Source organism: Malania oleifera, chromosome 9 (assembly GCF_029873635.1).
Source record: "Malania oleifera isolate guangnan ecotype guangnan chromosome 9, ASM2987363v1, whole genome shotgun sequence".
In the NCBI taxonomy this organism is placed as follows: domain Eukaryota; kingdom Viridiplantae; phylum Streptophyta; class Magnoliopsida; order Santalales; family Ximeniaceae; genus Malania; species Malania oleifera.
Window position 1 is genome coordinate 12,273,744 of NC_080425.1, and position 144,179 is coordinate 12,417,922.

Genomic DNA, 144,179 nt, shown 5'->3' on the forward strand with positions numbered 1-144,179 from the left:
ATCTTCATTGTACTGGGATCAGGTAGGTGAGCGGTAGATACTGGGCCCAAAACTAATTCAGCAGGCCTCTATAAAGGTTTAATTGATCAGGGAGAGAATCAAGGTAGCTCAGAGTCGGTAGAAGAGTTATGCTGATACTCGTCGATGTGAGCTAGAGTTTGAGGTAGGAAATATGGTGTTTTTGAAGGATGAAAAAGGTGATGAGGTTCAATAATAAGGGGAAGCTAAGTCCTTGGTATATCGGGCCTTTCGAGATCTTAGAAAGGATAGGTTCGGTAGCTTATCAAGTGGATTTACCTCTAGCTCTATCTAGAGTCTATGATGTATTCCACATGTTAGTGCTGAGAAAGTATGTGTCAGATCCATCACACGTGTTGAGTCAATGATGTTTTATCATATGAGGAGGTGCCAATACAAATATTAGATCAGAAAGTTCAACAGTTATGGACTAAGGAAATACCGCTAGTGAAGGTATTGTGGAGGAACCATGCAGTGGAAGAAGTTTCATGGGAGTTAGAAACTGAGATATGTCAGAAGTATCCTCTGTTGTTCAGAGACGAATATGTCATGCCCCAAACCTGCGGATGGGTCCTAGGTGTGAATTTAGTAACCTAACCTATCTCTATATCAATTAAAACATACATGATACTAAGCTGAATGAAAGTTCGACCCCGTGGGGTACACGTACACCCTATACACATTCACATACATATCCATACTCATTAAATAGGCAGCGAAAATATTCTTTCTATACATACATCATACCATACAACGTACCATACCAGAGTCTATACATAACTAGGATTTAGATTCCAAAACACCATACATACCCCGAGAGTCTACGAAACCCAACAATGATCACCCGGTTACAACATCCATACTTACACACCGGTACTCTACGTAGCTAACCGATACCCACACTTCCGGACACTAGGATGCTAGTTTTGGCTACCCGTGTCACGCCCCGAACCCAGAAATGGGACCTGGGGGTGAAAATTGTAACCTAACCTGTCATTGTATCATACAAATCATCACAGATACAGTACACTAGATGAGGGTCTGACCCCGTGAAGTTCCCAGGCACCCTAAACACATCCAATCATAATTATATACGCAGCGGAAAAAGTCATTCTATATCAACATATGCAGTACCATACCAGAGTCTATACAAGAGCAGAACATGGCTCTAACAAAACGTGCAAACTGGGTGCCCAAATACAACTCAAAATGGCAACCCAACAAAACTACAGTCCTAGCACTTACCCAAGCGCTAACGTAGTACACCAAACACTACGCTCCCTACACCAGGACGCTAGTTCTGGTTACTCGAAGGACCTGTAAAAATGTACGTATAGTAGGGGTGAGACACCTCTCAGTAAGGAAGAACACATGTTATATCGGTGTATGGCATTTGAGTGTTATCATGACACAACATACAAGCAGTTGAATGCAATCCAGTACTAATTTACACAGTGCACACACGCACGCACACGACGACCATTTATACGTAGCCCCGTACAATACACAAGCATGATTAGTAACCCAGTGTCGTCACACCCATCGGCTCGAAGCCGGTCCGGCATTCCGGCGTTGGCCCGTAGCCAACCCGCGAAGCACAGTGCCACTGACACATGGCTAGTCCTCGACTCACATGGCATCGTACCGGCACTAACTAGTGGATCCACACCCTTCGCCCTGATTTGCCGGAATAGGCTCATGCCCTCGGATATAGAGCCGGTCATTCTTGCCTATATGGCAGGTGATAAACACATGCCCTCGGATATAGAGCCGGACACTCTCAGTACCTGGAATCATTTTGGAATCACGATCCTATCAGCAATTCCGGAACCGTGTTCCTATCAGCAATTCCGCATATCACACACACATGCATGCTTATATAACCAAACAAACTACACTCATTTGGTAATCTAAATCATGGTTTTCCAAAAAAATATAGTTTAAACAAAGTCAAGGAACGGTCATCTCAATATCACAGTATAAATCACACATATACTCGGTTTTCAACAAAACCCGGGATTCAGTCCGTTGCCCCTTTTTCCCAAAAACTGTAATAATGAAAAACCCATAGTTTTTCCTGTTAGATCCCCCCAAATGAGTAGCCAAAACACACACAGGACCGTGGACCACAGTTCCACCGAGTCCGATTTCAAAAATAACCAATATAACACAGTTTCCCCTTACCTTAACCCCGTAAGCAAATATCGAAATCCAAGGTCCCTAAACAGCGAACCAGTTCCAAAACCTACAAATCACAGTACAAAATATATTCACAAGACGGTTACCTACAAATCTACTGGATCAGAATTGAAAACCGAGTCTTACCTCGATTTTACGCCAAAACCCAAAAATCTCTGAAACGAGATTCCGATCTGTAGAAGTTGTAGAGAATCCTTCCATGATCCTCGTGGTAGCTTCTATTTCTCGATTCCGTCAACGATCGGCGAAGAATTCTAGAGAGAAGGAGTAGGGAGAGGTTTAGAGAGAGAGAGAGAGATATTTGAGATTTCTTAATGAGGAAACAAAGGAAATTTCCTTTTATAGCCATTTGACCTAGAATTTCCAATTTTGCCCCTTTCTTAATATTTAAACCCATTTTTCATATTTTGGGTTCTTACAACCCGAAGACCTGAAAAACATTTGTATATTTGGGATGAGACACCTCTCAGTAAGGAAGAAAGCAAGTTATATAAGTGTGTGACATACAAGTGTTATTTCAAAGTTCGAGTTGGACATGCACCGGGAACATGGGGTATAGTCCGCTTAAAGTACAACAAATCATAGTTTGTACCAGATATGTATAGTCCGCTTAAACTTTACTTTTGTTTAAGTGTAGTTCATATGGAGGCCCTACCTGATGCTGTTATAGCCGACTTACCCACCGATTATGCGGTCAAGAGTGACTTGTGAGTAGCCCGAGTGCCACTCATATGCTTTCATATTATCAAGTGGTATCTCCCTAACCAAGTTTTACGGCAGTTTGGCTATCGCTAGGGCATTCCCGACCCCTTCTTGATGTCGAGTGACGATGCACATGGGCATGACTTACATAACATTGATGGACGCGGTCGAGGGGTGACGAACTGGACGACTGTGCACGAGATGTATGTGACTGAATGGGAGCATCGACGAAATCATATCATCTCGGTCGAAGCAAAGGATGGTCCTTTGTGTCTAGATGACCATACTTTAGCTAGTATAGGTTAATCACACGATGCTTTGTGGTTCGCTACTGTATATATGAGCCTTGTAAGAAGACATTAACGCACACGTACTTTTTTTATATGTACGTTACGATGTGAATGTATCAACCAATTTTTTTCCTATAATGCAGGTTGACATACTGCATGAGGTAGATTTGATCTTTCCAAATCCTGCAGTATAAAATTTAGTGAGAGTTGGATTGGAGCTTGTCCACGAGGACGGACGACAGATCCATATACCTCGACCTTAACCGACAGCACGAGGAGGTAGCGTAGCTCCAGCACAAGGAGGTCAAGTAGCTCCAGTACGAGGAGGATATGCTCCGTGTGCCTCTAGTTGTCCATTGATCCACTCTAGTGAGCCGCCTATTGTATATGATGAGTACGTGTTTGGCTCGTCAGCACCATACGCATCTTTGTGAGGAGCTGATATTGTAGGACCGTCTAGTAGACAGCCAGATGCCCCGTCTGACTCTGCTTCCACCCCATCCATGTCATACATGTTGGATGACATTGTAGATGTGGAGGATGTGGATGCACCCACCATGCCACCTCGTTCTCGTCCAGATTCATTATATGAGTCATCTTTGTTGACTCTATGAGTCCAATCCAATTTTTATAATGACAAATTACTTGGTATTTGATCTGTGCATTGAGGTTGTGAACAACAACAATATTAAGCATGCATGGAAAGATAACAAGTCATAGAAGTCATAAAGAACAAAGCATACATATCTGGGCAAGATTTATGGAACTCAAAGAGTACAAGAATGAAGATGTAAGCAACAAATTCAAGAGCGTCATGGGAATGGGTACTTAGAACTCATGTATTTACATTTTCATATGATTTAATTTGAGGCTCAAATCATAAACTAGAATGATCTTAAGACTCAAGCATTTCATGAACATCATTCGGGAACATTCATGGACTTAGAAATATTTTTAAAACCCCAAAAAATATTTTTATAAAAGAGCTAAGAAAGAGAGGAAAGCAGTTTTTCAAAGTATAAAGAAAAAATTCAGGAAAGAGGAACTTCAGACGACCGAACTCAGCGGTCAATTGCTTGAAGTTGCCACTTCAGAAGACTGAAGATAACCTTAGTCGTCTGAAAAATTTCTTCAGAAGACCGAAGATTAAGTTCAGTTGCCTAAAGAATTTATGGTGAAACACAGAATTTGACAGAAGCACCTCAAAAGACTGAACTCAAACTTCAGTTGTCTGAACCTGACACTTTAGTCGTCTGAATCCCAAACTTCAGTCGTTTGACCCTGTATCTAGGTTATTTTTTTGAAGCTTTAAGGAATTTCAGTCGTCTGAGTCTTTGACCTCAATCGTTTGAACTAGTGGGAAAACTTAAAAATTTAATTTTTAATAAGATAACTCGCGAGATATTTTTTAATCCAACGGTTGAGATTGATTCTAAGGGTAAGACGCCTATATATTGAACATCTAAACCCTAGTGCAAAAGCTAAGATCAACAAGAACAAGAACAACGATAAAACTCAACCACAAGAAGAAGAAAATCAAAGCTTGGCAATACGATTGAGCATACTAGCACAACTTGGGAGATCACACTACTGAGGTTGTGATTGGGATTTCAAATCTTACGCTAGACATATGAGCTAAACCTACTTTGATCCTCAAAAGGTTTTCTTGTGATTGTTATACAAACTTATTTGATATTAAGGTTTGGTAAATCATACTTCTTGTTAAGAGTTAGTTGCCTAGAGTTCTTCATATATAAACTGATCTACTTGTTAATATTCATTTTTCAAAGAGTTTGTCATTGCAAAATCCATTTTTGAATATTTGATAAGAGGTTGATCTTGAGTGTGCATATAGTAAATCATTTTTGAGAAGATTACCACTTGAAAAGAGCTTTAATTATTGATTAAATACTTTAGGTTCAAGTGAGTTTTCATTCAAAGACTTGATATTTTTAACATTACAAATCTACTTATTCGAATATCCTTAGTGTTCATATCGATATATTATTGAGGGATATTTTTTGAAATATATTATATTAGGATTTTGATCTTTGGTTCACATATCGTATTTATACTAAGTTGCATAATACAAAGATCATATAGTGGTTGGAAACTTGAGAGAAATTTTGTTGTCATAAAGTGTGTTTGAAATCTTTGCAATCTTCAAAGTTGTTTTTGTATTCAAAGATTTAACCTAAGTTCTCCAAAACATTGATTCATATAAATATTTTTGGGAGATTTGATAAAAAAGGACTTGTGTGTTGAAGTATAGTCATTCATTAACAATTGTATTGTTACATGCATTATGAGTTTCAAGTTTCATCAAATGATTATGTATTAGGACTTTCAATTGTACTCACTAGCTTTTGTTAGAAGCAAATTTGAGTGTTTTACAGATTTCATTGTATTCATGGTTCGGTTTGTGAGTCGAGTTTGAGAAGAGAGCTATATCTCTTGTAAGCAACGGAGTAGAAGGAAGCTGTATCTTTTATAAGCAGCGGATGGTAAGAGAAGTTCCGTCCCAATTTAAGGAGCAGAGATTATAGTGGAATCCTTGAGTGGGTTACTCAAGGCAAGGACGTAGGCTGAGTTGGCTAGATCTTGTAAAAACTGTGTTTGCATTCTCTCTTTCCTTATCTCTTTATTTTTCGCATTGCATTTCAATATCTAGCTTGCTTTTGTATGTTGAATAACTTCACACACACTTAATTGGGTAGAAAGGAAGTCATTGATATAGTAATTTAAATCAGCTTCAAATCCCTACCATTAATTAGTTAAATATAGAAATAGGGATTAATTGACAAATAGTTTCAAAAAATTTTAAAATACCCAATTTACTCCCCTTTTGGGATTACACCTAAATCAATAATCTTCCCATCCGCTTCATATGGATGTTGATTATGCTGTACCTCTTGGCATAAATGATAGACATGCAAGACGAAGATGAGAAAGGACACTAGATGTAGATGACCAGGAAAGTGAGGGCAAATGCAGACAACAACCACCTCAAGACTGAAGAGGACCTCCCTACGACACTTGAGTAGTCTCATTCTTTTGATTTCATTTGTATAGCATTAATTATTTTTATTTCATTTGTATAATATCAATTATTTTTATTTCATTTGTATAACCTCGTTGCATTATTTACGTAAAATTGGGAATGTTTATTTATTTTTCCAAACATGCATATGTGAATGAAAGTTGTGAATAAACGTTGTGAACATACTAGTATTCTCGATGAAAATTGTTTTCTTTGAATAGGTCCATGAATGGACTGTGAATGTATGTGAATTCAACCAAGTTCCTGTTTTATAACATTTTTTTTTTATTTTCTTGAATTTAACCGGGTCCCTTTTTCATAACATTTTTTATTTCATTCAACCGGGTTCCTTTTTTTTTTTTTTAACATCTCTTTATCTCATTTTATCCATTTTTTTTTTTACATATACCTGCAATATAATCGAGCCCTTTTTATTCAATCACATTTCTATTCATTTCACCTTTTCTACGAATAACAAAATACAAGGATATAGGAATACATGGAAATACATTATAGGTAGGATAATATAGGGGTACATGGAAATAAAATTTGAGTGATTCTACAAATTAATTTGAGAAAATTTCAAAAGATTAGAATGGATCCCAATGCATGCCCTTCCATTGATAAAAGACATGTGAATAATCATTTGGGTCTTAGAGAAATCACACACACACATACACACATAGAAGAAGAAGAAGAAGAAGAAGAAGAAGAAGAAGAGGAGGAGGAGGAGGAAGAAGATAATGATGAACAAGATGAAACTAATGAAACCTTGAAAACTACACTCCCATTTTTTTATTACTTTAATGTTTAATTACTAAAAAACCTCATTTTAATCTTCTAATTTTCAATAATTAGATCACTCCACTACCTAACTATGGAAGGTTAGTCATGATATTGGGTAGGCATACATGGTGTTCACATGTTTAAATGAACTTTTTATAAAATATTACATTTTTTACCGGGCAGTGTAAACACGCAAAAGGGAGTTCTCCTTGTTTAAAACTATTAAATGGTCCAGTAAGTTTTGCTAAGCAGGGAAAAATTCCGATCAAACTTTTATTTAATATTTTATTAAATAATAAAATAAAAAATGGAAAAAAACTTGATCATCGTGCCACATAATTTTCTGTCAAAGTTATTCTTTCTTGCGAATTGCCGTGCTTCCTCTCTCTACTTCTTTTTTTCTCTCTGCAAATACACCATGGGAAGAGGAAGGCGAGACAAGCTCTCCAATCAGATGGACGAGGAGTGGTCTCTAAAACCTCTAAATGATGAACCCGAAGAACGCTTTGCCGCCCAACTAGAAGAACGAGAGCAAGAACAGCAGCAACAACATTTCCGTTCTACTTCTCAGCAAAGCCTCGAAACTTCCCCCACCTTGTCGTTCGCCCCCCACACCCCAAACCAACCTTCAATTCGCCGAAACTCGAGGTGGGTCGATCGAAGCCGGCGTGCCCATCCGGCCCAGACTCGGTTTGTGAAGAAAGCCGAAGTGGGTTCGTCTGATTGGACCAAAGGCGTGCAGCAAGACGAAGAATCGGAAGTAACGGATAGAGATGGGCATGCTTTAAATTCTAAGGCTGATGATTCGAAGGAAGAGAGAGTCGAGGGGAATGAGCTAACTCAGGATCCTGAGTTTAGTGAGCGTTTTCATGATGTTGCCAGTAGATTAGAAGAGCTAAATTTGGGAGCTGAAGAGCCGGAGTTATCTGAGGAGCAGCTCAGAATTAATGACCAATTGCAGGAGGACGAGGTAATTTCATAGTTTCTAATTTCGTTTATCATTTTCTGCGCTATGTATATATTGGCTTGAATTGTCATAAATCAGTCTGTTGATAATATGCATATTATGTGTTTGATTATATGCTCATCACCAATATTGATTAAAAATTTATCACTCGCTGCTTGCTATCCAGGTGTGTGGCGCCAATACCAAATAAATAGATATTGAACTGTAAAACAATTCAAGTTATCAAACCCAAGTAGGATAGTTCAATGAGGAGATTCTGGACCTTCCAGTTACCAAGTATCTAGTGGCAGAATATATGATCCCAATTCAGTATGCCAAAAGTGCCAGAGTGGAGCAGTTCTGCCAACTTTGGGAAGCGAAAAGGCAATATGGACATCAAATTCTCAGAAGAAATGATGTAAACTTCATAGACTTCTTACCAATATTCTTATAATCAGAAATGATAATCAATATTTTTGAGGAGGTCAAATGAATTTCCTTCCAATAAAAGAATTGAACCAGCACTAGAATCAAGCCAGTCATGATTTGAGCAGGGGGAAATATTTGGAAGCCTATTTTTATGGTACATTTGCATATATTTAGGGCAACAGTCTCCCTTCCATGTTTTCAACAGCCCTGGTCAAGAGTTTATGCTGAAGAGAATTTTGATTAATGCAATGAAAATGTCTCATAGTTGTGTGGGTTTCAGATGCTTAAGCCCACTATAGCTGTATATAATTTTAACTAGATGTGGTGGAAGCCGAGATTCCGAGGTCGAACGAACCTTATGCGGAAGTAATAGATAACATAGCCAACTTGATGATGGTAGAGATCGAGAAAGATTAATTGGCGTTTCTAATAGACAACTAAAATTTCAAAACAAAACCATGTCCCTTTCCCTGTACTTTTTCCTTGGTGAACAACACTATCCTGACAAAGAGATAGATGTTTGATTTTTGTTGAAATTGGTAAAAAGTTGGTTTTTGGTTGGAGTGACATTCGTCATGTTATTTGGTTATCATTGGATTAAAGAACTGGATATTCAATATTCTGAGAAGGAAAATTAATTTGAATTTAGAGATAGGGGTCATTGTGTTGTGCTAAAACTTGTGATAACATGTTAGAATCGAAATTATTGAAGATACAAAGAAAATGGAGATAAACATAACAAGATAACATAACTGAATGTTAGAACCCAATCCAACACAAGTAGAATTCTGCAGAACCGGATAGAAATTGGCAAGGCCAAGAGTCCATGTAGAACTAATTTTCTAGGTTAAAATTTGAAGACATCTAAACCATAAGCTAAATCCCGAATCCCATACGTTGAACACATCATCGCCAATTAATTGTCAACTCTGCCTCCAGTGATCCAGCCAAGATACAATGCTATTTCGTTTTGAAGCCTGCAGAATTTAATTGTGCTATAATGCTATAAGTTTGCATGCCTGTTTGGTTCTTGATCCTTTAAAGTTCAATAGTCGTGATTGAGTCTTTTCAATGGGCCCACATTGAATATGAGAAATGCAATTGAAGATTCAAATTCAGGCATTTTGGATTTTTGATATTATTTTTTTGATAGCAAAAGAAAATGACTTTATTAAAGAAAGAAGAATGTGAAAGAAGGAGAACAAGGAATCCTCCAAAATAGCAGACTAACAAAGCCTTAGCCAACCAATCCCATTCGATATCCGAAAACTTCACTCCTTTAAAACAACCAGCAGAAGCATGGGTTTTTATGTTATTGTAATTTTATTTTTCTATTTTTGTGGAATTTGTCTAGTAGCTTTGCATTATGCTTAAATTGTAGATTATAGGATTTTGTCTATTAGGAAAGTAGCATCCTTAGTTACCTTGTTTTTATTTCTTGTTAGCCAAGCATTTTAGGTTCTAAATCTCCCTTCCTTTAAAAATAAATACATAAATAAATAAACAAGGCAGCAATTTCAATTAAAGGGCACCAAAAGGCGTGCTGGTGCCAACCTAAATACATAAAGAGAAACAAAAACAATCAAAGAGACCGAAGTTTGAAAAAAATAAAATAAAATCAGAGATTGAAAAGTTCATCCAAGAAGAAAATATTTGGTTTAAAATTTTGAGAATCCCATGGAAAAAATTTCTGCAAGCTAACATCATCAAGTCTATGTACAATCAGCTCCTTTTAATTGCAATATCTCTTGTTCGAGTCTATGTACAATCAGCTCCTTCCAATTGTAATATCTGTTGTTCCTCTCTTTCCATATTAGTCAAAACACACGAGGAGTGTAAGGTGCCTAGGTCCTCTCAACTTTCTGAGAGGGGAGGAAGGAAGAGATACTGCTAGGCATAACCCACATAATCTTGATGTTTGATTTAGTTTTTTCAGAAATTAAAAAATCATGGCTGCAACCCTTAGCAATCTAAAAATGCCCCCACAGTTATATAACCGAAAAAAAGAACCTGCCAGTCCCTTTGTCTCGCAGCACCAAGATATTACCAACATAGTGCAAGGAAGACTAACAAGGAAAGCATGTTTCTTCTCTTCAAATTATCTTTTCCTATGGCCCTCACATATGGACCCAAAGTGGTGTTACCTTCTCTTCCTCCATCTTTCAAGAAAAAGAATATTGGTTTTTCACAAACAAATCTGTAAGGATCCTTGAAGGAAGCTTGGAGTTGATGGACTTGGCGGACATATAATTGAAAAGATCGAGCGATGGATAGTCCACAAGCTGTAACCACCACTTCTTCATGGCTGTATCCGCCACATGTGCCATGATGGTCAAATAGCTTCCTTGATGTTTCATTTTTTTCACAAATTTTTAAACCCAGAAAGAAGACCACTCAAGACAGAAAATACAAATTGTGCTCATAGACCGAAGTGCATAATGAAGATGCTAGAGAAGATGACAAGAGGCGCTGCATGTCCCTTGGTCTCAAAATGCCATAGAGAGATTTCGCTTAGTGGCTTGAACTGACATCCGTTAAGGGTGGAAGTGGAACAACTCCTTAATCCTTAGCTAGCTCAAGTATCACCCACGACATGTGGCATTTCCTTGTTTTTTTGGCACACGTCGAGTAACATTTGGTTAATGTAAATCTTTTTTCTCCTTTTGGCTGAAGCCTCATGCACAATCATGACCCGCTTTTATTGGATAATAGCCTCACCACTAGCTAGCACTACAAAATACCTCTTTTCTTAACCCATGGCTGCGAACTTCTGGCCCTCATTTCTCATAAGAGATTCTCTCTCTAGCCTAGGGAGCTTCTCTCTTAAAACTGTACATCATACGATTCATACCTATGCCATCCTTTCACAGCTAGACACTCAATATCCTAAGGATCTAGACGCTCAATGTCCTAAGGATCACTCAATTCTCCTTTGTTGGCCATCTTTTCTACATTCCATTGCTGTATGCAACACTGCGCCTATATCCAAGAACCTGCATCTACCGTTTGGTGACTTCATTGGGTAAGAGTGATTGCACATGTAATGCACTTAAGAAAGGAATCAAGTAACCTTCCAGAAACTTCCTACACACAACTCCTTACTTGGAAAGGAGAAAACATTGTAGAATCGGATTTGAATGAATATCTTATGGAGAGATAAGCTTTTTAGGATTTTTTTCTTGCAAGACTTAGATGGTCCAAATATTTCAATCCACACAAGAAAAGTTGTTTCATCTTCCACAAGACAACAGAGTTTCTTAATCAAGCTGTCACCGCCATAAACCCAAATCCTCCTTACACTAACTCCCACCATCCGTCCTCGAACCATACTTTAGCTCCTCGAGCTAACTCCACACCAAGTGGGAACAAGGATGCTATTCTCACGCTTGCTTGATCTAGTTACATTGACAATGACAGTACTCTGACTCAAGAAGTGCCCTCTAATCAAAACCCTCCCATTGTTTCCCAAATGCCTATCCTAAAAGAGGACCACCCCTTTTTACTTCCTTTATCCCCCATCCACCCCCACAAAACCAACCTCCACTAAATTTCATACACTTGCGTCCAACCTCTACGACCACCAACTTTGCTCTTTATATTTCTAAGTATTTCTAAGGAGGAGCTAGAAAAATCCTGGAGCAAAGCAAAAAAAAAAAAAAAAAATCCCTTCTTTCTAGGTTGGATTTCAAATTTTCCCACATAGCCAAGTTGCCATCAAATCTTACCCCAAAGACTGTGTAAGCCGAAGTTTGAACTCTTTAATGGCTCAACTAGCAATGCCAATGAACATATTGAGAAGTTCATGAAGATATCTAAGTGTACTAGATGATGAATTGAAACTCAAAGAATTGTTTTAAGTCATTGATGGAGAAAACATATTCTTGGTATGTCAATTTCAAACTTGGGTCTATGAAATATTAAGGATAGATGTGCCATCTCTTTTATGAGAATTTCTTTCACCTGAAAAGAGTGGCAATAGTGGATGTGGAAAGGGAACATCAAAGATCAAACAAGGACCTTATCGTTCATTTTGAACACTTTAGATAGAGTTTTGGGCTTCAAGATAGTATTGAGGAAAGGGATTGGAAAAATTTTGTGTGCAAGGTACCTTCATTAAATTCAAGCTCCATCTAGAAGTAGAAGAATGTGAACTCCTTCTTTAGGTGGAGAAGCTCAATCTTGAATGCCATCCAAAGGGTGATTCCCAATTCAATATGAGGCCAATGAGTAATAGTTTGTGTATTAGGCCCAACACTATGAACAAGGTGAATTTTCTCCTTGATGAATGGATTTAAAAAGGGTTGTTCACCATTTCTTTTGGGATAGAGTGGTGTTCTTGGATTCATTCTGGCTCCATTCTTTGGGTTTTTTTGGGCCTAAAGGTATTGGAAAGTAGCTCTATAGTAATTTGTTAGTTTGTCGCTTCTCTTTTTTTGAGGATACTTGTTTTGTACACTGATTCAATCTTAATAAAATTTTCTCTCATCTTAAAAAAGAAAGAAAGAAAGAGAGAGAGAGAAAAAAAAAAGGGTTGTTCACCTTTAGAACCGAAGACAAAGTCAATCCAAAATACTTTCATATTCATAGAGTGGTCAGATATCCAAATACTATTGTGGAACTCTACAAAGAATCTTTCCAAATAAAATAAAATAAAATAAATCATATGGTGAACTTCTAATTAAAGGGAATGATGTAGAATTCTACACAAGGAGGTTTATCCCTACTGTGGTTGAAGTATCCACTGCATTCCAATGCGTAGTGAAAAAGAATGTTTCCTTTGAGTGGGATGAGGAACAACATAAGCCTTTTGAAAAAATCAAGAAAATCCTTTCCACTCGAACCACATGACAATGCTTCTATGAGACTATCTCACCATTGCCAATAATTTAGTGGGCGCTTTGCTTGCAGTAGAACTTGATGAACAAGAACATTCAATCTATTATTTGTGTCCAGCTCTACATGTTAGTGAATTTTATTACTCAACTATTGAGAAACATTGCATGGCATTCCTGTTTGCCACTCAAAAACTATGTCATTAAGCCCTTGCCCACAAGTTGTTGCTAATTATTAAGTTTAATTAGATTAAATATATTCACACGGAGGCTATCTCTACCCAGAAAAATAGCTGAGTCATTATTATTGCTTAGGTAATTTGATATTATCATGAATCTACCCCAAGGCAATCAGGTCCCAAGCTCTCCCGGATCGCCTCGCTCAATCCCCTCTCAACACAATGAAGTCATATAAGACACTATTCCTAGTGAGTTCCATGATGAAATTCTCCTCATATCATTTGGATTCATGATCCTCAGGAGGAGGTGAGGAAATAGTACTTACACCTCCAAGTCTAGGGGATATCCTTAGGTTCATGTTGAAAACTTATCTCCCTAAACCTAGGTTGGTAAACCCCCTCCTTGAAGCTAGGAGGAGACCTTACTTCCCTTGTTCATTGAGGATCATCCTCCTTGACATCCACAATTTACACTCTAATTGCTCTTCAACATCCTAGAGTGCAGATGATGTATCCTAGAGCATTTATACCCTTAAGTCTAAATGATGTATCCTAGAGTTGAGTCAAGAACTTATCTCCCTAATCCTAGATTGAGAAACCCACTCCCTAGAGCCAGGTTGAGAACCTACCTTCCTGGTTCTAGGTCGAGGATCATCCTCTTTGGCATCCACGATGGATACTTTGATGGCTCTTTAACATCTTCAAGCAAGTACCAAAGCAGTACTTATATCCTAGTTCTAGAGGATGTCTCCATATTATTGGGTTGAGAATTTATTTCCTTGATTTGAGGTTGAGAAAACCCCCTCAAGCCAGTTTAAGAATCTATCTCCTTAGTTCTAGGGTGAGGATCATCTTCCTTGGCATCCACAATTTATAATTTGATGGTTCTTCAACATCTTGAGGAGGGAGGCTGAAATAGTACTTAGATCTCCATGTTCAAAGGATGACCCCTTGAGGTCAAGTTGAGAATTAATCTCCTTGTTACAGAGTCAAGAAACCACTATCTGGAGCTAGATCGAGAACCTACTTCCCTGGTTCTTGGTTAAGGATCATCCTCCTTGCGTAATGGCCTTTTTAGATGAAGGTCGAGAATCTATCTTCCTAGTAAGGGTTAAAACAAATGCATCCCTTCTCGTTAGTATTTGGCTTGGTGGGCTTGAACAAGTGTTTGTTAAGGGTGGCCCAATCCCTTTAGGCCTTAACCTTTCCTTAGCCAGATTAAGTGTCACCCATGACATGTGGCATTTCCTTTTTTTTTTTTCTTCTTTTTTTTGGGGCTACTTGTTGCTAAAGAATTGGTTAATTTAGATCCTTTTTCTCCTTGGCCAAACCCTCATATAAAATCATGACCCCTTTTTATTGGATCATAGCCTCACCCCTAGCTAGCACTATAGAATATCCCTCCTTGTCTCATGCTGGGAGGCGATCTTTTGGCCCTCATTCTCACGACAGACTCTCTCTCTAACTCGGAGAGCTTCTCTCTCTAGAACCTTGCTTCATCCCTATGTCATCCTCTCGCCCCTAGAGACTCAAGTTCCTGAGGACTGCACGTTCTTCTCTTGACAATTTTACCATACCCATTACCTTTAGGCAATAGTGCTTACATCTGCATCCAAGAACCCACATCTACAGTCTCTAAAGAGGATTGAACCACTCCATCTAATTTCCGGCTTCCTGTCCTTCATCATTATTCCTTGATCTAAACATTTTTCTACTCTCTATTCTCTCTCCCCCAGTCTCCCCCCCCCCCCAAAAACCCCTTCTCTTCCTTTCTCCCTCTATTGTTTTGCGTCAATTGAATTTCTGAATTTTTAGCAATGGGGTCAAGTCATATTTAGCTTCGATTTTGCTTATTCCTCTTCCATATTTTGTGGAACTCGTCTAGGCTCCCAACCAACTTTCATTTGATGCGTTGCTTGATTTAGTGCATGCATTGATGCAAATATTGTGAACTATGTTATATTTGTGACACTCTATTATTAATATTTTGAAATTCAGTTTCCTAGTCTCTTTGGCATTGAAATTGTGAATCTTAATTACCTCTTCATTACCTTAACTTTTGTGTAGTTAATTGACATGTTGAATGAGAAAAACTCTATTCAAATCCCAAAATTTCTTGGAAGTAAAAGAAAATTAAGTACTTGTATTATTTCCTTGAAAAATATTTTCTTTTATCATTTTATCATTTTGTTTTTCAGTTACTTGCTATGGAGTCTATATATGGAGACAATGCCTTCATCCTCAGCAGAGAGAAAGGCCTACGATGTTTTAAGGTTCTTGCATGAATAAAAATCCTTCTGTTATATCGTAAAGAAACAAGCAGCTCAGCAGCCTTTTTTTTTTTTTCGTTGCAGATTCATATACATATTGAAGATCCTGGTGAACTTACAATTTCTGCAAAGTTAAATTCATCTAGTGATTCTAAGAACAAAAGTGAAGTGAGTGATGAGTTTTCATACTCTTTCAAAGTACAGCATCTTCCACCAATTGTATTGACATGCTTGTTACCTAAATCCTACCCAAGTCATTTACCTCCTTATTTTACCATCTCTGCCCTGTGGTTGGATACTGCAAGGATTTCCAATATTTGCTCTGAGCTTGATTCAATATGGATAGAACAATCAGGGCATGAGGTTATATACCAGTGGGTGGAATGGCTGCAGACTTCCTCTCTTTCTAATCTTGGGTTTGATAAAGAAATACTGCTTGGCCCATACAGCAGAAAGAATAGTGGAGACAGGCGAGCAGTTTCAGAAAGTGTCTCTCCTGATGTTGATATTCCTTCATTAATGAGTTATAATGAAAAGAAACGACATGAGAATTTTTGCAAAAACTTGCATGAATGCAGCATCTGTTTTAGTGAGTATGCAGGTATTTTTCAACCTTTTTTGTTCTGGACTGACACGTACTATGAAATGAGTTTGGGTTAAAATGTTAAAGTTACTCAAGTTTGTTTTTCAGTAGTAGTACATTGATAGGTAGGCTTAACATCTGATGATGGATTTGCATTAGTCCCACCTTGTGTCCATTATCCGTAATGGCACTAAAGGTCGTAGAAGCTCTAATGGTTCAGCTTAACCTCAAGTCTTTTGCAGTTGAGGCGCTGCACTGCCAGTTTCATCAGTGTGCGATCTTTGATCTTGGATTTAGTCCTCTTGTGCGATTATTAGTCACCTCCATTGCATGAAAAAGGTGGGACTGTAACGATGACGCATGCATGGTTTTTGTGCTTTCCATGTCATTTCTTAAATATTTCCTGCCATCTTATCACGTCCATATCATGTAGAGTCCGTGCGTGGTATTGTGAACACAATGATTAGACGAAAAATTAATATAATTTGCCTTCAAGAAACTAAGTGGGTGGGGGAGAAAGTTAGAGAAATTGATAAATTAGGATTTAAACTTTGGTACACTGAAAAAGAAAAACTCAAAAACATAAGATTGGAGTATTAATTATTGTAGACTAAAACATAAAAAATAGTATTGTTGATGTAAATAGAGTAGGGGATAGAATTATAAAAATCAAGATGGTATTAGGCCAAGAGATAATAAATATCATTAGTGCTTATGCTTCTCAAGTAGGCTTAAACATAAAATCTTAGGAGACAATTTTGGGAAGATATGGATAGTATTATATAAGGCATACCAGGGATTGAGAAAATATTTATAGGAGGAGATTTGAATGGACATGTTGGAAGGGATAATAAAAGTTGATATGTAGAGGCTATGGATATGGAGACAAAAATGAGCCTGGGGAGATGATCTTAGACTTCGCTATGTCTTATGATTTTAGTATAATGAATACTTGCTTTAAGAAGAGAGAAGAACACTTAATAACCTTTAAAAAAGGACAAAATAGAAGTCAAATAGATTTTTTTTTTAACTAGGAGGGTACATACATATCATGCAAGGATTGTAAAGTTATTCCAGGTGAAAGCCTAACCACACAACAGAGAAACTTAGTGTGAAATATATGTATTAAAAAATGGAAGAAAAAGATAAAATAAACTAGTGTAAGAGAACTAGGTGGTGGAAGCTAAAGAGACAAAATATAATAAAATTTAAAGATAAAATGATCAAAGATGGAGATTGGACTATAGAGGATCGGATAGATACAAATACTCTTTGGAATAGATATGCTAGCTCTATTAAAAAATAGCAAAAGAGATTTTAGGTGAATCAAGGGGAAGATTCTCAAATAACAAAGAAAGTTGGTGGTGGGATAAAAATGTCCAAAAATCCATAAAGACAAAGAATTTAGTATAAAACGTGGCAAAAAAGTAGAAACATGGATAACTTTGAAAAGTATAAAGAGGTGAGAAAAGTTATAAAAAAGGTCGTTAGTGAAGCTAAATACAAATCATTTAATAGTTAGTGTGATAGATTAGATACAAAAGAAGGGAAAGAGATATATTTAAACTTGCTAAAGCTAGAGAAAGGAAGAGTAAGGACTTAGGAAATGTAAATTGTATAAAAAGTGAGGATGATATTGTTATGGTTAGGGACGAAGACATAAAAGAAAGATGGTGAAGTTGCTTTAGTAAATTGTTTAATGAAAACCAAATAGAAGACTTAAACTTAGATTTGACAAATGAGGAAAATGCTAAAAATATGAGATTTATTCTCAAAATTAGAGTTAATGAAGTTAAGTTTGCACTAAAAAAGATGAAAAATGGGAAAGCTATAGGTCTGGATAACATCCCAATTGAAGTTTGGAAATGTTTAAGTGATAATGGAATTATAGGTTTAATTAATTTATTTAATACAATTATAAAAACTAAGAAAATGTCAGATGAATGGAGGAAAAACACTTTAATACCTATATTAAAAAATAGGGGAGATATTCAAAATTGTAATAACTGTCGTGGAATTAAACTTACGAGTCATATGATAAAACTATGGAAAAGGGTAGTTGAACAAAGATTAAGGTTAGAAACGAAGGTTTCAAAAAATCAATTTGGTTTTATGCTTGGGAGATCTACCACAGAAGCTATCTATTTTTTAAGAAGATTAATGGAAAAGTTTAGGGAAAAGAAGAGGGGCTTGCATATGGTATTTATTGACCTAGAGAAAGGATATGATAGGGTACTTAGGGAAGTTCTATGGTGGGTTTTAGAAAAAAAGGGTGTATGTAGTAGGTATATAGGTGTCATTAAGGATATGTACGATAGAGTAATGACTAGTGTAAGTACTATAGATGGAGAAACTAGAGAATTTCCAATCACCATAGATGTACATCTTTGTGCCCTTATCTTTTTTGCTTTAGTGATGGACCAACTGACTAAGAGTATTCAAAATGAGGTTCTGTGGTGTATGTTGTTTGTAGATGATATTGTATTAATTGATGAAACTAGGAGCGGAGTAGAGAGTTGAGTTAGAATTATGGAGAGAAGTTTTGGAATGTAGAGGCTTTAGGATAAGTAGGAATAAGACAAAATATATGAAATGTAATTTTAGTAATGGTAGGAGGAATATTGGAGACAAAATTAAACTTGATGATGAAGAAATGAATAGCACTTGTAGATTTTGATACCTTGGATTTATAATGCAAGCTGAAGGAAAAATTGAAGATGATGTAATGCATAAAGTTAAAGCAGGTTGGGTAAAATGAAGAAGTACTTCAAGTGTGCTTTGTGATCGTAGAATACCCTTAAAATTAAAAGGGAAGTTTTATAGGATGGTTATAAGACTAGATATGCTATATGGATTAGAATGTTGGGCGATAAAGAAGCAGAATATTCAAAAAGTAAAAGTTGTTGAGATGAGAATGCTTAGATGGATGAGTGGTATAACATTGAAAGATAAATTAAGAAATGAACATATTTGTAGTAAGTTAGTTGTAGCTCCTATAGAAGATAAGATAAGGGAGGGACGATTCAGATGGTATGAACACTTGCAACGTAGGCCACATAGTGCGTCAGTGAGGAAGAGTGAGTTAGTTACTGTGGGGGACAGAAGGAGGATTAGGGATAGACCTAATATAACTTGGAATGAGATAGTAAAGATTTAGTAGCGCTGAATCTGTTAAAAGAAATGGTCAATAGTCGCATAAATTGATGGAAAAGGATTCAAATAGCCGACTCCCACCTAGTAGGATACTAGGACTTAAGGCTTGGTTTTGATGTTATTGTTGTTTGTACTTTTTTAGTGTGCTTGGTGCAATGCCTAGATCATAGTTGTCAAATTGAGATTTGAATCGTGCATCAAAATCTCAATTTCATGAATCAAAAATCGAGAATTGAATCAAATCGTAAGATTCGGGACAAAATTTGAAAAATCAATTCCAAATGACTTGCATATATGCACAGCAAGTAAAATATAAAATACACTGAAATGTCAACAAATATGGTTCATCCATGTTGATAATTGGAATGGCTCTTGCCTTTGAAGCAAGTTTTGTAGGTGTAAATCGTACCATGATCTATGTAACTAATGCATATTTTGATATATGTGGAAAACTGGCCATATGAACAAGATATACGATGATATAACCATTCCATCTCTATCAAGTATTAAGTTAAGCTAGTTTCTGTGAAAGTATGACACATGCTATGTGATTCAAAGCTAAATTGCTAAGTCTAAGAGTTCAAGATAAACTAAAAAGTAAGATAAGGACCTGAGAAAAATTCTTAAATATTGAACTTCATGTTTATGGTGTAAGTTTACATGTTTGACGATAAAAAATTTCATGTGTATGTTTTCTTTAAAAAAAATATGGCAAGGAATAAAAAAAAACTTAATAAAAAATTGAACTTCATTGTTTTTAAGGGAATGAATCAATAAACATCAATAAAAATATGAATTTTATGGTGTTTAATAAAAAACATAAACAAAAGTTACTAAAATATAAAAACTAATGAAAATCAGCATTTTAAATCTAGATGAGTGGAGAGGGCAACATGCCAACCAAAAACTCGCCCACCTAGTTGACTTTGGTTTTCTTCTCAAGACTGGTTTTCCTTCTCGACTCTGGTTTTCTTTTTTATCTTTTCTAATGGCAGAAAAGAAAGGTGCAAAATGAGAGGGCCAACAGACTTCTTTCTTCTTTCTTGGAGGACAAAACTCATGTAAACTGCAAATAGAAGGTCACCATGAAAAAATAAAAATGTTTAAAAATATTTAAGTTGGGTTTTAGAGGAGTTGCATCTGAATCTTACGATTCGCACAATTCGATTCGATTCACCTTGATTCACTGCCTTCTGCGATTCTCCCATGTGATTTGAATCAATTTATACCTTTCTCAATACGAATCGTACGATTTGAGATTCTAACAAGTAACAACTATGGCCTATATCACTGTAAGAGCTAGTGGATTTGTTGGGTTTATAGTGCTTAGGGTTCCGAATGTGTCATTGCCTGGAAATTCTTTCATCACAATTTTATTCTCTTTGGAAGGAGAGAGATGGAAGATTATTTGAAAGATCAAAGTTGACATCAGATGGTTTTGAGACTTATCATGGAGGTGCTGGCTCTGGTTGTGCTAAACAGCTAATTCACCTCGAACTAGAAGATCATAATTTTTTGATTTGGGTCCTCATGATCTTATGTCCTTGAATTGTACAGTTACTTGGGTTATTGATAATTTATTTTATTATTTTTGGAAGGTTTGATCAACATACAGGATCCAAATCACAAAATACATCAGTTTCCAGTTTTTTTTTGTTTTCTCACATGTTACTTTATGTTTTAAGCTAGTTAAATAGTTATACTTTATTGAAAATTCAAACTTTCTGTTTTTTTTTCGAAAAAGAAAAAAAAAATTGTTATGGTTGAATTGATCTCCTGGAGAGTCCACAAATAGCCAAGTTTTTTGGGACTAGTTTATTAAATAATTGACATGCTATGGTAGTAGGATACATAGGCTGTCACCGCTGTCCTCATATGTTGCATGCTGGAGATTGTGTAATAAGGATGAATCATCTTTGTTCACCACAAATAGCCAAGTTTTTTGGGACTAGTTTATTAAATAATTAACATGCTATGGTAGTAGGATACATTGGCTGTCGCCGCTGTCCTCATATGTTGCATGCTGGAGATCTGTGTAGTAAGGATGAATCATGTTTGTTCATGAATCACAAGTTTGTGTTTAATTTCACATACTAGTCATTTGGAAACAACTATCAATGTGTTTTGATTGAAGGTTGTGTTTGTTGTGGTGCCAATAATTTCCATTAAAAAATGACAATACTAGATGATGGCTTCAAAACTTAACAAATGGTGAGCCTCAGAGCAAAGTGGGTGTAAATAATTTGGAATTTCTGGAGGAAAATTTTCATTGAGATTGGTAAGGATTATTGAATAATCTGTAAAATGATATGTTTATTATCTTTGGGTAAACTTGAAGTAACTTTGATTAAAAATGAAACCAAGTTAAACCTGAGTTCTCTTGGGGAAATGAATTATAGTCCAAAATGGGCGAGAACAACAAAGAAAAGCTTAGCTGAGGGGAATGTATCATATTCATAAGGATACTACTGAAACACATCACATAGCAAAGAAAAACAGAGCTGGAGGGAATGTATCATATTCTTAAGGAGTAAGGATTGATACCAATGAAAATCATTTTAAATTGTTAATCAGGAATGTGTAATTTTTTCTGCAGTTGTTCCTAGAAAAATGATACTGATAAAACTGACTTTATTAAACATAATAACACTGATGTTTGAATACTTTCAATTATAATGATTGATGACCTAAACTTTTGTTTCTCTTAGGTAATTACCTTCTTTATTTTTCATGATGTCTGTATTTTATGTGATAAAAATGAGATTGCATAATCAATGAATGGAAATTATCACCAGCGATTAGTTCTTTCATATTGTTTCTTGCTGTATTTAAGTAGATATTTTTTCTTTTTGCAGGTACAGAGTTTGTTAGGTTGTCATGCCACCATTTCTTTTGCTGGAAATGCATGAAGACTTATTCTGACATGCATGTCAAGGAAGGAAATGTCAGCAAGCTTCTATGCCCAGATGCAAAATGTGGCGGCATGGTACCGCCTGTTCTTTTAAAGCAATTGCTTGGTGACGAAGAATTTGAACGTTGGGAGACATTAACATTACAAAAAACACTCGAGTCAATGTCTGATGTTGTCTATTGTCCGAGATGTGAGACGGCCTGCATAGAGGATGAAGATCATCATGCACAATGCTCAAAGTGCTTCTTTAGCTTCTGTACACTTTGTAGAGAGCGGCGCCATGTAGGAATAGCATGTATGACACCGGAATTGAAGCTTCGTATTTTACAGGTAAATTTTTTTTGTTCTGATCACCCTCTTGCATTTTGTGATTTGTTAGTTTTCTTCTATGTAGAAGTGCATACTTGTCATTTCAAAAAATGAGACGTTTCCATAGTCCACCTGCTTTATAGGTGGCCATGAGGTGTAGGCATTCATCTGTGCCAATACAGGACTGTGCCACTGATTGAGAACATGGTGAACCGTAGGATGTGTTCATAGGATCCTTGCAGCTTTGCCAAGGTGATAGCTCGTCTTTGAGAGCACCTAGAATAGGTTGCACTTGCACCTAGCCCTTGGATTAGGGTGACAACATGACTACTTCTAAATTTCAGTCTATATCTTCTTCATTGTAATAAAAACTATCTGATTCATTCCTGAGTTTGGGAAGAACAGAACACCATCAGCAATAGGAGGGGATCTATAGACAAGTTGATTTACAAATTCTCTTCTGTATATTAATTGAACAATGTCTTTTCAGCTATTTTCAAATTTAGAAGTTTGAATGGAAGGGAGGGAGGGGAGGGAAGCAGAGGTGACTGATGAGGTGGTTTCCCCTTCCCTAAATCTCTTTTGTTTGGGGTTTTGAAGCGAAAATAGGGTAATGAGACAAAAAATTAAGCATATTGAGGGGATTGGAGGTTGAGGGAAAGAATGTGGTCCCCCCACCACCACATGCGAACATGCTTCCCCCCCCCCCCTCTCATTTTCTTTCAGTTAAAAAAACACCCCACAGTATTACCTCTCCACCACTCCAACCCTCGATTTTCTTACTCAAGTTTAATAATCAGTTGCAGCCCAATCACCCAGGTTTCTGCCGAGTTGTCTACCCCATAGGCCCCATATGCCTTAATCCAAGTTGGTTCCAAAAAAAGAAAAAAAAGAAAAGAAAAAAAAAGAGCAACCTTGAAATGTGGCAGGGGGTTGACGAGGAGTCTCTGAAAAAAAAGAGGTGATCAACTTGGCCTCATCAATAGCTAATATGGATAAGTTTGATTCTAGGATGATCAGGATCGAATTTGTGCATCACATTCGCACTTTCATGTTCATTATTGATCCTAATGATTGTGAATTACTGGAGATGAAGAGAGGCCTTTGAGCCCACAGAAAAGGAGGCAGTCCAGAAAGCCGAAATAGTTAAAGAAGCTAGTATTCCTATTGAAGAACTACAACACACTGAATTCATTATTCCAAGAAAATTTGTTTGTGTCCTATTTCATTTTAAAACCTGCATATTGCACTAGTATCCTTCAAGCTTGTTGGCAATCTTAGTTCTTGGTGCTTCAAATATTTAAAATTCAAGATCAAGTACTTTCCAAGTAGGGGATGATGATGGAATACGCAAACATGAATCATTGTATTTTTATAATATTATTTTATTTGCATATTCTTTTTTTAGGATATTTTTTTTGGGATCATTTCTTTTAAATTCTAGGGTTTCTTAGGAGAGTAGTATTTTCACTTATCTAGAATATTTTTTAGTTTCTGTCCTCTTCGTGTTTAGGAAAGTAATATTCTAGTTTATTTAGGGTTCTAAAATTAATATTCTTATTTCCCCACCGTTGTAAGCCCCTATAATAGGTCCCTTGGTATTAATTTAATGGGAGTTGACTTGGAATTTGAATTTGTGTTGGATGTTTGTCCTGCATCCATGCTCAAAACTCCAACAATGCAAATTTTACGCACATGAACACACACTCTTGTTTGTCCATAATAGGGCACGAGTTCTAGACGTCTCTTATTGCTGTATATCTGTAATATTTAAATGAATAGGGAATGTAGCTTGTTTTATTTGCTGTCTGAATATAGTTATTTACATGGTTTTGTACATTGGAACTATAGTTGTTAAATCTTATGATTCACACGATTTGCACAATTCAATCAATTCCAAACCAGTTTGATTTGAATCTTACCAGAGAATAAAACAACTGAATCAGTGCCAAATCTTATGTTCCTTCTCTATGTCAGTTCTATGTTGAGAAAAATGAGAAAACAGAACTTTAACTCTGTTGCCTTGACAAAACTATCCTACATTCTTGGGGGTTTATAGTGTGCTGCCATTGAGAAGAAGGGTCAAAATATTGGTGACTAAGGTTGTAGTGGTGTTTTGCTTTGTTGTATGATTCAAAGGTTGATGTTTTCAGTAGTCTGTTCAATTATTTATTAGTTTTAAGTTCATCTTTTCTCTTTTAATTAGAGAAAGCATATGCATGAAATGTAATTTTTTTTAACTGTTTATAAACACGGTAGTTTTTCCCCCCTTCCCTTAAACAACATACAATTCATTTTTTCATTAATTGTTCTTGATTCATTCCAATATTTTTTTATTGTTTAGAGAAAGCATACAAATAAAATATAAATTTTTTATTGTTAAATTTAAATGTATTTAACTGTTGTTTGTTTTGCATATATCGGTATATACATGTAATTGAAGTCAATTTTGGAAATTTATGATCTGAATCTCAACTTCATGGATTTTCATTATTCAAATCTCAATTAATAACTATGATTGAGGTACACACTCCCAACCCATCAACATGTTTTCTGTTTCTTAATTTTTGTTGTATTGATTGATTTTCAAAGTCCAAATTGCTGCTAATTGCACTTGTGTCATTTTAGGCTTGTCCTGGTTCTTACATTTTCTTCATCTCCTCTTTGGTATCTTCTTGTAATGGCTAGGACCATCTCATCATTGCACTTATGGAACTGTAACCAGTTACTTGATCTTCTGCTAATTGACTTCAGTTTAAACATTAATTATTATTAAGCACTTCCTTTCATGCAATTATCAACCAATTCTTTGCCTTCCACCTATAAATGGAAGCATTCCAAATTACATGTGAAGTTCATTTCCTTAAATCTCTATAGTTTTTGCACACAGGAACGCCAGAATTCATCTCTATTAAAGGATGAACAGAAGCGCAGGGAGCATGAAATGATTAATGAAATTCTTAGTGTCAAGGAGATACTTCGTGATGCAAAGCAATGTCCATCTTGTAAGGCTGCTATATCTCGCACTGAAGGTTGCAACAAGATGGTATGTGGTAACTGCGGGCAGTACTTCTGCTACCGTTGTAATGAGGCTATAAGTGGATATGATCATTTCAGGTATGTGATTTGTTCCTTAAAGGTCCAATTCTTTATGCTTCATGCCACAATCCCACATCAGATGTTTTTGAGGCTAGTGGGCCAAAGCAGACAATATCTCACTGGAGTTGGGTTGAGACTGTTACACTTGGTTTGTTTTTGAATGAATGTGCACCTGTATTTTCTGCGCAGAACTAATTGGTTTGTTATTATTAAAGGGACAAAGGATGTCAACTTTTCCCACAAGAAACAATTCAAAATTGGGAGGAACAAATGAATGGCCGTCAAGTGGTGGCACAGATTCAAGCTGAACTCTTTCCTGATCATGGCCTCTCATGCCCTAATTGTGGTCAATTCAATGCAAAGGTAAGTGATACTGGTCCTATCAACAAGTGATTTAGATATATTAAATGTTTGCTCTTGCAGTGCCATGCTGACTCGGAGTTGTAGTAGTTTTGTGAAGTTCAGCATAGACCACATGATTAGCTGTGTTTTGGACCTAAACCTGTTTTTCTAACTCAGACTCGATGAATTATGGTATCATAAAAACTAATGCATTAAAATTCATTAGGGGAAAATAAAAGGATATTTGGGTTAGGGAAAATTGCGACACATATTAGTACATTTAGATACAGATGACCTGTGAAACCTCTCCTCTTCTCCTCCATACGCTTGTGGGTGTTTATATTGCGACTGTAGGCCTTGAAGGAAGGAGGCTGTGCATCAGTCCTGATCAAAGGAAAACCTCTGATCTGAGATTGGACAGAGCATGAAAGCATGAGTTTTTATTCATGCTTGATTATAAATCAAATCATAATCAATGTGTGAGGTTGTCTTTACCATCAGTGAAATGGTTCTTTGGGGTGATTTTGTTATATTTGCAAGGTTGGGTCGTGATTATTGGATCAAGCGGATTGGTTGCATCGGTTATTGTCCGGTGATTCAATCAACAAAGATGGGCAATTTTGGGGAGTTAGGTTTGGGCTGGAAAGGTAAAATCTTTTCTCTTTTTGTTCCTAGTGGGGCTAAACGAGATCGCTAGTGAGGGCTTGTGCAGGAATTCGGTGTAACAATTAAGGAATTTCATGTGATGACCAAGGAATTTCGTATGATGGCCAAGGATTCTGGTAATGATGGTGTCGGTGAATTGTTGTAGGAATAAGATAGAGTGGAATGGCCAGTGTTAGCTTTACTGTAATCCCAAGAGGGGGGAGTGAATTGGTATTTTAAAATTTATCCCCTAGGTCGATCAACTAGCAGCAGTATTATACAATCCTAAGGTCAATCTAGTGTAGATAAAATAAATCAATATATACTCTGCGGAAATTAAACTTCACAAGTAAACTAATTAACTATGCACAATAAAGCAGTAAAGAGAGATAACACTAGATATGTTATCGAGGTTCGGCAACAATGCCTTCGTCCCCGCCTTGGCTCACAAGCACAAAGATTACACTAAGGCTCACTTAACGGGTGGAGTGGCACCTAAATACAACTAAATCAATTAGCACAGGGCTGACCTCAATCTTTACAACCAATCCTTCCGGGTTAGATAAACGCCCCCTCAGGCCACACCTGGAATACAACCAATTTTCAATACAAGATGCGTACAAATATTATGCGTTTCAATCAAGCAGATTTGCACTAGTAATAATCAAAGCACACCAATAATGTAAGAACAATAAGCTCAATGGTGTATATGTGCAATCAACACTCAAAGTAATGACTATCTCAATTCAAGCACAAGAGTGTATCAACAAGCTAATCTTTGAAACTTAGTAAAGATGAAAATCTCAATCATAGTTTAGGGTTTCAAAGATTTGTACCAAGAGTAATTAGAATATCTCAAGAATATTTTCTCAATATCAAAGCACAAAGAGATATTCAAAAATGAGCTTGTGAAAATATTTTTGCACACACAAAAATACAAGATCAATGAGTCTTGCAATAATAATGCAAAGACTCACTTAGTTAGAAGATTTTTTCCACACACAGATTTATTAAATAAAATCGAGAGAAAAACCTAGCTAAACCCTCAATTCGAAAATCATATATGCAATAAACAAATGAGGGTTTTTAGCACACTAGAACAATAAATAAACACTCACAAGGCTTGATTTCTCAAAAAAATGGTAGTATATGAGTGTATAGAGCTTGTATGAAGAAATAGAGTTTAGGAAATTTCAGAGGATTTTTTGCTTAATCAATATGCTAATTAGGTGCTAATCCAAGCAAATGAACCCCTATATATAGACTTGCCCAATTTTATAACCGTTGGGGATACATAGGGTATTATTAAATTTGTTTAGGAAAATTAACCCTGTTTAATTTAAAATAACTATGGTAAAAATTAGGACAACTCAAGAGTTTCGAGCGCCTGACCTTTGGTTCGATCGCCCGAATAGACATAGTAAAAAAAGTAACTTTTCAACGTTCAGGTGTTTGAAAAAGGGTTCGGTTTGTTGACCTAGGCGATTTTCCATTATGTCCAAGGTTCTGTCGCCTGGACTCAAGTTCAGTCTGCCGAACTTGAATATTCGGTCGCCTAGGGGTAATTTGAACGTGTGGTTCGAGCGCCCGAGTTGTTGGAAAAAGTAAGGTTTAATGTTCAATTGACCGAGGACGATAGAGTCCTTTTGGTTTGGTCACTTGAAGTTAGGTCAACTTGCTGACCATTCAGCGGTTCGGTGGACCAAGGTGTTTTGAACACCAAGGTTCGGTCGCCCAAAACCCTATTCATTTAGCCCTTTAAGTCTTATTTTAATTCAATTGATTCCCTTCATATTATATGTGATTTTGGGGACAATCTTATGTGTAAGTGCAAGGACTTATGGTCATTTTAAGGTGTTTGAGCTTATTAGTTCCTAAATGCATGATATGTATTCATTATTACAAACTTTTCCTATATTACTATTACAAACCTGAAATGAAGATAATATTAATTACAACAAATGAATTTTCTGGGTCTTTATTCTTCAAGTCTTCACATGTCATCAAATGATCTTACAAATATGAACCTGCACACAAACTTGATAGACACTAAATACCTGAGTATTTGTCATAATCAAAACAGGGTATGACCTATAAGGTCAACAACTAGGCCTTGCAAAGAGTGGGGTATGTGATTGTGAGCTCGGGAATAACATGGGCTTGGAAGGTTGGGCCTTGTTTTATTAATATATTTTTTTGATAATAAAAGAAAATATATTAAGAAAGAGAATGTACAATCAGAGCAAGGGTACTAATTCCTCAAAAAATTAAAAAGAAGAAAAAAACAGAAAAAATAACAATCAAAATATAAAAATGAAATAAAATAAATATCTGAAATCCTCTTTAATCCCTTCCCATCATAATTCACCAAAAACTTCAAATTCGCTAATTCCCTTTGAACTGTCTTTGCCTTACATTTACCCACCATTGAGCCTAACTTCATTTTCTCCATGATGAGACAACATGAGGCCCAAGCTATCCAACAAATTCTGAGTTTGAATGTCTTTCTCAGCAGATTCTTGAACTGGAGTGGGCAAAATTTCATTTTTAACCTTTAGTTCTTCTTTAGAAATGGTATCCTCAAAAATATTAATTCCATCTAAACCTTCTAGTGGAGGAGCGGCACATAAGATAAATCTCAAGACAATCAAAAGAAGATTCGGAAGAATATCCTCGCTGCTCCCAAATTTAGTTTAAAAGTAAACCCTTGTCACATTCAAAATCACTATTGAAAACACTATCATCCTCTGAAACATCACCCATCTCTTACTATCCTTGTATTAACCCTCTCAATGATTGGTGCCTCTGTCATGCTTAAAACACCATGATTTTTTTATTTTTTTTATTTTATTTTTATTTTTTAAGTTTTATCACTAGATGAACCTGATTATCTTCAAAATGCTTCCTCCTTTCAAAACCCAATTGCACTTCCTTATGACGGGCATAAACCTTTTGGCTCTTCAAATTATCCGAATTGACTCCCTTATCATCTGAATTTCCTTCTGAACCAAAAATATAGTCCTGATTTTCACGTCCGCAAGAATTAAATTTCTTAAAATAAGATCCTCCAAACTCAATACTGGAATCTCACCTACATCATTCTTCTCCAAACTAGGAGATGCACCACTTCCTAGAAAATTAGTAAAAATTTTTTTTGTAACACACGTAGCTGAATCTGCCTCCTTTTATTTATTTTTGTTTTCAGAGCAACTGGCTCTCTCCTCTTGATCACCATATAACTTGTTTGAAGACAATCAAAGTTTTGAAATGCACACATCTTTCTTCCATTCCGAGGAGAGATTAATTCCTGTAACGTCTCAAGTTATCATGGGGCCTTCTTTTTGACTAGAAACCTGACTAAGCATTTGTGCCTGCCCATTCGATTGGCGCAGTTGCAATTTATCCTGCTGAATTTTCTCTTCTTTAAACTGCCCAGTATAGTATCAAAATTCTGCTCTTGGACCTCCTTGACCAATAGGCCAATCAGAAATTTTAATAGGCCTTTATTGCTCTCAAACAGCCGGCCCATGTCTATATTAATCATCAAAGACCCAGGCCCACCCCCACCTGACCTTCATCATCCCATCATCCATGCAGAAAACTCTCATTGCCTCTGGCCTAGCCTCCTCTACTGGAACCTTCTTCCTAAGTGACATCGATTGATGGTGTAGAGTTTTCTCCTTTTGCACCTTCCCCCCTGCATCACACACACCACCTCCGGCACATCCTTAGGGATCAAGCAAACTCCATCCCTAGGAAATAACTGAGCTCCATCATTAGGAATCGAGCAAGGACTAACCTTTGGAATCAAATGAGCTCATATCAGCTGTTCCTGATATTATTTCACTCTTGCTGTCAATTCCATCATTGCCTACCATACAAGAGCTGACCAATGCATCAAACTCTTCCCCAAACCGAAACCACCCATCCCCTTTAGATCCTTTAGGGACAAAGATGAAGTATGCCCTAGTTCCAAGAACTTCCTAGCCCTTGTTGCATGAATCACCATCCAATAATTAACAAAACCCTGAAAGCTAAGAAAACTCTTTCTTTAACTTCCAGCAAGATATGAGAACCCCTGTGAGAACCATTTTGCTGCAGTCAAAGAAAATCAAACCCACCAATTTAGCTGCCGATTCTTCTCGAGAATGCATGGTTTTGTATCGCTGTAGCAGGTAGTGAAACATAAATGTAGATGGAGTAGTGGATATTACCTCACAAGAAGTGTTGTAATTGCTGTGAATTTTTTTCAAGCACGCACAACTTTATGCATATTAGTGTATTTGCATATTTTAAGCTTTTAGTCCTTATTAAAAATAGTTTTAGTGTATTTTGGATCCTTTAGTTCAACTAAGTAAGTTGTTTGGTCAAGGCAAAAAATTTACACTTGTTTTAAACCACCATTGATAGAAAAATTACTTGTTTGTGTGTATTTACACCTTTTGATTATTCTTATGTGTGGTAAACTAATTAATGAAGCAAAATACATTTTACACTCCATTAATCTATTAGACACATAAGACATGAATAATACAAATATACAATAACTAGGAAAGAAAAGAAGGTTAAGTTGAAAAATATAGAACACAAACATCAAATTTCTAATGTTATAAATATACAATATTTTCTTAATATATTGAGAATGGTTATGAAAGGGGGAATAATAAAAGTGAGAAGAAAAATTAAAAAATTAAAAATACATTTTTTTTTGTTGTAACAGTCTAGTGGTTATGTAACAGCCGTAGCAGCCTCTATGTAACCGTCACAGTCTGAAACAACCGCTACAATCATGATTTTTCTTCCCACCGATTTCACGGTGTGTAATGGTATTGCGAACCCAAAAAACTGTTACATAACGACGTTATGTAACCGTTGCGACCATTATTTAAAGCCGTGTGAGAATGAATAAAGCTCTGACCTTACGTACTTTATCCAACCTCAGATTGAAGAATTTCCCTTTGATCTAGACTGAACGAATCCCAATCATCAATAATTATCTGCTATCAGCACCAAGGTGTCGACTTAGAGTGAGGAGAGTGATTGAAAGTCCTTTGGGCGCAAGAGATAACTATCGCATCTTACGAGCCGCTAGGAACAAACTCACAATGGCATCTGAGCTCACCAGAGCAGTGTTGGTGCAGCACTGGGGATGCAGCTTTGCTGTTGGAGCAGCATTGCCTCTAAGCGCCAATTGAGCAAAGACCCAGTAAATCGACCCTTCGAGAGAGAACTCGGAAAAGAACTTGGATTTGACCCTTCAAAAGAGAAAAGGATGCTTGACTAAGAAGAGGCTTCAAGCCTAGCCAAGATCGACGTTGAAAAGGCCTGGGTTGTTCAGCAAACAAGACAATGGAGGCTAGGAGCAATGGGAGAGAGGTTTGATGGGGGTCGCAACTTCGCTAGGGTTGAGACAAAGAATCTGCTATATTGCGGCAAATTTTCAGGAAATCACCACCATTGAAGCAGGTTAGATCCGGTGCATTTGTATGAGATTCAAACCTGAACGACAATGCAGCGAAATTGAACAGTGGTGATTCTCAGATCTATGAATAATTGAACACTGCTGGACCTCTGTCACTCTCTGCCTCATTCGTTTGCTTGCTTGGCCAGTTTGGGTGTAATGTTGGTTTTCAGGTTCTCAATTTAAGCAATCATGGGGAGCAGGTTATCTACTTTGGGTATTGTTAGTATTACGTTGCATTTGTACCATATTTTAGGTATTCAAAAAGACTCAGATATGATTAATGGGCATGCTTCAGTTAGCTCAGTGTATGCAAGCCCGAATTATATGCTTCCCATTATATCCAATAGAAATCAGGCCCAAATATGGGTAAGCAACTGAATCAAAATTTGCAGACTGATAAAAGATTTAGCCACTCTAATAGGATGGTTTCTCAAGCTTCACAGATGAAGGGCAAATCAAATCTTATTAAAAGGGTTGTTCTGCAATTGGAAGAGGTTGGATTTACATCTTATTCACAAGCGGTTTGTAGGTTTTTGCATCTTGGTAGCCAGGTTTGAGTAAGAAATGAGAGTGGCTTAGGTAAATCTAAATGTAGGTATTCAGCTGATGTCTCTGCATCCTTGGTGAAAATGTGGTCATCATGAGATATTGGACAAAGATTTGGTATACATTTATGGGGTAGGGATATGAAGGCCCTTGTGGGATGATGTTCAGTTTAAGCTTGGAACTGTGGGGGGGAACAGAGTAGCAATGAGGGAAGTAGTTGTGACAAGACTAGGAGGGCAATAGGGTTTATTCTTGTCAGGCAGCATTGCAGGTGGATGTCTACAGTCGAAAAGAGGGATTCGGATGAAAAGGGTGGTAAAAGTAAGGAGAAAACACATTGGGGAGATATGTTGGGGGGATGAGAATGATGTTGCCAATGAGTTTGCATGTGATGGCAGTTCGTTATTGGATGAATTTTGGGAAAAGCATGCCTATGTGTCTGAGTCATCTGATTTACTAGTGGAACTATCATTTATGCCACCATCTGATGGAGGGTTTGGAGGGTATTCCTTTCTTGAACTGGGTAAAGAGCATCTATTTATGGATGGGATTTTGCCTATTCCTGTGAAGGAAATTAATGGGAACCTCTTTCAAAAATGCAAGCTAAGGCTGCGTACTATAGACCTATTGTGGTCCGCCCCTTCCCAGGACCACGCATATGCGGGAACTTTGTGCTCCAAGCTGTCCTTTTTTTTAGGAAGTTCTGTATGTAGAAGCCCAGCAACTATTGGATAAGAATGGTTATGGCTGTCTGGTTGTGGAGGAAATGAAGTTCATCTGGAGGGTGGCACAAGAAGGTCAAAAAAAGGCTAGCAGGAATTAGCAGTGTTTCTGTGAATTATGATGGTAGAGCATTAAAGTGGGGTTATCTCAATTAGGTTCTTAAGTTTTTTTTTTTTTCCATTTTTTTTTCCTTTTTTTGTTTTGAGGATTTCTTGTCATCTCTAAGGTTGTAATCTCTTTATTCTTCTTCCTTAATATATTTTTTTTTTCTATCAAAGAAAAATTTCTTGCTAATAATAAGTAATGAAGCATTTATTTGCACGTACTGTAGAAGTTGGTCATGTGAATAAAAAGTATTTGTTTTCTATCATTCATAGCTGTAAAATAAATATGGGTTAAGGGCTGGACATTGTGCAGGAGTTATATGAGTAAAAAAATTTCAAATAAACTAAAAGTAAATTTTGTAAAACATAGAAAAATTTTTAGTTATTGTATAAAAAATGATAAAAAGCAAACCATTGATGAACATAAATAATGAACTCTAGTAAACACATGCTCATTTTGCAACTTTAAATCTCTTCTTGACATATGTCTTTGCTAAGGCCATTGCCTTCACAACTTTACTTCTCATAGGCTAATCATTGTGTATGCTGAAAAGAAATCACTGGTAAAATCATGGCGAAACCACATTCGTAATGAAGGAAATTTGTCACAGTTGTCATGTGGTTTAAGTACATAAATCGCTTAAGGGACAGAATAGAGATATTGACTGGTCGGATAATTTTATGGATAAAGATATAGTGTATACAGTGGAATTGCATAATAGTAAAATTGGAAATTGAAGTCATTCCCCAAACAACAATTCTTTCTCTCTTTGTACAAAAAATTGAATTTTCTGAGGGTGAAACTGAAAATAACAGTTTGCATGATTAGTTGAATTCTATAAAACAAAAAATTTGGAATTAAGGTGTTATAACACAAGAAGCATTCGTTCTTTAGATATATATAAACTGACCACCAAAAGAACAAATAATGATTCAGTTATAAGAATGGAAATAAAAATTGAACTGCTGCACAGACAAAATGTCTCATGTTTTCCTTTTGATAATAAAGAAATGTATTGAGAAAGAAGGTAAAGAACAAGAAATTCTCTAAATATATATAAAATAAATAAATAAATAAGAATAACAAAAAAACCTAATAAACTCCAAGAAAACCCTTCTTCAAACCATTTCCATTGTAATTAATGGCGCATTGCAGATTTGCTAACTCTCGCTGACCTTTCTTCACTTTGCTTTTAACATCTCCCATACGAACTTCTTTTCCTCAAGGATCAGACAACCACAACCCACTTTGTCCAATAATTGTTGAAATTCTAAATCATTCTCACAAATATCATCCAAGGGTGTGGGCAAAATCACACCCCTGCTCTGATTACTCAAGAGCTGCTGTTCACCCTGTCCATCATCTTAACAAATAGATGCGCCCTCCAAATCTTCCAGCAGAGATGGTGGCACATGAGAGATATCCCCAAGTAAATGAAATGAATCAGAAACATATTCAAATTGTTCATTAACCTCATCCAATAACAAGCTGCCATAAAAAAAAAATAAATTCACTATCTACATCACTCTCATTTTCAGATTCATCCCCCACTTCTCTTTTCTCGTAAGACACTTACACAATCCCTTTGACCTGACTTAATCTGCTGCTTAGCCGGAGTTTCCACAATACATGAATGCCCCTTAGGATTTCTTCTCAAAAAAACTTGGACATTTTCTCACAAGAATTACCTTGCTTCTCTTTAAAAAACTCTCATATTTCAACATCTGCCTGCAACGTCATTCAAGCAGAATAAACCTAATTCCGGGCTTAACATATCCTGGTCTGTCATTAACAATATTTTTCCCTGTACCAATATTATTTCCTGAGCTTCTGACACACATCTAGCTATCTTGGACGTAGTCTAAATGCCCATGTTAAGAACCCACAGGCAAATCCTTGTCTGGACCCTTTTCTTTCACCAGAAAAGAAAAAGCGAAGGATCTCCCAGCACCTGCAAAGAAGAAGCTGCAGATCTTGACAGTATCTGTGAAGAAGAAGCAGCAGATCTTCCAAAATCTGGGAAGAAGCAGCCGATCTTCCTGGCACCTGTGAAGAAGGGGGCAGCCAAGAAGCAGCATTAAATCTGCCCTTTTCTTCTCCGTCTCCAAGTCAATCCCATTTTGGCTAAATGTTAGGGCCACATCAGATGTGTATAAGGGACATATTGGCATATAAGGATGGTTTAGGCTTTAATCTTGTGAGGCGCCATTTATGGGACAAAACTGTGTACCCAATGTGCCAAAACGGACAACCTCATCGGAGTTAAGTTGAGACTGTTTCATTTGGTATCAGAGCCATCAGTATTGCCCTATGAGTGGATCCTTCACGGAGGTATGGGTCTCACATAGAGATGTGGTCTACTCTAACAAGGACATCAGAGATCAAATGGAAGAGCCTATCACAATTCCACATTGGGCATGTACTAGGGAGATCTTGACCATATAAGAATATTTTAGAGTTCAACACTGCGAAGCACTTTTATTGGACAAATCTGTGACGCCCAATGGGCCAACGCGGACAATAGATCACTCGAGTTTGATCAAGAATATTGCATTTGTTATTAGAGCTACATGGGTGAATCTTATACGAAGGTGTAGGTCTCACACAGAGGTGTGGGCCAAAGATCAGAAGGGAGAAGCCTATTATGATCCCAAATTGGACATGTTTTAGGGAGATCTTGGTCATGTAAGGGTGATTAGGCTTGAACCTTTTGAGGTGCCTTTTATGGAGCAAAACTGCACCATTTAATGAGTCAAAAAGCCGAATCTCACTGGAGTTGGGCTGAGAATGTGATCCTTGAAAATTTCCTATGCGTTTTAGGACTCTTGATTTGGACCTGATTGCATCTATTACCATGAGCGACCATCACCCATCTTCAGGGCCCCTAAAAATGGACCTAGCTAAAAGGGTTAGCAAGCCAGGTCAAATAAATCGCCAATGAAATAGTTTTGTTTCCCAAAACATGATCCGAATGTACTGTAATATAAAGATTACCTGGCCCAACCCACAACATTCGTTGCTTTACCTTGCAACCACCACTATCCTCTCCCCTATCCTAGCTGCCCCAAAATCTTCTGAACCACTACCCTCCACCAGTCCAGCTGATACTGATTTTGAACCTCCATGGTTCCCACATCACCACTCACCCTTCACTGCCTCTGAACTTCCAGGAGCTGCATGCTTCCAGCTCTGGCAAACATGGACATCTGAAGATCGAGTGACAGACCTTTGCTTGAGACCTGCTCATCTTCCCTGAACGCGCCGCGCCACCACTGCAGCACCTGCACATACATTTGCCAATTCTCCCTATTCAGACTTCTGGGGATAAAGTTTGAAGAACCCTTACCATTCAAATGCATATCCAACCCCAAAAGTTTACCTGTATGATTTGATTTAATTGCTGCCCAATATTTTGTCCTGTCAAACTTCCGATAGTAACTGAACTGGTCAATTATTGAAAAAAAAAAAAAAGAGACAGGTGCTCACACTCATATAGCATCTGATAGCTGATCTTAATCCACAGGTTTTTATCTTTGATCTCCTCATGTATGAAACCCCTTCCCCAACTTTTTCCAGTTGCAAATCAATCTGCAACAATTTTTAGAGGTTCTCCTCCATGCCTAGTTTTGAACAGACCCATCAAAGTGAACAAAGAAACGTGGAAGAAAGAGCAAGAGCGAGCGCATGAGCCATCTCTTCTCTTGTTTTACATCTCTGCAGTTTGAAATATCTGGTTGATATTTTAATTCCATTTTTTTTGGCTGGACAGGTGATGCTAATTTTAGTTTTATAAGATGACAATAAGACCAGTTATGTTTTATGGTTTAGAATGTTGGGCAATTAAGAAACATGTATAAAAAATAAAAGTTGCTGAGATGCGAACGTTAAGGTGGATGAGTGGTTTAACATTAAAAGATAAAGTAAGAAATGAGCATATGTGTAATAATTTAGGCATAACACCAGTTGAAAACAAGATTTTTTTTTTTTTTGGGGGGGGGGGGGGTGCGCCCTTAGATGGTTTGGGCATTTGAAGTGTGGGCTTAGTAGAGCACCTGTGAGCAGGAGTGAGTTGAGTTATTGTCTAGCATGAAAAAGGGTAGGGCTAGGCCTAAAATAACTTGAAATGAGGTAGTGAGGAAGGATTTAATAGCCCTTAATCTAATAGAGGAAAACACTCTTGATTGGCGAATTGGTGGAAAAGGATTCATGTAACCGACCCCACCTAGTGGTACTTAAGGTTTATTGTTGTTATACAGATGATATTAATTTTAACTGAGGTAAGCTTAAAAAGGAAGTTCATTTAGTTAGTTTGCATATGGGATTGTGAAAACAGGAAATATGTTTTTATCTCGCTGTCAATTACTGTATTAAGCAACTTGTTTTTTTTTTTTCCTGTTTTTGTTTACACCAACAAAAATAAAATGGAAGCAGCATTCTCAAAATGTGTTTTCTGCCACTATTTTACAAATACAATAGCCCAAAAAAGGGAAAGAAAAAAAATAGATTTCTGAAAGCACCCTTGAAAAACCAAGCTAAGAGGAATCATACTGAATCAATACAATCTGCATCTGTTTGGTTTTAAAACCCCACGTGAACAAGGGAGAAAAAGAGAAGACAAAAATCATTTCCAAAACCCACACTTCACAATCAAATGAGAGATGGTCCCTACGGGCCCTACTAGGAATCACAGCAATATGCACTCTTTAAGTTCAAAAGATTGAAGAAGCATGTTATTCAATGCTTCTCCTGAAAGTAAAGTGAGGTGTAAAACTAACAAGTTACAAATTGAAATCTGAGATATATTAGGCAAGCAAAGGTATTGTTCTTGAGTCATAACCTGTGTGTCATATTTCCCTATTAGAGTAGCCTGAAGGCAATATATATTTTGGCAGTGATAAAACCGTGGGGATTTGAACATTATTGGGCTTCAGAAGTGACTTATTTTCGTCAATCCCACCTAATTGGACTTGGATTGACAGCCCTTCTGAATCTGAATTTGTTCTATAGTGTGGCACTCGGCCAATTGCATGATGCAAACTGATGGATTTTTTATTTTGCATTTTTCCCTTATGTTAACAGGTAGACAATAACAATCATATCTTCTGCTGGGCGTGTCAAGTTCATTACTGCTACTTGTGCAGAAAAATTGTGAGACGAGGGTCTCATCATTTTGGACCCAAGGGTTGCAAACAACACACAGTGGGATAGTTTTAAAAGCAAACCTTCTATTTAAACGGGAAATCCAAGAGCATTTCGTTATAATCATGTAGCATTTTGGATATCAGAACAGTGACCACATGCGAGCGAGTGTTTTGAAAAATATATATACCGCTTCGAGCACTGCAATGCAATCCATGGAGGGTGTTGAAGTTGATAACACCTGCCTCATTTGATTGTATATTTATGCTGCCTCTTTCCCCTCCCAGGCACAGCACCTCCAGTTGAGTCATTTTTATATGTTCCTTTATTTTCTTGTTGGAAATTGGAATGTAACCCTTTGTTTCATCTCCCATTAGGATGCGCGCTGATCTACTGCGAATGCAAGTTGTGTGCTTTTGATGAGGTTGTGCTTTCCGCTGCTGAGTTGTGAATGCTATTACTAAAGGTTATATTTTTTATGTATTAAACTTTCACGTGCATTAACATGGAGTACAATTATTTTAAAGACAAAATCATCTTTATTTTTTAAGAGAAGACATACAATTCTGCCTCAAGAACACAATTATCCCTATTTTTAAAAATTAAGGCGATACAATCTTACATGACCAAGATATTACTAACACAAATCACGTCTTCCACTAGTTGTCTTCTTCGTCATCTGTGTCTTCTTTGCACATCTTTCCCCCGGGGCTTGCATCCCACGCATTTGCATCCCACGCATTGGCACCTCATTGTGGCAATAGTTCATTTGTTTTTTGGGATTATCGTGAGAACTCCAGCCATCAACGAGCCACTCTTTGGACCCCTTGATGCAGCACCAAATCGACGGGTTGGCGGCCTTCCCCCATGGGTTAATTGGACGCTGCTACGGTTTTCAGCACCGGTTAGTCTTTCGTCAAATCCGAGACTAGGAAAACCTCTAGAGAATTAACTGGGAACACCTTCAAGAAGGGCATCAATTGGAATCGAACACATGATACCCCTACTAGAATGTCGGTGCTTATCCATCGCACCAATGCCTTGGGGGCAGCAATAGTTCATGATTCTTGAAATTAAAAAAAGAAAAGAAATATAATGTAAATTTTAGGAATGTAGGTAATAGTTATTCTTTGTATATTTTTTATTATTTCATTTGACGTGTACTAATAAAAAAATAAACATTTTATGGTGAAATATGAGAATAATTATTCTTTATCTATTTCTTATTATGAACCCTAGGGCTCAAACATAAAACTCTAAAAGCTCTAATCAATATTTCTAGTAGAAAATAATGTTATTTCAATGCAACCTAAGAGGGGAGGTGAATGGGGCTTAATTAGACATTAAGTGCTTGATTAAGAATTTTAAAATGAATGAAACAACACAAGCAAAATCCACACAAATTTGCATTTTTTTATGTTTTTCAAAGAATTATGAAATTTTTAGTTATTTTTTTATTTTTAAAAATTCATATTAAAAAGGTAGAAAATAAAGAGTTTTTTAAATGTGCAAAGTAATTTTTTTGTTTTTTTAGTTTTAGATTGCAATATATATATATATATATATATATATATATATATATATTTAAAAAAGAAAAGAGACAAGTTGCTTTCTCAATTTTTCAAAAACTATATGAGGGAATATTTGGGATCATAGATTTTGGGACTTGAAGTTATATTTGTGGTGATTTAGAAGGAATTCTATACATAAAACACACAAATTAAAGTTTAAGATTCGAATTCTACGTTCTCATATGCAAAGAGTTAGAAATTTAAAAACAATAAAAAAAATATTCTCTAACTTTTTTATATATATTTGACAAATTAAAAAACAAGGAGACATTTTTGTAATTATTTAAAAAATTAGAAATAAAAAAAAACTATTTCCACAAGAAAAGAGTGTCAATTTATCTATTGTCGTTCATTTATTTCATACAATTTTTTCAAAAATAAAAAGTAGCTAACTTTTAAGCAATTTAAAAAAAAATAAAATAGAAAATGAAAACTATTTTACACAACTAAACGGACTGTAAAACTTACCTAATAACGAAAACTCAATTGTAAATGTGCCAAAAAAGATAGTTACAAAGAAAAGATGGTTTACCAATACGTTGTAACTAAATAGCTTCTATTAGAAACACCTAACAATGCATTGGTGATGAAAAATGAGAATGATGACCACATGCATGCACATGAGCATATGTACACATAAATTTTCTTTTCTTGCTCAATTTTCATCATACTCTTTTACTAATTATTTGATTGTAGAAGTACTGAGCTCATATTTCTTTTTCTTCCTTATTTGTAAAGGAACTTTTGTGATGTCCGAAGCAAAATTCGCTATTTTTCTCTAGACTTTTTATGTTAGTTGTGTCAAAAATACAATCGAAGATGAAAGCTCTTCAATTCTATTATTAAAAAATTGTTAACACAATTACATTAGTTTAGAATTCGATGCAATGACTTAGTCAAAACTAACGAATTTATTAATAATCAATCCACTACAAAATTAATTAAAAAAAAGGCAATGAAAAAAATCATTGTAACATTTTTTTATATCTAAATTGACTAAAATAATGTAGAGACAATTTGAATTCATGTAATTAGCTTATACGATTTATTATTATTAACCAATAGAAGTGATATAAGACAATTAAAATAAAAGAAAGCCCTTTTAGCGCTTTAAATTGACGCAAAAAGTCAACTCAAAAATTTATTTTTTCACATTTTTATGTTGTTCTAAGCATACTTAAACATGCTTTTGGTCTTCAAACTATTTGGAATTTTTCAACTTAATATCTAAAGTAATTTTTTTTCACTTCAATCACTATTTTTTATTTCAATTATTAAATTTTACGAGTAGAATGATTATAAGATAAGAGCTTATGGCAATTTATATAAAAAAAATTGTGTTATTATCATAATGCAAGTAAAAATGCAAATTTCTTTTTCTTTAATAAATTTAAAATGAGGAATAGACAAAATGATTTTTTTTTTTGTATTTCGTGTTGGATAAATTGTCGCATGAGTGACTCCTTTACATTTTTGCATACTTATCATTATATTTTTATTATTTTTATCTTATCAACGAAATCGCAAGCAAAACTGATGCAAGAGAGAGAGAGCGAGAGAGAGAGAGAGGGGACCTTACCTTGTACTGAGAATTGAGCTCTTCTTTGAGTTCAGGCATCTCTCCCGTCTTGGTGGTGGAGAAGTACTTGGAGTCGTGCCCGCTCATCGCTGCGCGGAGAGTGTGTGTCGACGGAGATATCTCGGATTGAAATCGGCAAATGTGAGTCGAACCAGGTCCGATCACCCGACTCGTTTCTCTCTTCTTCACCCTGTGCCTTGAGTCAATATATGTGAACTCTCGTTCGCAGTCTGAACTGAGCCGAGGAGCTGACCGCTCTTTTACTTTGGGCCGCCTGAGCCGGGCCGCGTTGTCCTCCTCCTCTTCAAGTACTTTTGGACCTTCATGGCTTCTCGCCAAAAATGCACACACCTATGCCATGATTTCTGTTAGTAACCCGTTTATTGAATGGGTAAGTTTGGATTTATATGTTAGTCATCCGTCAATAAACGGATAAACCCGAACCCGAACGCGAACCCTTTTAATTTCCTAAGCCCGTCCGATTTGCCCGCCCTACCCAAATCGCTAAGTATCAATCCGCAGGGTACGGACGCCCAAGAGGACGGTGCTTCGTTGCTTCGCTCTCTCTCTCTCTCTCTCTCTCACAGACACGCAGAATATCTAACAGGTGGCTTCTCTAATTGAGGTACTTTCACCATTCTTTTCGTAGTCTTTTGATGCTTTTACTGTCTTTGACTGCGTTATTCGCTATTTGTTTTTCAGTTGCTCGATAGCTCAAATTTGAGCTGAGAGACATAGTTGCTGACCCGCTACAATGGCGGAACAGCATCCGTTTAATCGACCCAGAAGAGTTGGGATGACTATGGGTCTGCGTGATGTCTTGAAAACTCAAGTCGAATCTTAATGGGTATCTGCTCGTTTCCAAGAATTTGTGCAGTTAATTTGATTTCGGCGAGTTTTTTGCTTTCGGGTTTGTTTCGATATCCAGTTGTTCTCCGGGAAAGGTGGTTATATAGGTTGCACCATACTGCTTCTTCGGCATTTTTATTGGATGATCATGGGTTTGATTCTAGTTCAAGTGACGAAGATGCTGTAGTTGATGAAAATAATGTTCAGAGAAATAGGTTGGATGTATGCAGGGAGCGCTCTTTGTGTCCCCTTGTTGTGAGGGTATTTAAATCTTTGAACTGGAATATTATATGGGAGAAGAGGTTCTCAAAAGTTGTGGAGAAATACGGGTTTTCTCATTCTATATATGCATTTAGGATTATTATCCATACATTTGCATGGATGGGGATGCGGAATGAAGTATATGCTTTGCTTAGAGATGTTATTTGCTACTGTAATGAAGTTAAGCTTGATATGTTTGAGTTGTTCCCTGCTTTATTGGATTCGCCTAATTGCCCTGCAAGATCAAGTGCCGTATTTGATTTACTGATTAAGGTTTTTGCGGGGAATTCAATGCTTGAAAATGCCGTTGATGTGTTTATGCAGGCTAAGAAATTTAAGCTTCAGCCAAATATTTTATCCTGTAATTTTTTGCTCAAGTGTTTGGCAGAAGCAAATAAAGCAGAATTCCTCAAATGTTTGTTTGATGAAATGAGGAACTCTGGACCGTTGCCCAATGTTTATACTTACACCATTATGATAAACTTCTACTGTAAGGGACATCATGAACAGGCAGAAATGGACATTTTACAAGCTACTGAGATTTTAGAAGAAATGGAGAAGCGTGCGAAATTCCCAACTGTTGTAACATATGGTACATATATTTATGGACTCTGTAGAGTTGGATCTGTTGAGTTTGCTTTGGACTTTATTAGGGATCTGAGGTTTAAAAACCGGCCTGTCAATTGTTATTGTTATAATGCTGTTATTTATGGCTTCTGCCAAAAAGGTGAATGTTATAATGCTTTGAGCATTTTGGGAGAAATGAAAAGCTGTGGAATATCCCCAGATGTTTATAGCTACGGCATTTTGATTGACGGGCTTTGCAAGAGTGGGGATCTTGAGAAAGGTCTCATCTTAATGGAGGAAATGAGTAGCAGTAAAATAAAACCATCCCTGGTAAGTTATAGCTCACTCTTAAATTGTTTTTGTAAACATGGACTGATGGATATTTCAATAGATATGTTTCGTAATCTTGGGAACTCCGATTATGAATACAACCATACTTCTTACGGCATCTTAATCAGAGGATTTTGTATGCAGGGTGATATGGAGTCAGCCCACAAACTTTTGGGGGAGATGATCAGCAATAATTTAGCTCCTAACACATTTTATTTTAACTGTATCATTCATGGTTTTTGTAAGATGGGTTTCTTGGACAGGGCATTGGAAACTTTCAATATCATGCTAGAAAGCGGTGTCATGCCAAATACCTTCTCATGCAATTTTATTGTTGATGGGTACTGTAGGAAAGGGCACATGGAGGAAGCTCTAAAACTTATGGATGAAATGTGGGAACGTGGCATCATTCCTAACTTCTATACCTATGATGCAGTAATTAATAGACTGAGAAATGAAAGAAAAGTAGAAAAAGCATGGGAACTTTTTGCTTTGATGCTCAAACGGAATGTTTTTCCCTCTGTTGTCACTTATAGCACTCTTATAGATGGTTTTGCAAAGCAGTCAAATTTAACAAAGGCCTTGATGTTGTATACAAGGATGCTTAAAAATGGGATCACCCCAAACACAGTCACATATACAATTCTTGTGAACATATTTTGCTGCAAAAGCAAATTGAGTGAAGCATATAATTTATTTAAGGAAATGATAGAAAAGGGTTTGACTCCAGATAAGATTTCTTACACAACAATAATAGCTGGGTTTTGTAGAATTGGAGATATGAAGAAGGCCTGGACATTGTTTAATGAAATGTTGCAGAGAGGCCATGCGCCCAATGTTTTTACCTATACATGCCTAGTTGATGGATATTGCAAGTTGAAACGGATGGATATTGCTGGTCTTTTAGTTGAGGAAATGAGAAGAAAGGACGTCACTCCTGATGTGGTGACATATACTGCTCTCATTTCTGGGTACAGGAGACTTGGAAATCTGGATAGAGCACATGAATTATTCAGTGAAATGAAGGAGAAAGGCATTTTACCAGATTATATTACCTATAAAGCCCTTCGATTGGATGTCAATGAAAAGCCTAACTGAGGAAACAATGTGGTAAAAATCAGGTGGTTACTCAAATATATTTCCCCTTGTTTTGTTTAGCACAATTTTCTATTTCTTTAAAAAGATGTAAGAATTCCATTCACATTATAGTAATATGCTGGTGTCTTAGGCTTCATGTTCATGTTTACTTAGTGTGGAAAACTTACGTCGTCAATACCTGGTATAAGGGACATAACATCAGTTATTTTCTTGGGAAGTGTCACATATTTTGGATTGTGAAATGCACAATTTCTATTACAGCTGCATAATTTTGGGCACATGCAAGGATGGTCCTATCAAACAGAAAAACACAGTACTTGCTTGGAAATAGTGAAACAACCATACCTTGTGCATGCATCAGACCATACGCAATGCATTAGCTTTTCTTTCGGACTTATGAGTCTTTGATCTCTGTCTCATTCAGTTAATTGTGACAGTTCCATGAAATATTCTATGAAATTCCAAATTCAATGTTACTCTTTACTAGGGGTGTCTAACTTTCTGTTTCATAGTTCAGATATTAATCCAAAAATTAGTCATTCATGCAGTGAATATTGTGGATATTCAAATTAGTTCCGAATTTTAACCATTTTGAGAAATTATTTTTCAAATATACTGGTTTATCTCCTGTTCTTATGTATTTTTTAATTTTTTTCCTAAATTGTTGGCTGCTTAAATTCCTAAAAAAAAAAAAAAGCAAAAAAAAAACTAACTACTTGATTGCAACCTCTACAACATATTTGTGCATTAATTCAAAGATTTGAATGCTTATTGCAAAATATTTCCCGGACTTGGAGTTGTTGCTATAATCTTGATTTTTAAATTCCCTCTTTTTTGCTTTTTCTTCCTTTTTTTGTTGGGGGGGGGGGGGATGGGAGTACATGGTTGAGGGTGGGAATTGAATTGGAATGCATCTTCTAAATCCTTTTTTTTTCTAACATCATGTGTTTCTTTGAAGTAGTTATGTTGTGAATTGGACAAATAATTGTTGAAATGGGCAATGACTTGTACTGAAGTACCTCACTTTGTCTGCAGTTTGGAGGATCATTGCTGAACAGTGATTTGATGGGCATCTCATTTTGCTCACTTGTGCACCAATTGGTGACATATTGCTTCCACAACTTGGTAAATTTTATGGTAATTTACAAAATATCTTTAGCAAGTCTTTGCAATTGTTGAATAATCGTGCCTTGTAAATTTATTGATGAAAAATTAAATGGTCTGTTTTGTTCAATTGCTCCACAGACTCATATAATTGGATAAGGTCCACTAATCATGATACATTTGGCGTTTGAGGTCAATTGTACATAGAGCTATACTCAGGTGTGTATTTTATTTTCTTTTGTACGCTTTTTTTGGCAATATAGTAATTGTTGTGCTCATTTACAAAATTGTAGAAAAAAATTGACTTAGTGAACCTCTAAGTTGAAATCTATTGTTCATTTATTTACAAAGTAAAGTTCCAAGAATAAATAGTGATGGTAGCACAAGAAAATAAAACTTTAGCATCTGCAAAGACTTGAGCATATTTCCATTAAAACCTTAGTCTGTTTTTTGGTCCATGTATTCTAGTCCATATTTCCAACCTATGATTACCCCAGTCTTGATATCATCTATTTAAACATTAGCATATGAAAAGGTGTGCTTTAGGGGATGTCACCTGAATATGCACAGCAAGCTCATGTATAGAATAGATCTTTGGTATAAACCTACAGGAAAATCACTTTTTTTAACACCCCCCCCCCCCGGCCCGCCTGCCAAACAACAATAATTCTTGCATTTGACTACTTTGTCATACATATTAAACATATATTTTCCTTTTATTACATGCCTCAAGACTTCCCTTGAGACCCTATTGGAATCTTCTTCTTTTGAAAACCATATTAAGATCTTATATCTTCTCTCCATGCGTTTCTTTCATGAGTAAAAAGGTAGCTTTAATAATTTTCCTTATTGGAGAAAAACCAAATTAATTGTTTGATACTTTTGTGAAAATGCCTAGGGGATGTTGGTTACATTTTTGAAGAGTGTTTTAGAAGTATTGGTGTCTAACACAAATAACCATCTAGAAGCTTTGCCCTTAACTAAGGAATGTTGTATAGTTATGACATTTCCATCCCAATCTTCTCTTTCCAGATACTCATAGGGCAAAGGAATGAAGAGTGTTTTATAAGTATTGGTGTCTAACACAAATAACCATCTAGAAGCTTAGCCCTTTAACTAAGGAAAGTTGGTATAATTATGACATTTCCGTCCTAGTCCGCTCTTTCCATAATTTATGTTAATGGTAGTAACGAGATACTCGTAGGCCAAAGGAAGGGATATTAATAGGGTTGGGCATGTTTAATTTATTGTCTATACTATGTTATTTGATTAGAATACTCAGAGGTTGTAGGATATTACTTTTTTTGTGCTGGTGTGTTTGGAGGGAGAGGAATAGGAGAGATTTTAAAGGGTAAAGAGAGTTGATTCTACAGAGATTGAAAGATTTCATTTTGTATACACTTTTTTAGTTGGAGTTTTAGAATATATGCTCTTCATTCCTTATTCTAGGGTTAGAGCAAAGGAATGAAGAGTGTTTTAGAAGTATTGGTGTCTAATAGAAATAACCATCTAAAAGCTTAGCCCTTAACTAAGGAAAGTTGTATAGTTATGACATTTCCATCCTAGTCGGCTCTTTCCATAATTTATGGTATGGTAGTGACAAGATACTTATAGTGAAAACCAAGGTGTAGTCTCAAGAGTGGGGGGTGAATTGGGTTTAAAAATTTTCTTTTAAATCTTTTTTTGAATTCTTAAACTCTTTTAATTCTTTCAATGAATTCTTAACTTTTTGTTGATTTAGCAATCACACAAAAATTTAGTTCTTTTTATTCAATCCACGACCACACAATTAAACAAAAACTTAATTCACCAATCAACCACAATATATTCAACCAAGATATGAGATTTAGCTCTTATACAAGTTTCAACTTTTACAGCCCTGTGTATGTTTGTAAGCCTTGTAAATAATGAAATTTGATTGAAAGCAAACCACAACTCAAATTCCCAATTAACTTAGAATTTAAATAAACTTCTAGTTAATTTGTCTTTGAGTGTTAACCAATCAACGTACTCCCTTTGAGGTTTCCGCAAAGATATTGATCAACCAATGTACTCCCTTTTGGTTTCCGCAAGCCCAAAAACAAATTAATCTTCAGCTTATTTAATTTCCAAACTACGTAGTATATATGATCAAGAATTTAAATCATCCACGCAGTTTATAGGTATGCTGAAAAATATAGAGAGTAAGGGAAAGAGAAGGAGACTAAGGTTTTTACGAGGTTTGGCTTATCCCCAGCCTACGTCCTCGCCTTAGGCAAACCACCTAAGGATTCCACTATACATGTTCCTTTTCGGGCGGAACAAAACAGTTACAAGCGATACCCCAAGCTCAAACACTTCTTTACTAGGCAAATCACAGAATAAAACCTCAAATTCTTTTCCTATATTCTGGTATTGTTTCACACTGCACTTTAAAGTCTATAGAACCTAACAACCTAAGCTCTGATACCAAATTGTGACGACCGCAAAATTTACATCTTTATATATATATATAAATTAACTGTTCTGATACCCCCTGCTATGGAACTCGAGCCTCAGAAGGCACCGGGGTAAATCTGAATATAAAATCATACCTATGCAGCGGAAACATAATTTACCTTGACATTAAATTAATTTGGAAACAATCCTTAAAAGAATATTGCATAAATCAATCAAAATTTGGACTGTTTCCCCTCAAATTCTTGGCCAGACCCTCCATTGAATGGAGAATTAGCCATATCACAAGAAAGGGGGATTGCATTGCTATAGGAAGAAAAGCCAGCAAGAGGATTGCTATTTAGAAGGAAATAAGGAAGAAAGAAAAGATCAGACCTTGCCTAAATTGACCTAGGACTAACCCTATAAATAAAGGAGTCTCACATAGACCAGGACACACACAATAGAGAGTATACGGAGAAGCGAGAAAGGAGCAGATTGATAGAAGAAGGAAGGCACACTCAGAGAATTCAAAGGAAGTACGAGCAGGTTCTAAAAAAATTGCAAAGTAGTAGCAATCCTAACGACTCTAGAAGGTTGGAGTCGTCTCCTTAGAAGACACACCCACTAGTGCCTTAAGCAACGCCTCTCCAAGCGATATCCCACGCTTAGGCAACGATCCAACAACCTGGAATCGTCCAAGAACTACAAGAAATACAAAATAATTGTTGCGTACAAGAACACTCTCTCAAAGAGCAGATTAGTACAAATTCAGTACCATATACTTCAAAATTCAAATATCAATTAGAAATAAGATGAAGCTTAAGTATAAAATTCACCAATATCCTTCTTAGATGAAGATCAGCAGTAGAAATCAAATTTGAGATGATCAGCACTTCAATTTCTCAGCAAAACAGATGAGCCAGAGAGAGCTATAAAGAGATTTTAACTTGAAGGCTTGAATGCTGATTATTGTCTCTTGGTTCTCTAATTCATTGGGTTAAAGGAGTATTTATAGAGTTTTTAGAGTGAGTTTCCTTGTTGCCCTATTTGCGTGGAGTATCCCCCAACATTTAAATTTGAAAACCTAATTTTTCGGAATTTTCCTGTTGAAGTTCGAATTTTAAAATATCCGTGGGTCAGTCGGCTGAGTCACTCGACTGGATCTATTTTTGTATAGGACAGTCGGCTGAGACCATTTTGTCTGTCCAGGAATTTTACGAATTAATTGTCAGTCGGCTGTGTGAACACAGTTCAAATTGGTCAGTCGGCTGAACAGTCCAATTTGTTAGTCGGCTGAGTGAACATTGTTCATTCAGGTCAGTCGGCTGGACAGTTTAATTGACAGTTTTTATTGTCAGTCGGCTGAGCAAGTACAGTTCATTTAGGTTAGTCAGGTTGAACTGTTTCAACTTTTCAAAAACTTTCATTTTTAAGACTATGATCCGTTGTTGTTTGAAAAACTCAAATGTGACTTTTTAAAAAGCATTTTCCAGGGTTTTCAAAAATTTGGTCTCTAAGTCTATATGACATCCTAAAGAGCTTCAACATCTTTCAAGAGATATTCAAATATGAAGTACTTACATAAAGACTTCTTAAGACTTTGACATTCTAAACACTTAAGTCTTTATGCTTGCTTTGGCTTCAAGCTTTAATATACTTTGAGCTTTCTCTTTAATATTCATGCTCTCATAATCTTCAAGTTTTAATAGATCATCTTAGAATCGATGCCTTTAAGCTTCTTTTGATCATATTTTTTTGATTTTAAGACTTCAATGGATCCTTGTAAACACTTGACCTTACTTTCTCATAGTTGAGTCCTGAAATGTCATCACTTAACCAAATATGTTAAGTTCCTCTTGTTTGTTATCATCAAAACAAGATTTTAAGCCTTATAAGGCCAACATATAGAGCAAAGGAAGGGAGGTTAATAGGATTGGGTATATTTAATTTATTGTCTATATTAAGTTATTTGATTAGAATACTCAGAGGTTGTAGGATAGTACTTCTGTTTCTGTTCTGGTGTGTTTGGAGGGAGAGGAATAGGTAACATTTTAAAGGGAAAAGAGAGTTGATTCTACAAAGGTTAAAAGATTTCATTTTGGTACACTTTTTTAGTTGGTGTTTTAGAATATATGCTATTCATTCCTTATTCTAGGGTTAGCACCTCATTGCTGCTTTGTTTCTACTATAAAGCTTCAGTTAATTCTTAATACTACTAGTAGTTATTTGCAAATATATATTTGCAAGTTTTTGAGCTTCTTCCAAGTTCTCTCTTCAAAATCTTCATCAAAAACATTGTACAAAACTATATGCGAGACACAATCAAGTAGCCTTAATGCCCATCAAACTGTGAACCTTCCCATTACAACTCAACACACTTGTAGGATTCATTATCTTTCCTTTGAAAGCTTTCCAATTACCGCCTAACCGATCTTGCTGTAAAGCTTTGTTTGGCATTTTTATGGCTTTTGAAAGGAACTTTTAAAAAGGAACTGATGAAAAGGAGTTGATTGTGATTGTTGTAAAAATTGTTTGACCCCTTTGTGGAAAAAGAGCTATTAGAAAGAAAAATCTGGCTTTAAGTGTTTGATAAAACTCTAAAAGCTCTAACCAATATTTCTCGTAGAAAATAATGTTATTTCAATGCAACCCAAGAGAGGGGGGGGGGTGAATGGGGCCTAATTGGACATTAAGTGCTTGATTAAGAATTTTAAAACAAATGAAACAATTCAAGCAAAATCCACACAAATATGTATTTTTTAAGTTTTTCAAAGAATTACAAAAAATTTAGTTTTTTTTTTAAAATTTTTCAAAATTCATATTTAAAAGGTAGAAAATAAAGAGTTTTTTAAATGTGCAAAGTAATTTTTTTTGTTTTTTTTTGTTTTTTTTAGTTTTAGATTGCAAAATAAATTTAAAAAAAAAAAAAAATTTGCTTTCTCAATTTTTGAAAAATTATATGAGGGAATATCTAGGATCTCAAAGATTTTGGGGCTTGAACTTGTATTTGTGGTGATTTAGAAAGAATTCTATACATAAAACACACAAATTAAAGTTTAAGATCCGAATTCTATGTTCTCATATGCAAAGAGTTAGAAATTTGAAAACGATAAAAAAAAAAAAAAAATTGTCTCCAACTTTTTTATATAAATTTGGAAAATTAGAAAACAAGGAGACATTTTCATAATTATTTAAAAAATTAGAAATAAAAAAAAACTATTTCCACAAGAAAACAGTGTCAAAATTGTTTAGTGTTATTCATTTATTTCATACAATTTTTTCAAAAATAAAAACTAGCTAACTTTTTGGCAATTTTTTTAAAAAAGTAGAACAGAAAATGAAAACTATTTTACACAACTAAGTGGACCCTAAAATTTACCTAATAACGAAAACTTAGTTGTAAATGCACAAAAAAAGGTGGTTACAAAGAAAATATGGTTTACCAATATGTTGTAGCTAAATGGCTTCTACCTGAACAAAATCGATAGCAGGAACATCTAACAATGGTCACGCCAATGTAAGTACAATAGACATTTTGCTTTGATTGGTGATGAAGAATGAGATGGGCTGGAGAATAATGACCATATGCATGCACATGAGCAGATGTGCAGATAAATTTTCTTTTCTTGCTCAGTTTTCATCTTACTCTTTCACTAATTATTTGATTGTAGAAATATTGAGATCATATTTCTTTTTCTTCCTTATTATGCGTAGAAAAACTTTTGTCAAACATAGCTATTTTTCTCTAGACTATTCGTGTTAGTTGTGTGAAAAATGCAATCAAAGATAAAAGCTCTTCAATTCTATTATTAAAAAATTGTTAACACAATTACATTAGTTTAGAATTCGATGAAGTGACTTGGACTAATGAATTTATTAATAATCAATCCACCATAAAATTAATTTAAAAAAATGCGATGAAAAATATCATTGTAACAATCATTTTTAAAATCTAAATTGACTAAAATTTGGGGGTAAAATCTTCTGAAACTTAAAAAATGTAGAGACAATTTGACTTCATCTAATTAGCTTATGCAATTTATTACTATTAATCAATAGAAGTGATAGAAGACAATTAAAATAAAAGAAAGTCCTTTTAGCACAAGTCATGTTTCAAATTGACACAAAAAGTCAATTAAAAATTTTATTTTATCACATTATTCATGTTTAGAACTGCTTTTGCACAGTTAAATATGCTTTTGGTCTTCAAACTATTTGGAATGTTTCAGCTTGGTCTCTAAATTAATTTCCTCTTTTCACTTCATTCACCATTTTTTATTTCAATTATTAACTTTTATGAATAGAATGATTATAAGATAAGAACTTATGGCAATTTATATAAAAAAATGTGTTATTACTATAATGCAAGTAACAATGCAAATTTCTTTTTTTTAAATTAATTTAAAATGATGAATAGACAAAATGTTTTTTTTTTTTTCGTATTGCGTGCTGGATAAAATTACATAAATTGTCACATAAGTGACTTCTTTCTAAATTGTTGCATTTTTATATAAATTTCATTATATTTTTATTATTTTCATGTTATTTTAAGTATTTCAAAAACCACATATAACCTCTTTTTTTTGTTTGGTCCATAAATATGGCATATAGCTTGCAAATGCAACTAAAACTTAAAATCTTATTGGTTGAAGAAAAAGGAGAGATTTTGGTGACCCAAAACACTTTAATGATTAGTTTGCAAAATACCTATGCTTAAGTATATATTAGTTTTAGTCAGTCAGTTACAATTAATTATATATGAAATTATGTTGTTATTGTAAAGCAAATAATAATGTAAAATATTTTATGAGTTTATAATAAGGAATAAATAGAAAATAACTTTTCTGAATTTTTATTATGGAATATTTATTCTTTTCTTATTATATGTTAAATAAAATAATTAAAAATATATAATAAATAAATATTTATTTAATTTTTAAAAATTAAACTATATTTCATCTTAATCTAATTCTAATGAATAGCTATTGGACCAAACCAACTTCTTAGGGACCAGGTCAAACAAAATGGTTTGCCTTGGGCCTTGAGCAAAAATGACTACACCCGGCACCCACATTAAGTTGGGCAGCAAGCAACGTAGCCGCAGCCTGCAGGCAATCGCCCCAAATCGCATATCTAAGTATCGACCCGCAGGCTAAGGACGCCCAAGAGGTCGGTGCTTCTCTCTCTCTCTCTCTCTCTCTCTCACACACACACACAGATTATCTAACAAGTGGCTTCTCTAATTGAGGTACTTTCGCCATTATTTTTATAGTCTTTTGATGCTTTTACTGTCTTTGAGTGCTTTATTCGTTATTAGTTTTTCAGTTGTTCGATAGCTCAAATTTGAGCTGAGAGACGTGATTGCTGACCCGCTACAATGGTGGAACAGCATCCTTTTAACCGACCCAGAAGAGTTGGGATGACTATGGGTCTGCGTGATATCTTGAAAACTTGAGTCAAATCTTAATGGGTATTTGCTCGTTTCCAAGAATTTGTGCAGTTAATTTGATTCCTGCAAGTTTTGTGCATTCGGGTTTGTTTCGATATCCAATTGTTCTCCAGTAAAGGTGGTTATATAAGGCTTCGACATTATTATTGGATGATCATATGTTTGATTCTAGTTCAAGTGACGAAGTTGCTGTAGTTGATGAAAATAATGTTCAAAGAAACAGGTTGGATGTATGCAGGGAGCGCTCTGTGTCCCCTTGTTGTGAGGGTATTTAAATCTTTGAACTGGAATATTATATGGGAGAAGAGGTTCTTAAAAGTTGTGGAGAAATACGGGTTTTCTCATTCTATATATGCATTTAGGATTATTATCCATACATTTGCATGGGTGGGGATGCAGAATGAAGTATATGCTTTGCTTAGAGATATTATTTGCTACTGTAATGAAGTTAAGCTTGATATGTTTGAATTGTTCCCTGCTTTAATGGATTCGTCTAATTGCCCTGCAAGATCAAGTGCCATATTTGATTTACTGATTAAGGATTTTGCGGGGAATTCAATGCTTGAAAATGCCGTTGATGTGTTTATGCAGGCTAAGAAATTTGGGCTTCAGGCCAAATATTTTATCCTGTAATTTTTTGCTCAAGTGTTTGGCAGAGGCAAATAAAGCAGAATTCCTCAAATGTTTGTTTGATGAAAAAAGGAATTCTGGACCATTGCCCAATGTTTATACTTATACCATTATGATAAACTTCAACTGTAAGGGACATCATGAGCAGGCAGAAATGGATATTTTACAAGCTACTGAGATTTTAGAAGAAATGGAGAAGCGTGCGAAATTCCCGACTGTTGAAACATATGGTACATATATTTATGGACTCTGTAGAGTTGGATCTGTTGAGTTTGCTTTGGACTTTATTAGGGATCTGAGGTTTAAAAACCCGCCTGTCAATTGTTATTGTTATAATGCTGTTATTTATGGCTTCTGCCAAAGAGGTGAATGTTATAATACTTTGAGCATTTTGGGAGAAATGAAAAGCTGTGGAATACCCCCAGATGTTAGCGACGGCATTTTGATTGACGGGCTTTGCAAGAGCAGGGATCTTGACAAAGGTCTCATCTTAATGGAGGAATGAGTAGCAGTAACATAAAACCATCCCTGGTCAGTTGTAGCGCACTCTTAAATGGTTTTTTTAAATGTGGACTAATGGATATTTCAATAGATATGTTTCGTAATCTTGGGGACTCCGATTATGAATATGACCATACTGCTTACGGCATCTCAATCGGTGGATTTTGTATGCAGGGTGATATGGAATCAGCACACAAACTTTTGGGGGAGATGATTAGTAATTTAGCTCGTAACACATTTCATTTTAACAGTCTCATTCATGGTTTTTGTAAGATATGTTTCTTGGACAGGGCATTGGAAACTTTCAATATCATGCTAGAAAGCGGTGTCATGCCAAATATCATCTCATGCAATTTTATTGTTGATGGGTACTGTAGGGAAGGACACATGGAGGAAGCTCTAAAACTTATGGATGAAAATATGAAATGTGGGAACATGGCATCATTCCTAACTTATATATCTATAATGCAGTAGTTAATAGACTGAGAAATGAAAGAAACAACAATAACAACAACAACACAACAGCAAAACCAAGCCTTAGTCCCACTAGGTGGGGTCGGCTATATGAATCCTTTTCCGCCAATTTATGCGATCATGGACCATTTCTTTTGATAGATTCAAGGATATTAAATCCTTACTCACTATCTCCTCCCAAGTTATTTTAAGTCTACCCTACCCCTTCTATTGCCCCCCACAGTAATTAAGTCACTTTTCCTCACAGGTGCACTATTTGGCCTACGTTGCAAATGTTTATACCATCTGAGTCGTCCCTTCCTTATCTTATCTTCTATAGGAGCTATACCTAACTTACCACGAATATGTTCATTCCTTAATTTATCTTTCAATGTTATACCACTCATCCATCTAAGCATTCTCATCTCAGTAACTTTTACTCTTTGGATATTATGTTTCTTCGTCGCCCAATATTCCAGTCCATATAGTATTGTTGGTCTTATAGCTGTCCTATAAAACTTCCCTTTCAATTTTAAGGGTATTCTACGATCACAGAGTACACTTGAAGCACTTCTCCATTATACCCAACCTGCTTTAACTCTATGCATTATATCATCTTCAATTTCTCCTTCCGCATGCATAATAGATACAAGGTATCGAAATCTACAAGTGTTATTTATTTCTTCATCATCAAGTTTAACTTTGTCCCCAATATGCCTCTTATCATTACTAAAATTACATTTCATATATTATGTCTTATTTCTACTTATCCTAAAGCCTCTAAATTCCAAAGCTTCTCTCCATAATTCTAGTAGATTGAGAAATGAAAGAAAAGGAGAAAAAGCATGGGAACTTTTTGCATCGATACTGAAACAGAATGTTTTTCCCTTTGTTGTCACTTATAGCACTCTTATAGATGGTTTTGCAAAGCAGTCAAATTTAACAAAGGCCTTGATGTTCTATGCAAGGATGCTTAAAATTGGGATCACTCCAAACAGAGTCACATATACAATTCTTGTGAACATATTTTGCTGCAAAAACAAATTGAGTAAAGCATATAATTTATTTAAGGAAATGAGAGAAAAGTGTTTGACTCCAGATAAGATTTCTTACACAACAATAATAGCTGGGTTTTGTAGAATTGGAGATATGAAGAAGGCCTGGACGTTGTTTAATGAAATGTTGCAGAGAGGCCACGTGCCCAATGTTTTTACTTATACATGCCTAGTTGATGGATATTGCAAGTTGAAACGGATGGATTTTGCCGATCTATTAGTTGAGGAAATGAGAAGAAAGGACGTCACTCCTGATGTGGTGACATATACTGCTCTCATTTCTGGGTACAGGATACTTGGAAATCTGGATAGAGCACATGAATTATTCAGTGAAATGAAGGAGAAAGGCATTTTACCAGATTATATTACCTATAAAGCCCTTCTATTGGATGTCAATGAAAAGCCTAGCTGAGGAAACAAGGTGGTAAAAATCAGGTGGTTACTCAAATATATTTCCCCTTGTTTTGTTTAGCACAATTTTCTATTCCTTTAAAAAGATGTAAGAATTCTATTCACATTATAATAATATGCTGGTGTCTTAGCCTTCATGTTCATGTTTACTCCTTGTGAAAAAGTTACCTCATCAATACCTGGTTTACAAGACATCACATCAGTTATTTTCTTGGGAAGTGCCACATATTTTGGATTGTGAAATGCACAATTTCTATTACAGCTGCATAATTTTGGGCACATGCAAGGATGGTCCTATCAAACAGACAAACGCGGTACTTGCTTGGAAATAGTGAAACAACCATACCTTGTGCTTGAAACAGACCATACGCAATGCATTAGTTTTTCTTTTGGACTTATGAGTCTATGACCTCTGTCTCATTCAGTTAATTGTGACAGTTCCATGAAATCTTATGTGAAATTCCAAATAGTTTTTCTTTTGTACTTATGAGTCTATGACCTCTGTCTCATTCAGTTAATTGTGACAGTTCCATGAAATCTTATGTGAAATTCCAAATTCAATGTTTCTTTACTAGGGGTGTACTTTCTGTTTCATAGTTCAGATATTACTCCACAAATTAATCATTCATACGGTGAATATTGTGGATGATATTCAAATTAGTTCCAAATTTCTCACCATTTTGGGAAATTATTTTCAAATATACTGTTTTTTCTACTGTTCTTATGTATTTTTAAATTTTTTCCCTGAATTGTTGGCTGCTTTACTAAAAAAAAAAAAAAAATGAAACTAACAACTGGATTGCAACCCGTACAACATATTTGTGCATTAATTCAAAGATTTTAATCATCCTTATTGCAAAATATTTCCTGGACATGGAGTTTTTGCTAAAATTTTGATTTTTAAATTTCCTCTTTTTTTCCTTCCCCCCCCCCCCCCCTCTCAAGGAGGGGAATGTGTGGTTGAGGATGGGGATTGAATTGGAATGCATCTTCTAAATCTTTTTTTCTAACATCGTGTGGTTCTTTGAAGTAGTTATGTTGTGAGTTGGACAAATAATTGTTGAAATGGGCAATGACTTGTACTGAAGTACCTCACTTTGTCTGCAGTTTGGAGGATCATTACTGAACAGTGATTTGATGGGCATCTCATTTTGCTCAGTTGTGCACCAATTAGTGACATATTGCTTCAACAACTTGGTAAATTTTATGGTAATTTACAAAATATTTTTAGCAAGTCTTTGTGATTGTTGAATAATCGTGCCTTGTAAATTTATTGATGAAAAATTAAATGGTCTGTTTTGTTCAATTGCTCATTTGTTCCACAGAATCATATAATTGGATAATGTCCACTAATCATGATACATTTGCCGTTTGAGGTCAATTGTACATAGAGCTATACTCAGGTGTGTGTTTTATTTTCTTTTGTACGCTTTTTTTGGCAATATAGTAATTGTTGTGCTCATTTACAATATTGTGAAAAACATTGACTTAATGAACTTCTAAGTTGCAATATAGTAATTGTTGTGCTCACTTACAATATTGTGGAAAGACACAAATTCATTCATTTACAAAGTAAAGTTCCAAGAATAAATAGTGATGTAGCACAAGAAAATAAAACTTTAGCATCTGCAAAGACTTGAGCATATTTCCATTGAAACCTTAATCTGTTTTTCGGTCCATGTATTCTAGTCCATATTTCCAACCTATGATTACCCCAGTCTTGATCTCATCTATTTAAACATTAGCATGTGAAAAAGGTGTGCTTTAGGGGATGTCACCTGAATATGCACAGCAAGCTCATCTATAGAGTAGATATTTGGTATAAACCTACAGGAAAATCACTATTATTACCCCTGCCCCCCCACTCCCAAACAATTCTTGCATTTGACTGCTTTGTCATATATTTTAAATAGATATTTTCCTTTTCTCTATTACACACCTCAAGACTTCTCTTGAGACCCTATTGTAATCTTCTTCGTGTAAAAACCATATTAAGATCTTATATCTTCTCGCCATGCATTTCTTTCATGAGTTAAAAGGTAGCTTCAGTAGTTTTCCTTTCTGGCAAAAAACCAATGTAATTGTTTGATACTTTTTTAAAATGTCTAGGGGATGTTGGTTACATTTTTTAAGAGTGTTTTAGAAGTATTGGTGTCTAACACAAATAACCATCTGGAAGCTTTGCCCTTAACTAAGGAAAGTTGTATAGTTATGAAATTTCCATCCCAATCGGCTCTTTCCTGATACTCGTAGGGAAAAGGAATGAACAGTGTTTTAGAACTATTGGTGTCTTACACAAATAACCATCTAGAAGCTTAGCCCTTAACTAAGGAAAGTTGTATAGTTATGACATTTCTATCCCAGTTGGCTCTTTCCATAATTTATGGTGATGGCAGTGACGAGATACTCGTAGGGCAAAGGAAGGGAGGTTAATAGGATTGGGCATGTTTAATTTGTTGTCTATATAAAGTTATTTGATTAGAATACTCAGACGCTGTAGGATAGTACTTCTATTTCTGTTCTGGTGTGTTTGGAGGGAGAGGAATAGGAGAGATTTTAAAGGGAAAAGAGAGTTGATTCTACAGAGGTTGAAAGAATTCATTTTGTATATACTTTTTTAGTTGGAGCTTTAGAATATATGCTCTTCATTCCTTATTCTAGGGTTAGAGGAAAGGAATGAAGAGTGTTTTAGAAGTGTTGGTGGCTAACACAAATAACCATCTAGTAGCTTAGCCCTTAACTAAGGAAAGTTGCATACTTATGACATTTCCGTCCCAGTTGACTCTTTCCATAATTTATGGTATGGTAGTGACGAGATACTCATAGGGCAAAGGAAGGGAGGTTATGGTATGGGAATGTTTAATTTATTGTCTATATTAAGTTATTTGATTAGAATACTCAGAGGTTGTATGATAGTACTTCTGTTTCTGTTTTGGTGTGTTTGGAGGGAGAGGAACAGAAGAGATTTTAAAGGGAATAGAGATTTGATTCTACATCGGTTGAAAGATTTCATTTTGTATACACCTTTTTAGTTGGTGTTTTAGAATATGTGCTCTTCATTCCTTATTCTAGGGTTAGCACCCCATTGGCTTTGTTTCTACTATAAAGCTTCGGTTGATACTTAATACTACTAGTAATTATTTGCAAGTTTTTAAGCTTCTTCCAAGTCCTCTCTTCAAAATCTCAATTAAAAACATTGTACAAAACTATATGCAAGACGTAATCAAGTTGCCTTAATGCCCATCAAATTGTGAACCTTCCAATTACAATCCAACACACTTGTATTATTCATTATATTTCCTTTGAAGGCTTTCCAATTACCATTGTAGACACCCCAATTTTAACCGGATCTCTCTTTTCCTCTCAGTGTGGGGACCCTTCGTAACAACATGATGATTTGCATAAAGAGGGGTCAATTTTGTAGTCCGAAAATTCGAAGGCTCTCTTCGAAGTATCTATTTGATTCCTTGTGTGTTTGATATCTAAGTCCTTGTTGCTTTAAGATTAAGTCCTTGTCGATGAAGACCTTGTTATCGAGTCCCTAATAATTGAGTCCTTTAGCTATTTAAAATTGTGTCCTTTTTATTGGTTCCTTTTTATCAAGGTCCTTGTATTGAGTCCTTTTTTTTAAAAGTCAAGTCCCTGTTAATGGAGTCCTTTTTATTAAGTCCTCATTTATTAAATTCGAGTCCCTGTTGATAGAGCCCTTTTTTATGAAGTCCTTATTAAATTGAGTCCCTTTTATTAAATCCCTGTTACGATCAAGTCCTGTTTAAATTAATTTTCTGTTGAGTCCTGTTTTGATGAATTTTTTTGCTTTTGATTTCCTGAAACTGTTGAGTCCCACAAGGCCATTGGTAGAAAAAAAAAAATTATTTCGTCAGTACATGGCCAAATTCAATACATGTGATACATCGGGGGTGCATATACAGATTCAAATACATGCGGGGGTACAAAAGGTAAAATGCAGTACAAATAAAAACCCTAATTCAAAAGGGCCGAGTAGCTCCCCTCTGCGCAGCACCTCCAAAGACACCTGCACCCAAAAAAAGAAGATAGAATTATCCTGCGCAAGGAACAAAATTTGAAAGAAAATCATTCAATTAATTGAGAGATTTTAAAAGATTGGGGTGTATCCTCCCATATATTCGGCCTGACTCTCCATTAGGAGGAGAATCAGCTAGATCACAAGGATGGGGGGATTGTTTTGCTGTAGGAAGGAAAACACAATTAGGGTTTTTCCTAAAAGGAAACAAGGAAAAATAGGAAGCTTAGATACTGCCTAAATTGACTGAGACCTAGCCCTATAAATTGACAAAACACAGAACTGAATACATAGACAGAACTAGAGGAGAGGTGAATAGAAAGCAATTCCGAGAGAAAAACACTGAAAAGAAAGAGAGTTCTGAAAGAAGAACAGGGCAAAAGGCAAAACCCTAGAAACCCCCGAAGGGTGAAGTCTTCACCTCCATTCCCACGGCATACCAGTGCACCCTGGCACTCGAAAGGCGTACCCCCCAACACTCCCTACAGCCTAGAAGGCTACCCAGACAGACATAGACGAGGGGAAAAGAAGACTAGAGGAGTAGAAGGCCTCAAGTAATTTGGCTAATCCTTCCTCACCCTATTCTATGACACAGGACAGAAGGACTCCCTTTGTGTATGCTTGCAGGTTTCCTTCCCCAGAAGACCTGAACCCACATTGAGACTAGACTAGAACCAAACCAGACTTGAATCCACACTGAGACTAAAACTAGACCAGACATGAACCCATACTTAGACCAGACTTGAACCCACACTGAGACTGAAACCAGACCAGACATGAACCCACACTGAGACTAAAACCAGACCAGACATGGACCTATACTAAGACCAGATTGAAACCGGACCCAACTGAAACCAGCCCAATAGCCCAAACCGTGAACCTCCAAACCCAAAACCGTAAACCAAACCAGCCCAATAGCCAAAACTGTAAACCAAAGTCCAAAACCCCTTGCTTTTAATAAAATGGGGTCAGCCCAACAGTTTAAAACAACCCGCACAGCCCAATCTTTTAAACAAACCCAGGCACAAAGCCCTTTTCCTTTAAACAATCCCCCAGCCCATATTTTTTAACCTACGCAGCCCACCGTTTTAAAATAAAACAATGCGAGCCCATTCTTTGAAAACAAACTAAAGCCCAAACCCACTGTTTTAAACAAAACAAGGCCGACCCATTTTTTTTTCAAAAACAAACTAAAGTCCAAACCCACTGTTTTAAATAAAACAAGGCCAGCCCATTTTTTTTTTTTCAAAAATAAACTAAAGCCCAAACCCACTGTTTTAAACAAAATAGGGCTGACCCATTTTTTTTAAAAACACATTAGAGTCCACATGCCCACACTAAACGAGCCAAGTCAACCCCAAACCTAACTCACTAGCTTTCAAGCGAGGCAGCTCGTCCTGAAACCCGTTCAACTCGTAACATTCATTCGAATCACAGCATCAAGCACACCCACCACAAATCTGAACACATCAAACACACATCACAATCTGAGCGCAACACACTCAAATCTGAACACAAACACCAGCACTCATCACAACCTAAGCACAACACACTCAAATCTGAATACAAAACTAGTACACATCACAATCTGAACACAAAACAGCCAGTAAATCACAAACCCGAACGCAAACCCACACCTAGGAACATATCCAAACCCAAGTTTGAAAAGGAAGATACTTATGTGGAAGAGGTCGTGCCTTGGGCCAAACCAATCAATCGTATCAAAGCCTGTTCCTTCACAGATCTTGGGTACATGAACCCTAACTAGAGAAGGGGGAAATCAATCTATAACTGAGACCAGAGATGGGGGAAAGGGGTAGATTCAGAAATAGGGTTTGGACTCCTCATGGAAGCCATATCAAAATCAAAGACAAAGAGAGAAGAAAGTGAGAGGGCGTAATGGAAGATTAGATCCGGAACTAGGGTTTTGGGTATTTGTAGGCAGATAGAGAGAGGAGAGAGGGAGAGAGAAGAGAGAACTCTGGAGAGGAGAGAGAGAGAAAGGAAATGAAAAATGGGGAAAAGGGTAAATTTTTTGCTTTTATATCAAAAGAACCACCGAACAGTGACACATGGCTCAATCTGGTATGCATGTCTGATCCACGACATGGCTCATCTAGAGCCGTCCAATCTGTGTTTTCTCCAAACGGCCTAGAGCTTGCCATGTCTTCGATCCTCATCTATAAGTTCAAACCACCCGGTGAGTGACACGTGGCTAACGTCACCCCACCCTTCTGAAAAATAAAAATAAAATAAAATACATCAAGGGATGGCCACCCGAAGGGAGACACGTGTCCTGCTGACGTCACCCCACTTTCCTAGAAAATAATATATATATATATATATATATATATATATATATATATAAACGGCCACGTGTCACCACAAGGAGTTGACGTAAGGCTTGATTGGTTGACCAGACCCTTTCCCACTTTTGAATCGGTTGACCCAGTTCAGACTGGTCAAACTAGTTTATTTAGTTTCATATTTATTTTCCTTATTATATATATTTTTTTTTAAATTGATAAAAATAATAGAAAAATCACAAAAAATTAAAAAAAAAATGGAAATATATTTTTGAAGTCATAAAAATTATTTTGGGTCATCTTGACTCTGAAAAAGAAGGAAAAATCCTTTAAAAATCCCAAAACTTTGAAAAATGTCAAAAATACTCAAAAAAAAATTCCTACAAAATTTTGAAAATTTTGGGAATATTTTTTGTAAAACTATTTTCTCAATTTTAAAATGGGCGTCCCTATGATTTTAAAAAAGGGCAATGGGGCATTCTTTGACCTCACCTGTATCGACTTTGAGGGAGATTTTTCTATCAAGATTCCCTCTTTTGGAGGTCTTATTAGATATTCCTAAATCACACCCAGATTTTTTTTTTATCTCTTGTTAATTTTGTACATTTATTCATTTATTTGTTTGTGTATTTTTAAAGGAGTTAATTAAAAGGTTATTAAATTCAGTTTGGCGATAATTCTCAATTAATTAGGTATCGTTCGTAGAACGGATGTGTAGGGGGTGCAAATACCTTACCTTCGCATAACCAAACTCCTGATCTCAATCCTGCTATACGCAGACTAAGACTAATGGTTCCTTGGTCTAGGTTTAGTCTAGAGACCAATTAAATGAGTAGTAATTAGGTGTTCTAACCGCACCAAGAAAAATATGTTAGTGACGACTCCAAATTCCAAATTCTCAAAAAATCACACATTTTATTCGCTTGCCTCCCGGGCTTCGCCCCAGGACGTCGTGACAACCGTCTAACCGATCCCTCTGTAAAGCTTAGTTTGGCCTCCTTGTGGCTTTTGAAAGGAACTTTTAAAGATGAACTGATGAAAAGTAATTGATTGAGATTGTTGCAAAAAAATTTTGGTCCCTTTGTGGAAAAGGAGCTATCAGAAAGAAGAATCTGGCTTTAAGTGTTGTGGAAAAAAGTTTTAAGGTGCCTCTAAAAGTATTTTAAATGACTAAACATAGTTGGAAGCGAGGAGTAGTGAAAGAGTTCATCAATAGAAATGGTTTCCTCGGATATCTTGTTCATCCAAGATTCTAAGACTGAAGTAAATGCTTTCTTCATGGGAAGCATTTGGGATTCTAGGCTTAGATATTAGGTGTTCTTTCCCTCTTTAGATGCTTTGGGAGGGCAAATCATTTGGGATACTACGGTAGCTTTGTTTAGGGTCTGTGTTGTTGGTGATTTCTCTCTTTCTGTGTTGCTAGAGGTTAAGGGTTTTGGGGGTGGTGGAAACTTCTTTTGACATTGAGGAGATTAGGGGGCAGTTTATAAGATGGATAGGGGTCAGGCTCAAGGCCTCGATAGGTTTACCATGATTTTTTTCCAGGATAGTTGGGAGATGATTCGAGAAGATCTAATAAATTTCTGATGTGAACGTCACGTTTATAGCTCTTGTCCCTAAGGAGGAGTGTTCAAAGAGGGTGAGATACTTCCAACCAATAAGCCTAGTAACTAGCCTATAAAAGTTTATCACCAAGGTGAAGGTATTATCTAAGAGGCTGGAATGGCTTTTTCTCCTTTATTTGATTTCAGGTGGGGGATGGAGGCTACGTTTATTTTTGGCATGATGTGTGGAGTTTATGAGGCTCTTAGTGTCTCATTTCTAGCCATTTACAACATAACTTTTGATAAAGATGCTTGCACTAGTCAGCACCTTCAAGCATAAATTCAGGGGTTTTCTGGAATATCCCATTTCATAGAAATGTGGAAGATTGAGAACTTCACCAGCTCACTGATTTCTACAGCCATCTTTACAAGGTCCAGCCTCAAAACACTCTTGACCTACCTGTTTGATCCTTGGACAAGGGGGTCTTCACTGTCAGATCCTTCTACAGGAAACTTTTTATGCGAGATTCACACAACATTCACTCCCTTTGGTTTCAATTATGGAAGACAGCTGCCCCTAATAAGGTTGCCTTTTTTACCTGGAAAGGAGCTCATGGTAAGATCTTGACCCTAGACAACTTGCAGAGAAGGGGGTTCTCCATTGCCAACAGATGCACCTTTGCATGGCTGAGGCTGAATCAGTGCATATCCTTCTCCATTGCCCCTGGACTAGAAGTCTTTGGAATGTGGCTTTGACTCTTATCGAACGACGATAGGTTACCGCTCGATCTGTTGGAGGGGAGCTCTGGGCTTGGAGAGAGATTTGGGCAACAAAAGAAAAAGAGGAAGGGTTTTTCTCTCATTCCTCTCACAGTTTTCTGGTGTGTATGGAAAGAGAGGAACAAAAGAGTTTTCAAAAATTCAATCTTGACGCTTTAGTTCAACAAAGAACAGTGGTTTACTGCGGTTACTAGTTGGCATAATGGACTTGTAGCAAATGAGTTTAATGTAATTTTTTATTTTTGTAACGCTCTTATCGGGTGGTTGATTTCTTGTACTTCAGTTTGGTATCCCCTTGATGCCCTTTTAATATATATTTTTTATACTAATTAAAAAAAAAATCTGAGAGGCTTCGAGAGGTGTTAGCGAGAACAAGTACTCTAGAAAAATACCTTTATTAAGGATAGATTCTAGATGCTACACTGGTGGCTAGTGCACGTGATGGAGAATGTGAGGAGAAGGAGAGGGAGGGGTGTTTTGCTCAGATTAGATTTTGGAAAGGCCTATGACAAGGTTAGTTGGAGTTTCTTGGATCATGTGTTGGCTGTGAAGGGTTTCTGTGGGGTGAGTTAAAGGGTGCCTTTCCATTATGACAATGACAGATATTGTGAATGGCCAACTGATGGAGTGGTTTTGACCCTCATGGGGCTTGAGTCAAGGGGATGATTAACCATGCCTAGGGTCTTAGTGTCATCTGGGGTCTCAAGGTAAGTAGAGAGGAGATCATAGTGTCCCATCTCCAATTTGCTGATGATATCCTTTTTTTCTAGAGAATAGTACTCTGAATTTTGCAAGACTCTTACCTTACTGAAAATATATGACACTGCATTTGGGAGCATGTTTTAAATCTTGGATTTGAGTTTGGATGCATTTGAAAAAATTTCAATACAATTTTGTATTACATCTTATCCAAATCCAATACAAAACCAAATCCAAGGTCTCTCTAAATATAGGGTGAGAATATTATTTTTTTTTTAGATAATAAAAGAAGGTATAGTAAATTGAGAAAGAGAAGTTACAACCTTAAGGAACAAGAGGTCCACAGAAAAGATAAAAAGCAGAAACAAAAAATAATAATAATAATAATTAAAAATTAAAAATTAAAAAAATAACCAATTAGTACTCCTAACCAAGAAAACCCCTTTTCAATCCCGTTCCATCATAATTCACCTAGCACTTTAAATTTTCTGGCTCCCTCTAACCCCCTTCACTTTGTACTTACCCCATCAAATTGCACTTCAATTCCACTAGCATCACACATTTTAAAATCCAGTTTATCCATTATATCTTGGGCTTCTAAGCTCTTTCTAGAAATCACCTCCATTGGTGTAGGTAAAATTCCATCATTCTACTATTGTTTATTATCCAACCCATTGTTCTAAAATATAATAACCCCCTCCAATCCTCCTTATGAGGCAGGATGTACATATGATAGGTCCCCGAGAACATCACAGGAATCAGAAACATATCCATATTGTTCCCAAATCTCATCAAACAGAAAACCACCATCACAGTCAAACTCACTGATGTCATCACTATTGTTATCTGGAAAAACTCCCCATTTCTTAGCCTCCTTTTCTTTTGCTAACTCAATCACTTTCTATATCCTTCATCTTAGCATATGCATGTTTCACAATGCTCAACTCTCCTTCAGAATCTCACCTTATAATATTTGGCCTTATCTCACTGGAATGCTCTTTCTTTGCTTCATATAATTTTCTCATTCCCACGCCATTGTAGCAGCCTTCGGACAAGCATACAGCTTCGTATTTAGCTTCATTGTTGGTCACTTTGACCAAAGACAATAAGAGAAAACAAGAGTAGAAGGATGTAGGAAAATAAGTAGGAATCTAAAAGAGAGTGAGTCAAAATGAAGACAGAACTCAATTAGGGCTTACTTCTTCAATCTGCCACTCATGGTTACACGTCAAAACTTTGTATAGGCTTTCTTCTAATGCTAAAGAAGAAACAATCTCTATCAATTACTATTAAATCCTAATTAATGAATCATAATATCAAATACCTAAATGTTAGACCAGTAAATAATTGTAGAACCTTTTAATCATAAAAACCCTAGATAATCATGAAAACCCTATATGTTTATGCCTATGATAGACATGAAGATCGCGATGAGTGTAATCCCTCATTGATTCTTCCATGGTGAGAAAAAACTTGCCACTGGCGAGGAGAGATGGATGTAGTGCTTCAACAGATTCAGATCCAGCAGATGCAACCCATCCTCAGCAACCCGTGTGGAGTTGGCAGTGGTGCAATTAATCCACAAGGTATCATCTATACCCTCCTTGTGTAGGTGCAACAGGCTCATATTCTAGATTGCTCTCAAGTCTCAATACAACATAAGAGGGCAGAGGAGACGGAAGCACTGGCACTAGAACTAATGGAGGAACCGCTCCAGAAGGCGTGATATCTGCATGCACAAAAGGAGTCTTAAAGGTGCCTCAATAAGGGGTTAAGTTCGAAATAGTGAAAAGAGGACTAATGCTCATGTTAAATTGTAATTTATGCACAGAAGCATTAGGGCCCAAACAACAAAGAATGCGAAAGGACCAAAAACATGGGCATGTAACTTGCTTAAAAAATGCTTTTGGGTAACATTTAGGACAGAGACATACCACCATAGCATTCGGTGACACTAATATGTTGGGCAAAATAGTCGGTGCTGCAGATGGGCAGGCATCAGATGGTAAGGGGATAAAAGTCAACAGAGTGGCGAGGGGAATAACAATGGACAATTTCACTCATCAAGATTTTCATGTCTAGCATAAGTGTAGACATAAGGGCCGTAACGATTATCTAGGGTCTTTATGGTTATCTAGAGTTTTTATGATTTAAATATTTTACAATTGTATGTTTGTCTAATTTTTAGAGTTTTGATATTATGTTTCATTTTTAGGATTTGATACTAATTCCTATAGATTGTTTTCTTATTTATTATTAGGGTAAAGCCTATATAAAGGTTTGATGTGTAACCATGAGTGGCCGATTGGAATATTGAACATCAAGTCCCAATTGAGTTTTGTCATCATATTTACTCTCTCTTTCAATATCTTATTTATTTTCCTGCATCTTTTCTTTTGCCAATTGGTCCTGCATCACTCGATATTGTGTCATAAGAAAATGGGCTGCTTTTTTTTTTTTTTTTTTTCAGTTTTTATTGGGCTTGCAAATAAGGAAGTGGACCTGAGTAGTTTAAAGAAACAGGAGGACCCAAACAAGAGGGCTGGGTCGTTTAGGAAACAGAGTGAGTAGGACTAATAACACGTGGGTGTGCTGGGAGGACTGATTTGGAAGACCATTTGCAGCAGTAAGCACATGAGGCGTGCTGATCTTTCTCACTAGATTCCAACAACGATGTTCTGTGGTTCTGTAGATCGGTGGATGCCTGGATGGGGCTTCCAATGAAGCTGGATACTAACTGATGAAAACAGGAAGATCAAGGCTCAAGAATGGCAGTGACAGAAGATTTAAATGGCACATGTATGGGTGCTGACTGTGAGGTTATTACAGTACTAGATATTTAGATTTTTCAGCAATTTCTGGTTTTAATGGAACTGATTAGGGGTGTACAAAAATTACCGAAAAACCGAAAACCGGACCGAAACCAAACCGAAACACATTTTGGTTCGGTTTTTCGGTTTGCGGTTTCGGTTTCGGTTTGAAATATAAAAATATTTCGGTTTCGGTTTCGGTTTCGGTTTTGGACCAAAACCGAACCGAAAAAACTGAAAACCGAATTAATAAATAATAATTGTATAATTTTATATAATTCTTATCATTGTGGTTTGTAGATGCTGCTTGTTGGATCGCCAGTTGCCGGAGAGAAACCACCTCCGAATCCACCATGGCTACCATAGTCGGAACAGTTAAAGTGTGGTCTCTTCGTCTTCATCTTCAAGTGCTTATGCTATCGTCAATCTCCATCTTCCTCTTCACCAAAGTCGGAATCGTCAATCTCCATCTTCGATCTGGAATGGACTCTAACCAGTCCCGAAGCTGTTTGCATCCTCGGATCTGGGTAATCAGCATTCAACACTAGATTTTTCTTTCCAAGCTTGACGCCATTTGGGCCTTCAAATCTGCCGCCGACATGTTCGACGACTCCAAATCCATGAACTCCGGCGAGATAGCCTTGCCGAACAATCTAGCTTGCAGCCTTTCCCAGTGGGCGGCGACCTTCTCATGCAAAAAACTAGAGAGAAGACCACAAGATGCTAGCCGTCCCTGCGTCCCACATCGGTTGGAAATGGGAAGAAAACAAGTATCCCATCTTATATATTTTATTTGGATCCTACTTTCACCCCGTCTCATGTTTTCGGCTTTGCAAATAAAGCCTTGGCCCAATTGTTATATAATGGGCTGTGGCCTGTTCATGCAGCCCAACTTGGGCCCGCTCAAGTAATGTTATTGCTATTTGGATAGTTCAAAATTCGGTAAAACCGAAAATAACCTAACCGAACCGAACCATAAAGTTCACGGTTTGGTTTGTTTATAAACCGACGGTATACAGTTTGGTTTCGGTTCAATCATTTTGAAAACCGAGGAGTTCGGTTCGGTTGGCGGTTTTGGAAAAAACCGAACCGAACCAAACCGTGTACACCCCTAGAACTGATGATGTCTTCAATTAAGGAGTTGAAGTGAGGAAATGAATTATGGGCAGTGGTGGTAGTTCAGAATTAAGGAAAATTTAAATAATAATAATAATAATAATAATAAAACCTTTGTGTCATTTATTGCGGCAAAAGAAGGAATTTTAATGGAAGAAGTAGCAATTGTTGTTCTGTGGCAACTTGATTTTCAACTGGTGATGCTTCATTCACCTTAAAATATGAACGAGAAGCATGAAGCTAATAACCAAGAGAGAAATTGTTTGTGAAGGATAGTGGCATTGGAAGGGAGAGAACTTGGATTGAAGGATGCTCTGATACCATATGATGCAAAACAGTAACGAGGAATTACTGCCAAGAGAGAAATTCAAATAGAAATAGAGAGGTGAGGGGAAGAAGAAGAAGAAAAAGGGGGAGGGGGTGGAACTCACGTTAACTTCTTCAAATTCACAAAAACTAATTCTTACATGCCTTTCACACCTTATTTACAAGAAATTCTAAATTATAAGAATGTTACAAATAAACCCCAAAACATAGAAGAAATTAAACCCTTGAAAGACATCCATTACAAAACCCACCCCCAAAGGCCTACAATTTATCTAAATACATTTGGCTTTAGGACCAAACAATCCCTTGATGCTATTCTTTGACATTTTTCTCCAAATCGGGTTAGAGTATGCATCCAATTAACTGCTTCCCTTCCTTCATCACAAATCCTTTCAGAAGAAGGAACAAGGAGGTCTGTTAAGAGAGGGGGGGTGGGGGAAGTACTGTGATTCAGTTTCATCTGGGTCCAAGGAATATATTTCTCACATTGCAAGTCTCTTATAGTTGGTTTGGAAGGTCTGGAAGCAATTGCCATTTTTGAGGATGGAAAACTTAATCCTGCCAATGATCAGGTTGAAGAGCCTGGCCAGTCCTAATTGAGATGGTATTTTACCCACTCCTGTCTCTACAAAAATGAAGGCTAGTGAAGAGAGTAGCCAATCTGAGATTTTCCGTAAATTATGATGGAAAGGGGTTGAAGAGAGATTTTTTGGTTTATTTTCTTTAGTTTTTCACTCTTCTAATTTCTTTTCCATTTTTTTGTTTTTGAAGACTTCTCATCCTCTTTAACTTGTATCTTCTTTCTTAATACTTTTCATTTGCTCTCTGTGTATGCCCTTACTGCTGAAACTTCTGACATTGTAAATTGTTGGTAAGTCAATTCCTAGAGAAGTGATTATTGATGTATGTCTGTGTGCGCCACCAAACTTTTAACATTGTATATTGTCAGTAACAAGTACGTAATTTTTCCCCAGTCAATTCCCAGTGAAGTGATTATTGATGAAACTGGTTTTCTTACTAGCAACATTGATGCATGACTCTTTTCAATTGAACTTTTGATGACCAAAAAATTTAGGCTACATTTGGTTCATGGGATGTTTAATCTTAGGAATACAATTGTCGTTGGATAGAGATTTGATAGCTTACAAGAGAAAAGGTGTAATCATTATAAAGCAAGTGACAATGTAAAATTTTTTGTCAAACCATAACATGGAATAGACAGGATTACTATTCCCAAATTTCACTATGGAAGTGTGTAATTCTATCCTATGTTAGATGGAATAACACCAAACTTATGGCTTGTTTGGTTAGTGGAATAGCTATTCCTTGGAATACAATGGAATAAGTTAACATTTTGGAATGTAGGTAATAGCTATTCCTTGTATGTTCTTAATTATTTCATTTCACCTGTAATAAGAAAGTAATATACATTCCCAATAATATGGGAAAAATTATTCCTTATCTATTCCTTGTAATGGATTCATAAAAAGTTTCACACTATTATTTACCTTACGGTACCAACACAATTTTTTGTGTAACTAATTGTAAAAACCTATTATAACTAATTTATTCCTAGGAATAGACATTCTAGGAACCAAATGTAGGGCTAGTGAATTTTTTGTAAGTTATTATATCCCTATACGTATATTCCATTTTGTGAACCATTATGCTTTCTTTTATCTGATTACATTCTTTGCTTTTCACCATGTATGCATGCAATGTTATGAAATTACTGTCACTGTGACCAGTCAGTGAAACAATTACCAGAAAATTAGTTCTTGCATATTGTTTCTTAGTAGAGCTACTGTTTTCTATTTCCAATTCCAGGTATAAAGTTTGTCAAGTTGTGCTAGCATTTCTTTTGTTGAATGCATGAATTATTATAAGATGCTTGTGAAGGGCCTAATAGTGAGCAAAGCTCAATGCCCAGATGCAGAATTGGTGCCCTGGCAGTATGGTACCTACTGATCTTTTTAAACACTTGTTTGGTGGTGATGAATTTGAACGTATAAAGGATGAAGACCAGCCTGGACAGTGCTCACCACTCTTCTTTGGCCTCTGTTAGTCTTGTAGGATGATGCAGAAATAGCATCCATGATGCCAGAATTGAAGCTACGCATTTTGCAGGTAAAATTTTTAAGCCCGGTCATGCTCTTGCAGTTTATCTATTTATGGGTTATTTATTGAAAAATGTATTTTCAGCTATGTGTTGGAGTTCAAAGGGGAATGAAGTGAAGGAGAGAAGAAGGGGAAATAATGGTTGGATGGTTGCCCTCCCTTTGTTTGGGAGTTTGGAAGGGAAGAAATGGGAATGAGGCACAAAATTATAGTACAGCCATTTGAAGCCATAAATATTCAGTCCTGGGTCCTGATTTGGATCTGAAAAACCTTATGTAAAATCTGATGATGCATTTTAAATCCTTCCCAGATTTACATTTGAAGCCATACATACAGTCCTGGGTCCTGATCTATTAACTATGAGTATGTATGTCCCTGGGGTTGTGCCCAAGCAGCTCCATTGCTCACATCATGGAATTATAATCAAACTTCACTGAAAACTAGGAAACTACACACACTTGTAGCAGTGCACTAGTTCTTATTCTTAAACATTTATTTAATTGAAGGGAAGAAATGTCATTAGTTATATTTGCTGTCTGAATATAATTTACATGATTTTCTGCATTGGAACTCATGATCCTACCTACCAACATCTTTTCTCATTTTCAAAGTCCAATTTACTGCTTTTGCGCCTTCATTTCATCTACAGTTCTCTGTTTATTGAATTCCTTTTTGCAGGTGTCTTGTGTTTGCTCTCATTTCAATTTTTTTTTTTTTTCTGTGCCCCATCTCTCATGTGGTGGTTAGGAATTAGGATCATCCAACCATTGCAGTTTTGAGACTAACCGGTGGCTTGATCTACCTGTCATTTGACTCATGCAGAGTTTCTGTTAGATTAACCTTTCAGATATTCTTCATTACATCCTTTCATGTTGTCTTCAACCATTCTTCTGAATTCCACCTGTAGCTAGCTAGAAGTATTCCGGTTTTGTTTTGAGAGTAATTTCCTATTTTCCTCAAACTTACATTTTTGCAGACAGGAACACCAGAATTTCTCTACATGAGGATGAACAAAAGCATAGTGAGCATGAAAGAGTTAATTAATTCTTACCAGTGTCAAGGAAATACTTCCAATGCAAAACATTGTCCATCTTGTAAGACAGCTATAACTCAAACGAGCAAAAGTTGTCTTGTAAATGTAGGCAATACTGGTGCTACCTATTTAACCAGACTGTAAATGAATATGGTCGTTTCAGCTTTGACTCATTCCTTGAGGCTAATATTTTATGCCCAGCTTCTGTTTGTATGAATGCCTTCCAATCATTTTGTTGTGAATGTAGTTTGTATTCATTAAATGGAGGGAAGGATGTCACCACAAGAAACGTTTGTAAACTGGGAGGAACGGATGAATGGCAATTATGTCGCCACTTGAGCTGAACTTTTTCACCATTTAAAAGCTTCTGTTGTGTCCATATGCAGCAATCTTATTACCACTCCACAGGCTTAAAACCTGCATTTTGGGTAGAATTGATTCCAAATTTTCATCTAAACATAATAAAACCATGGTTGAATTCAAAGGATGTCAGATTATTTTCACTTGAAGTTGATGTGGCAGATTTTAAAGGATCTTTTTTTCATTTACCAAACGATTTATCTGAACTTTGCCATGAAAAAATAAGTACCTTATGCTAAGCTAAGTACATTCAAATTTCTGGTTCTATACTAGTCTCTCAAGATGAAACTGTCATTGGTAGCAGCGGCCCCAGCCAAAAAAGAAAACAAAGAATAATCACTGGCGCAGGGAAAATCAAAACAAAAGATTGCAAGTCATTTTATTTAAGAAAAAAATATAGGTCATGTGCATTACTCAAGCTGAGCAAATAAAGAGAACCCTGCATAGCAAGACTTATTTTTTCATCTAAAAGGAGCGTGTAAATTTTCTTGATGCTCATCTCGCCTTCATAAATTCACTGCAAAATTTCAAAAAATAATCATAGTAATTAGGTTCTGTTTCACTTATAACTTTATAATAAATTGGTCCATCGAGAAACATCTTTTTGCAAGAAATCTGATGATCTTACCAAGGAATGTGCGTAAGCAATTGGGACCTGCTTGTTAAATGGATTGACTTCTAAAAATACAGGGACCATCAACAAGGATTTGATTTTGCACAAAGCCCAATCCTTATTTATCTAGAGGGGACTTTGGCCAATTATGTCCTCTTAGAAGTTAGAATGGTGCAAGGGCTTGTCTAGAGTGAAATACTATATACAATATACATACGTGTATATATATAAGAGAGGGAGGGAATAAATGTATATTTTCTAGCAGAACTGCATGGAAACAAAGTGAAAAGGACAAAACGTTATCATGATACCACAGCTTTCATTGGCTTGCCTAGTATTTGAAAGTGTTGAGCTTATCACAAAGGCTAGTTCTACAAAATAGAATGGGCTAGGTATCCATTTTTCATTGCTATTCCTATCCAAGACCAGCCCGCCCAGTTATCCACCCAAATGTCCACCCAAATGTCCAAGCAGTCGGTTGTATTCATCTTCGTTGGGGTCAACAGTTACTACAAAATTGATGGCCATTATCTTCCAGTACAAGCCTATTAATCATGTACATTGTCTTCATCTTCCTCAGGCTTGACAAAGAACTCAATGTAAGCTATTCGACTAGGATGCTGATAGCCAACAGAATCAATGTGTGGATGTGGAATGGATGGTCTAGCAACCGAAACTAGGTGTTGAACTTTCAACATTCCATTCCTCCCAATTGTCAGTTTGCTTCCTCTGTTATCTCTAATGACGCTGTTGGGCATGTTTGAAGTTGTTGCTCGAAGGAACTTGTACTTGTACCTGCTCAAACCATGGCAAGAACCTGAGTAAAAGCCTTCATTAGAACTAATTAGTCCCAAGGTCTCACAAAGCACCTGTAAGAGACTCTCTGATCACAGTGGAATGCAACAAGAAGGTCTGTATTCACATAATAATTCAAGTCTATCTGCAAGAATACAAGGAATTTAAACCCCAAGATAAGGATCAAATCCTGGCAATAAATCATATTGCTCATGCACAGAACTCAAATCATACCTGTAAGTCACCATGGCCTTCACCCTTACAGGTGACAGAAGGAGGAACTGGTTGCAGTATTACCTGGATGCTCGATCCAGGCCATTCAAGATCATCAATTGCTTCCTTCAATGCTGCAGACTGCGGTATGAATACCATGAAATGAAACAATTAATTTGGCCATAAAACGGTATAAAGTGAAGTACATTAGATAAGAAGGCAGTACAAACATATTTTTATCATCTAGGGAAAAAAATCATTTGCAGAAGTAACATGTCCCTTTTATGGGTGGAAAGTTTGTTATGAAAACAAAATGAAAATAAATAACGACAAGAAAAAGTTTTGAGATTTATTTTTAAAAGCTATCATTAAAAACCGTCTCTAAAATTATGGCACGGTATGGAAGCATAGAGTGCTAAGGTATTAGCACCAAAGTAGGAATCCTGTCCTATATCAATTCTGGGGTTTCCACAAACAGAGAAAATATGGAACTAACATCTATTATTCAAAATGTTGGAAGAAGCCAATGGCCTTACAAGGTTATTTATAACCCCAAACCTAAAATATTTAGCACCATTCTAGAAAATTTGTAAAATCTTTAGAAAATCAACTTAAGTTGTGAAGGACAAAATAAGATCACCCGTAAAATATCTCAAAATTCTGAATATACCTCTATAGGAATCAAGAAATCAATCTAAAATGTCAAGTTGCCAAAAATAACAAAAAAAAAACTGCCCAGATGCTGTCAAAGCATCCAAATTTGAGGCTGGAAATGGACCCTGGACTTGTATATGCGAAAATGATCACATGAAGGGCTTGCATGAGGCTTTCCACGCATGTTGTGATTTGTGAGTCTCGTAACTCCTCCCAAATCAAAAGTTATGGTCATTTGGAGCTCTGCCTAAAATACTACTACTTTCAATAATGCTTCTCGTGATCCTTCTGATCTGCATCAGGTTATACATTTTCCTTTCCAAAATATTACAAAGTCCCTTGTATTTTTTCATTCCCAAATTTCCTTTTAAGAGTTCATTGGTTCAATGAGTAGGAGAGGAATTGCTGCAAATCCAACTTGAAAGAATTTTAGAAAACAAAAATATTGATAACAGTACTACCAGTATATGCAGAATTGTTTCTACCCCATAATAGCTTTCATAATTCAACATCCCCTCCCATTGCTGCAGTTGCTACAGACATCAACTCTTCCCACCATGTACACCATTATTCCCTCTCCCATTGACCTTTTTCACCGATGTGACACTGTCCAAAATCACTGCAGCCACCAGTGGCTACCCCCATCAATTAGTCAATGTTTCCACCACTTTTTCTCACAACATTTCATAATGATAATAGCTGTAAACATTCTCAACATGAAACATCACCACACTCTTAAATCATTTTTAGTGAGATCATAACTGAAAATTGATGCAATATGAGTTTCGAGGCTTGAAATGGAAATGTTTGGCATTTTTAGAATTTTTAGGCAATCTTGTAGTTTATTATTTTTAGGATTCTTCCTATTTTATAGTAGGATTTTATAAGCTAACAGACTATTAGATTATCTAGGGTTTTATGATTTAAAGACTATATTTAGAGCATTGTTTGGTCTGCAAAATGGAACTCAATAGGATAGGAATGGAATGAAAAATTGAATAGGGAGCATGACGAAATCAAGTGATAAATTCCATTCTATTCCTCCTGATTCCATTTAATTCCTACCTACCAAATTTGCAGTTATGTGTTGTTTTAATTTTTTAGGGATTTGATATGATGTTTCATTAATTAGGATTTGACAATAATTCCTGGAGAAATACTTATTTAGTATTGGTAGAAAGCTTATATAAACACTAGATGTTTAATCATAAGGGGCAGATTGGAATATTGAGTATTTTAGCCCTATTGAGTTTTGCCTAATTTTTGTTTCCACTCTTAATTTCCTGCTTATTTTCATACTGTTTTCTCTATTTTCCTGCATCCTTCACTTGTGCCAATCAGTCTGGTACCAGCACCTCATCTTGATCTCCCATACAGCTTCACCTTAGCCACCGGTCAGCCACCAGCCAGCAGCCACCCTCTACCTTCCTCAATCCCAGCCCTGCTCGCATCATTCTCCTCAGCCATCAATGCATTTCTTATGATCACTGCCCCAGCACCAGCAACATGAAAACAAAATCAAGGAGCAGTTAAAAAGAAAAACAGAAAGAGAAACTTTGCTGCTGGCTACTGTCAGAACTGAGCAGAGGTAGCAGCAGTCAAGAAAAGGAAAAAACTGATGCTGCTGTGCTGCATCACCACCATCTTATTCCTCAATTAAGAAATCCAACAAGCAGATCTTCCATGCTGAATCCTGAATTCATCCAGCAGAATCTCCTTTCCCTTCAATCATAAGCCTCAACCAGAGCACCAGGATCTTGAAGCTTCACCAGTTTGCAAGCTGCCTGCTGCACATCTCCAACATCACAGATTCATAGCTCTTCCATCTTCCATCTCTGTAGTAGAACTTGAGAAATTCCCAAATCCCTAACTCACAACCTCAAATTCAAGCATCAATGCTGTCACCAACACCCTACCATCACTCTTGCATCCCAACTGTCATCATCCATACCTAGTCCTTGCCAACGACCATTGGGATAAAGGACCAATTTAAGTCAATTCAACGAGATAATCTTGAATTGAAATATGGAAAAATATCCTTGTCCTTGTCAAACGGAGAAATCTAGGTCTACAATAGTTCAAGAAGAAAATCAAAGACATTAGCAGTCAACTGACAGAAGTAATGGGTCATTTAGATACAAGGACAAAAGAGGTTTCATCACGACTGAGTGAACTACTCTGACAGTTACCGAACTAAGCAATCAACCCCATATTGTTAAAACTCGCATGGTTGACCGAAAAGAGTTTTATTGTTGAAGAAAAGGGGAGGTCTGTGAAGGTGCTTGGTGAGCCTGTGCAACCAATTGTATAAGCAACAAGATCCGAGGCCCGAGGGCATAATGGAGATTCCAAAATTAACTAATAAGCCCAAAGAATCAACAGGGAAACTTGGGGAGGGGGAAATTGCAGAAGTTGAGCCATCCATGGGCAGTAAGTTCTTTGAGTTTGAGGCTGGAAAAAATAACTGGGATTGTGTATGTGGAAATTTTTTTTTTCCAACAAGTTTGTTTTCAATGCTTCCACCCACTTGCATTTATATTTATTTGTGAAACATGTGGATTATTTCATTCCAACGTACTTTTGTTTGTTTGGTCAGTTCTTCATCCTCTGAGTATTTTGAGTTTGGGGAGAATGATGTGATTTGAACTTCAAGGCCTGATGTGGAAACGTTTAGCATTTTTGGGACTTTTAGGCAGTTCTGTAGTTTATTATTTTTAGGATTTTCCCCCATTTTATAGTGTGGTTCTATAAGCTAATAAACAAGTAGATTATCTAGGGTCCTTATCAATATCTAGGGGTTTTATGATTTAAAGACCTTGCATTTACGTGTTTTTATTTTTATTTTTTAGGGATTTGATATTATATTTCATAATTAGGATTTGAAAATGCATAAAATTACCACTTTGACCAAGATTATCGAATTGATCTATGTCAAACATGCATATGAGTATTAACTAAAATAAGTGTTATTGTTAATTATATCATGTTTGCATTCTTACAAGAAGTCAATATCAACAGTGCGTGCCAAGATTGGCCATAGAGACACGTGATGGGGTTTCCACCAATCACAGTCTTGGGATGTTCTAGAAAGTTTTGGCTTGGTAGGCTCGAGTCAAGGTTCGTCAAGTGGGTTCCTAACCCTTAGCATTTTATTAAGTTGCTCAAGCATCTACAGGTCAATGAAGCGTGTTTCTTTTCTTTCTTCTCATTCAAACCATGTGCCATTAATAATATATCTTTTTTCATTAATTGAAATGTGATGTCTCAATCTATTATTAGAAGATGACACTTCGCAGCATTTTGTCTCTCCTCTATAAATATCCCTTGATTATTCTTTGTAGGGACCTTTTTCGGATATTAGAACCATAGAGCTCCCCCCCCCCCCCCCACCCGGGGTCTCTCTCACACACACACCCTCCACTTTGGGTTCCCATTAGTTTAGGGAATCCCTACAGCCATCAGAATATCTTCACCTACCACAATCCACGCTTGAGCTTCTTGAGAATTGCCTGGCTCTCCTCTCTAGGCCCTTTCTAGAACATCCACTAGTTGTGCACAACAAAGCTCTCCTCCCTTCTCAAGAACCCCCTCCATAGGATTTGATGTTAATTCCTACATATTGTTTACTTATTTAGTATTGGGAGAAACTATATAAAGGCTTGATGTACAAACCATGAGGGATCATGGCTCGAAATCGTGGTTGCGGGTAACGTCGCGTAACGGTCGCGGGATGAGGGAGACGCAGGTGTTACATAACAGGAAGCGGGCGTAACAGTCGTGAATTTACCATGCCAAAATCAAAAAATAAGCATGAAATTCATTAATACATGATTTTTAATGAATTTTAAAGGCCTTCATTCAACCTACAAATGTTTTTTAATAGGCATTATGATTTTTATATTAATTTTAGTGCTCTGTTTACAAAAAAAAACATATTTTTTTTATAGTTTACTTTAGTTTAATGAGTAAAAAAATGTAGAAATGTAATTAAAATGAAGAATCAATTAATTAAAGACATGGAGTTACTAAAAATGAGTCAATAGACTCAATACTCAATATACACAATACACATATGAATTTGAAAAGTGATTGGAATCAAATATCAATAAATAGTTGAAAATACATTAATACAATATTACAAATTTATAACATAACACATGCCACCACCAAAAAGAATGACGAGGAGGATCTTCATAATTTGCATCTGTATCTCAAGATTGGGATTGGAAATTATCTCCCCATCCTTGTGGAAATACATAGCTGAATAAACCCAAGTTTGCGTCATTTCATTGCTCATCAAAATGTACTGGTGGTGAAAATCCAAATGATATAGGAGGTGCATAATTTCCTCCTTGACCATATCTTGAATAATGTCCATAGGTTGGGGCTAGGGCTGACTTTGGGTAGTGTGTAGAAGAGGACTCACTATGAGATGATGGAATAAAATGGTACATAATTAATTAATTAGTTAATTACATAACAATATTACATAAATGATGGATTAAATTTAAACTTCAAGTTACTAACTATTAAAAATTTTAGTTGCTTTATACATATATAATACAATAATTTATATTAAAATTTACAATTTAACAAAATAAATATGGAATTGTAAATCTTACAATTTAATTATTTAAATGGTAATATACTTGAACTTGAGTCACTTAAGAGTTGAGACTTGACTAATTGTGTACAAATTAGAATTTAGTATAAATTGTAGATCTAATATTAAATTATTAATTGTCAAGGTTCTAACTCTCTAAGAGTTTAAGTAACTCTATAAATTTTATATTTTAAAAACTTTATACTAATTTTTTATTTTAATTAATAAATTCTACTTATATAATCATTACTAATTTACAATTGTTAATTTATATTCTAATTAAATAATAAATAAACTAAATTTATATACTAATTATATTTATAAACTGAAATAGTGAAATTATAAAACAAACTGAAATTTACAATTTATATACTAATTAAATAAACTGAAATTTATAATTTATATAAAGTATAAATTGAAATTATAAAACAAACTAAATTTATAACTAAAATTTACAATTTATATACTAATTAAATAAACTGAAATTTACAGTTTTTATACTTATTAAACAAACTAAAATTTACAATTTATATAAAGTATATATTGAACTTAAAACAAAATTATTAAGGAAGAAGGCTAGAAGCAACTTACTGTCTTAGTGTCTTACTCTTACCCACACGACACACCCGACTCCCACGGAAGCTGCGACCTGCAAGCCTGCTGCCTGCAAGAGAGACGATCGGACGAAGGACTGAGGGAGACAAAGGACTGAGGAGGCTGCGACCTGCGAGCCTGCTGCCTGCGAGAGAGACGATCGGATGAAGGACTGAGGGAGATGGAGGCCCGAGGGAGACGATCAGACAAATGACAAAGGAGAAGGATTGAGGGAGACGAAGATGATTTTGGGGATTTTAGGGATTTCAAAGCTTCAGATCAGTAGATCGAAGCTGTACAAAGGAAGGAGACCAAGACTCGAAGAGTAATTCGAGTGAAGAGGGAACTCAGACAACAAATCTAAGGGTTCGAAGGCTCAAGCTGCTCTTCGGTTCTTCAGAGGCTTCAAATGACGCGATCAAACGAAGGAGAGACGCACAATTGGAGCAGATTCGAGGAGATAAGGTACGCTGGAAGGAGGCTGTCAGCCGTAACGTGCCGTAACGGACGTTACGTGCCGTAATGTAAGTGTAACAGCCGTTACCCACGTAAATTTCCTGCCCGCCGCTAATGCAGCCTATAACGGTCCGTTACGTAACGGCTGTTATTTAATACCATGTGAGGGATAGATTGGAATATTGAGCATTCATCCCCATTGAGCTTTTGTCTTCATTTATATTTTCTTTTTTAATTTCTTGTTTAGTTTCATATTGTTTTCTCTATTTTTCTGCATCCCTCTCATGCCAATCAGTCCTGCATCAACTCTACTGCTGCTGGCAACACAAACTACCACCAGCTTTGATAGGACTACAACCATCACCAATGCTTGCAAGCTTCACCTTCATTTTAACACTATGGGTGGCAAAACGGGTTCACGGGCCGGGTCCGGGTAGGTTGGAAACGGTTCGAGTTGTAAACAAGTCGAAGTTAAACGGGTCACGGGTTACCCATTTAAAAAAATAATTATTTTAAAATTTAAAAGAAAAAAAATTAAATTATCTCTCATCAAGTCTCTCTCGGTTGGAGGAGGAATCAAAATCATATTTTTAAATCTTGGGGTTTAAAACATTAAATCAAAATCAATCTAAAGGAGACCTGAAGAAGAAGAAGAAGAAGAACTGCGACTAGAGTGGCAATGGTGAGGAGCTCTTCCTACCGAAGCCATTTAGAAGGAGAAGAAGAAGAAGAAGAAGAACTCGCTGGATCTCCGCTCCAGGGTTCAAAATTCTCCCCAGAACTCCGATCCATCCACCATGCTCTGTTCTCCTTTTGTTGTTTAAAGTCGTCTCTGTTCTCTTCAACCATTCAACTCGTAATCCCTACCTTTCTTCTACCTCGCGATTTGATTTCATGCCAGATCTAGCTTGCTTCCTACCTCTTCCGACGATGGAGATGGCGATGGTGACCGGCAAGTGGCGCAGCTCTTCCTACCGGAGCCTCCTATTAAGCACTTGTCGGCACACTTGAAGTAAGCTTTTTTCATGGTCGTCACTTATGGAAGGAGAGATTGAGGGGAGTCTAGAGCCTAGAGGAAGCAGGCGTGGTGAGGATTAGGAATCAGGAATAGGATTTAGTCATTTAGGGTTTTAACTTCAACAGTAGCCAAGTAAACGGGTCACCCGAACCCGGGTTGACCCATTTATAAATGGGCAGGTCACGGGTTGACCCGTTTATAAACGTGTTGATTTTCATAGATCCGAACCCATTTTAACCGAGCAGCTCACGGGTGATCTGTTGGGTCTGGACCCGTTTTGCCAAGCCTATTTAACACTAACAGCATTTCAACCAACATACACTAGCTTTGACAAGCCTTGACACTACCTCCACAAGGTCAAGTGATTATGGTGTTGGTACTTGGCAGTGGCGGCAAAATATGGTATTTGTCACTGCCAATTCAGTTTGCCTAAACCAACCAACAGGTTGATTTTCATAGATCTGGACCGTTTTAACCGGGCGGGTCACAAATGACCCATCAGGTCTGGACCCATTTTTCCAAGCCTATTTAACACTAACAGCATTTCAACCAACATACATTAGCTTTGACAAGCCTCGACACTACCTCCACAAGGTCAAGTGATTATGGTGTTGGTACTTGGCAGCAAAATATGGTATTGTCACTGCCAATTCAGTTTGCCTAAACCAACCAACAGGTTGATTTTCATAGATCCGGACCGTTTTAACAGGGCGGGTCACAGATGACCCGTCAGGTCTGGACCCATTTTTCCAAGCCTATTTAACACTAACAGCATTTCAACCAACATACATTAGCTTTGACAAGCCTCCACACTACCTCCACAAGGTCAAGTGATTATGGTGTTGGTACTTGGCGGCAAAATATGGTATTGTCACTGCCAATTCAGTTTGCCTAAACCAACCCATCATCTCCATAACCGCCACTAAAGCCACAACTACTTTCAAAATCCCCAACTGCCACCAGCTTGCCAAAACAGCTTGAATGTCGATGAACTTCCAACTCCAATGACCTTAAGTAAAATAAAATAAAAATGAAAATAAACTCCAAAGACAACCCTGAATAAAGGATTTTTAATCCTGCATATTTATAACATAACATTTTCACTAGTTTCAATTTATCGACGGCATAACAATTTCACTAGTTTCACTTTCAATTTTATCAAAAATAAGCCCCCATTATATCTCAGTTACATCTCAAGCACTCAAATTTCTACAGAAACATCTTTATTCAGCACACACGCACACACACACATCTACACCCACATATACATACATATGTACATCTTTAAAGCAGGCTTCTGCAACTAAGCTCCTGTTTTGGAGCACTTAAAAAATAAGTACTTATAGCACTTATCATTTAAAATAAGTACTTTTATATTTTTTTTAAAAAAATGAAGCCTGTGTTTGGCTTGTGCTACAACAAACACATATTGCAAAAGGTGTTTTTCCAAAACTACTTTTTTGAAACCTATTTAAGTGAATTTTGAGAAGCAATCTAAGATTGTTTTTTGGGCCCTTATAAGTGGCACTGTTCATAGGCGGGATCGATTTTGCAAATATAAGAAAATTTATTGACTATTTTATAATTCAAAAAAAAAACACATTAGAAGATAATCATATACTACCCTGTTATGTATTATAAAATATTAATTATTAATGAAACTTAATTCAATTTTGGAATAAAGAAGAAGACCCATCTATTAATTTATATTAATATTAAAAATAGAATACTAATTTAATTTAATCAATAATATTATTTTCACATAAATTAATATGATAATCATATGTTAAAAATATAAATTAAGAACAAGATTATTGTCAGTCAAAAAAAATATTATATTATTTTTACTTAACAAAAACATTTAAATATTAATTAAAAATAACAGCTAACATAATTATTAATTAAATTTTTAATTAAAAATTAATCATATATTATTTTATTATGCTTTATAACCTCTTAATTATTAATGAAATATAATTAAATTATAGAATCAATAAAAAAAACCATCTATAAATTTTGTTAATAATTAACATTAAATAAACTAAATTTTTAATTTAGTTATTAATGCTATTTTTAACATAAGTTAATGTGAAAATCATATGTTATAAATATACATTGGTAACAAGATCATTGTTAATTGATAAATAATATTATATTATTTTAGTTAATAGAAAACATCTAAATTTTAATTTGAAAACTAATAATTATCATTTAAATTTCTAATTAAAGAAATATTAATATTCAAAATATATTTAAAAATAACTATTTATTTTATTTTACTATGTATTATGACATATTAGTTATTATAAATCAATTCTAGATTGAATAAAAATTATTTATTAATTTAAATTAACATTAAATGAATTAAAATTTTGAATTTAATTAGTAATATTATTTTTATCATAATTTAATATGATAGTATTATGTTATAAATATACATAAATAACAAGATTATTCTAAATTACAAATAATAATTTTATATTATTTTTTAATAGAAAATATTTAAATTTTAATTATAAATAATTAAAATAATTATTAATGAAATTATTAATTAAAAATATTAATTTTTTAAATTTAAAATATATTTAAAAATAAACATACGGTACTCTATAATAAAAGTACCCAAATACCACTTATTTTAAACACAACCAAACACCATTTATAACCTGCAGTACCTTTCCAGTTCAGCATTTATTAAATTCAGCACTTTTGTAGAAGTGGTTCCAAACGATCCCTAAAGTAGGAATTCTCACAACTATAGCAGTAGCAAAGAAGCAAATGAGGAGGACTCAGCAAAATCAAGTCAAATGTATTACTCTGAATTAGTTCTGAAAATTATTGATGGTATGCAATAAATTTATATCCAAAATCATAATGTGATATGTTTGATGTATGCATGCAGCATCAAGCCCAATCAATTAGACCAAATCTACCACAAGTGATCAACTGATTGGGATTGTTTTCAAAAGCCCTTTTTCCCTACATTCTGTTCTATCAAAGACATGTTTAAACCTTAAAGTACTATAATAGATTTGGGCAGTGATACTGTTAGAACACCACTTTACCAAATAACTTAAGCTGTTAGGTTGTAGGCCAGCAATGTTACATTGCTGGCCTTAACACTTTCCCTGCACATGTGCAACCTGATTGCACATGGAGAGATAAATAAACAATGAAAAAATAAACACTCTTAACGAGAACACGATAATTTTTTTTTAACAAACTTCTATTAAACGTGGGCAACAAGATTGAAACCTAAGAACTCCCAGAAACCATGGCTCTCATACACCATGTTAGAATACCACTTTACATAAAAGCTTAAGTTAGGTTGTTGGCCAACAATGTATATCAAGCCTTACATTCTAATATCTGTGAATATCAAAACAATTATTTAAAATACTATTAAGAGTGAGTCTTGGTCAAAGACCAGTGAAACCAGTTCAGAATCTTAGAACCACAAGAAAAGGCAAAATAAGCAAGGTATTGTTGTCCGTCCATTCTATCAGTTCCTGGTAACAGTTTTCTTTCCATCAAGTAACCTGGATATTACAATATAAGCAACGTTTAAAATAAACAAGAGGATACCTTGACTGTAAAGCTGAGTGAGGTGCTCCCTGCAGGTTCAAAGTTGTAGTCCCAGGAAATTGTCTCCGGGATTCTTGTCCTGATCTCTGCATAAATGCAAGCATCCAATGAATCAACAGACCTGATAAAACAGTAGAACGGGAAAAGGGACATTATAACAGGATTCAATTTTGGATGTCTAACATAAACGTTTAGTGCAAGGCACCCTATGGCACAAAGGGCACCAGGCACAAGGTGCAAGTTGCAGGTAAACAACCAAGGAAGATGAGAACATACATTTGCTAAAGATGTGCATAAAATGCTAATATATTAAATAGTTAGTTTATAGACTCTCAACCCCTTGGATGATTTTGATGGATGACAAAAACTTCACCAAATTTTGATTTGTGAAAATTAAGCTTACTGCAATGATTTCTTCTAACTATAATTACCATTTAAGAAATTAATGTATGCTTGAAATGATGGATAATAAAAACTTCACCAAATTTTGATTTGTGAAAATTAAGCTTACTGCAATGATTTCTTCTAACTATAATTACCATTTAAGAAATTAATGTATGCATGAAATGATGGAATATTTGAATTACTTTTGTGAGTTTAAGAATATTATTCTAGCAGCTTGGAATAATAATTGTAATTTTTGTAAGCTTTCCATGCAATTCATGTGCATTTTACAACACTTGTCGTGCCTACATCACACCCATCAACACCAGGCTCAGGTGGCCCATTTTGGTTGCCAAATCAAGTAGAGGCAACCAAATCACTGGTTCTCTAACTTAACTTGTTTTAGAAACGGAGTTGTCATTTCATTTTAGTTTTGAAAAGGCAAAATAATAGAAAACCTTTTGAAAATAGATTAGATCTGAGAGTACCACTGTGAATAAGGAAGGTAATCCTTTAAGTTTTCATTAAATGAAATTTAAAGACCTAGCACCCTATAACACCCATTCCAAGAATGGTTACATACTAACCTTTTGTGTGTGCCTGTCTCCATTTTGAAAACAAATTTTCAAACAAAAAATCCATTAAAATAAGGAAACAAATTGCAGCAATGGCCGGTTGACCATCTGCTACAACGCTTCCTTTGTTTCCTTTTTACAGAGAATGTTTCAGACCTTAAACCTCTTTTGAAAAAGCTTTCATAGAGAACTCTACTTCAAAACAAACACACATTCATGCACAAAAGCAAGAAAAGTAATAAAAAGAAAAATGAAGGGAAAAGAAGAGAATTTTATGTTTTTGATTGTTATGGTTGAGTCTACATGTGTAAATTACATATCCTCTAAAGAGAAATCAAGTCATCTGTAGTTCTTCAAAACATTTTCAAATTTGATTTTAGAAAACATTTTGATAAATCTTTTGAAATCTTTGAAGTCACTTAAAATCCCTTTAAAACACTTGAAATTTTTATTAAAAAATCTTTGTTTTTGTCTTAAAACTCTAACATTCCAATGAATTCTATGCAAAAATAGAAATTTGAAATCAAGTTTAGGTTTGAAAATGCAACATTCTTCCACCCTCAAGCCACTTAATAAGTGATTACATTGAAAAATGTCATTTTACTTGCTTAAACTTTGAAAAAGTGTGGATTTTTGGTAGGCCACAAATCCGCATTGAAAACTTGTATTAGAAAACTTGAAGACTCTGGAAAATGCTCAAAAGTCACATCATAAGCATTCACTCCCATTTTTTATTAGAAAAACTTGAAAACACTTGAAATTCTTTTAAAATCCCTTTTGAGATAAAATTTTGGTTTCTTATGGAAAAACCATGAAACCCTATCATGAAATCAGCAGACTCAACCATACACTCCAAAGAGTGTTTAGACCCATAGACATTGCAAAATAAATGGCCTTTGGACAAGCTGGTCGACCATAGAACTATAGCCAATACCTGCTTTTCATGCTTAAGGGGCCAGTCAACCATCTGCATGTTCTTTTTGAAAAAAAAATGCAATTTTTTTTTATGTAAATTGAACAATTCTTTCATGGATTTAAATCATAACTTCATTCTACTATTCGTAGATGACAATATTCATTCATAAAAATGCTAAATTCATGCAAAAATACAGACATCAATAACTTCAACAAACACATACATGTTTCTATACAAGAACCACAACCAAAACTTGAAAAACTCAAGAAAAATGATAGAGGACTGACCTCATATGAATGCTGCAAGTGTTTGTTAAGTGAGAATACTCTCAAAAGTGCACACAATCCCAAAAACCTCAAGTGAAGAAGGCAAATGAATGGAACTCTCTTCAAACTCCTAAGAAAATTGATTTTTTCTCTAAACCATAAGGCACTCAAACCCCTTGTATTCTCTACAAACACTCTACCTTACCCCCACTTCAACGTGCCCAAAAAGTTTCCCGTAGGGGTCTATTTATAGACCACCCCAAAAGATGGAGGGAAACATCTCCTTGAATTTGAATTTCAGAAATTCAATTTAAACTAACAACCATCAACCAACAATTACCAACTACTCTTATTGTTGCCTAACATATGGCAACTGCTAGGACACTTGGGATATCCAAATCCATCAGCCAATCAAATGAAGACAACTCAACAATTTCAAAATTTACTAGATCAGTCAAGTGCTATCAGATGGCACCAAACCCGAGAAGGGAAGTAGGGCCAGTTGACCGCCAATAAATGGTCAGCCAACCGCCTATGCTACAAACTTCCTCTTTGATTTTTAGCTTAATCTCGCACATATTCAGCTAGGTTTTGTTATTTTATGAGGAAAAAAATGACTATTGACAACTGCCCCTCTTTTACCAACATTTTAGGATAAAATATTAGAAAAATATTGAGATATCCTTTTTTAACCACTCCTCAAAGAAACATATGTATTGAGCTACCCTTTTTTGTCCTAATCATAACTTGAACTGGAACGTAGTTGTTGCTATCAAATCTTTTCTTGAATTCCTTTATTTGCTCCATTGGTTATCTATTTTGAAATTTGCACCATTGATAACAATCTATTGAACACATGAACACATTATTTCTTTGGTCTTGTTTTGAAAAATGAATTGGAAAGGTTAAGTCCGTCAAAGATAAGTAAGGTAAAGTCATTGTTGATTGCATTGAAAACATTTTTGCTTGCCTTTATGATAAGAAATTAAAAATTCCAACTCTTAAGGATACTTTTAGCAAAGACAAACCTTAGAGCCTCAAAAACTGCCCTTAGCATCAATACTCATAAGACATTTTTGAAAACCTACCCAGGTGTTAGTTAAATCAACTCATCCAAAAAAAAAAACAATTATCTCAAGTCTTGGTTGACCTAAAATATTTGTCCTTCAAATCAAATAACAAGTTTCATTTCTTTGAGAAACCTAGATTTGTGACTGTTTGGGCCGACTACGTACCCCTTTTTCAATGGATCAAGTCCATCTGTAGTTCAGAATCAATTTTGGAAGATGAAACATTCAACATTGCTTCTCTCTTCTTCTTCATCTTCTTCTTCTTCTTTTTAACAAGCAAGGATCATCCTCCCCAAACATAAAGTCACACAAAACCAAAAAATTCAAAGAAAAGGGAGAAACTTTCATTTTTGTATCATTGAATAAATATTACATAGCCTTGTAAATAACAAAGTTGAAGGTACAACTCAAGACCTAAACATAAAATTTCTTTATTACATCGAAGTTGAAAGGTTGAGTAATTCTTCATTATCCATGTCAGCTAAGACCACAACTCCTCCTAAGAAAACTTTATTTATTACATAAGGCCCTTCATAGTTCAAAATAAATTTCCCTTCAAGATCATTTCTATTAGCTGGAATCTTCTTCAATACCAAATTACCTTCTTTGAAGTTTCAAGGTCGAACTTTCTTATTGTAAGTTGTGACAATACTTTTCTGATATAATTGACCATGATGTATAGCTTTCAACCTTTTCTCATCAATCCAATCTATTTTGTACCCACTCAGCTTCTATCATTTCAAATTCCATAAGAACTTAGAGAGATGATATCTCCACCTTCATTGGTACCACAACATCCAATATATACCAGAGAATATGAAGTGCCTTTGTTGAAGATTTGAAAATGTCTGATAGGCATACAATGCAAATGGCAACATCCCATGCCAATCTTTATAAGTAACTGTCATCTTCTCCAAAATCTTCTTGACATTCTTATTTGCTACTCTAACAGCTCCATTCGTCTTAGGAAGGTACATGGAAGAATTGTGGTATTGAATCTTAAACTACCGACACAAATCCTTCTTCATCTTATTTGTTAGATTTGTTACATTGTCTGAAATGATCTATTCTAGAAGATCATATATGTTGATTATTTCTTTCTTTAAGAACTTGACTACCACCTTTCTTCTGATGCTTGTATAAGATGCAGCCTTAACCCATTTTGTAAAGTAATCAATGGCCAGCCAAATAATGGTCATTTGATGCTTCAGGTGGAATTGATCCAATTATATCCATGCCCCCACATGAAAGCGGGCAAGGAGCTACCATGGAATGCTTTGGAATAGGTGGAGATTTCAGCTTATTTGCATATACTTGATATTGATAGCATCTTGTCACAAAATCCACACAATCAATTTCCATATTAGTCAATAATAACTAGCTCAAAAAGATTCTTTCTGCTAGCATGTGTCGTGGGTGAGTAGAGCATGACCCCCCATGAACTTTTCCATGATATGAGTTGCTTCTTTGGCATCACACATCTTAACAGAGTTATATTTGATCCTTTTTTATACAAAGTATCTCTACTAAGATAACATCCCAAGGATAACTTTCGAATAGTTTTTCTATCATTTTCATATGCATGTGAAGGATATTGCTGATTTTACAACCATTGCTTGATATCGTAGTACCAAGGTTTCCTTTCTACTTCTTCTTCGATAACCATACAACAATCTGGATCATTTTGTATATCCAAACTCAATGGTTGGATATTTTCTTTCTCTGTAATTCTGATCATAGAAGCTAGAGTCGCCAGAGCGTCTACAATCCGTTCTCTGTTCTCAATAAATGCTCAAAGGATATGAATCTGAATTGCTGAACAAGTTTCTCCATAAACTACTGATAAGAAATCAACGTCTTTTGTTTTCTATTCCCCCACTACTTGGCATATGATGAGAGTTGAATCTCCATACACTTCAAGATCTCAGAATCCCATTCCTAGTGCAGCTTTTATCCATTGGTACAGGGAAAAGTCAATTATACAACAATAGAAAACCGTTCTCCTATAGGTGATACCGACACTACCCCTAATCCATATCCATAAGTATTAACTCCACCATCAAAACACATTTTCCATCAGCATTCTTATTATTTCATAGCTAAGACATCTTCATCAAGAAAGCTCAAATTAGGCATTCCTTTCTCATCTATTGCACGATTGGCCAAATAGTGAACTACCATTTGCCCCTTGATTGCCTTAACTGAATTGTAAACAATATCGTATTCTAATAACATACTCCATTAAGCTATTCCTAATAATGCCGACTTCTCGAAGATGTATTTCAATGGGTCCATCCAAGATATTAGATAATTCATGTGATACAAATATACTGTCTCAAACTATGAATTGTCCAAGTTAAGGCACAACATGTTCTTCCCACTACTGAGTATCTGACTTCACATTGATTGAACTTCTTACTAAAATAATAGATTACTCTTTCTTTTATTTCTGTCTCATCATTCTGGTACAACATACATCCCACAAACTCGAACACATCTAAATAGAGGATCAATGGTTTCTGACCATTGGTGGCATCAACATTGGTAGATTCTTCAATATTCTTTAATCTCGTCAAAAGCTTGTTGACATTCATCGTTTCAAATACAAAAATTATCCTTCTTTAACAATCTGAAAATTGGCTCACATGTAGTAGTTAGCTAAGATATGAACCACGCAATGTAATTTAACCTTCCAAAAAATCCTCGTACTTGTTCCTGAGTAAAAGGAGGTTCCTACTTCTTTATAGCTAAAATTTTAGTTGGATCCACCACAATCCTTCTTTGACTTACAATAAATGCCAACATTCTACTTGATATTGTCCCAAAAGGGCATTTAGCTAGATTCGACCTCAGCTTATACTTTCTTAGTTTTTGGAACAACTTTTTCAACACTTCAAGATGTTCCTCATCTGTTTTTGTCTTTACAATCATCTCATCCACATATACTTCAATTTCTTTGTGCATCATGTCATGTAATAGCTTCACCATGGGTCTCTAGTAAGTTGCACCTGCATTCTTTAAATTAAAAGGCATTACTTTATATTAGAACTCACTCCACTGAGTAATGAATGTGATTTTTATTTTATCTCTTTTGCAATCTTGATCTGATTATATCTTGAGAAGTTATTCATGAATGAAAACAACTTGTATCAACCTATATTGTCCACCAACATGTCAATGTGGGATAATGGAAAATCATTCTTTAAGCTACCTTTGTTTAGATCATGATAATCAACACATATTTTTACTTTTCCATCTTTCTTGGAAACTGAAACAATGTCAGCTACCCATTCTAAATAGTTGCACATCTCTAAAATCCAACATCAAACTACTTCTTGACCTCTTCCTTGATTTTCACTTGTCATTCTAGATGCATCCTACTGAGCTTTTGTTACAAGTTTGCAATTAGGACAAACTAGTATCTAATGAGTCACCATGTATGTGTCTAAACTAGGCATGTCTTGATAAAACCATGAAATATATTCACGTGACAATTCCACCACTTATTGTCTCACTTGTGGATTCATCAAGGTTTTGAATTTCACTTCCTGTGAAGCATCCTCTGTTCCCAAATTCACAACTCCTATACCCCCTGCGTGTGGCTTGATCCGTTTATCTTCACACTCCAACATCCTTAAAAGCTCCTCTAATGGTTCTAATTCCTCATCTCCTTCACTAAGGTTTGGAAAAACATTTTCACTGCTGTCAACAACATTCTCAAAGCTTAAGATAGATTTACCGCAGGGATAAAATAAACTAACTCTAAAAAGACAAAGCAAGGAAACAAGGGATGAAAAAAAAAAGTATGATAAGTCTACTAGTGAATTGTCTATCTTTGGCCACAGGTCAAACCAAAGATAGATTTTTGTTTAGCAAATTATGCATAAATGGGCAGGACCTCAGCGGTCTAATTATCAAGCAATCTTGGTACAAATTCAGAAACATCCAGATGATAAACTATGTTAATGGACATCTGGTTTTGAACAACTCTACCAACTTGATCTCTTCTTCAAGAACCGTCTCCTGTCTGTGATGCAACACACATTATGGCTTTAGAAATGTATAGCAAATATAAGGAATTACTAGTCTTGGCTTATATGGAGTCCTTCCTTCAATTTTGGACAACTTTCTTTCCTTGTAAAGGATGAATACTTTTGTCTTGTCTTTCTTAGTTGGCTGAAAACCCAAACCAAAAATATTTTTGTGACTTTTCAACTCAATTGATTTTGTTATTCCTTGCAAATGTTTTCCCAATCCTTTCCCGAATTCATATTCCTACTTCAACATCTACCTTGCAGTCATCATACTGACTTCTATGAATTTTGGTTTGGGACCCAACACACTTTCTCCACCAAAAGCTGGAGACATCATTTTTGCTATATTCAAAGGAGAATATGTTGAAAAACCTTCAACTCCAATTTAGGGCACTACTCCATTTTTTTTTTTCCAATTCTTTCTTTATCTTCACAATAATCAGGTGATCTCTGGAAACAAACTTTAACCTATGCTGCAACGATGATGGCATTGCCCCAACTGTGTGGATCTATGGCCTTTCTAGTGACATGTTGAATGAAGGTGCAATCTCTAACACTTGGTATACTATCTTAAAGGTATAAAGGTCAATTTCAATGTTTAAATCAATCTCCCCTACGATTTCCCTCCTGGTCCCATCGAAAGCTCTAACTATTAAGTTGTTTTTCCTCATTGACAATTTGTCAATTCCCAACTTCACAAATGTGAAGTATGGACATACATTCAGGGCTGATCCATTGTCGACTAACACCCGTGCTATGATCATCTAACCATGCTTCACAACTATACGTAAAGGACTCACATGTCTTCTTCCTTCAACTAAAATTTAGTCATCAATGTATGCTCTCTTGTTGACTATCAATATAGAATCGACTAAGTCCTCAAATTGTTCAACTAGTACATTTTATGGCATATGCGCCTCATTCAAAACTTTCAACAAAGCATTTCTAAGACCTTCAAAAGCTGTCAGCAAGTTGAGTATGGAAATTTTAGCAAGAGTCTTATTCAACTGTTCCACAATGCTATAGTCTCTAACCTTGAGTTGTAGCAATTTTACTACCTCCTCAACACTAATTTCTTCGCTCTTTTCTTTGTCAAGCTCCTCTCTTTTTCCTCACAAAAATTGTGTCATTACCCTTCCTCCTTATTTTCAGCTCTTCCAAAGTGTAGCAATGTCCACTCCTTGTCATTCTCCCAACACTAGATAGATTAACTATATTAGCCTCATCAGTTGAATTCATTACTTCTAATTCATACTTCCAAGGCACAGCTTGATTGGAAGAATATAAAAATGACATAGGTGGTTTGATGGTCAACATTGGATGGGATGTTGTATGGTATTGGATGTACACTGGTGTGCAAGTGATGGAAATGGATGGTGCGGATTGATTTACAGCATGGACTTCACAAACTTCAAGAGCATTAATCGACATATTTACATATGATTAGTCAAACGGTTGGTTTTGATGTTCGGATTTGAACAATCTCCAACAAGTTGGAATTTCAAATATTTGCATCAATTAGGTCTTGGACTCTAGGTTTAAGAGCTAAGCAAGCATTGGTAGCATAACCAAAAGCATTCATATGATATTCACATACAACATTAGGATTATGAAACCTCATAATCTGCCCTAGTTTCAAAGGCACAGGGATAATCTTCCCTTCAGATACCAATTGATGGTATAAATCAACCAAAGGAATAGGTAATGTAGTGAATTCTCTCCTAGGTCTGGGATTAGGATTAGTCTAGCTTGGATCTGTGTTTGGTGAAATTGGCATGTTGGCCTATGAGCTGATAACCAGTTAAGTGGTGTAAGTACAAACAACTAGGGTTGTGTTTTGATTTGGTGCCATATCTTGAGATACAACACTAACTTCTCCCTCCTTTTCTTTCTTGACAAAGATCTTCTTAGTTGTAACCTGCTCAATTGTCTTCGAAGTAGTGTAATCAATGAGCTTTCTTGACTTAAGACCATTTTCATCCTTTCACCAATAGCTATCACTATTGCAAAATTGGATAAACTCTATGGAATCAATTTGTCATAATACATCCCTTTCAATATGCCCACGAAGGTGTCAAACAATGGTAGATTGACCTGAGCAGCAGGCTCCTTCCACCTCTATGCATAATTTTTGAAACTTTCTAACTCTTTCTTCTCCGTGTTTTAAAGACTCAACTAATCTATAACAATATCAGCATTGAATTGATACTACTTCAAGAATAATTTTGCCAAATCCCTCCCTTTCTGAACTTTGCTTCTATCTAATGAAGCATACCATTTAAGTGTTGGTCCAGTCAAGCTTTCATGGAACACATGCATAAGTAACTTTTGATTCTTCGCATATGGTGACATTTTCCTTGTATATATTTGAAGATGGATTTTTGGACAACCCATACCAATGTACTTGTTGAAGCCAAGAACCTTGAACTTCTCTCATAAAACCACATTTGCAAAGAGAGAAAGATCTTCAAAGCCCCCAACACCCCCATCTTGTATTCCTTGGATTGACCTTAGTTGTTCTTCAATATATGTCATGTGATCCTTATCTCTTCCTCCTCCTTTGATTTAGTGGACTTAGCTAGTTAAGTACTGGCTCCCTGTCCAGTTATATTAACGAACTAGTTCTTCGGAAACTAATGGTGCAATTGATGGTTGAGCTTCATAAACTCATGGTGCCTTTTTCTTTTTATGAGTTGGACTAGATCTGCTACAGATTTTTCCAAAGCCTCATCCTTTTGTCAAATGGAAACTCTTCATTCTAACTGGATTCTGGTAACTTAATGTTTTGTGACCGAGCTCTAGTAATGATTGGGTCACAAATCATTTGATAATTTTTCTTTCTTCACGGAATTTTGATAACCTCATGAGTATATGACATAAATTAAGACATACACAAGGAGAAAAGAACTATATAAAACAAACACACAAAACACACAAAATAAAATTGCATATTAATACAACATGCCGAGTGAATCCTAGTTTTTCACAGTCCATGCAAGGGTATGTAAATCCGGCAAGGAACATGCTACTTTATTTCATGCAATTCAAAATTACATTACTAAACTTTAAAAAGAGGCAAACAACATCGATTTTATCACATTCCACAAGTACAAGTAGATAGTCTACTCATTAAAGGGGAGAGATCTTGCATTTTCCTCCTCATCATATACATCATTTGCCTTTTTGAAGTAGGCTAAAACAAAAGACATTACATCACACAAATCAACAGACTTTTGTGGTTAACAGCATCTCGAACCATGGGATATAGTGCTTGAGCTGATCTACTTGTCTACTGAAAGATAGGGTTCAAAGCTAGGAGCCTTCCCTACATAGCATGAAAGGCGGTATGATGGTCTGCAACTTGTCCTATGATTCTTCCTCAAACGCCAATAACTATGAGAACTACTTCTCCTTATGCATTATGATACACTTTAATTCCTAAAGATGCTTTTGTTAGGTTGTAATCTCTTCTTGCTGCCCATGCACTTGTACCTTAAACTCCCATGGTTTGACTCAATCTCTTGGTTCATAACTAAAAGACGTCGCACCTAACTCTCTGAGTTCTCTACTTGTGTTGTCTTCTTTGTCAATTTAGTCTTCTCAACTTCCAGTTCTATCTTCTGCTTTTTCAGATCTTGATTTTCCTCGGTCAACTCATTTACCTCAGCTTGAAGTTCTGTCTTAGCTGCCTTATACTTCAGTTTCTTCTCCACAGCTTCTTCCAACCCTTCTCTCTGTCATCAATAAGCATATCCAGCTCAAAGACTTGAGCCTCAAGTTCTCCCCTTCTTCCACTTCCTTCCTCAAAATGTCAGCTAGTTTTCTCTTTGAATCCTTCAACCTCATGACTTATCCCACCCACTTTTGATGGTAGAACTATTGTTTAACCCAAAATTCTCTATAATAGTCCTCCAACTCATTGGGATGAGGCATAAGTCTATCAGGTCCCTAAGTAAGTAGAACCTATAGCCCTTCCTTCTATTCAGATGCCAAGTCGGATATCTCAATGAAGTGCGAGTAGTACTTCTTCCTTCTCTAGAATCCTAGGACTTAACCAAACCCTCTTAGTCTGCTGAATCAACTGATTGGCTACATCATCTTTGTACTAATATTAAAACTGATGAAGTCCCACGATCCTAGGTATAAACCAAAAGTGGTCAAGCTAACGAAGAGCTAAGATGGGTGGTAGTTGATACACCCCCTAGCTCCAAAGAGTGGAACCCAAGAAAAGGCTCCACATCTCAACATCATAGATCGAGTAGGCATCCACTTGACAAACCATCTGACTATCTCCCCCTTCAAACTCTTGAGCACTATAGCTATATCAACTTTCTAATGCCTAGCACAATCCAGCAAAGGATTCCTTCCCTCCATGAATGCACTCCTAAATAGATAAGGTGCCACATGCCCAAAGAACCAAACATATAACAACCGTGTGCAACAAACTAGTCACTCTTTCCCCTTCTCTTGGCAGAAGTTGGGAGAGGAAGGTGTCTCTACAATGATGTCAGGAACTAATGCTTGCCCTAATGCTCCATCTCAAAAAACACCATAGTAGCTCCATGGTCAACAATGTGTGCAGCCTAAAGGAGTAAGACAAGGCCATACACTGCCAAAGCCAAAAGCTAAAGTCTAAACTTGGGGTCTGGATAACTCTAATGTCATTCCTCAGTCGCTCCCTTCTTCTAAACCTTCCTAGCCAGCTCCTTACCTTTGCCTCTCATGGCTCTGATCAAGGCTCAAATCAGGTCAATGTCTGGATCAAGTTAAAGACTTGGTCCTAAGTTGATTTCAATGTTTACAGCAACTCCTCACATAACTCAATGAATGGAACCACGTCACTTGATCCGAATGTGAAGTATTTATATATGGGATCCCAAGCTAGATCATAAAAGCAAGAACCTTCCAATCAAAATCAACTCACAGCATATCCATACTACGGCCATAATCAACTATGAACTTCCTTTGATCATCTTCAGAAAAGCAATTCCAACAATTCAGAACTCCATTAATGTCTTGTTTCTTCACTCAAAACCTCATTATATCTAGTAGAGTGCTCTAATAATCTGATGGGACAACATCTCTCTTAACTGCATTTTGCCTCTCTAAACAGCATGTCTCCTTTATAATTCTAATTGGTCTCATCGGCATGTTATATACCTTTGCAATTCAATTCTAACATAAATAAGGGCAAATGCATGCCATGAAATGTTAGTATGCTCCCAAGGATCATGTCAATGGCTCCATGTGTCTTAACATGTTGTTTTCTTCCAAATACCAGGTAAGACTCTATCTTAAGGTATAAGATAAAGTTTTCTAAAACATGGTTAGATTATACAAATCACGCAACTTCTAGAGGCTCTCGAATTTTCTTCAAGAACAAGAAACCAAGTGAAAGAATTTTCATGAGACCTATACGAAGGACTAAACCCCAAAAAGGCCTCACTAATACAACCTATAGGGATAGGAGTCTGGGTATAGAACTCGTACAGTGTAGTGTAAATGTGTGAATTGGAGCACTTATGATATGCAAAAAAAGCATGAACATGGTAAAGCATACAAAACATGGTGTATCAACACTTTCTAACAACATACACAACATAAACACAAGGAGAACACATATAATCATAGACACACACATAACCAAACACAAACAATGACACAAGAGGCGGTTTCACTCTCAAAAGTCCTCAACAGAGTCACTAAAGTTGTCAACATTGAGCTCAAGTGGCCCATTTTGATTGCCAACCTATTTGGTGACTGTTTAAAAATTAAGCAAAGACGATCAAATTATTGATTCTATGACTTACCAATTTGTTTTAGAAAATGGAATTGCCATTTCATTTTAATTTTTAAAAGGTAAAATAACAAAAAACCTTTTGAAAATATATTAGCTCTGGGAGCACCATTATGAATAAGGAAAGTAGTCCTTAAATTTCCATTAAATGTAATTTAAAAACCTAGCACCCTGTAATACTCATTCCAAGAATAGTTACCTTACTTACCTTGTGTGTGTGTGTCTCTTCCATTTTGAAAATCAAATTTTCAGAGAAAAAATCCATTTTTAAAATAAAGAAACAAGTTGTAGCAATGGTCAGTCAATCATGTGCAGAAAACAATCAACCACTTGCTACAATTCTTCCTTACTTTGTTTCCTTTTTTTATATAAATTTTTTAAACCTTAAACCTCTTTTGAAATGGCTTTTGCAGAAATTATGCAAAGGACTTAACCTAATGAGAACTCTACTATTTTATATCTTTTCAAAACAAACACACATTCATGCATAAAAGAAAGAATAGAAATGAAAATGAAAAAAAAAATGGAAAAGAAGAGAATTTTATGTTTTTAGTTGTTATGGTTGAATCTATATGTGTAGATTGCCTACATATCCTCCAGAGAGGAATCAAGTCATTAGTAGTTCTTCAAAACATTTTTCAAATTTGAAAAGCATTTTGAAAAATCTTTTCAAAAATCTCTAAAATCACTTGGAATTCCTTGAAAACACTTTAAGTTGTGATTGAAAAATCTTTATTTTCATCTTAAAATTCTGAATTTCCGAAGAATTCTCTGCAAAAACAAATGTTTGAAATCAAGTTTAAATTTGAAAATGCAACATTCTTCCACCCTCAAGCCACTTCTTAGGTGATTACTTTGAAAATTTTCATTTTACTTGCTTAAACTCTGAAAAAGTATGATTTTTTTGCAAGAGAACCACAAAACCTGCCTTGAAAACTCATTTTAGAAAACTTGAAGACTCTAGAGAATGCTCAAAAGCCACATCATGAGCATTCACTCCAAGTTTTGGTTTGAAAACTTGAAAACACTTGAAATCCTTTGAAAACCTCTTTTGAGATGAAATTTTAGTTTTATATGGAAAAACCATAAAACCCTATCATTAGATTGGCATTCAAACTCAACCATACCCTCCAAAAAGTGTTTAGATCCATAAACATAGCAAAAAAAAATCCAAGAAAGTTTAGAGAAAATGGCCAAATAAATGGCCTCTAGACAGACTCGTTGATCGCCTGCAAAGGCCAATCGACTGTCGACTTGTACTTGTAGCCTACAGCTACTTTTCAAATGCCCAAGGGACTAATTGACCGTACTACAGACAGGTCAACCATCAGCATATTCTTCTTGAAAATAATGCAATTTTTTACATGAATATGAATAACTCTCTCATGGATTTAAATAATAATTTCATTTCAACATTCCTAAATGACACAATTCATTCACAGAAATGCAAAACTCATGCAAAAATACAAACCTAACAACTTATATAAATGCATAAATGATTTCAATGCAAGAATCGCAACCAAAACTTGAAAAACACAAGAAAAAAATTAGAGGATTGACATTACATGAATGCTGCAAGTGTATGTTAAGTGGGGATACTCTCAAGGCATCATAATTTGAATTGTTTTATTGATTTAGAATTTACCTACATGTTTTTGTGGCTTTAAATAAAATCATTCTCTAGATTTTGATTAATTTATGGTTTTTCGAGAATTTAAAAAAAGAAAAAAAATTAACAAGTTAGTGTAAGTTTTAGGGTTCGCGAACTTGTAACAAGTTTGTGTGTTACCAACTTTTGATTGAGAACTTGTTAATCTTTTTAAGAAAAGCTTTTTATTTGTAGTTCTTTTCAAATCATTTTAGGCTAGATTTAAATTTTGAAGCCATATTTTGATGGGATGTCTTCAAAATCAAATTTAGGAGGGCCAAAAAATCTTGAAAATTTTCAATTTCAATATGGGAGGAGGTGTTTTGACTTTTTATTCTTTTAGAATTTTAATTTTTTAAGTATTTTTATTGAATTCAAATGGAATGATTCCTAGTTAATATGGAAAATCATTCAAGTGGATTACAGTTTTATTCTTTCTTTTTTTTCCCATTTACATAATATTTTACAATGAAGAAGCAAATCAAGCAATCTATGAGTTGTTGATTCAATTAAAAAGGGGACAATGCACCAGGTATGCATTTTTTGCACTTGACACTTGGTCCATTATGCGCTTCATGTACTTCACATAATGTGATGTTGCCTGAGGCATAGTGCTTTTAACTGTGGCATATCAGACATAAAATTAACTTTACTTGCAGAATTTCTTTGTTTTTTTAAAGATCATTATGGTGTGGCTAATGAAAGTAGCTTTAGACTCTAGGGTGTAGACAAGCATGAATTTTGCCATGCACATTTGCATCCTAGTTTTTTAATTTGAATATCAGCAGCATTCATGAACTTCTTTTCTAAAAATAAAAGGACTTTTTGAACCTCGATCAATAGCAACTATCTCAAGAGGATGGGAAGTTCAAATAATTTAAAACAAAGAATTAATTTTAAGTAAAAGTTTCTCCATACTCCTCTGTTGTATCTCACAAAATGCTACAAGTGGACCATTCTTAACACGATACAGCATCAATAATTAATAATTAGCCAGGATATATCCTTAAATTTATTCATTATGCATCAAATTCAAAGGAAAACTATTAAACAAATTGATGTTGACTAATCCTTAGATTTACCCATTATGCATCTAATTCAAAGCAACAATAAACAAATTGATGTAAGAAAGCTGATAAACATACTTGAGGAGGAGTTGCATATCAGGCCCAGGATACCGGATTTCAATAGTACTAGAGCGCCCAGGTACAGAAAATGTGTTCAAGCAATCGACAAAGAGGCCCAAGCTCACTCCAAACCTAGGGCGTCCTTCTGCACTGTATTCATACCGAATGAAAAGCTACAAATATAATCAAAATTCAACTTAGTCATTTAGTCCTTTTGCAAAAAATAAAGGGAAACAGTGTATTCTCCATTTGGTCACCAAGAAAATGAGAGGAATAAAGCAAGAAAGAGAAGTAAACGTTCCACTTTAAAATTTTTTCTTAGCTTTCTAGAAATGAGAAAACAATATATGCCAAACTTTTAAGTTTTAACCAAACTCAGTTCAGAAGAGTGTTTAGTTTTCTTGGGTCCCAAAGGATTTAAAATTTGAGACCATAATTTTTTCCTCTTTTCCTTTTCCTCAGGTTTTCCCGGCAACCAAACAGACCGTTTAAGATATTTACAAAGATGCGTTCAGATCAATGCCTCTCGCTGAAGATAAACTTTGGCCTGCAGACAACCGGTCTCCTCGATGATCAACACGACCCCGTGTTCTGACAATTCCACCACCGCGTCCTGAATGTAACAGTTTAAGTCATATAAACCCTAGGTAGCCGGAGAAGCGAAAGTTCCGAGGAGATAGCATTCGCTCCTCGGTAAATGAAAGAAAAATATAAAAGAAAACTCTTTAATCTAGTTCAAGTGGCTTAAAAAGGATGAGTATCGTCGTAAAATATCAATCAGTTTCTTTCTTTTTTTGTTTCCTGGTAACCGAACAGGGGTGAAGGCAAAGAGAGGGGACAAACCTGATGGCGCTTCCACCGGACGGAGCTGAGGGCGTCGACCATGCCTTGGACGTTGTCGAGCTGACACACCAGATCGGCGGCTTCCGGCTCCACCGTCGAGCTCATTTTCCCCCTTCCCGCCAAAATCCTTTCCAGCGCTTCCCAGTTACCGAATACTTTATGGTTCACTCTCTGGGCACTCCATGCTTGTAAGCTCCGTCAACGGCCCTGATCTTGCCTCCTCATCATCATCAGTCTGATCGCCGCGTTTATTTTTAAAATTAATTAACTATTGTTTATTTATACAATAGTTATATTTATGGATGTTTCATTCACTCACAAAATATCACCAAGCACAACATTTATTTAACGACATAAATGAAATGATATTTTTATTCTAATTTTTTTTATTTTATGAGTTAAAAGGTGAAAAAGAGAGAATGAAATTGTCATTTTAATGAAAAAATTAAGATATAAATTTATTATTTGATATATAAAAGAGTAAATATAGAGTATCAATAATATTTTTCAAAATATCACCCTATATTTGCATAACTATCATATTGTATTGATACATATATATTTTATAATGTCAATGATAACTATTGCATATGAAATATAGTGTATAATATTTTTTTTAAGTTAAATTTAAAAAATTGTATCTTATATATTTATTAATTTTAATTAAGATAAATATGATTATAAAAAATATTATTTGTCTAATCAACATATCTAGAGGTGGAAAATGTGTTGACTAGGGTTGTTCAAAAATATTTGAAAATCAATCATATTCAAAAATTTAATCTAATCCAAATCAAAAATTCGATTAATTGATTTGTTTGATTCAATTTCGGTTCATACTTTTTGTAATTTCGATCTTGATTTTTAACTTCATGAATTGGTTGTTACCTTAATCGAACCAATATATGTATTTATTTGCAATATATATTATTATATTATATGTTACTATAAAATAATATATAAATATATATATATATATATATAAGATATCTTAAAGTTACAAAATTGTATGCACTAAATGTTTTTTGAGTGATTAATTTATATAAATAAAGTGTAAATGCACAAACAAAATCAAAATTCAAATAAAAATATAATTTTTCTTTAAAAAAATTATAATGGCTTTAAAATCAGTTCGAATTGGATAATCAAAATGAAACATAGTTAACTAAAGCATTTGGATCGGATTAGATTCACGAAAAACACCAAATTGAAAATTTCAGTATGGTTTGGTTTATAAAGGTTTGGTTTGATTACATGAACACAATGGTTTTTTCACTTTTTTTGACCCCTCTCTCTCTCTCTCTCTCTCTCTCAAGGCCCATACCTTCCATTTCCATACAAGTGACCCCCAACCTATTGCTATGTCACTTGTCAGTAGGGTTTTTTCATTTTGTTTTACTTTTTTCCCCTTTTTCCTTCTCTTTCTCTCTCTAGCCAAACTAAGTTCAGTTTTTTCCCCTTTTATTCTTTTTTTTTAATATATTAAATAATACATTTTCTAAAAAAATATTTTCCGAAATAACTTTGACATAATCTCGCTACTTTGAGTAGCAAAATTTAGGCAAATCTCGCTATTTGAAGTAGTGAGATTTGTCACGTGTCATTTCCATAAAAAATATTAATAATTTATCTTTTTTAAATATGATAAATTGGGAAATATATTATTATGCATAATAAATTATTTCTTGATTTATTACGCAGAACGATTTATTACGCATAATAATTTTTAAAAAATATATATTTATATATTAAATATAAAGATAAATATATATATTTTTGAACAAATCTCAAAAATTTTAAATATATATTTTTATATTTAGAGTCAAAATAATAAATTAACAAAATGTGAAGAGAATTATTTAGAGTTTGAAATGGTTTTTATTTACCGTCCCGCGACAAATCCCTAAAACCGTCACCGGTTTTCTCTCCTCTCCAGAAAATCATCACCGATTTTTCTCCTTTCTCATCCGAAAATCTATTTTTTCCAAATTTTTTTTATTTATTATATTTTCTGGGTATTTACTTCCAATTTTATACCTTTTTTATATGTATATTCAAAATATTTAAAAAAAAAAGCTAAATTTTTATAACTTTTTAAAATTTTAAATATTATAAATAAAAAATATCTTCCACAACTAAGCGAGTTTTTTTCTCATCTCTTATAATAAAGATAATTCATCTTTACTTTGAATAATAAATGTATACATAATTATCATATCTTAATCTTCTCTCATTTTTTTTTTTATTAATTAAACAAAACAATAAGTGGAAACACCTAAGAAGTAGTCTTAGAAAGAGTATCCCACATAATTAGAATCCACAAATAAATACATTAATTATACAAATCTTTGACTTAAGAATATTTAACCTCAAAAAAGTCAACACACTTTTTTTTTTTTTGTCTCTTAAAATGAATCAATTTTTTACTTTGATTTTTTCTATTCATCGATCATAAAAAATCAGTTAATAATTAAAATAAAAAATTATATTTGGGAATTTGAATTTCAAATATAAATTTGGGTAAAATTATAAAAAAATATTTATTTTTTGTACAAATACATAAAAATCATATTCATAATTTAAATTTCAAACTCTAAATATATATTATTATTTTTAAACATTTTTTAAAAATAAATAATATTTTTGAACGTTATATTTTCTGTCCCTTTAACAAACTGTCAGTGCATATATATATATATATATAAATTTTAGGTACAATTAAAATTGGTAATTTAAAATAAAGTTCAAATTTTCAATTTAGTATACAATAAATTCTTTTAATATATTTTTTTTTAAATGATAAATCGGAAAATAAATTATTCTGTGTAATAAATTATTTCCCGATTTATTACATAGAATTATTTATTTCTCGATTTATTATTTTTTTAAAATATATATTAAATATTTTTTTTATGGAAATGACACATGGCAAATCTCGCTACTCAAAGTAGAGAAATTACATCAGGGTCATTCTGAGAAATATTTTTCTAGAAAAGGTATTATTTAATTTTTTTTTTTTAAGGATAAAAAGGAGAAAAAACTCAAACTAAGTCCCCCCTTCAATTTTCATGTGATTGGCCCCATCCCAACCTCCAACACCTTTACATTTATATAATTAAAAGAATGAAACTAATTTAAATTATTGCCCCTGACCGGATGGCCCATTTTGTTATTAGGAATTTCAGTATTTGAAAATCATAAGTATAGATGGTCAAACCATTAATTGGAAGTCGTCACTTATTTTAATTTTGAAAAGGTAAAATAATGAAAAAAAATTTGAAAAGAAAATTAGGCTTGGGAGTATCATTATGAATAGGGAAGATAATTATTTTAATTCCTTTTTTATAGACTTCAAAGAACTAGCACCACATAATACTTATTTAACTTGATTCCTTTGTGAAAGAACTCTTGGGACTTTTTTTTGAATAGCATCATACACCTTTTCAAAATCCTTAAACATGTGAAATATCGTATGATTTATCGCGTTTATGTTGGTTAATTAAATTTTTAATTTAAAGTGTATTGAGTGTATGTGCTTGTGTAAGAATTGAACCGTAAGACATAGGTCGACTAATCCCATCCTACATCATCATAGGTATTTGGGTATACAACTCTATTTCTCTCAATGTATTTATGGACATATTAGTGTGGACGTATGTATCTATATATGCATGTGTATACACTATGGAATCTACTAGTCTTAAACATTTGTCATATATTTTGATCATAATGTATATAGATATAAAATCAGGATTTTACAAATTGTTTTTCTCCCACCTATGTCTTTCGGCTGTAGTTGTGTCTTTTGTACATAACTTCTTTATTTTGTTTTCCTCCCACCTTTTTCTGTTGGAAATGGTTGTGCATGTGATGTAATTTATGGATGATATGGTAAGTGAAAAAAGATTAGCTAAAATATGATTATGCTTTGCATATGTATCTACATATATTTGTGGTTAAGGATGCTAATTTTTGTCTGTTTTTGGCCATAGGTATTTGGGTTTGCAGCTCTGTTTCTCTCTATGTATTTACAGACACAAATAGCAAAGTAGATGTATGTATCTACATAGCATGCATGTATGTATATGCTATGGATTCTACAATGAACTATTAAAATTAATTATATACCCTAAATTGTTGTAGCTCTGTTTGAAGTTCATTGATACAAAACATTTTAGAGGTAAGTTTAACCTTTCTAACTTAATAGTTTTTCTCGTTTTACTCATTATTTTTTTCATGTTATTATTTCCCTGTGTTCTAACGGCTATTTAAAATATGCTCATGAGGTGTTTTTTAAGAACTAGGTGAAAATTTTTTTGCTAAAATACAATCATGCTTTGTACATGAATCTACATATTTATGGTCAACGATGCTAACTTTTGTTTGTTTGTGTCATGTTTTGGCCAAAGGTAAATGGGTGTGTAACTTTGTTTCTCTTCATGTATTTATAGACATATAAATATTAGTGTGAATATATGTATAAGCTATGGAATCTACTATTCTTATACATTTGTCATATTTTGATAATATTGTATATAGATATAAGTATCCGCAAATGTATGTTTACTCATGAAATGTTTTTTTTTTTTTTATTTAATTAGATGAAAACAAATTTGCACCCACCTGTATTCCTTTACTTTTGGATGAAACTAGAGGAATCTTGGTTTGGTTTCTGCCATACGGCTAGCTCCCCTTAGCTTTTTATGTATTGCAATTTTGACTTGAGGTTTTGGTAAAATTTGTTCATTAAAATTGTCTTAATGGCTTTAATCCAACTTGTCATATTTTGTAAAATGTGTGCATCGTCTATTTGATAAAATGTCTGTTTGATAATTCATAACACATGTAATAAGGGGCAAAAAACACCTTGTTTTCTTTTAATTCATTTTAGCTAGCGTAATATTTTAAAATCAGCTATTTTAAATCTATTTCTTTTGTTTAGTTTCTAGTTTAGGTAATAACTTTCAAAATGCTCATAGAATATTTTTTTTTTCCTCAAAAGAACTTGCATGTACACCTTCTTTTCTTTTAATTCAATTTAGCTAGCATGATATTTCAAAATCATTTCTTTTAAATGCATTCTTTTGCTTAACTTCTAGTTTGGCTAGCAACTTCCATAATGTCTATTGAATGTGTTTCTCCATAATTATTGCATTTGCAGGTGATGTTGTTGAGTTGATAACTTTGTTGAGAAACGGTGATAAAGCAATGAATGTTATGGTAGCCTTCAACCATTATGGTTCTAGTCTATGTCAAAGAATGTCAAGGTTACTCGGGAACATTAGTGATGAGTATCTATAAAGTATGTCTTTGAAAATAGAGTTACTTTACTCAATCTAGATAAGAGTTTCTTGATTCGATTGCTGACGTAGGTTCCCATAGCTATGTTTTAGGTTGATCATTGATTTAGCCCTATACTTTGTTAGTTAATTCACATATAAGTCGTAAATAATGTTATTATTAATTAAATTATATCATAAACATCATGTTGTGCACATGTTATGGCTTTATATATGAGTTACAACTAGAATTATAAAATAGAATTCCAACTTCACATATTAAGTCAAAAAGAGTTTTAAAACACTACTTAAGAAGACATAGCTAATCAAATATGAATTAATAATAATAATAATAATAAATAAATAAATAAACCTACAATTTTAGATAAGTCCCCGAGTTAAAATAAGCTAACTTTGACACAAACTGTTATGCTTGATCATAACCTACTTCCAACTTTAACCTAATGGCCTTCAAAATTGGGAGGAACACTAACGGTGTCAACATGAGTTTCTTTTTCCTTTTCTTCTTCTTTTTTTTCCGATCTATGTCTTTTAGATGTGATTGTGTATCCAATACATAACTTATTCTTTATTTTGATGTTCTCCCATCATGAATTTTTGATTTATTCGTGTTAACAGTGAATTACAAGTGATGATTATGAAAATTAAAATATGATCATGCTTTGGTCATGAAAAAACATATTTGTGGTCAATGACGGCTTATTTTGCCTATTTATGTCATGTTTTGGCTATAGGTATTTAGTTATGCAGTTCTATTTCTCTCTATGTATTTATGGACATATAAATATCAATATAGATGTATGAATCTATATGTGCATGCATGTATGTCTAAGATATGAATCTCATTTTTCAATCTATTGATCTGCAATTTTTTTTTCCTTGAACTTGCCAATAACCATTAACTATCAATAAAATGGATGAACTTTATTAACTATTAAATTTAATTATATATCCTAAATTGTGGCAACTCTCTTTGAAGTTCATTGATATTGAACATTATTGGAGGTAAGTTAAACCTTTCTAATTTTTCTCATTTTACTAATTAAATTTGTACTTTATGTTATTATTCCCTTGTGTTTTGGTGACTATTTAAAATATGCTTATGAGGTGCTTTTTAAAACTAGGTGAAAAAAAAAAATTGCACCCACTTATATTCCTTTACTTTTGGATGAAACCAAAGGAATCTTTGTTCGATGTTTACCAATTGTCATGCAACTTGCTCCATTGCCTTTCTATGTCATTGCGATTTTGACTTAAGCTTTTGGCAAATTTTTTTCATTAAAACTTTTTTTTATTGGCTTTGATTCAACTCTTCATATTTTGTAAAATGTGTGCATTGTCTATCTGACCTATGGAAAGGGAGTTGCATGTGCACCATTTTTATTTTAAATCATTTTAGCTTCTAAAACCATTTTTTAAAAATCAGTTTTCTTTGTTCAGCTTCCAATTTGGGTAACAACTTTCAAAATGCCCATTGAATGTTTTTTTGCCTTAATTATTGCATTTGTAGTGATGTTATTGAGGCAATAACTTTGATGGGCAATGGGGATAAAGTTATGAAAATTATGCTTTAGCCTTCAACCATTTTGGTAGTGGTATATGTCAAAGAATGCCAAGGTAACTAGGGGACATTAGAGATGAGTATTTATAAAGGATGCTTTTGAGAATAGAGTTACTTTGCTCAATTTGAATTAGAGTTTCTTGTTTCGACAGTTGATGTAGGTTCCTTAGGTGTATTGTAGGCTGATCATTTTGATTTTGCCCTATACTTTGTTTAGTTAATTCAGAAAATAAGTCTTAAATAAAATTTATAAAGACCCGAAAATTTAAAAGTATTAAAATAATTAGAAAAAATAAATAAAAAAATAATAGATAAATAAATAAAAGGAATGACGTGGGAAAAAGAAGAAACAAAATTAAAATTAACGAAATTAAATTAAATTAAGATGAATTAAATAATTAGTTATTAAATTAAATATTTTTACATTGGATTTAAAAAAAAACTAATTGAAATAAGAGAAATATATATATACACTTATGTAGTAGGTTAATATAATATATATATAGTGGGAAAAAGAAGAAACAAAATTAAAATTAACGAAATTAAATTAAATTAAGATGAATTAAATAATTAGTTATTAAATTAAATATTTTTACATTGGATTTAAAAAAAAACTAATTGAAATAAGAGAAATATATATATACACTTATGTAGTAGGTTAATATAATATATATATATATATATATATATATATATATATATAAAGTATCTGACAGAAGAATAAGTAAAAAAGAAAGAAGAAGAAAGAGAAGGAGCAGAACTGGCACGCCCCCCCCCCTCTGCAAATCTTTAGCGAGTCGCACCTCTGTTTCTCTCCTTTTCTCTCAATTACTCGGTGAGTTTACAACGGATTAGGAAACAGAAGGTGCCGTTGGAATCCTGGTTCCGCTGCCGACATTTCTACTAGAGCAAATTTTTCATGGGAATGGTTTAGGCACTGCTCCTGGGGAAAGGTAATTTTTCCCCATTTTCTCAATTTTGCCTTTAATATGTGGTTAAATCGATGAACGATACCACCACGGGGTCCTAGTCGTCATCATCGTCATTTTGACGTAGGTAATTTTTTAATAGGGATTTTCTAAACCCTACTCCAAAGCAAAAGTGGGATTTGAGAATTTGGCTAAATTTAAGGATATTGTTATTTATTTATGAATTATGGTCTTAGAAAATATTTAAATAATATTTTATTCAAGAATAATTTATTGGAATTAAGAATTTAATTTCAGGGTCCGGGTGAGCGCCGCAGGTATTTTTTGGGATTCCTGTTGGCATAGTTCAAGAAACCAGGTAAGGGGAAAAATATATATTAAATCAGAATTTTTATGAATTTAATGAAAAAATAAATTGTGTTATAGGTACGTATATATGTTTCGGTATGGGTAAAATGCCAACTGTTTAAATTATATTTTTTTTGAGTTTAGGGTTGTTTATTAGATATGTATATGCGAAAATGAATTGATGAAAGTGAGAAATATTTTCAAGATAATCAAGTAAGAAATGAAAGGTATTTTCAGTATATAAACATTAAATGTTAGTTGGCTTATTTTACAGGCAGTGTATGAATTTTATTACTAAATTGTGTGACATGAGATTCTGTACAAATATATGTTAAATGTATGAGATGCAGGCTAAGTAAGTAAAACAATGAAAATAAAATATGATATGGACAATGTTGTCTGTGTATGTTAAATGCAACCATGTAAATGTAAGATAACTGAAAGACAGTCATGTTAGCAGATTTAGCACGCTTCTGTATAGACTAACTGATGACAGCTAAAAGGAGCTGTGTTAGTAGATCTAGCACGTTTCTACGTAAACTAACTAATGATGGCTAAAAACCAGCTGTATTACGAAGTAATGAAATGAAATGTTATCCAATGAAATGACGATGAAATGACAAAGGTAAATGATGTAAATAGGAAAAAGTCACTTAAAGTGAAACACAATGTAAAGTTAAGTTATGAACAGTAATGAATGTGCATGAATGTATAATGACAAAAAAGAATGATGTATTATGATATTAGAAGTATGTATGTACGTAGAACATGTTACGATTGGGCGAGGCGTACCTTTCTCTTGAGGGCTTACTGAGTAAGGCGAGTGCACTAGTAGCTATAGATGTGGCAGTAACCACATAATGTACTAGGGCAGAGGGAACCTACTTGTATGGGCGAGTAGATTTCCCTATCCTTAAGGCCTTTTCCGGTAAGCTATTGTTGAACGGTGTGAGTACGAGATTAATTTATCACTTTAGGGCTTACTAAGTAAGGTGAGTGCCCTGGTATGCTTTAGCTGCGACCTGTGGGTTGTCAAAAATATCAGAGCAGAGGGGTGCTACTTGTATGGGAGGGTAATCACCCCTATTCCCGGGTAATCTCGTGGGTTAAATATTGGCATGTGTTTGATTAGGATCAGGGAATGATTTAGGAAATTATGTTAAGGATTTTCAAATGTTAAATATTATGTTATCTATAAACTCATGTTGACCACACACTGTTTTAATATATGGTTTCTTTCTTTACTGAGATGTGTCTCACCCGAATATGAATTTATTGTTTTTCAGGATTTCTTCAAGATCGAGCTTAGAGAGTTCGAGGTTTTTATAGCATTATTGGGAGATATAAGAAAAAGGGTATAAACATTTTAATGATGTTTTTGTAGAAAGTAAATATTTAAGTTTTATATCTTTATGTTTGGAGGCTATTGAATAAGGAATGATTGTGAAAATACTGAATTATTTTAGGAGTTATGTAGATTTATGGAAATGCAGGTGATTGATAATTTATTATGGATTATAGTTAGAATTAGTAAACTCTGGTATTATGTTATATGGAGATTATGATTATGTTTTCCGCTGCGTATGTTTTGTTAATTATAGATTATTAGGTATAACGCGCCGGACCCAGGAATAAGGGTTCGGGCCATTTCATTTTAATGTAATACCCCATGGATGAAAGACTTAAAAGAATTAGATGTTACTACCCATATCAACAAGGTGCACCTTTCTTTTCGGGAGCTTTCCCATAAGAACTTCATAGTTAAGCGTGCTTGGCTTGGAGCAATCTTGGGATGGGTGACCACCTGAGAAGTTTTCTCAAGAAGTGTGTGAGTGAGGACAAAACACTGAAAATGACACGTGTTGGTTTGTGGGGCCAGTCATTAGTCTGATAAGGCTTGCCCCCTGTTATCTGGTTCAAGTGGAGGAGGAGAGACGCAGTGCTCCCTGGCAAACCCATGTTAAGGCATTACAAAATTATTACTAATTGAGTTAACACCATGCTATGCACGGATTATTTTTTTATATATAAGTAATAATTAACATTATTAAGTGGAATTCCAACTTCACACATGAAGACAAAAAGAATTTTAAAACACTACTTAAGAAGAGATACTAATCAAATATAAATTATTACAAAAAAAAAATTAAAAAAAAATAATGAACCAACAATTTTAAATAGGTCCTCAGATTAAAATAAGCCAACTTTGATGCAATATATTGAGTTTCTTCATAACCTTTTTTCCAACTTTAACCTAATAGCCTTCAAAATTAGGTATAACATTGATGGTGAAAGCATAAGTTTCTTTTTCCTTATCTTCATCTTCTTCTTTTCCTAATTTTATGATAGAATAAATCAACCAACAAACTCGCTTCTTAAGGAGTAAAATGTTGTTCCAAAATAGGCACAAAAATTAGGGAAAGTCTTTGGATGAATCTTTGGAAGAGCCTATTCTCATTGTGCTTTTTCAATCAGTTTTCTTGCATACCATGTACTAGCCCATCTAGTACCGCCGCAGCAACTGAAATTGCAAAAAACTACTCTTGCAAAAACCAAAAGTAATACAAAAATACCAACTTCCAAAAGATAACAACAAACTCATAAAGAAGGGCATTTTTGCTGATAATCAAATATGAATATTTTCCTTGTAATTACCCCAACCTTTTTGTGATGTTGATGATTTCTTGCGCACAAAGCATTAATAGAAAATTGTTTTGTTTGATTCCCAAACATCTCATATGGCATATTGCAAAATAAGATATGTATGTTTTCTTCCAATTAAGTTGAAAGTTTGAGGAAACAAATCTTTTCTTAATTTTGTATAGTTTGTAGACTTTCTCTTTTAGTCTATTTAGGTGACTATGTCTATAATGACTCGAGAATTTAAATAAGTAGAAAATATGATAAATAAAGTGGATTAATGGATAATGAAGGAAAAAGAAAAGAAATTAGAAGGAAAAGCAGGCCTCATCGACGAATGTCCTGTATTCGTTGACGAGTGTCCTTCTAAGCTCGTCGACGAAGTCTACTTCTCGTTGATGAAGAAATCCCGAGAGGGAATTTTGGAAACCCTGAATTTCGTCGACGAAGGTATCTTCTCGTCAACGAAGACTCTACAGTGCCTCGTTGACGAAGCCCTGCCTATAAATTGAAATTCTTTCATTTTTCAGGGTGAAAACTCGGCACTCTTTTCTCTCTCTCTCTCTAAAAACGATTCCCCAACCTTCACTCTTCGATTTCAGGCCGATTTTGACCCATGTTAACGATCCGGAACCACCAGGAGGTTCATGGGATCATTCTCTTCAAAGTTGTAGGAGTTGATCGTTGGATTGTGAGGTTTGGGAAACATCCCAAAATCAGGGTAAGTGATTTATTTTGGGATTTTCTTAAGGAATACTGTTATTTGGAGCCTAGGAAATAGTAAATAAGTGTTTTTCTTAAGATTTAAGTTAATTCCATTTTAATTAAGTTAGAATTTTTGAATTCAGGGTCCAGGTGAACGCCGTGTGGGTATCAGTTCGGGGATCCTACAAGCGTAGTTTGAAAGTCAAGTAAGGGGGAATTTATATATTAAATCAGGTTTTTCATGAATTAAAAATGGATTATATGTTATTTAAGTATATATGTATATATGTGGATTTAAAATGCCAGCTATGAAATTATGTTTTTTAAGCTTAGGAATGTTTATATAGTTATGTATATGTGAAAGCAAACGAATGGAAGTGGAAATGAATTTTTCTAAGTAATTAATTAAGAAATGAAATGTATTTTCAATATATCAATGTTAACTATGGGTTGGCTTATTTTGTGAGAAATGTATATGAATTTTACTGCTAAAACTGTGTGGCATGAGATTCTGTGCAAATATATATTAGATATATGAGATGTAGGTTAAGCAAGTAAAACTTATGAATAAAATATGATATGGACAATGTTTCTTGTGTATGTTAAATGCAACCATGTAAATGTAAGATAACTGAAAGATAGCCATGTTAGCAGATTCTAGCGCATTTCTATATGAACTAATTGTAGCAGATTCTAACGCATTTCTATGTGGAAACTAACTGATGATGACTAAAGACTAGTTGTACTACGAAGTAATGAAATGACAATGCAATGAAATGAAATGTGAAACGTGAACAATACGAATAGGAAAGAGTCACTTAAAGTGAAACGAAATGCAAAGTTAAGTTATGAACATGAATGAATGTGTATGAATATACAATGACAGAAAAGAATGATGTATTATGATATTAAAAGTATGTATGTACGTAGAACATGTTATGTTTGGGCAAGGCGAACTCTTCGCCTGAGGGCTTGCTGAGAAAGGCAAGTGCATTAGTAGCTTCAAATATGGCAGTAGTTGCATAATGCACTAAGGCAGAGGGAACCTATTTGTATGGGCGGGTAGATTTCCCTAAGCTTAGGTCGTTTGCCGGTAAACTATTATTGAATGCGTGAGTACGAGATTAATCTAACACTTGAGGGCTTATTGAGTAAGGTAAGTGCCCTGGTATGCTTTAGTTGTGACCTTAGGGTTACCTAAGTATCAGAGCAAAGGGGTGCTACTTGTATGGGTGGGTAATCGCCCCTATTGTTGAGTAATCTCGTGGGTAAAACTTTGTATGTGATTGTTTAGGTTCGTATCTATATACCTCATGTTGGCCATATGCTGTTTTAATATGTATGTTCCTTCCTTTACTGAAATGTGTCTCACCCGAATATGAGTGTTTCTTTTTCAAGACATCCTCGAGATCTGGCTTAAGGAGCTCGAGGGTATTATTAGTGTTTTTGAGGACTATAGACACAGGGTATATGTTGATAATATTTTGGGAATGGAAATGTTTATGTTTTATGTTTTTACGTTTTAGGTTTATTGAGAACGGAATGGTTGTGAACATATTAGAATGTTTTGGAGATGTTTGTATCTATGGAAAATGCAGGTGATGGATGAATTGTATGGTTTTATAGATAGAAAATAGAAAACTCTGGTATATTACGGTTTTATAATATTATGTTATATGGAGATTATGTTTATATTTTCCGCTGCGTATGTATGTTATGGATTATGATTTATCAGGTTTAACGCACTGGACTCTGGTTTAGGGGTTCGGGGCGTTACAATGTCTATATCTTTATTTAGTCTCTAGATAATAACAAACTCATAGAGAAGAGCATTTTTGCTACTAATCAAATATGAGTATTTTTTGTGTAATTACTCCAACCATCTCATGAAGTTGATAATTTCTTGCGCACGAAGGTACGCAAAGCATCAATAGAAAATTGTTTAGTCTAGTTTCCAAACATATCATTTGGCACAATGCAAAATAAGATAAATATGTTTGGGACCCTATATCAAACCAACAACTGTTCTTCTTCCAATTAAGTCAAAAGTTTGAGGAAACTAATTTTTTCTTAACTCTGTACGACTTGCAAATTCTCTTTTTTAGTTTGTTTGGGTGACTATATCTATTTTTTTATTTAGTCTCTAGATAACAAAAAACTCATAGAGAAGGGCATTTTTTGATGCTAATCAAATATGAATATTTTACCTGTAATTACTCCACCCCTCTCATGATGTTGATAATCTTGCACTCAATGAAACATAAAGCTTTAATGGGTAATTATTTAGTTTGGTTCCCAAACTTTTCCTTTGGCACAATGCAAAATAAGACATGTATATTTGGACCCTACAACAAACCAATTGTTGTTCTTTTTCTAATTAAGTCAAGAGTTTGAAGAAACCAATATTTTCTCAACTTTGTACAGCTTGCGGACTCTTTATTTTAGTCTATTTGAGTGACTATGTCTATTTCTTTATTTAGTCTTTTGGCTCGACACATGTTTCTATATTTCACTTTATTAAATTACTGCAACAACTGAATGGGATAAAAAATGCAAAATAAGCACTTCTTATTTCTTTCCGTTGGTGTAGTTCATGGATGGTAGAAAGCATAGTCAGGGAAAATGTTATTATGTGCCTCCCTCTCCTTTTTTTGGGTCTCAAAATGCTCGTGCTTTAACCATGATTTTAGTTAGGCGAAATGTTTGATGAATGTGGTTTCCACTCTCTTCATAAGTTTTTGTAACCTTTGAAAGCATATGAAAAACATAGTATCTAACTTTAAGTATAATAAAAAGGTGCTTTTAAAACTCAAAAGTGAAAGTTAGCATGTGTGATCTATGGAGATGGGTAAACTAATCACTTTTAGTGCACAAGTTACCACCATTTTCAAGTAGGCTTTTGCTACATTTTTTTAACTGATATGAGGATAAAATAAAGCAAAAACAGCAGTAGATGTGAATTGGTCATAGATAGATGTAAGTGAACCATGTAGTTTTCTTAAAGTCAGCTTGTGAAGTGATTAATCTTTTTGGATATGGTAATTTTTATTAAGTTCATATATGTGTTGCTTTATTTAGCTTCCAATTTTCATGAAATCATCCAATTTTTCTGAGTATATGCATCTAAAGATCATATTCCCAGCCATAAAATCATCATATGTTTCTTATCTTTCTATCATTTTGTTTTACAATATTTTAAGATATAGTGGTGAGTTATATGTAGTGCCCCGAACCCGGTTGGGTCCGGTGTGCTATTATTCCATACATAAACCCTATAATAATCTCTGATACCAAAACTATAGTGTTAGCGACCCGAACTCGAAAGGGGGTCCAGGGTGCCCCTGTCCATACACTCAATATAAAACATGTAGCGGAAGACAATTAACTTCAAACACTTTACCAAAGTTCTAAACCATCCCAGTTACTCATAAGTGTCTCCATGTTATATATATTACATCCCAAAATAAACAAACATAATAAACTAGTGTCTCGCTTGCACTTACAATAACTACAAAAAATTTAATCCCAGCCCCATAACATGCTAGGCTCGATTCCCTGTAGGACCTAGAATATGAGATGGATATTGGGGTGAGACACTTCTCAGTAAGACGGATTATATTATCATCAGTGTGTGGCTAACATAAGTTTTAGTGTGAATAAAATGCATTCATATATTTAACTGTAAGTGAAATGGCATTCGAAAACTGTACTCACACCTATCTCATTGAAAATACATACATTTTCCTTGATAACATACTTTCGACTCAATATAGCCCGTTTTTCATAAATTACAGAGAACCTTCCTTATTGGGTCATCATATAACATCATGAATAACCCCCATTATCAAGTTGTGTGGTCCGAAGACTGGACCTAGCAATCTCGCCAGTCGACCACTGCTAGGTCGACATAACATGCTTTGAAGTACAATTTGCCCACCTATACCTAGTTCGGACTCGAGGAGGGTATGACCCTACTCAGGCCAAATCGACCATCTATGGCCTACACTTCCACTATAATGTAGCTTTACTAACACTTTCACTAGCTGTGATACCGAGGTTCCATAAGATCTAGTCTCTGAGGGTTTGTAAACCATATATATAATTTACATAGTAAAAACGGTAACATGATCTCATTTTCACAACTCGGTATAAAACTGTCATATTCGTAATCCTGTATAGAACCTGTCATATCATAACTCGGTATAAAAATTGTCATATCATAACTCAGAATAAAATCGTCATATTCATAATTCTGTATAAAACCTCTTATATCATAACTCAGTATAAAAACCGTCATATCATAACTCAGTATAAAAACCGTCATTTCATAAATCCACATTATTCTTAACAATTTCTGAGATCAGTATAAAACCATATCTTTCACTGTATAATACCATAAAAACCATCATATTTGATTATGCAATAATAATAAACATTTTCATGCCACACAATTTGAGTGATATATCACAATATAATAAACTGCCCTAGGAAAATATATTTTGCTGAAAATAAAGGCATGATCATCTCAAGCGTTTAGTTTAACTCAGTACATAGGTTTTTCAAGAAAAGGAGATGATCACCCCTGCTCACTTTAGTTTTCCCCAAATACGTATAATAACCAAAACTCTCATTTCATATGCCTAATTCATTCAAAAATTCCTGTATCCATATACTGCATTTTAATCGGTTTACATTTCAAAAATAATTGACATAATTTAATCCCTTTACTTGTTCCTGAAAATCTGCGTACAACCTTCGAAGGAAACCCTAGCTTCTTAAACCTGGTCGAGAAACGAGGACCGGTAAGCCGAGAGGAGAGAAAGAGGATCAGAGAATGCATGTGGAGAGATTCTGGGCTAGAGAGAGAGAGTGAAACACTGTTTAGGGGTGGGGGAGAGAGAAAAGATAGAAGAACCCTAATTTGAAGGGGAGAGAGAGAGAGAGTTAAAAATGAAATAAAATATAAGAGTTTTTACTTATAGGCCCTTGGCTCGCAAGAAACCGTCGACGGTTTTCCTGAGATTATCGAAACTGTTGACGGTTTGGTCGCATACCAAACCATGTCCACCCAAAACCGTCGACAGTTTTTTTTTTTCTGAGATTCCTCAAACCGTCAACGGTTTGGTTTTTGTACCAAATCATTTCCTTTCTTTTCTTTTCCTTTCTCTTTTCTTTTTCTTTTTCTTTTTTTTTTCTTTTCTTTTCTTGGTTTGGGTTCCCACATTATATGATGTTGTTGAGAATATAGTAGAATTGCTAATTTTCTTGTTGAGCTAGAGATTGTAAACTTTAAATGTTTGTTTTTTTTTTCCTCCTTTCAGATATATTGTAACGACCCCAAAAATAATGGTATTTAAATAATGAAGAGAGAGAGAAATGGAAACAGAAACAGAAGAAGGCAGCGTGCGTCGATGACATTGCATTTTGGATGGAATAACCCGAAAGATTTTCCACAAGGCTTCATCGATGAACACAGGGAGTTCGTTGACGAGTAAATAAGGGTACCTCGTCAATGAGAAGATGCCGAGAAGGGTTTTTGGGACATACTGAAATTCATCGACGAAGGAGGAAGTTCGTCGCCAAAATTATTGAAAGACTCGTCGATGAGGTGACGTGGCTCATTGATGAATCCCGTAGTATAAATAGTGCTTAAACTTAGTTTTACACAGAATTTCAGAATTTAAACTTATTGAACGGATGAGCAGAAGGCAGTATTTGCAGCATTTAAGTTGACGGGGGAGGCGAAGCGTTGGTGGAGATCAGTGCGACTGATAGAGGAGCAGAGGCCGATTTCAATACCAGTGATGTGGGACCGATTCAAGGAGCTATTCTTTGAGTGGTATTTCCCTACGATTGTTCAGAGCGTGAAGGCAGCAGAGTTTCTGCATCTAGTATAGGGGCAGATGACCGTATCCCAGTATGCAGCTCGATTTATCAAGTTGTCGCGTTTTGCTCCGCATCTAGCATCTGATGAAGAGAAAAAGGCAAGGAAGTTTGAGGAAGGATTGAGGCAGAATTTGTTTGAGCAGGTGATTGGCTTCAGAGCTCAGACATTTACGAAGATTGTAGATAGAGCTGCGATTATTAAGAGTGGCATTCAAAGGAGTATAGCGGCTCAGAGTTAGAGAGGAAGAGGCCTGCGCCTCAGGGCTTCCAGGTTGGCTCCAGCAGGGGTCCGTGGAGAAGAGGTCGCGATAGGGAAGACCAAAGGCAAATGGTGGGACCTCGGGGAAATCAGGGTGCATTAATTGTCCCGGTATGTTAGACGTGCGGGAGACGTCATTCGGGGGAGTGTCGGGTAGAGAGCAATGTATGCTATCAATGTGGGAGGCCCGACCACATGGTGGGTGCATGCCTAGGCCCGCCAGACCAGGTCCCAGCTTCCAGGCCCTGTCGGGGAGGATATCAGGCGCCTTATGGTGGCCAGCAGAGGAATGAGGCCCCAGCGAGAGTATACGCTCTAACACCAGGTGATGTTGAGGCTGATATGGATGTGGTGACATGTACATTTATTATTTTATCATATCCACTCATTGTTCTTTTTGAATCAGGTGCTACACATTCTTTCATCTCTGCATCTTATGTTAAATTATCTGAGAGTGAGACCCATTTATTAAATATAGTGCTGTCAGTAACTACACCATCAGGGTCAGTGATCAAATGTCAAAGGGTACTAAGAGGCTATCCGATAGAAATTCAAGGGAAAGTGTTACCAGCTGATTTGATTGTATTTGATATGTGTGGGTTTGATATAATATTGAGTATGGACTGGTTGGCTACCAATCACGCTAGTATTAACTGTCATCAGAAAGAAGTAATTTCTAGATTCATTGGTCGCGGGTGCGTGCTCCATCACAGCTAGTGTCAGTCATGCACGTGAGTGGATTACTCTTGGATGGAGGTCAGGGGTTTACAGAATTTGTGAGAGAAGTATCTGAAAATGAATTGAAGATTAACAGCACCCCAGTAGTACGAGAATTTTCAAATGTTTTTCTAGAAGAGCTACCAGGGTTGCCTCCTGTACGCGAGGTGGATTTTCCCATAGATTTACCTACAGAGACTGCGCCAATCTCTAACGTTCCCTATCGTATGGCTCCAAGTGAATTGGGAGAATTAAATGAGCAGTTGCATAATTTGTTGAATAAGGGGTTTATACAACCTAGTGTATCGCCATGGGGAGCTCCAGTGTTATTCGTAAAGAAGAAAGATGGGTCCATGAGGATGTGTATTGATTATAGGGAGATAAACAAAATTACTATTAAGAATAAATATCCTCTACCCCGTATCGACGATCTGTTTGATCAGCTCCAGGGTACACGGGTATATTCCAAGATCGACCTCAGATCCGGGTATCATCAAGTGAGAGTAAAAGCAGAGGATGTCGCGAAGACAGCCTTCTAGATCAGGTATGGGCACTACAAGTTTCTCGTTATGCCGTTTGGTCTAACGAATTCCCCAACCGTGTTCATGGACTTGATGAACAGAGTTTTCCACCAGTATCTAAATTAGTTTGTAGTAGTTTTCATTGATGATATACTGATGTAGTCGAGGAGTTTTAAGGATCATGAGGTACATTTGAGGCAGGTGTTGCAGACACTCAGAGAGGAGAAACTCTATGCCAAGTTCAGCAAGTGTGAGTTCTGGCTTGAGAAGGTAGCATTTTTAGGCCACGTGATCTCAGGGGACGGTATTTCAATGGATCCTAGCAAGATCGAAAGTTAAGCCAGGTCGAGGAATGTGCAGGAAGTCAGGAGTTTCTTGGAACTGGCAGGTTATTACCAACGATTCGTTGAGGGGTTTCCAACTTTATCAGGACCTCTCACGCATTTGACCAGGAGGAATCCCATATTTGTGTGGGATGAAGAGTGCGAGCAGAGCTTCCAGGAATTAAGCAGTGGCTCGTCACTACACAAGTTCTGACGATTCCATCGGGAGGTGATGGTTATGTTATCTACAGTGACGTGTCTTTTAAAGGGTTTGGGTGTGTACTGATGCAACATGGTAGGGTGGTGGCGTATGCATCTAGGCAGTTGAAAGAATATGAAAAGAACTACCCTACTCACGATCTAGAATTGGCTGCAGTGGTGCACGCACTAAAGATCTGGAGACATTACTATATGGTGAGATGTGTGAGATATTCTCTGATCATAAGAGTCTAAAGTATTTATTCACACAAAAAGAGTTGAACATGCGGCAGAGGAGGTGGTTGGAACTTATCAAGGATTACGATTGTACCATCAGTTACCACCCAGGTAAAGCAAATGTGGTGGCTGATGCTTTGAGCTGTAAATCAGGAGACACAACACAGCTAGCAGCAGTAATTCAGCATCCAATTCAAATGGACTTAGAAAGACTCGGTGTGGAATTAGTGGAGGATGATCCTCAAGCTCTTATTGCCAGTTTGGTTGCACAACCTACACTTTATGAGAGAATTAAAGCTGCTCAAAGGGATGATCCGGAGTTGACAAAAGTGATAGCCAGAATACAATATGGTTAGGGGAAGAATTCAGCATTTCTGACGATGGAGCTTTGAGATTTCGCACCAGATTATGTGTGCCTGTAGATGACAGCATCAGGAGGACGATTTTAGAGGAGGTACACAGATCTCTATAAACTGTTCATCCTGGCAGTATGAAAATGTATAGGGATCTGCGAGAGTATTTCTAGTGGAGTGGCATGAAGAAGGAGATAACAGAGTTTGTACAACAGTGTTTGACGTGCCAGCAGGTTAAGGCTGAGCACTAGAGGCCGGCTGGTCAATTACAGGCACTTTTCATTCCCGAGTGGAAGTGGGACCACGTATCCATGGATTTTGTTACTGGACTGCCGCCAACGTCGCATGGTCAGAATGCTATTTGGGTGGTGATTGATAGATTGACGAAGACAATGCACTTTCTGCCTATTAAGGTTAGCTACCCTATGAACAGGTTAGCAGAGATTCACATATAGGAGATTGTTCGACCCCATGGAGTGCCGGTATCTATAGTCTCGTACCGTGATCCATGTTTTATATCACGGTTCTAGAGGAGCTTAAAGGAGGCATTGGGGACTCAGTAGCATTCAGCACTACTTTCCATCCTCAGACATATGGCCAGATAAAGAGAACAATCCAAGTATTAAAAGATATGCTTCGTACCTGTGTGCTAGACTTTGGAGGTAACTGGATTCAGTTTTTGCCGCTAGTTGAATTCAATTATAATAATGGTTATCAGACTAGCATCGGCATGGCACCCTACGAGGCCTTATATGGTAGGAGATGCCGATCTCCTTTTTTTTTGGGATGAAGTAGGTGAAAGGAGAGTTTTGGGTCCAGAGATAATTCTGCAAGGGTGTGATAAAGTCCGACTTATTCAAGACAAGATCAATGCAGCGCAGAGTCGGCAGAAAAGTTACGTGGATACTTACGCCGAGAACTGAAATTTGAAGTGGGTGATCATGTATTTTTGAGAATAACTCCACTGAAGGGGATCTTGAGGTTGGGGAAGAAGGGTAAGTTAAGCCCTAGATTTATTGGCCCATTTGAGATACTTGAGAAGATTGGGTCAGTAGCCTATCGGCTAGCTTTACCGCCATCTCTATTTCGAGTTCATGACGTATTTTATGTTTCTATGCTAAGGAAATATGTTTCAGATCCTTCCCATATCATTAGCCATGCGGAAATGGAAGTCAGTGAGGCTTTAGCATATAAAGAAGTTCCAATACAAATCCTAGGTAGGAAAGAACAGGAACTGTGCAATAAGAAGATTCAGTTAGTAAAAGTCCTGTGGAGGAATCACACAATAGAAGAAGCTTCGTGGGAGCTTGAAAGCGAGATTAGACAGAAATATCCCACTTGTTTAGTGGGTCATAGCAGTGATGTATAATTAAAGTAATAGTAATTTTATTTTATTTAGCATAGTGGAATTGTAATGTAGTGTATAGGATAGGTAGTATTTCGGTTTTGGGAGAATTTTCTTAAATATTTGTAATCTCCCAGAACTACCCATGTAACCACGGTATTCCTTCGCCATAAGTGAGGGCAAGTAATAAAATAAGTAGACTCTTTTCCTTTACTGGATGATGGAGTGTATAAATAGAGATATAGATAGTAAATTTTGAGGACGAAATTTTATAAGGGGGGGAGAATGTAATGACCCGAAAAACAATGATATTTAAATAATAAAGAGAGAAGGAAATGGAAACAGAAATAGAAGGAGGCAGCATTCATCAACGACATTGCATTTTGGATGGAATAACCCGAAAGATTTTCCACAGGGCCTCATCGACGAACACAGGGAGTTCATCGACGAGTGCATAAGGGGACTTGGTTGACGAAGCTACGCCTCATTGACGAGAAGATACCGAGAAGGGTTTTTGGGACAGACTGAAATTTCTCGACAAAGAAGGAAGTTCATCGACGAAATTATTGAAGGACTCGTCGACGAGGTGACGTGGCTCGTCGACGAGGTGATGTGGCTCGTTGACGAATCCTACAGTATAAATAGTGCTTAAACTCAGTTTTATGCAGAATTTCAGCACCGCTCTCTTCTCTCTCTTTCTCTCTCCTACGACCTCTCCCTCTTCTCTCTTCAATTTCGGCCCCATCAGTCACCAGATTGATGATCTAAGGCCACCACGACGTTCCTGGTGGAGTTCTCTTCAAGTCTGCCAGAGCGGATCGTTGGTGGAACGAAATCGAAATTCATCCCAAATCGCAGGTAAGATCTTTTATTCGGAATTTGGGTTTCTAACAGTTGTGAGAAATGTACTAGACATAGAAATAGTAATGTTTTGTTCTGGGATTTATGATTTTCAGGGTGTTGAGTGGAGAACCCTGCAGGTGTAGGACCCGTTACAGAAGGGGGATTTTAGTAGAAATCAGGTAAGGGAAATATGCTATACTAGGTTATTTGAGTATGGATTAAGTATAAAATTATAAATGTTCCACCAGAGTATTATTCACAGTAGAGACTTGTACAATTTATCAAGTATGATTAATATGTTTTAAAATTACTGTGTGACTTGAGAATATAGATATAGTATAGAAACATGTTTTATAGTATTTTTCAGAAATGTGTTTTACAGAATATACAGACAGTGAATGTATTTTACAGTAATTACATAATTACCGTGATTATACAGTTTTTCAGTACCATGACATACATATTTACTGTTAATTACAAAAACACAATTAAGAAGGGCTGATCAGACTATGGAGTATAGTGATTTATTCCTGGTTGGCCAGCTAGGGTAAATTCGGCCTACGGGCTGCATAACCCTGTCATGAGGGGTTAAATCATGACACACAGTTATCCGCAGGAAAGTTTACAGTTATTACTATGTTTATATAGGTTTATAGAAACAGGAAATATATATATATATATATATATATATATATATATATATATATATTAGCAGTATTTTGAGTAGAAACCTAAAGTACAAAAATGTTAAGCAACAGGTAAAAGATGAAGATTTATATTACTGGTATTGTACTTTACAGGTTCAGTGATACATGATTATATAGTAATAGATTTTCACGATATTGTAACTCATTTGCCACACACTAGGAATAACATATTTCGTCTTATTGAGCGTTGGCTCATCCCAATTACTTTAACATTTTTCAGGTGATCCAAGTAGGTGAGCAGATCAGGCTCGCAGATAGAGGGGTCTCAGTATTGCCCTTATAGTAGTGTGAGTATTTTTGGGAGTATATTTGTATAGCTCTAGCCAGTTGAGGGTATTATGTAAAACAGACATATATATATTTTGGGAAACACTTTAGCACTCTAGTATTGTATATAACTACGTAAAGTTATGTTTATTTGATTTCTGCTTTTTGCTGCTTAGGTTGAAGATTGGGTTTAATTCAGTATGGTATCAGAGAATTTTAAATGTTATAGTGTATATATAAAAAATAAAAAAAAAACCCAGTTAAATAGTAGGTCATTACATATATTGTCTAAAACTATTTTTTAACTCTTTTTTTTTTTCTCCTTTGTCACTAGTAGAGAAGACATGGATTGATGAATTTATGATGGACCAATTCAATTTGCTAAAAATTAATTAGGATGTATATAGGATTATAAAATACATTTTCTTTTCTTAATCTTATATGTAGGGATACTTCTATTTAACATCGATGATAGTTGTAAGTTTGCAATTCTATTCTAATAACTTAGCTAGGTAAAAATAAAATTAAAAAAAAAACGTACTCATAATCACAATTTCACTAGAACACTTTAGACTTAAGATGTACCAAAATCGCAATTTGCAAAACGGTGTTGTTTGTAATGACTTGCCTACTTTACCATAGTTTTTTTTCCACATATTAATAATTCTAATATCCTGCTAAACTGTTATAATCATGATCAACCTAGACCCAAGGGTACCAGGGATATACCTGTCATACAACTTGATACCTAAGCAGCGGAAAACATAAATTACATACATATCATTCAACCAGTCACAATACCAGAGTTTTACTAAATCTGCCATATACGTACAGTCATCCACAAAAAGACCCAAAAAGTCAACCTAGGATCATAACCCAAAAACAACCTGACCCTAGCTCATCTACTTAACCTTCAAACAAGGTAGTTCAGTCAATCTCTACTGCTACGGAGCTCGGTCCGCCTACCTATCTAGATTCCCTAAAATGTTTGTAAAGTTGGGGCGAGACACTTCTTAGTAAGGGAGATAAACTAATATTAATGTGTGGCAACATGAGTATTTATCGTGATATACTTGTAAACAGTATATAATTCATAACTGGTATAAACAGTTGTATCATATCTAAATAAAACATGACTTATCATAACATAAGTTAACATACTAAATTTCTATACTTGAAAAATCATGTTGTATAACCATATCATACTTGAATTATTACCCAAGATAGATAGATAGTTAGCTATCGTCATGTCTTACCCCCCCATATGACTGGGTTGTGCGGCCCGAAGGCGAGACCTAGTAATGGCTAGCCGACCATGCTAAATCAAACATAGGTGTGTAAGTACAATAAGCCCATTCCACATGTGCCAAACTATCAGGGGAACTACGACACTCCCACAAAGCCACATCGATTGTCATCTCCTACACTCTACATAAGATGTGTGGTAGCACTAACGTAAACGTGAACATGCAACTACGGTACCTTGCTTCGTGAAACTAAACTAAGTTATTCGGGTTGTGATAACATATAATACATTTCATGATATTGAACATAACAGTTTCATATTTTAAGGTAAAACATAACATGATAATATTTTCTTAAATCTTGACATAACATGCATAATTACGGCATTTTATGCCGTCATATCATAACGTAAAAATCATGACACCGGCATCGACATAACATGACATACTTGTACATGAAATTTCTGCGCTTGTTAACATAATATTCTTAAAATCATAGATCTTGTACTATTTTTATGGTTTTCTTGAAAACTACTATAATATGCTTATCTTAGAAAAATCTTAATATTTCAAAAAAACATAATTTTCATGGAAATATTATACCCATGCCACACAAATGTAAGTAGCCTCATAAACTCATAATTTGTTCTAAAATCATATTTTCTTATAAAATGTGTTAAAATCATTTCCCCCGTTCCACAGTAGTATTCCCAAACATATATCTATAACATACATATTTTCCCGAAAATAAATGTTAGATAATAAATAATTTCATGAAAAAGGCTGACTTAATTTATCCCCTTACCTGGCTTACTGAGAATTCCACAATTTAAACCAAACCTATACCTGTGTGTTCCTCAGCTTAACACCCTGAAATTACATTTTTCCCAACAAAATTTCAATATTATTCTATCTAAAGCATTTTCCTCAGTCCAAAAACCCCAAATATCTTATAAAACTCAAAATAACCAACTTACCCAGATTTTGGATGGCGCCCAAGTTGGCCTAACCAACGAACTACTCCAGTAGACTTGAAGAGAATCTTCCTAGGAATAGCGTGGCGGCTTCCGATCGTCGAACCGGCGAAGGATGAAATTGAAAATCTAGAAAGAAGGTGGGAGAGACGTTTTTATAGAGAGAGAAAACCTTGCATGCAATTCCCTTTGCTGAAAACCCAAGTTTGACATATTTATAGAATACGGATTCGTCGACGAGACATGTCACCTCGTTGACGAGTCCATGAAAGGAGTTTATCGACGAACTCGTAACCTTCATCGACGAACTTCAGGTTTTGTAAAACCCCTCTTGGTAAGTTCTCATCGACGAGACACGAGTCCACGTCGACGAGCCCAAGAAGGTTGCTCGTCAACGAGCACTCTATGTTCGTCGACGAGACCTTGCTGAATATTCTTTTTGAAAAATCCTTTTCTCTCTTTTCTTTTATTTACTTTGTTGGGAGTCCCAGCCTGGAGTATATAGTCTAGAGGGGGGTGAATAGACTCTTTTCGTGGAATACGTATTTTTCTAAAAAATAAAACTCTTGACAAAATACAAGAACTTATATCACAATATAAATATAAATCATGCAAAGGATGTAAAATAAAGAGTATAAGGGAGAGAAAGAACAACACCGGTATTTTTATGTGGTTCGGCACCAAGCCTACGTCCGCGCTTTAGCACCAAGCCAAGGATTCTACAATCCACTATAATCGCTCCTTCCGCAGCGGAGCAAGCCTTACAAACTCGGGAACAAATCCCTACTGCTCACAAAGAGTCTTTACCGATTTGGTTTACAAAGAACCTTACAACTTGGTTCATAGAGAACCTTTCACAAGAAGATGAAAGATTATAAAGAATGCTCCTTATAATGAGCAAATATGATTTACAACTCAAACCTCACTCTATTCTCTCAAATTGAATCAAACACAATAAGTGAGTAAGAGAGAATGAACACATATAATGAAGAACTAATATGCAATGTGCTAGGTTTTGTATAAAATGATGTTTTTTACTAACAATGATCAAAGACCTTCAAAACCATGTTAATACTAGTCTAATAGATTGTATTTATAGCCCCAGAGCCAAAGGAGTTGTTAACTAGCCATTGGGGGGAAGAAAAACTATTTTATTTGGTAAACTAGCCATTTTCCGCCCATTGGAGCGGTTTTGCCCATTGATTTCATCGACTAACCATACACTGCACCTCGTTGACGAATCCCCTGTGTTCATCGATGAGGTCCCTAAATAAGAAAAAGTAATCAACATGAAAGTTGTGGCATTTTGTCTTAGATTTTTAGGAACACCAAGATCGTCCCATTTGGACATTTCTAGAAAAAGTTATGCCCAAAATACAGAAGGGTGTTAAGGACTCAAGGCTGCACTACGGTAGTGACGATTGCTTTGTTTTTCCTTGTCAAAAAGCATTTTAATGACTTAAAACATTCTTGGACAAAAGTATATGAAATATATTAAGTCTAATGAAGATTAAAACTTGTCCAAGTGAGTTTCCCCATAAATATAAGATATCTTGTTTTATGAAAACATATTTGAAAACTCGTTTCGATATCGTATGTCCTTTATTGAAAATATGCTGGACTTTTAGGACTTTAGGACGTAGAACTAGTTTTGTAAAATCGAGACCAAGTTTTAAAAATGTGTTATAACTCATATATTACTTAACACTTGTCCCATTTTGAAAACTTAATTGAGTATAGGATTATTTTGACAATCTCTTTGTTTTTACTTTGAAAACTATGAATTATGAGTTTGTTACTTTTGTGCTGATCTTATATGCTCATGTGTCCTAGTATGCTTATGCAATGGTTCAACTCTTACTCAGAAATCATGTAAGACACACGCCGCAAGAGTTATAATACGCACTCACTCACACAACCCTTATTACAATTAATTTATACACAATAAAAACTCCGGGATGTGCTTTGGTGCTTCTGAGTCAGTGTCCTTCCGATCTTTTCTATTTGATGTCTACTAGGTCCAATCTTTGCTTCTGATTTGGTACCTTTGTGTATCTGACACTTTGTACCTTTACTAGATAAGATCTGCAAGGATGGAAAATACTAGAAACAACAAATAGGTTAATATCATCAAAACATATAAACCAAGATAGTGCAGCTGACAGAGCTAACATACTTAATTTCTATGATTCTTCGGGTCTCTACATTGTTAGTTATGCTTTTTTGTCATGTGTTGCCTAACACAATTAATTGTACCACTTATTCCCATGCAACCATATTGACTTTTCCTTCTGGTTTTTAATATGCAAAAATTTTGGAAAGTAAAATTTGCTATTAAAGAGTTTTCTTTTTTGAACTATTCTATTTATTTATGGGCTTCTACTTTTGATCAAATTATTAGAATTTAGGATTAGATTTTTATTTTATCTGTTGTGTAGTAAGGATTAAAATGTTGGTAAAATATTAATTTTGTATGAATTATAATGCATAAGATTAGAGTCCCACTTTTTTTTTTTTAGTCCAAACTGACAACAATGGTGTAATCCCAAGAGGTAGGGGTGAATTGGGTATTTAAAAATTCTTCCTAAGTTAGGCGTGTTCACTTTTAAACCATAGACAGCATTGCGCAACCTATGGTCTTTCTAAACAATCTCAAATCCCCCAAATAAACAAATATCCAAATATTTAAAACAATTATAACATTCATAACAAATTAAATATTAGCATGCAAGTGTGGAAAATAAATAGTGTAGGGAATGAAAGAATGACACAATTATTGATATCGAGGTTCAGCCAATCTTGCTTACATCCCCGCCTTGGGCCAACCACCTAAGGATTCCACTATGTGCTCGCTTAACCGGACGGAGCAACGCTGTTTACACTTCTCCTTATGGGGCGAAGTCTCCCTAACTCAATTATGAGGCTGAGCCGAACTTGTTCTCCTTACAAGGCGAAATCTCCTCAGTTCACTTACTGGGCGAAACCAAACAAGTTCTCCTTACGGGGTGGAGTCTCCCTAACTCAATTTACCAGGCTGAGCTAAACTGGTTTCTCTTTACAAAGTGGAGTCTCCCTAACTCAATCACTGGGCTGAGCCAAACCGGTACAACAGATAATATTTTTCGTACAATATGAATGCTTCTCAAAAAGCAGAGATATACAAAATGAAGCTCAACATGCACTCTCAAATGATATGAGATTAGACTCAGTAGAGTATGGTAATTTTTCTCAATAAATATTTTCCCAACCTTTGAATAAAATATGTATGATGAAAACTTCAAAGATTCAACCCCAATAAATATTTCTACAAAAATATTTTTCAATAAAAATGTTGGAAAGCCTAGGGTTTGGCAAACTCAAAGCAAGAAGCCTTTCAAGCAAAGTATATATCAACAAATATACGCTCAAGGCCTTCTTAAATAACTCACAAAATTTGTCCAAAAGATATTTTCAAAATAAAGTATATGGGAGAAATTTGTTCTTTGAAATCTCAAGAACAAGAAGCCTCTTAAGCAAGTATATATAAATTACATATGCTCAAGGCTTACTTGTTATAACCCCAAGATTTTCTCCTAAAAGATTTCAAAAGAAAGATGTAGGAGAAATATGAATATGCTCTCAAAATATTTTTGCAATGAAGAGTATGTGTATGCAAATAATCTTTGAGGAAAGATATATATATATATATATATATATATATATATATATATATATGTATGTATATGAAAAGAATGCACAAAGAATTAAATTATATGATTTCTCCACAAAAGATTTTCAAATGAAAGTGTGGGAGATACTAAAAAATTGATCTCAAAAGGATTTTTGCAAATAAAGAGTATGAGATCTTGCTTGCTTTTGAAAAATTGGGAGAAATAAAGCCCAAAAATATTAAAGAGGATTTTCAATCAAAGCATTTATTAAGAAATGAGTTATGAGAGGCTATTTATAGACATTTCCCAAAATATGACAGTTAGGGGACACAGAGGGAATTTTTGAAATTGTTTAACCCAAAAATAATTATGTTTAAGCACTAGAAATTTGAAAAACCCAAGAGGGTAAGTTGATTGGAGAAAGCGTTGGTCAACCGGCCTAGAGCAAAATTTGAATTTTCTTATGGGTTCGGTCGACTGAGCAAGAGATCGGTTAGCTGGCCACAGACAATTTCCAAACCTTTATGGGTTTGGTTGACTGGGCGTTTCCAGAGATAAGCTGGCCGGTCGATCGAGCCTATGTATTTTGGCCAATGGGCTATGGTTGGTCAATTGAGGTGTTTATAACGTATATGGGTCGGTCGACTGAGTTTAATCAAAATTACAATTTTTCCCTCAAGCCATGGTTGGTCGATGAGCCAAATAAAGCAGTTAGGGGCCGGTCGATTGAGCTTGGATAAAATCCAAAATTTAACCCAGTTTTGTCCTTATAAATTTTCAAACCTCTGTGTATAAGTTTGGCATTTTTGTAAAGAGGTTTTTAAAAGTGTTGGTCTCTAAGGTTTGTCTACGGTCTATGTTCGAGTTTAGCATCATATCATATGGAGCATGCATTATTACAGACAGTTCTAAATGCAATTTCAAATAAAATACACGTCTTCCTCTTCTTTTGCTCTTCATTTTCCCATGGAATACATCAGATGATACGATCTTTATGTTCCTCCTAGCTTCCACTTCTTCTTTATCTTATGTGTGTGTTGAAATATAAACTTGTTCACATACTAAATGCACACATAAGATACTTGTGTTTTGTCAGCATCGAAATGGAGATCAAACTCAAAAAGTCAACACAAACTTTGTTTTTGGCTATGCAAACTAAAGATCGTAAATAGAAAGTGTTTATGATTAATGTTTTCCATTGTCTGAAAATCTTACTATTGGTTTTGTTTCCATAATAAAGGATTGTTGTGTTGATTTGTTTTTCGAGATTTCATGATGATACTTTCATATGAAATATTAATTACAATTATTTTAGGTGACCTTTAATTGATGTTTGGGATGATTCTATATATCCACATAAAAAATAGGTACTTTAAAGTTAGAGAATAATTCGTAAAGGATGAGTCTCTTTGAATTCTTTTTTTACAACAGTATCCTAAAGATTTTATATGTTTGTGGGTATTTTTTCCCCTTGAGAAGTCTTTATATAGAAAAAAAAATACACCTATAAGGATTAAATTTTTCTTTGCTTGATCTTTATGTTGAGGAAGCTAAGCATCGAAGATTAGATTAAAACTGGCATATGCCTCTCGATTAGACCAAAAAAGCATTGATATATTTTTGTGTGTTCATTGTAGGCGATTTTTCGAGTATTTTGTGTTTATAGGTTTTGAAATCAAATGGAAAAGTGTTGATGCAAACTTAACCAACTTTATTAAGGTTGGTTCTTCTTCTTTTTTGCTTCACATCCCTATTGAAAATTAATGTTGAGTCACTTTATAAATCTATTTATTTCAAATGTTTTTTGAATTTCATAATAGGACTTAATGCTGATGACCATGAAGAGAAGTGTCTAGTCTTAGATATACAAACATATAATTACAAATTTCTCCATGGATCAAAACCCATATAAACTAATTTATAAAATATATTATAGACTTTTAAGCTCAAGGACTATTCCCTGCTTTAATGATCCAGATATTCCTCCCAGAAAAACAATTTGTTATGAAGCCTCACCTTATGTCAATATTATGATTTTGAAAACCCTTAGGTGGGATAAAATCAATCTACCATATCAATGGGTAAAAAAGAAAACCCTTTCTCTGTAGGTACATCCTCTAGATAGACCATTTGGGAGGCATATTAAATATGAATAAAGGGATATGGGGATATGTTGATGTTTGGTCATCGGATTTGCACAGCTAAAGCACATAATCACACACGAATCAATCAATAACCACCAATGCGATCACTCAATGATGAAATATACTCAAGAAGCAGGTAATCAATAATAAGAAGAATAAAAAAAATACAATTAGAAGACACAAGATTTACGTGGTTCCGCAATAGCCTACGACTACAGGAGTAGCAAACCTTTTTCCACTATGATCAATGTTAATAGGGTTACAAATCAATGATTATATGAGAACCCTAAATGTATAGGAACCTTTGATCCTATCTAAACAATACTTGTAGCAATCTTTGGAGGAAATCCCTTCGATTAACCCAATTTATGAGCCCCCAATCTAAAATTACGTAATTTGCGCCGACTGAAACCATCAATGGTTTAGCCAAATCGTTAATGGTTTGGTGCTGAGAAAAACACATTTTGTAATTTGCCTGAAACCATAGACGTTTTGGCCAATCTGTTGACGGTCTGCCCTCTAACATGCAAACTTCTCTAATGCCATTGCCCCTCGCTTAATGTAACTTTCTTCGGTACATATGATCCACTTTAAATATAAGCCACATCCCCAACAATATCCACCTTGGCGAATATTCACCACCTTGGAAATTTGAAAGCATAATGGTTGCTCCACCTGGGCCTGTAGATTGGGTATGTCTCCCATCTAGCTCTTAGAGACGTTGATCAAGTCCAAGCAATGCTTGAACTTGTCCATCATGACTACCTTTGTCAACATATCAGCCGCATTGTCAGACATATGGACCTTCTCAAGAAGAAGTTTCCCTGAAGCAATTAGTCCCCTAACCTTGTGATATCGCACATCAATGTGTTTCGTCCTCGTATGGTACACCTAATTCTTCACCAAGTAAATGACATTCTGACTATCACACTGTAGCCAAACTCGACCTTACTAGACACCCAACTCTCTGACCAACCATGTTAGCTTTGGTGTATTCCTAAGAGGGGGGTGAATTTGAATTTTAAACTTTCTTCTTAGGTTCAACTAATCCAACAACCAATATTACACAAATCTAGGGTCTATCTATGTAGTTCCAATATGTGCAGATAAATATAACGTGCAGAAATTAAATCATGCGCATCATTCACACTATAAAATACACGTGCGGTAAATACAAAGTGCGAAAATATAAGTAGACACACGATATGTTATCAAGGTTCGGCCAATACTGCCTACGTCCCCGCCTCTAACTCGTAAGCCCAAGAATTCTACTAATGCTCACTTAACGAGTGAAGCGGCACCGGTTACAATCAGGTTAATTCACGGGACTGACCTCAACCTACACCTTACCAGAATGGTGCACCTAACTTTCCTAACCAGGTCTAAGCTAATTCAGGACTATTCAACAAGACTAGTCTCCCCTTTAGGCCCACGCCTGGAATACAACAAATGTAAAATTTTACGTACAAACAAACGTTTCTTACATAAGCATATATGTACCACGACGCACAATATAATCAATGCACCTTAAGTATATATGAACTATAAGTTCGGTGCTCTACGTGTGCAATCAACACTCAAAGTTATGTCTATAAACAATCAACTACAGGAGTGTTCTAACAATTTATTTCTTCGAAACTAGATATAACAAATCTCAATACTAGATTAGGGTTTTAAAGATGTTGATCAAATATTCAAACTAACTCAAAATATTTTCATTTAATGAAATAAGCACAAGAGTAGTTTGAAGTATATAGCTTGTATAAATATTTTGCACACAAAAGATTATTGCTATAGGAATTTTTTGCAATGACAATGCAAAGATCCTCAAGTTACTGAGTTTTTCCCAACACTAGATATATCAAATTAAATATGTGGGATAACTCTTACTTAACTCCCCAAAATCAATAACAATCAATCAAGTAAAACACTGGGAGTATAAGCAACCTCTAATAAACACTAGCACACTCAATAAGCTTTCACAATGCTAAGATGTATCAATGGAATGAAGAAATGAGAGTATTTGGGCAAAATAGGATTTTGAATTTGAGAGAGTTTTGGCTTAATCCTATTTGCTAATCCCCACTAATCTAAGCAAATGAGCCCCTATATATAGAAAGAAGCCAAATTATGACCGTTGGGGACTTTATGGGTATTATTAAAAAAGGTTAAAAACCAGTTTGAAGTTTTAACCCTATTTAAGTATTTTAACCATGGTAAAATATTAAGCAACCCGAGAGGTTTCGGGTGGTTGAACTTTAGTTCAATCGCCCGAATAGACTCAGCTCTAAAAAGTATTTTAAAATGTTCGGTCACCTAAGTCTAGTTTCAATTGGCTGAGTAAAAGTCAGAAACATTATGTCCGCAGTTCGGGTGCCTGAAGCTAAGTTCGGTCTCCTGAGACCTTTTTGAATGCAGAGGTTTGGTCGCTTGGGTCGGTGAAAAGTGTTTGACACTAGTTCGATTCCCTAGCGATGATACACTAATTTCTGGTTTGGTTGCCTGAAACCAGGTCAACCCACTGACTTCCCAGTGGTTCGGGCGCCTGAGGTGTTTTGAACACCTAGGGTTCGGTCGCTCGACCTCTCACATATTTTGCTCCTTTAAGTCCAATTTTAAACCAATTGATTCCTTTGATTATGTAAGTGATATGGGGACTGTTTGTGCATTTGTTTAGGGACCTAAGGTCTTTCTATCCTACTGGAAAAATTCGGCATCAGTCAACCTTCGGTCAGCGAGAGATGCATGTGGGTGATAACTGGCCATGTGGCACGATCTTGAGCATATGAAGAAAGGAATCTAACGGCCAGGGGAAGAACTCGCACGCACCTATTCACATTAATTGTGAGGGAAACACATGGGACACGTGGCAAGTGAAGCAGTAGGTGTCATCATTGCTACTTACGGAAGAGGATCTTAGCCATTTATGAGGTGCCAGATCCAACGACGATGAAGAGAGGTGCCCCTCCAGCATTGATTGCCCGAGGAACAGTGCTGACACGTGTCGCACAAAGGAGCGAGCCATCATTGATACCTCTAATGTATGCAATCTTCACCGTTGGTGTGGAGTGATGATCCTGTGGTGGGGGATGAGATAACGTGGATCGCTGACATGACCCCCATCAAAACCATCCCCTAAGAGCACAAATTGTGCAAAGGAGGTTCGATCAATGCTAACTACTAAAGTGGCCTTATCTGGAACTCTAGCGAGGAGCTCAAATCTAACAACTTAGAGGGGAACTCATAGTTCACCGATCGAATGTGTTGACCCTATGGGTCATACCCTATTTTGATTATGAAAAATACTTAGGTATTTAATGTCTGTCGAGTTGATGTGCAAGTTTATCTTGACAATATCATATAATGGCACTCGGAGACCTAGAGAAAAATGAAGACCTTAGTTGATATTCATGTTGTAATTTATATTAATTTTAATTTGGGTCTATAATATTTAAGTAGGAATGATCTGTAATAATTTGTGCATATCATGCATGTAAAACTACAAAGTTCAAAGACCATAGAAAGACTCTAGATCCCTACACAAAATCATGACCTTAGAAGGACCTTATGGAGCAGGTCGACCGACATTGGATTTTTTCGGTGTCCTAAAGAAGGCCTAGAATGACCCTTGGACACTCACACATGCACATATATGTATGGCTGAATGAATAAGGTGATCACATAAGTAAAAAGGACCAAAATGCACTAAATATGCATGTTCGGTCGACCGTACTGCCCAAGTATAAAATCACCTGGTCGATCGAACTGGTGTCGGGTCAACACATTGACCACTGTCAATCGACCAAGCCATGGCCAGTACATTCCTCCCGATCGACCGAACTCCCTGTAAGTCAACACTTTGACCCTATGGTCGACCAAGCCAAATTCTTAAGCCAGCTTCCTAGTCGACCGAGTTCCCACGTGTGGAACTCAACTGTCTGGTCGACTGAACTAGTTAGTTCAAAAGCTCCCGATCGACCGAACTGCGCTAAATAGAAAAATCGTCCTTAGGACACCATGTTTGGTGAACCGAACTTCTAGTTCAATTTATTCTCGATCAACCGAACTTGCACAACTCGGTCAATCAAACCTTACTTCGATCAATCGGTGCCCTCGGGTTGCCCTAATATTTTCACCATGGTTAAGTATTTAAACAGGGTTAATTGTATTAAAATGTATTAAAATATTTATAATAATACCCTATATGTCCCCAACGGCTATAATTCTTCCCACTTCTATATATAGCCCCTCATTTGCAAGGATTAGTAAGAGATTAGCAAAAAGTGATTAGGAAAATTTCTCTCAAATATTTTATACCCCTTTTTGCTATATACTCTATATTCCAAGAAAATCTTTCACACTCTCTTTGATTCTTCTTTGCAAAACCATATTTGATAAAGAGAGCGTTTATCGTATCCTCTTCATTTGTATTATTATTGCAACTTGAAGAGTGAATATATTTGTGTGTTTTCATATATTAGTTCAAAGCTAGTATACTCTCTCATTTATTATTATTGAAATTATTTTTAAAGAGTTAGCTTGAGTTGATCCCAAATTATTTCATTGATAAATATTATCTTGGGATAACTCGTTTGAGCTTGTGAATCTTGCATTATTGTTGCAAGTATTCAAAAGTTTGTTCTTGTGCTTTATGAAATATCTCTTGTGTTAGAATCTTGAGAAAATCATTTTAGAGATATTTTAATTACATTCTCTGAAAATCTTTGAAACCCTATTTGTGGTTGATATATATCTATATACAATTTCAAAGATAGATTGCAAACACACTCTCACACTTTGATTGCCTAGTGACATTATCTTGAGAGTTGTAGTATTATCTGCACTGAGCTTATAGTTTTTATCATCAGCATTGATTATTGCTTGTGCTTAACCGTACATATCTACTTAGTGTAGGAAGCATTTCCGTGTACGTAAAAATTTGTATATCAAATTTGTTCTATTCCAGGTGCGGGCCTGAAGAGAGAGACTGGTCTATTGAATATTCTCGGACTGGTTTTGACCCGCTAAGGAAAGTTAGGTGCGCCATCCTGGTAAGGCGTGTTTGTTGAGGTCAGCCTCTTAAATTGACCTAGTTGTAATTGGTGTCGCTTCTCCCGTTAAGTGAGCCATTAGTGGAGTCCTCGGGTTTGCGAGTTAGAGGCACGGACGTAGGCACAGTTGGTCGAACCCCGATAACATATCGTGTGTGCATTTTATTTTTTTCGTAATTTATTTATCGTAAGTGTATGTTATATTGTGAATGCCGCGCATTATTTAATTTCCGAACGTTATATTTATCTGCGCATTTGGAACTGTATAGACAGACCTAAGGTTGCGAATATACTGCTGTTAGATTAGCTAAACCTAAGAATAAATTTTAAAGTTCCAATTCACCCTCCCTTTGGGAATACACTAAAGCTAACATGATGGTCCAAGGAGTGCCACGCGTTCGAATATTAGAACCCTGAGGCTGAAGATACTTAAACTAAAAAAAATTTGTTTCTTTTCATTTTCGTTTCTTCTCTCTTGAGGCTCTTCCTCTCCCCCCTCCTTTCTATCTCCACGAACTGTTCCTCCTCCCTTTTTCTTATTCTTCTTCTTTGATTCCCTTATCTTCTGCAAACCCTAATTTTTATTATCCCTGCTCTCTTTTTCCTATTCACTCCTATTCAAGACCTCTAGGGTTTCTGCTCCTCCTCCCTTTTTCTTATTCTTCTTCTTTGATTCCCTTATCTTCTGCAAACCCTAATTTCTATTATCCCTGCTCTCTTTTTCCTATTCACTCCTATTCAAGACCTTGAACTCGTAAACCCTAGGGTTTTTGAGATCCTGTAAATCCCTTTACAAAGCCCTCTCTCCATCTCTTTCCTCTTTCCCTTTTCTTCTCCCTGATCCTCTAGTTCGGTCGAATACTCACTTGAGCTCTTGTGGCTAGGTCCTAACAACTCCAGAATATCTCATGGGATCTCGAGTGAGCATTAAATGTCCTGTGGATGCTTCCATCTTTGACAAGAACAACTGAAGTCTCAAGAGAACTTCTAAAGATGCCACGAAAGAGAGTTAAGATAAGCTTTTGCCCTTTCTTCTTTCATTTTTAATTTTTATATTTCACTTGAAGTTCAACGTGTGTGTAGCTTGGTGATTGTGTTTTGAATGTGGGTGATGATTCATGTGTTGATGGTGAGGTACTAGGATTCTCGAGTTAGGTTTCAGTGAGGAATTGGCGTGAGGTTGAAGATGAGTCAACTTGTCTTCAACTCAATGGATGAGTGTGAGTTGACTCACATGAGTCAAATGGGTGATTCGTGTGACTCGAGTAAACCCAAGTGAGCCACATGGGCTCTACCACGTGTGGGTCGCGTGTGGGCTTCATCCCGTGCAGATCACGTGTTGACTTTTAAAATCCAATGGGCCTGGGTATTATTTAAAAAAAAGAAAAAAATGAGTGGGCCTGGGGGCGTTTTGAAATGGATTTGGGCTGCAGGTCAATTTTAAAAATGGGCTTTGGGCTAGTTTTGAAAACACAACTTGGACCGGGTGTTTTTTTTTTTTTTTTTAAGCGTGTTGGGCCTGAGGGTGTTTTGAAATGGATTTGGGCCGCAAGTTAAATTTTTTTTTAAATGGGCTTTGGTTTTTTTTTTTTTAAATGAATTGGGTAGGGAGATTAATAGTGAGCTTGGGCTTGGTTTTTGAAACTGAGAGCCAGGCCAGGGGGTTTTATAGAAAAATGAATCGGGCCTCGTTTTAAAACATAAGTGGGCCAATACTATTTAAAATAGGATCTGGGCTAATTTTTTTTTTAAAAAAGTGGGAGTTGCCTTTAGGTTTAAAATAGACTAAGAGTTCGGGTCCAAGAGAGTAAACTGTTAGCTTTTGTGCAACCCCAAGAGGGGGAATGAATTGGGTATTTAAATTTATTGCCTAGGTTAACTAGATTTATCAATAGTGTAATACGACCTAGGGTCAGTCTATGCAATCATCAAATAAACATACACGTGCAGTAAATGTAAAGTGCGGAAAGTAAACAATACACACAATATGTTATTGAGGTTCAACCAAATTGCCTGTGTCCCCGCCTTAGCCACACCAGTATAAGGATTACCATTATAATGCTCACTTAAACGGGTGGAGCGGCACCTAAACAAACTATGTTAATTCAAGGGGCTGACCTCAACCAATACGCCTTAGCAGGATGATGCACCTAGCTTTCCTAACTGGGTTTAAGCCAATTCGGGACTATTTCATAGGGCTAATCTCCCTCTTCAAGCCCGTGCTTGGAATACAACCAAAGTGTATAAAGTTTGTACACTGAAATACGCTTCTAGACAAGAAAATGTGTGTACCAGTACAACTCAATCAATATTGCAAGCACGAATGATATGTAAATATGCTCAGTGCTCGAATAGGTGCTAAACACTCAATCAAGTATAGATTTTCAGTCTAGATCTAGAGTGTATATCAAAGCAAGATTTGAAACACAATATGTAGATAATACAAGATCAGATCAGGGTTTCAAATATGCTAAACAAGTTGAATCAAACAAACTCAATAAGATATTTCAATATACAAATCACAATGGAGTTATTTGTAAAACTAGCTTTTGAAAAGGATTTTTGCACACCAAAATCTAGGTTTAGGTATCTTGCAATAACAATGCAAGAACCACAACCCTCAAAATCTTTCCACACTAGATTTATCAAATGAAATTGGTGGAAGAACTTTAATGCTAAACTCTCAAAGAAAATCAAGCAAGCAGAGATTAAGCACAATAGCCTTAGAGATACTCACAATGCTTAAAGAGATCAAGAGTGAAAAGTATGTGAGTGTTTGGAAAAGTATTTGGCTACTATAGGGTTTTGGATGTTGAGAGAATTTTGCCCTAATCAAGTTTGCTAATCCTTGCTAATTATGATAAATGAATGAGTATATATAAGCAAGGAGGATTTTTTTACCATTGGGGACACAATAGGCATAATTACAAAAGTTTTAATATTATTTAAATAAATTAACCTCGTTTAAAAAATATTAACTACGGTAAAAATGAGGGGCAATCCGAGAGCACCGGTCGACCGAAGTTCTTGAGGTTTGGTCAACCAGGACTAAAATGAACTGTGAGCTCGGTCGATCAGACTTGTAAGTCTAAAGCCTTTTTGTGAGGTTCAGTCGACCGAAACTAAAATGAACTGCACGTTCGGTCGACCGAACTTGTAAGTCCAAAGATGATTTTCCTATCTTGCAAGGTTCAGTCGACCGGGAAGGTTTTGAACTAACTTGGTTGGTTGACCAGATCGCTGAGTTCCCACACGTGGGAACTCGTTTGATCAGGGCGTTGCAATGAATTTTCTTCTCGATCGAACAGAAGGTTAGTAAAGTTGACCCCTAGGGAGTTTGGTCGACTGGGGTCAAATGAACTGCGTGAGTTGAGTCGACTGGGCTATGGTCAACTTGTTGACCCAGTCCAAGTTCGGTCAACCGAGGGCATTTTGCACATGGGAGTTCGATCGATTGAACATGTAATTTTCATACATTTCGGTTCTTTTCAATTTGTGCAAACACCCTAATCAAATGACCAAACATATAAATGCATGAGTGAGTGTCCTAGGATCATTCGAGGCCTTTTTGAGTGTAGCAAAAGTTGGTCAACCTTTGGTCGACCGAAGGGTGATCCCTAGGGTCTTTCTATAGTCTGTGTAGGTACCTAAAGTCCAATTAGGGTTGATTTGAGCATACCTACCTACCATGCATGATGCAAATTATTACAAGCCATAGGAATGTATAGTCCATAGTTAAATTTACACCCCACAATGAAGAAATGAAATAATGAATACAAATACAACACACAATTTTTCATTCTTCGGCACAAACACCGCACGCCATCATGGTATGTTTTTTAGTCCGAATACACGTGCAGAGTGAACCTGCAGGCGAGTCTTAGTACAATCATCAGTACCAAGAGTATTTCTTATAATCAAAACTTATCAGGTCAACATAAATGGGTACAGGTCTTGGGTTCACAACAGAGCTCGGGTTTAAGGGGGTTTGATTGGGTTTGGGCTTGCTCCGGATGTAGTGATCCAAACCCAAGTTTAAGTTCGGGTCTGTATCATGCTCAGTTGGAATTCAAGTCCCAGTGTGAACTTGAATCCTGAAAGGGATCACACCTACACATACCTGCACTAAAAGTCACATATGATCGTATGAGTTGAATAAATCTAGAGTTTACCTTCCTCTTTCACTCCTCGTTTCTTCTTTTCTGGACTTTGTGTGTGTCTGATTTGAATGTCTAGCTCTCCGGCTATGCTTCTGAATTCTGCTTTTGAATCCTACCTCTGAACACTGCTTCTGTTCCTAAATTGTTCAACTACTGCTGTTGAGCTATTGCCCTATTTCTGAATTTCACCACGCCTCCCTTCTAACTAATCCCAACTATCATCCCTCATAGAGTTTCCTCTCCGAATACCTTACTACTCCCTCTCTATTTTAGTAGGATCACTCTAACTCTCACTTTTTCTCTCTCGATTTTTGCAGAGCATGCCTGTGCCCTCTATTGTTTCTCTCTTTATTTGAGTAGCACCTCCCCTATTTTTCTTTCTCTTAATTCTCACAAAATGTTTCTGTGCTCTCCTTTTCTTTTTTTTTTTGTGCCCCCAGCTATAGGGCGAGCCTCCTTATTTATAGGGAGGCTCTGGGGTGATTTTGGCGCCAATTCATGT

General features: G+C 35.6%; 4 protein-coding genes, 1 long non-coding RNA gene and 1 pseudogene across 26 annotated transcripts; 4 read left to right on the forward strand and 2 right to left on the reverse strand.

Annotated features, from left to right (window-relative positions):
• The first annotated feature begins 7,366 nt into the window (after window positions 1–7,366).
• On the forward strand, window positions 7,367–39,243 carry LOC131164283 (uncharacterized). 4 transcript variants are annotated; one of them, XR_009139244.1, is made up of 8 exons: window positions 7,367–8,005; window positions 15,620–15,694; window positions 15,776–16,292; window positions 22,283–22,668; window positions 25,538–25,764; window positions 25,962–26,109; window positions 38,651–39,011; window positions 39,088–39,243. XR_009139244.1 is itself a non-coding variant. In XM_058121365.1 (7 exons), the coding sequence occupies exons 1-7, from the start codon at window positions 7,454–7,456 to the stop codon at window positions 38,777–38,779; spliced, it is 2,034 nt and encodes a 677-aa protein (XP_057977348.1). In that variant the 5' UTR covers window positions 7,372–7,453; the 3' UTR covers window positions 38,780–39,243. The 4 variants fall into 4 exon arrangements, 2 of the variants coding, with proteins under 2 accessions (XP_057977348.1, XP_057977349.1); XR_009139243.1 differs by having other exon boundaries at window positions 7,382–8,005; window positions 25,962–26,113; window positions 38,655–39,011; XM_058121365.1 differs by having other exon boundaries at window positions 7,372–8,005; window positions 38,651–39,243.
• On the reverse strand, window positions 39,230–42,238 carry LOC131164284 (uncharacterized). Of its 2 annotated transcripts, none has more exons than XR_009139245.1 (2): window positions 41,861–42,238; window positions 39,230–39,776 (listed from the first exon to the last, which is right to left on the reverse strand). XR_009139245.1 is itself a non-coding variant. In XM_058121367.1 (2 exons), exons 1-2 carry the CDS (start codon window positions 41,945–41,947, stop codon window positions 39,348–39,350), a joined length of 333 nt encoding a protein of 110 aa, XP_057977350.1. In that variant the 5' UTR covers window positions 41,948–42,180; the 3' UTR covers window positions 39,230–39,347. The 2 variants fall into 2 exon arrangements, 1 of the variants encoding a protein (XP_057977350.1); XM_058121367.1 differs by having other exon boundaries at window positions 39,230–39,593; window positions 41,861–42,180.
• LOC131164282 (pentatricopeptide repeat-containing protein At1g63400-like) lies at window positions 41,850–74,026 on the forward strand. Of its 18 annotated transcripts, none has more exons than XM_058121356.1 (11): window positions 42,222–42,467; window positions 42,563–44,988; window positions 46,001–46,102; window positions 46,211–46,288; window positions 53,495–53,656; window positions 56,660–57,010; window positions 58,094–58,195; window positions 58,312–58,389; window positions 68,831–69,179; window positions 69,471–72,740; window positions 73,708–74,026. In XM_058121356.1, the coding sequence occupies exon 2, from the start codon at window positions 42,704–42,706 to the stop codon at window positions 44,963–44,965; it is 2,262 nt and encodes a 753-aa protein (XP_057977339.1). In that variant the 5' UTR covers window positions 42,222–42,467; window positions 42,563–42,703; the 3' UTR covers window positions 44,966–44,988; window positions 46,001–46,102; window positions 46,211–46,288; window positions 53,495–53,656; window positions 56,660–57,010; window positions 58,094–58,195; window positions 58,312–58,389; window positions 68,831–69,179; window positions 69,471–72,740; window positions 73,708–74,026. The 18 variants fall into 18 exon arrangements, with proteins under 18 accessions (XP_057977328.1, XP_057977332.1, XP_057977339.1 ...); XM_058121361.1 differs by lacking the exon at window positions 68,831–69,179 and having other exon boundaries at window positions 42,359–42,485; window positions 42,563–43,867; window positions 44,012–44,988; window positions 58,094–58,183; window positions 72,628–72,740; XM_058121362.1 differs by lacking the exons at window positions 56,660–57,010; window positions 68,831–69,179 and having other exon boundaries at window positions 42,350–42,485; window positions 42,563–43,867; window positions 44,012–44,988; window positions 72,544–72,740.
• On the forward strand, window positions 51,991–55,543 carry LOC131163362 (pentatricopeptide repeat-containing protein At4g11690-like; annotated as a pseudogene).
• Window positions 74,027–74,977: 951 nt separating the features above from the next.
• Window positions 74,978–103,581, reverse strand: LOC131164285 (uncharacterized). Its single transcript, XM_058121368.1, has 7 exons — window positions 103,316–103,581; window positions 102,996–103,085; window positions 102,491–102,645; window positions 86,656–86,776; window positions 75,767–75,886; window positions 75,607–75,677; window positions 74,978–75,532 (listed from the first exon to the last, which is right to left on the reverse strand). The coding sequence occupies exons 1-7, from the start codon at window positions 103,418–103,420 to the stop codon at window positions 75,286–75,288; spliced, it is 909 nt and encodes a 302-aa protein (XP_057977351.1). The 5' UTR covers window positions 103,421–103,581; the 3' UTR covers window positions 74,978–75,285.
• Window positions 102,935–103,695, forward strand: LOC131164286 (uncharacterized). The gene is made up of 2 exons (XR_009139246.1): window positions 102,935–103,165; window positions 103,289–103,695. It is a non-coding gene; the product is annotated as an uncharacterized LOC131164286 (long non-coding RNA).
• Window positions 103,696–144,179: the final 40,484 nt, after the last annotated feature.

Excerpts from the sequence above, each read along its gene's own strand:
- LOC131164282 (XM_058121345.1), top strand. The coding sequence starts at position 42,704 with ATGGGTATCTGCTCGTTTCCAAGAATTTGTGCAGTTAATTTGATTTCG.
- LOC131164283 (XM_058121365.1), top strand. The coding sequence starts at position 7,454 with ATGGGAAGAGGAAGGCGAGACAAGCTCTCCAATCAGATGGACGAGGAG. Across the intron at positions 15,695-15,775 it reads AAGGCCTACGATGTTTTAAG|ATTCATATACATATTGAAGA; the intron begins GTTCTTGCATGA and ends TTTTCGTTGCAG. Across the intron at positions 22,669-25,537 it reads TGAAGCTTCGTATTTTACAG|GAACGCCAGAATTCATCTCT; the intron begins GTAAATTTTTTT and ends TTTTGCACACAG.
- LOC131164285 (XM_058121368.1), bottom strand. The coding sequence starts at position 103,420 with ATGAGCTCGACGGTGGAGCCGGAAGCCGCCGATCTGGTGTGTCAGCTC. Across the intron at positions 102,646-102,995 it reads AAGTTTATCTTCAGCGAGAG|CTTTTCATTCGGTATGAATA; the intron begins GCATTGATCTGA and ends TTATATTTGTAG. Across the intron at positions 75,678-75,766 it reads AAGGCCATGGTGACTTACAG|ATAGACTTGAATTATTATGT; the intron begins GTATGATTTGAG and ends GTATTCTTGCAG.
- LOC131164284 (XM_058121367.1), bottom strand. The coding sequence starts at position 41,947 with ATGAGCGGGCACGACTCCAAGTACTTCTCCACCACCAAGACGGGAGAG. Across the intron at positions 39,594-41,860 it reads AGCTCAATTCTCAGTACAAG|CGTCCAATTAACCCATGGGG; the intron begins GTAAGGTCCCCT and ends AAACCGTAGCAG.